The sequence below is a fragment of the Pinus tabuliformis genome, chromosome 7 (assembly GCF_031772625.1).
Source record: "Pinus tabuliformis cultivar Carrire ecotype Pingquan chromosome 7, CPIR1, whole genome shotgun sequence".
Lineage (NCBI taxonomy): Eukaryota > Viridiplantae > Streptophyta > Pinopsida > Pinales > Pinaceae > Pinus > Pinus tabuliformis.
In genome coordinates this window covers 2,046,060,366-2,046,204,544 of record NC_142293.1, presented here as the reverse complement: position 1 = coordinate 2,046,204,544, position 144,179 = coordinate 2,046,060,366, and the positions used below count along the sequence as shown (strand labels likewise).

General features: G+C 40.1%; 1 pseudogene; it reads left to right on the top strand.

Annotated features, from left to right (window-relative positions):
- The first annotated feature begins 22,951 nt into the window (after nucleotides 1-22,951).
- Nucleotides 22,952-142,679, top strand: LOC149256734 (polypyrimidine tract-binding protein homolog 1-like; annotated as a pseudogene).
- Nucleotides 142,680-144,179: the final 1,500 nt, after the last annotated feature.

Below are 144,179 nucleotides of genomic sequence, written 5' to 3'. Positions count from 1 at the left end.
GAAATGTCCATAATTAAAGGGATCCAAAGTCCCTAAACATGTTGTTCTTACCCCTAGAGGAACAAGGTCAGCAAACCACAGCACTTCAGATCAGTTCTCCACCTGAAAACACTCAAAAACAAGCGATTTCAGGATCATGTCAGCTGCCCCATTGAGCATCTGCGCTGAATGTCAACTGCTCCACTTTGTACCTGCGCTGAATGTCAACAGTAATGAAGGCTACCTATGATGGGCGAGATTGGCCAAGTGGCACAGTCATTCTGCAAGGTGTCAGGTGCCCAGGAAGCTTCTAAAATGACACTTGGTTCAGCAAATTCGCCCTATGATGAGTAAGAGGTCCTTAAACTCCAAGTGGAAGCAAGGATCTCCAAGTGGACTCAAGAACTGAAGTATAACTGAAGAGGGAGAGGACACAAGTCAGCTTCATGTCAGTCTCAAGCTGACTCATCCTTTCTCCAAATATCCTATATATAGAGCTCTCTCATGAGGTCTAAGGAGGCTGGAATTTTGTGAAAGCAAGGAAGTGCTGTTGGTTTGAGTTTAGAGCTATTGGGTGATTGCTTTGAAGGAGGTGAAGAGGAGATTTCTTTCTGCTGGGAGGTGTTGCTGGATTGGGCCTCTATGGTTGTAACACTCTCAGAACTTTACTTCTTCCATTAATAAAGCATTTGAGGTTCTTCTATATGCATGTGTTACAATGATGTATTGTTGTACTTGTGTATTTGATTTATTCTAATCCTTGAATCAGTTATGAATGTATGCTTCTTGTAGTTTCCCTCTCTTGCCTTTTTGCAGGATCTTTGTGTAGCTGGGCCAGTGAAAGAGCAAGGAGCTGGGAGCAAGCAGCAAGGAGAGAAGACTGGATCAACACTAGCGAAAGACATCGGTTGGTGGATCTCTTTCTCCCCTATTTACTTTCATAAAGAAGAAATCTTAGATAGCTTTACTTTCAGTTGTTGCTGAGGTACTGTCACCCTTAGAGTGGGATAGGGTCATTCCGTGTCGGATACTTTTCCCTACAACAAATTGGCGACTCCGCTGGGGATCGTATCTTGTTGGTTGTTTGTGTTTCTTGCTATTCATTTCATAAACAAAGGGAGTACCGAATCGAACTACATTTGGATCTTTCAGATGCAAAGTGGAGGGTAGCTACTCTAGCTCAGTTTCTGGGCATGTTTATGATTTGAAGAGCTGATCCACAAGGACTCTGAAGCTCTTAGTGATAGCTTTTCATCCTCCTAATTATCCCTTAGTGTGTACTTGACTGATAGCTTCTGATTTGGCCAAAAACTGTGAATTTTTGAGCAAACTGTGACCCGGAAACTGTGAAAACGCAAGTCTCGTTCTTCAGTGCAGGCTGTACAAAGGCAGTCTGCATTTCAGCACAGGTAGCCCCTTCGGGAACTGCGCTGAATGTCAATCTGACAGTCCAGAGCCTGCGCTGAACCAGTGTGGCAGTGTCCTACTGAGGTTTCCCACTATGTCTTTGCCCTGTTTTCACTCTTGTTTTGCTGCCTGTTGCTGGTCAATGTACCTATCTGAAACCAACTGTCCTTGCCACTATTCCACCTCGGTTGTATAAATAAACTGTGATTGTTCTTTGTGTATTTCTTGTTTCATTTACAGTTTCCCATAACGAAAAGCGAACTAGTCTTGCTGTGGCCTCTTAGATCCAGAACTGTGATAAGTGTCGTAGTGATCTTAAGAGTTAGTTTGATTGCTGTTCATAGCTGATTGAGTTTTTGCTTTCGTCATATGGTTTGAATTTATATATTTCTAGTGTCGAAACAAGTAAACCGTAAGGTGTCTTTTGATTTTAGACAAGCTTGTTTGTTTTCACTTGAAATTGAATTCGAAATTATACAACAGCTTTCTTTTTGTAATACATCAACATTAAGAAAGAGAAAAGAAATACCTGCATTTTGCATTTGCATTTTTGATAAGTTTGCCTGATTGATCTAGGAGAAAGTGCATTAGTGTGTGCTTTGTGATCTGTGTGAAAAGATGATGTCTTTCTTTTCCCTCAGTAGTTAGGATTTTCAAAGTTAAAAGATTGTAAAGCTTGCTTATCATCTTAAACTGCATTTAGGAATTTGTACCAATACATCTCGTGGTGATCCTGAAAGACAAACTGCTAAACAAGATCAACTTAAAATATATTGAATGAATCTAAAAATGCTTTGTAACATAACGCTCACAGTAGAGGTCTAGGTAGAGACGTGTTCCGGCGTCGTTAAACGTAGTGACTGTCGATCTCTACGAAGGTGGGTGATTCCTCCTGAGGGACGATAGCACTAATACGGACTTGTGCTCCCGCGTACCGTCGCGTATATTGGGAGACCCCTATAGGCATTTATCCTTTATCCTTAGGAAGTCGTGTCGGCCGCCCTACTGATCGCGATGCAGTGAACACAGCATTCACGAAGATCGACCACCCGTACCGTAAAACGTATTCTGTGGTTTCGCGAAAGGTTTGGCACACCCTCTGCCTAGATCTCCAGAGCAGTTTCTTTTGGCCTTTTTCAAACTCTATAACTGAAAAAGTCCAACCGAGCATTTGTCACTTCGGGCTCGTTAAAACATCGAAGGAGACTAGAGTCATCTTTAGCTTTTTCTCGACTCTTAAAAACTGAAAAAGCAAGTTGTGTCTAAAAGCGTCTAATAAAATTCATTCAATACGGAAACATAATTCCCCTTTTGTATTTTAGTTGATCGAGTAATCCGCAACCGTGGAGGAAAGTCAATTAAAACCCCGTCGTTCGCGGAGGCTTGCGAGTCAACCGTCTTTGTCTCCGGAATCGAAAGTAGTACGGACGAAGCGAACTCGCTTGACCGGGTCAAAATCTCCCATTAAAGTTAGAACAACAGTTCCAACAACATCTGAGATTCCGGTCACTCCTAGTATTTCTGGAATCCCTGCCTCTATTGAAGAAGTTCAACAGCCACAGAGGGACAGTAGCACTGATCCTGGTCTGAGAACAAGTACTTGCATAACTGAACCAGTTCCATCTGTAACCGGTCCACAGAGTCTTGTTGCTCAAACAACTGTCGCTGTCGAAACAACCCCTTCTTCGGCACCAGAAATCTTTTACGGACCTGACGGTCTTCCTCTTCCTCCTGGTCTGATTGCAATAGAGGAAATAGTAGAGGACCCACAAGCAAATACTCCAACTCATTTTGGAGTAGGCGTCACTCTTTTTCCTTCTGCATCAGAAGTTTGTCCATCACCAGCAGAAGCTCCTGTAGAATCGCTGGGTAGTTTATTGGATAGACTTAAAATGTCTGAGCAATCGTCGACATCCAGGACTGTGCCAAATGACACAGTGACGGCAGAAGCTCCTGCTGTCACTCCAACGATGTTTGCCGGCATACCAGCTGTCCCAACTAGCTCTCAACAGCTAGAAGGAGTCCACCCAGGGACTATTACGACAGCTTGGTCTGTTCCAGTTTGTTCTTCCGGTATAATACCCGGTAATTCTTATGTTGAAACTAGACAAATTGATCCCTATGGAGGTCAATTTGGGCCATCCAGTCCTCAAAGGCAATCCATACCCTTGAGTTCCGGATTGTTACCGTATGGGGGGCAATATGCCCTTTCACTACCCCCTCCGGGAGGATACCCATATGGCAGTTTTCAACAGCATTCAGGTTTGACTGAAGTTACGACGAGTGGTTGGGTACCTATGTTACCCCAACAGCCAAGAGTTGTATATTCTATGCAACAATGTGTACCTATGTCTAGCATCCCGACGACGCCAGCTATTGTAACCGTGTCGCAAGTTCAATCGATGCCTGTTGTATGTCAACCCCAAGTTGTAATGCAACAGCCCCTTGACCCTGCAACACAACCACAATCGCCAACTGCCGGGACGACACAAGTACAAACGGGTATATTAACCCCGCATCTTGGTCCGTCGGTTAGTATAGCACAGCAAAACATGGCTTCACAACCATGGATGGTGCAGTACCAACAACCTCAGTTTCAGCAGGTGTACCAAGGATCTGAGCAACAGATCTTTGCGAATAGTGGACAACCCTATATTCAGAACGGGTTAAATCAACCACTTTACAGTGGCCAAGTCCACCAGCCATATCAGTCATATCAGCATCAATTGCATTATGCTGGTATGCAAAGGCCTACTGCTCAAGCGATTCCATCGTATCCTGGATACGCCTCGCCAAACCTAAATCAGCAGTTGCCATTCGTGGCGACTCTAGAATTACCAGATTTACATCGATTGACGAATGATCCAATCGCCTATGCCCATTGGTGGCCAGCGATTCCTCACAAGCTTCCTTCGGACATTCCTAAATTCAATGGAAATCCTGGCGAAGACCCGTCGAATCATGTGATGACTTTTCATCTGTGGTGTTCGTCGAATACCTTGAATGATGATTCGATAAGGCTTCGCCTTTTCCAGAGGACATTGACTGGTCCGGTGGCTAAATGGTATATTGAATTACCTAGAGCCTCTTTCGACAATTTTAGTTCCCTAGCCACGACTTTTTTAACACACTTTCAGTTACCTATAAGGTACGAAACTGGAACAGAGATCTTAACCAATTTCAAGCAGACAACGGCCACACATATATCAGATCATATACATGAGTGGCGTCGTCGTCGCAGAATGGTAAAGACTTATGTTCCAGATCAGCTGTTAGCTGAGTGGTTTATAAAGTCGCTTCTTCCTGCTATAACAGAAGATGTGGCCAAGGGAGGGGTCGTGACAAAGGAGCAGGTTATTGCTCGTGCCCAGTATTTAGACTTAGTATATACTCAGTCTGGCACGCTCTATGATAAGATACCTGACGCCCCCAGACCGGAATTTTCAATCCCTCCTCCTCCTGGATCGAATAGTGACTCTCATGCCGGTGATGGCGTGATTGGCACTGCAAACACAAAGTCGACAAGGGATTCGAATAAGAAACCCCGTAAGACTTCGAATCAAAAAGCAAATCAAGAAATTCTTGCTTCGGAAGTAAATGCCGTATCTACGGATAAAGGCAAAAATTCCAATCAACCAGGAAGCAAGAAGAAGCAAAACAAAGGGAAGAAGAAGAAACAGGGTGAGTCATCCCCTCAAAAAACTTCTTCAAACCCTCCTGGGCAAGGGAAACAAATTTATCCATGTCAGATATGTGATGAAGAGGATCATTTCACAAGGAACTGTCCGTTCAAAGCTGAGTTAAAGAAGTTCTTTAAAAGTTCCCAAACTTCAGCTGTGTTAACTGATCCATTTCCCAACCCAGGTCAAAATATGGTTGATAGTGGAAATGCTTCCCCGTCGCAAGTGCTTATGTTGTCGGTTTCTAAGCAAAATGATGCTTTGATCTCGACAAGGAGTAAAGATTATGGGAATCCGCCGGTGTCGAACGACAAAGGTAAAGATCAACCTAGTAGTTCGACAACAACTTCGGCAGAAGTTGTACCCCCCATCACGCATGAATTAACAATAAAACCGCCTAAGGGAGTAGTACACAAGTCGACGTTTAATCCTCGCGCCAGGGCGGCGCAGCATTATAACATAGTGGAAGATTTGGCCCAATCGCCATCTGCCATGTCGACTCTTGAGGTACTGCAAAATTGCCCATCCCAAAGGCAGGCGTTGTTATCAGCAATTGGTGGAGTGGATCCTAAAGATTCCAATCTTGTATCCTTTGATCACAGAGGATATGATCCTCAGTTACCAACCCAACTAGCTTTCCTTATTCAGGTAAAAGCACTCAACAAAACTGTTCACAGAACAATTATTGATGAGGGGGCATCGACATGTATCATGTCGATGAGTTGCTGGAAAACTCTCGGATCTCCAACCTTGTCGCGATCTTCGACGACATTGAAAGCATTCGACGGTAGGACGTACACGCCGTACGGAATCCTAAACAACTTGAAGGTTGAACTAGGAGGAAAAACAGTGGAAATTGATGTTGAAGTCATTGATGGCAATCTTGACTATAACATCCTACTGGGAAGACCATGGATATATGCCATGGCAGCTATAGTGTCGACCTATTTTAGAAAGATTGCGTTCCCTTTTCAAGGAGGGATTACGATCGTCGACCAACAAAACTTCCTCACTAATGGTTCACAAGTTACGGGAAGCATTCCCATGATCCATGGAAGCCCTCATTCACTCCAAAATATCGGAGTAGGTCTCCTAAAAGACCCTGCCTTAATGGGTACTTTTTCCCTACCGCCTCCGAGTAATTTGGCGGAAGTGGCCACAGTGGAATATGAAGCCTTCTATATCTAATGGATCTGGTTCGAGGATAGTTCCTATCTCATGTCAACCTCGTTAAAAAATGAAATAAGGAGTCTCGAGGATAGTTCCCATCTCATGTCAACCTCGTTAAAAAATAAAATAAAGAGTAGAGGATAGTTCTTTACCGTGTCAACCTCATTAAAAAATGAAATGACCGCCTGAAGTCTGGGGGGCATGCGCCTCGTTTGCATTATTATGCTGGGGGCATGCAAAATTATCGAGCAGTTTTAGCACATAGTTCATGCTCGTTAAAAAATAAACACAAGATTTGAGCAGTTTTAGCATAAAGTTCATGCTTGTTAAAAAATAAACGCGAGATCCGAGCAGTTTTAACGCGGAATTTATGCTCGTTTAAAAATAGAAAAGCATGAGCAAGAGTTTCCTCCAGAGTTCAAGCTCATTAAAAAATGAACCTATCCCGGTAAATAACCTCTGTGACCGTAATTTATTAGCCATGAAAAGCCTTGGTCGCGTTTTCATCCACCACCTCCATTTCATTTGGCCGATCGTTCACCCCCATATGATTGTTTACCCATTTTGAGGAACAGCTGCGAAGAGTGATTTCACCTAGCCACCCTTGTGACACTGCCGTGATTAGAAAATTCCAACCTGTACCTGGAATCAGTTGCTATCCCTGTTTATCACTCGTTCCTCAAAAGACAAGTCTTCTTTGAGCTCTTTTCCGACTCGTAAAATATGAAAAGTTTGCCGAGCTTTGGCCTTCCAGCTCGTTAAAGTGACCGGAAGAGCTATCCCTCCTCTAGATTTTAATGTTTTTGGACCTGAGGGATTATTGCACAAAAAGATCGAGCGCTTGTTTTGATCGGCTCGTTAAAAGTACCGAACACTCATCCCTTCTGTATTGTTTTATACTTTTTCGGACTTAAGGGATTAGATGACGAAAAAGGAATTTTGGAGTTAACTTTCTGTACCTTTTCAGACTCTCTAAAAATGAAAAGGACCGAGTTTTCCTTGTCGTTAGACTCGTTAAAATGATTAAATAGCGACAAACTTGTCTTTAGACGAGAACGAGTTTCCCTATCGCTAGGCTCGTTAAAACATAGCGATAGGCTTGCCCGAAGGGCAGGTTATAGAACAAGCATATGTTATCCTCCTCAAGCTTGACAAAAATAAAGAGGTACTGGTCAGAAATGACTGGGGAAAAATTGGGAGAACCTCAAAGCTTTAATGATAGCAAGTCGCTCTTGAACATGACACTTTTCCTCCGTACCACATCGGGTTGGGTTGTTTCATTCACCGGTCTCATCACCATGGTCTTCGCCAAACCATCCACATTTGGGGTAATGCTACCGATCCATCGCATCAGTGTCGTTATATGTTCAAGAGAGGTCATTCAGAAAGTGTCAACCGTGTCCCATCCACTGCCATACATTATCCTTCATCCATTCATGATCGCCACCCTGAGTCATATGTCACAGTTTGTTTTCACCTCCACTAAAATCATTAGCTCCGTTCCGTGTCATTGATGTGGGATTCATTAAGGCCCTCCTTTGACGGATCGCTTCTTGTCGACTTCAGCTCATTATCCAAGAAGTTGATCTAGGAACAACCCCTTCAGTACTTTGAAGCTTGCATGCCTCAATGGCAAGTTTCTCACTTCCGGCGACAGGTATACATCAATGACCTTCGACCAGAAGATTTTGCGTGGCGTTCGACGCCGAGTCCTTTATTCACACCACGTGAATTGTACTGCAGTACCTTGAGGGTCATTATCATTATCGGTGATTCCTCTCGCGCTTGTTAACGGTTTTTCATTATTGACCGGTAATCAAGCGATGTCTTTCCATGTTCGACTTCAGCGCAATTCTCACATGGATCGACTTGTACTTTAGAGTGAAGATCGAACGAGTTTGAAGACCCCGGATCTAGTTTCATCCATCCGGGTTGTGATATATATTCAGGAAATATAAAAACATTTGTCATGTACATCATTGCAGCAGATGATCATCCTATTCAAAGGATGATAATTTTAGCAGAGAATTATTAGTCTACCATCAGACGATCGTCTGTCATATGTACCAAAATGTATTTATAAAGCTGAGCATGGGAATGCCCGCCTCAGCTAGATCATGAAAACAGAATGAAAAATAATGTATTGTATTGTATTTTATTACAGGACACCTCTCAGCGATTGAATGAACTTCGGATCCTCTGGATAAAGCATTTCACCCGATAAACGACCTCATAATTTAGGGGGCAACTGTTATAGACATTTTTTTGCCTTACAGCATGAAGCATGAAATGTCCATAATTAAAGGGATCCAAAGTCCCTAAACATGTTGTTCTTACCCCTAGAGGAACAAGGTCAGCAAACCATAGCACTTCAGATCAGTTCTCCACCTGAAAACACTCAAAAACAAGCAATTTCAGGATCATGTCAGCTGCCCCATTGAGCATCTGCGCTGAATGTCAACTGCTCCACTCTGTACCTGCGCTGAATGTCAATAGTAATGAAGGCTACCTGCGCTGGGCGAGATTGGCCAAGTGGCACAGTCATTCTGCAAGGTGTCAGGTGCCCAGGAAGCTTCTAAAATGACACTTGGATCAGCAAATTCGCCCTATGATGAGTAAGAGGTCCTTAAACTCCAAGTGGAAGCAAGGATCTCCAAGTGGACTCAAGAACTGAAGTATAACTGAAGAGGGAGAGGACACAAGTCAGCTTCATGTCAGTCTCAAGCTGACTCATCCTTTCTCCAAATATCCTATATATAGAGCTCTCTCATGAGGTCTAAGGAGGCTGGAATTTTGTGAAAGCAAGGAAGTGCTGTTGGTTTGAGTTTAGAGCTATTGGGTGATTACTTTGAAGGAGGTGAAGAGGAGATTTCTTTCTGCTGGGAGGTGTTGCTGGATTGGGCCTCTATGGTTGTAACACTCTCAGAACTTTACTTCTTCCATTAATAAAGCATTTGAGGTTCTTCTATATGCATGTGTTACAATGATGTATTGTTGTATTTGTGTATTTGATTTATTCTAATCCTTGAATCAGTTATGAATGTATGCTTCTTGTAGTAAGTATCCGACACGGAATGACCCTACAACACTGATGATACCCCATCCTGTTCTTGGTGAATTGTTCAAGCATTTTTGTAATGTTGTCCACTGAACGAATCCAACGTTGTTTCAAGGCGCTTGATCTTCTCATTGACCATGACTTGAGTTGTGGTTTCTATCATGCACAGATCTTGGTTACTTGAAGTCACTCCAGTTATCACCCAGGTTGTTCCCTTTGACTCCTAAGGGAATATGGCCGGGGTAACCACTAACCAATCTTTGGGTTACTGTTCCTAGCCAAACTGTAACCAGAGAGGGCTCTCTCTTTATGATTTGTCTATGTTTTGTTTAAGGTTTCAGGCTAGCTATTATGCTCAGGTTTTGGTTTATATTTTGGTTGGAATACTTCTCTCAATGCTTAAGGTGTAATGTTTAAACAGTTATATTTCATTGGGAAATGGAGTCTAGAGGTGTGAAGTGCTTGGAATGCTTGAAGGAGAATGTTAAGCTTGCAGGGCCTATTGGGTATCCAACAAAACAGTTTAAACTTTAAGTGATGAAATATGATCAGCCCATGGAAAGCATTTAAGATTTCTCCATTAAGCTAGTGATGTGAAAGTGAAATATGTTACCCAGGAGCAAAGTTGAATTCCTGAAAACTATGATCACTGTGAAAGATATATCCTGAAAGTGCAGCAATTAAGAATTACACTTATACAGTTTATAGCTGAAGAAAACATCCATTAAAAAGCACAGATTGAGCTCAGGGTATTCAATGAATAAATCCTGAAGGCTATTCTTTTTCTCTGCTGTTAAACCTTTAGAAATTTAGAAACAGATATGGGTTGCAAGAGATTTAAACACATAACGAAAGAGTTACAGAAAACTTATTGTATTGTAAGATGCACAGGGATCCTGCAGTATTCAACAAACACCAGAAAGCATTCAACTGACTTCAGAACTTGAGAAATTCCATCACTTTTCTTTATTAACTCTGAAAAGATTACAGCAGAAGAAACTTCTTCAAGAGAAATAAACAACAACCAACCCCTCAAGCTTCTGCGAGGGGCAAATATATACAAACAGTTTTACAAAATATCTAAGGCGTTGAGTCATCTGAGAAATAAATGCTACACCAACTTAGTACAGAACAACAGATAAGAAGTTATTGTTGCCTTTAATACAACATAAATGCTCTTTTCATCTGTCAGAAGATATTTTAGCTTTTGGAATCCAACGAGTCGGTTGGAGTAATCTGCATCAATGCTGGAAAACGCGTCTTTATAGCTGCTCCACTGTAGCTTCTCGGCCTGGACACCTGTAGCTCCTCATTTTGCTTTGTTGGCCATAAGTTTTGCTGAGTTGGCTCAACTTTCATCTTTAATGCATGCTGATTATTTTAAACTGTTTTGTGCATGACATTTCGTATTTCTATAAACAAAATTTGGTGAATGGCTTACTGTTTATAAAATCATTTGAATTGCCTTGGTCCACCAGTCCTGTGTAGGTAATTGATGCCTGAGAATTGCATCCATAGTCTCCTCTGCCTCTGTATACTTATAAAAATTTGGAGCCACTTCAAACAAGTGTTTGATTTCATTCATTATAAAAAATAAACTTTCTACTTTGTGGTAGAGAGTCTGTCCTGTAACTGGCCCTGTTTCTTCTGAGGTGCTGGGCTTCTCATTTATCTGGCTCGTGGCAAATGCATTCACCCTTTTGGCATACTGTTCATGTGTGAATAGTCTCCCTGCGCTGTTCAGTAAGCTAGGGAGCCCTCTGTTTTGCAACACCTGAAACTTGTCCATGAACTTGTTTACCTCAGTTTGCATGTCTTGGGTTCTTCTTTCTAATGTTTGCACCAAGTTTCTCAAAGTAAGAACCCTCTTGATTAATTGAATGGTCTCAGTTCTGCTATAAATCCCCATGGTAGATAACTGAGAGCTTGTTCTATTGTTCAGCGCATTAATCATCCTGGTGGCAACTTCAGGCATATTGCTCAGGGCATTCCTTGATCTGTGAATTTCAGCCTGTGCCTTTGGAATGAGCTCTAGCTGCTCATGGATGGTTTCAATATACTGCCATTGGTCAGTAATGGACTGGCCAATATTAGCCCACAGTAATGCTCTAATCTCAGCCACAATTTTATCTAATTTGAGCTCATTTTCTAGCTCTTTGATCTTATCTTTGAGGGCTTTTACTTCCCTGCCCTTTTCTGCCACAGCCTGCTTTGATTTGTCATATCTATCATTGACTTTGGCTAATTTCTCCCTGGTCTCATTTAATTCTGTCATTTGAGCTTCCAGGGCTTGGATTTCAGTCCTTAGCTTTTGCATATCTAAGCTTGTGTCCTTCTCTGTTGTCGGTGGTGCTGAAGTAGATGGTGCTGTTTGCTCAGTCTATTGAGGAGGAGGAGTAGTAATAGGAGTAGCTTCCTCAAGATTAATGATTAGAGGAGGAGGCTGGGAGGTCTGCCCTTCTTCTTTTTGTTTCAATGTTGCTTGCAATGCTGCCTGTGCAGCCTCTGATTCTCCCAGCTTTTCTTGAGTTTGAATGAGCTGTTTATAAAGAGACACCAGCAGGGCTATGGCATCTTGATCATGCCTTTGTTGAGCTACCTCATCTGTCTGAGGGTGAATTGTGGCTGGGAGTTTGACCTTTCTTCTTAAGGCAGCCATATCAGCATCCCTCAACTTTAATATTTCCTGTATTCCCTTGATATCCTTGGGATCATGCCCAATCTCAATAATTATATCCTCTAAGGACTTTATTTTGTTGTCCTTTGCCTGAGATGATGCTCTCTCCAACTCCAGTTGAGAGGCTGTATTATTAAGGCTATTTTCTAGCCTGTAGTTATCTAATGTTTTGTCTGCCAAAGAGGCATACACCATTTCCCCAGTCTGCTTATGCAATTCAATCTTGTCCATTGGGTGTATGTCCTTGGCAAGGACCTCCAGATTGGTCCTTAGGTAATCAGAAGCGGACTGTGGATGCGTAGTGGTTGGCATGAAATGGCTCATAATCATTTTGCCCTCCTGGACATCATATGCAGACATTAGTCGCTGCTGGTTGGTGGGAGCCATTTTCAACAAATGGTTGTACAGTTGTATTTTTATGGGGTCATTTCTCCTCTTAATCTCTATGAACTGTTGCTTAATGCTCATTTCTCCCTCTCTTTGCTGGCTAGAGGAGCTGACCTCTCCTCCCAATGTTCTGTCCTGTTCCTGCTGGAAGGAGCTTGCGGATGCCTCCATGCTGGGTGGGCCCATGCCCAAAGATTGCCCTATAGGCATCTCTTCCTCTGAAAGGGGATTCATTCTGTGCCTCTTCTCACCATGACTTATTGATGTAGTCAAGGGAGTTTCTCTGTCTCTTTTCCTACTTATGTCCTCCTTCTGTGGAGTTTGGAGGACCGAGGCTTCATTAGTAGCTTCTTGCCTAGGAGGCACTATGTTTTGAGCCTGCTGCTCAGTGAAAATTGGGGGGTCAACTACTCTTTCTTGCTGTAGGGGCTGCTCTCTGTCATGCTGCCCTTCTTCTTGCTGCAATTCCTGTTGTTGTTGTTGCTCTACCTGCTGCTGCACTTCTTTATCTACTTGTTCTTGAGTCATAGGAGGTGGCTGCTCCTTCTCATGAGGTGACTGTTCGGTCTCCATTTCCTTTTCCTTGCCTTTGCTAGATATATTTTCAGTGGCTTTAGCAGTTTGCTGATTTACAGCTGAGGAGGATGCAGCTGCTCCCACTCATGTGCTTGGAAGTGTAAACACCTGTGAACAAAGTTCAAGGTCAGCCATCTTCTTTAGATTCCTTACTGCTCTTTGATTCAGCTCTTCTTGTGTAACAGGCTCTTCTAAGGTCCCTCTCCTCCATTTGACTTGGTTTGCATATTTTTCAATGTGAGGAATCTTAACATGATCATAGGCAGACAACTTATATTTGAGCCTTCTCAAAGTTATAAAGTGATTAGGGTCATAAGGTTTCCACATGAAACTGGTTTGAAGGCCAAGGGACTCAAGCATTCTATCTGCTTCCTTCCAACCTTCCTCCCTCTTGTTATAGATAAAATGGCCAAGTTGGTTCCTGACCTTCAACTGTGCTTTCTTGCCTTTACCTGAAAAGTGAAGCACATCAACATTGCCAAACTGCCTGAAGTATTCTAGGGCAAACAGCCTCATAGGCACATATCTGGGTAGTCTGTAGGGAGGCAATTCACACCCATATATCCTGATGACGGTGTGGTTCTGGTAAAAGTACCCGTCCCCAATGCTGTAAGATTTGGATAGCTGAAGAATTCTCTGCATATCATCAGTGAGTCTTGGAGGAGGTGAGCTCATCAGCATTGCCATAGCTGGATGGATGAAAAGATCTATGAACTCACAATAAGTATAAGGAGACTCAGATTTACAGTGGAAGGCAGAGGACCAATAGACTACTGATCTTGGATTGCCTTGGGCATCCACTCTTTTGATTGGAAAAGAGAACTTTTGATGTTGATGATATAAGATCAAGTGGTAAATATAGGAGGTGTATCTGAACACCCTTTCTCTGGACAAGTTCATTAGCTGCTCATGCATTTTGTCGGAGATGTAAGTGGCATAGTCATAGCAGATTGGAGATCTGCCCGGAGCAAACATCAGCATAATTACCAGTACAGTTTGGTCTACCAATTCTACTGAGTTATAGCCCAGAATGGGACTGATCATGTCTACCAAGTCCCTGCCCAACTGGTTGAGGTATACTTGATTCAGAGGAGGATATTGCACAGAGTCAGACTCAATGTATAACTGATTTAGCTTAGTGACTTGAGCATCTGTCAATTTAGCCCCTTGATTTATCAGGTCTATTAGTGACAAAGGGACCAATTTCTTCTGAGTTTTGAAGCAGAGCATCTCTTTGATAGCTTCAGGGGTGATGTAGAAAACAACAGAGCCTGAAGGATCCAGCACAGCCCTCTGAGTAGGGTCATAACATTCAGCACATAGATGGATTAAATCAGGGAATTGATTAACCTGAGGGAGCTTAAAAATAGGAAGAAAAGAATCCCATATGCCCAGCACATCTGTTCCAGTTTCATGTTTGGCCTTTAATTCATTGAGCAGGTGGATGTGGAACTTGGTTCTCATTAGCATTTCTTCTGAAATCTGATAGTCCATGTCTGCCAGGGGTTGCCACTCCAATTCTCTTTGAGGGGCATTCAATGGAGCAATGTTTAGTGCTACAGGAGCCACAGGTGGATCCATAATCTTTCCTAGGATTTGCAAATGGATGTTGCTATGTAAAGTAACACAAAGGAGCTTTCTTTATCAGAGAAAGGTGAATTATTCAAGGATAAATGGTTAATGATCAGCTGCAGCAATTGAAATACTGCTTGAAGTGTAAATAAGACCAATGTCTGGTCTCAATCTGTCTCTTGTAACAGGTATGTAGAGTTCGACTAACTGGTTCACGATTGCGTGAACAGTATGCAGTTTTCGATGAAAATTCAGGCAAATAGGGCTCATCTGGTGGTTTTCAAACTCACAGTTGGAAATAGCGGCTATGCAGAGCGAATTTGCCGGTAAAATGATAAGTTTCAGTGTCTTTTGAGCTTTCTGAGGGAATTTACAGACAATTCAGGTGTATGGAGGATTAACGAGGAGAAATACTTGGTAAACAGCGAGCAACGGTCACGAATATAGGTGGAAATGGTGTGCCGGAGGTCTTCAGATCGATTCCAGCAGGGTGGCGCAGGTTCGAACGTAAAAAAACATGCAGAGAAAGCAACAACAAATCGGTACAAAGTGCGAAAAAACGTGATAATTGGCCAAAATATGGACCTTTTGGGACTTTGGCGCTTTTTTTGGATGATGTCAGCATGACGTCATCGGGTGGGGTCAAGCTCGGATGACGTCTGCATGATGTCATCAGGTGAGGTGGCAAGCTGCGATTGGTCCACGGGGATGATGCGGTGGCAGACACACTGGCACAGGGGCGGACAAAAATGTTGACGCGATGGCGGGGTGGCAATGACGTGGGGATGACGTTGGATGGGCGGATCGACTGAAACCGGAAACGGTTAGCGGTTTCATATCGCACCGCTATAGATACGGAGGTGGAATGTGTCAGGCGTACCTCCGATGCACTGTGGGGAAGGCGCGTGGCGGTGGCCTGACGTCACCTTCTGACAGATATCGGAAGGTATCTGTCGGACGTCGGGGCCGCTCCGATATGAATGAGGGCCGTCGGATCAAATGGGTCCGATCTGACGGTTGACGGAAGAGCGATGTAATCGGTGGATACGGACGCGGGCGGAGGATTTATTTAATATTTCTTTTGGGACGCGTGCTCAACGGAAAAGCTTAGGGATAAGGTGTTTTGTAATGTTTTTCAATGTATTTTGAAAAATAAAATATATGCGCCGATACTTTGGATAAGTGCCAAAAGTGGGTTTTTGGATTATTTCATAATGCAAAGCGGGTTATGGGTAGGAGAGGGTCTTTATAAGGTTTTCTCTTGACAAATGAAGATTTAATGAGTGAAATGGATTCAGATGAAGGGAGAGGAGTAAGGTTTAGGTTCATCAAAGTGACCAGATGTCATTTTGATCCCTACTAGAGAACATATGGCTATAATGCCAATGGGAGGGGTATTTATACAATGTTTGGGGTTTAGACACCATGGTGTTAATAATATTAGGGGAAGGGTAACATAGGGGAATTACATAATAGAGTTAGGGGTTAATATGAATGAAAGGGTGGATGAAGGGGGACTAAGTTGTTTGAAACTCACTTAGTTTAGGGAGTAGATCAAAATGAAAAGAATTTTAGACAAGAAATGTGGCTTCCAAAGGAACAAGAACCAACATAAAACCACAATTTCTTTGATGAATTTCAACTGATGAGGGAGTGTTAGAGATGAAATGAAAAGGGGAAAGAATGGAGGTTAGACATACTCCTTTGCTTTGCTGCAATTTGATGAAGAAGAATACCTTCTCAATTAACTGATTTTGCCTTGTGAACAAGTTTAACATACATGCACTTTGTAAGTAATGACCTTTCTGCAACCCCAACTGCCTACCCATCTACTTGCCTAGCATTTTTTGTTTCTTCTTGGAGGGTGCACTTAGGCTTGCAGACCCTTGTTTGCCTTTTCTTTTCTTTGGCTTTTTTCCTTTGATTCTCTATCTAATTCTACCCTTATTTCTTCCAAGGTCCCAGATTAAGCAGTTGGGAACCTTACTTCTCTACCTAAGCTACTTGTCTGCCAAGATTAAACAGTTTGGACAGACTTCTTTCTCTATTCTACAACTGCAAATTTAAACCTTGGCATGATCCAGATTAGACTGTTGGACCATCCATCAAAATTGGGACACATTAAGCTATTTACACACCTTGTATTCCTTTGGAAATATGTGATCTTTGCATCATCAAAGCAGAGCATATTTGGAACTTTTATAGCCAATCATGAAATATGAAACCTATTGGTATAGGTAGCTAACAGTGGCTCCACATGGGGATGGTTTTTCATTTGAAAGACCAAGAACAGCAGGTCAGAATGCCTTGGCCCTTGACTGCTTTTACCAAAACTGGCAGTATGTTGCTTTGGAATACCAAAATTGTGCCCTTCCTTCTTGGTAGATCTTTGAACCTATCTACCCCTTTTCTGGTAATTAAGAGGACTTGAGAAACTGCACTTTACATCTTAACAGAAAATAATATATACATTTGAATATGTACAAGGGAAATCCAGGCTGCACTTATGGGTAATAGTCAAAATAGTGCTTCAACATCCTGCCATTCACAGGACCTTCATCCAAGTCAGTTTCACTAAGACTTTTGAGGAAATATGTATTGTTTCCTTGCACTGCTTGGACAGCAAATGGTCCTCTCCATAGGGAGTCAAATTTTCCATGTTTTCCTTTATCTTCTCTTCTTGCATCCCACTTGAGGACTTTGTCTCCAACACTAAAGTCTTCTGCCTTGGTTCTTCGGTCAAAGGCCTTCTTTAGCTTTTCTTGTAGCACTTGAACTCTGTTGAAAACTTTGTCTCTAGTTTGCTGCAAACATATAATTTGATTCACCCTCCTTTGCATATCATTGGGCTCAGCTTGACTCTCTTGCAGTAGTTTCATGACAGGAACCCCTAGTGATGAAGGAAATTTGGCTTCTAATCCATAAACCAACTCATATGGGCTGGTCCCAATTGATCTTTTGGTTGTTATTCTATCTGCCCATAAGGCATTGACCAGCTTTTTATGCCAATTCTTCTTGTTTTCTTCCAGCACCTTCTTTATAATGTTTACTAGGCTCTTGTTTGATGATTCAGCCAGGCCATTTCCTTGGGGATAATAAGCAGTAGAATGGCCCAAGGTGATGTGAAATTTGTGGCAGAAATTCACCATCTTTTTAGATCTGAAAGCAGCAGCATTGTCTATGATTATTTTATCAGGGCAGCCAAATCTAGCCAATATGTTGTTCTCCAAGAACTGAATGATTATTGAATCATTTGCTTGTCTGCATGGGGCAGCTTCAATCCACTTGGTGAAATAGTCTGTTGCTGTTAGAATCCACCTGTGTTGTCCTGAGGATGAGGGATGAATTTCCCCAATGAAGTCCAGGCCCCATTGTTGAAAAGGTCTCTCTGTTGCAATAGGCCTTAAGGGAAGTGGTAACAACTTTCTCTTACCCTCGAACACTTGACACTTGTGACATGATGTGGTAAATTTTTTAACATTAGAGAAAACAGTGGGCCAATAGTAACCAGCCCTTAATATTTTGTCCACAGTGGACTTCCAATACAAGTGTCCACCATAGTCTCCTGCATGAAATTGTTTCATGATATTGTTAGTCTCATTTTCAATTAAACAGTGCAGCAATATTCCTTCATGGTTTTTCCAAAGCAAATTGCCATCGATCACGCAAAATCTTGAGGTTTTCATTTTTAAGAACCTACTTTTAGTTTTGGACAGTCCTGGGGGAGCACACAGGTTTTGCAATACATAACATATATCAGAGTACCAGGGGGATTGTTCAAAGGCTACATTGATCTCTAGAGTCACCAGCTTCGGTTCACTGTCCAGCTGGTTGATGTCTAAGGCTTGGAAGTTTGCCTCTGTCATTAATTTGGCCAAACCTTGGCCTTTTATCAGTTTTGTAGGTTTAATTTCAATATCAAATTCCAAGATGTTGGCAATCCATTTTCCTCTTCTGCCTTCTAGGTTTTCTTGAGTGAGTATGTCTTTTACAATGGGACTTGGCACATATGCTACCACATGGGAATAAAGGATGTGGATCCTAAAGTCTTTGATGGCTTTGACCAAAGCATAAGCTTGCTTTTCCATGATTTGATATTTTAAAGGTGCATCTCTAAGAGCTCTGCTAAAGAAAGCAATTGGCTTCTCAATCCCTATGTCATCTTTCTGTAACAAAACAGCAGCAATTGTATGCTGGGAGGCAAAAGAGAAGATTATAAATTCTCTGTCAAATTGAGGATTGGTCAAGACTAGGGTTTGGGTAAGGGCCAATTTTATACCTTCAAATGCTTGATTGGCTTCAACAGTCCACTTCACTTTTGAATCTTTTTTCAGCATATTATTTAGCAATCTGATTAGCTCTGCTAAGTTTGGGATAAACCTTCTTAGGAAGTTGATCTTTCCCAAGAATGCTTGCAATTCTTTGATATTCCTTGGGTGGGTCATTTGTAGGATAGCTTGTATCCTATCTGGGTCAATTCTTATGCCATCCTTTGAAATGATGTGTCCTAAGAGCTTACCTTCTTCCAAACCAAATAAAGATTTCTTGGGATTCAAGGAAATTCCATATTTCCTACATGTTAAGAAAATCTGTCTTAAGTGTTTTAAGTGTTCTTGGTCAGATTTTGAAAAAGGTGTGAGGTCATCTAAGTAAATGACTAAGAAGTCATGAATCTCCTTTGCAAAAGCAATGTCCATTGCTCTTTGAAATGTGGCCCCTGCATTTTTCAATCCAAAAGGCATTTTTACATATTTGAAAGTTCCCCATGGGGTTGTAAATGCAGTTTTATCTTGGTCATCAGGGTGTACCAGGATTTGATTAAAGCCTGAGAATCCATCAAGTAGTGAGATTCTTGAGGCTCCCACCACTCTTTGGAGAATGTGATCCATCTTGGGTAAGGGGTAGTTGTCTTTGAGTGATACTTGATTTAGATTCCTTAGGTCCACACAAAGCCTTATTTCACCAGTTTTCTTTCTTGTAGGGACTAAGTTTGAAATCCAATCAGAGAACCTGATTGGTGCTATGATACCAGCTTTAAACATTTTTTGTAATTCCTTTTCAATTGAAGGAAGTAGCATAGGATTGATCCTTCTCAATTTTTGTTTGAATGGTTTTTGATTGGGCTTGAGGGGGATAGTGTGCTGGATGATAGATGTATCATAGGACTTTAGATCCTCATAGCCCCATGCAAAGACATCCTGAAATTCTTTGAAAAGGTCAATGTATTTAGGTTTTTGATCAGGAGGTAAGGATGCAGACAACTTTATAATTTTGGGCTTGTGAATGGTACCAATGTTACATTCTTCAATGGCTGCATTGATAGGCTGCATTTTTGGTTTTCTAGGAATATCATTTGAATCAAAGATGTCCTCTAATGGAGTGAGGCCTGTTGGAAGGAAATTGTCTTTCAGCTCTATTATCTCAGCTTCAGCATTGGTCACTTCTTCACAACTGATTTGTTGAATTTTCTGAATGTTTTCCTTGTTGAAAATGGTTGGATGCAGTATTTGTTTTGCTGTTCTAGGTGATATTGGGTGAACAACCTGTTGAAACTGTAGTTGTGATTGACTTGCTCTGTCAGTGTCAATATTTAATCCTGCAAATTCTTGTTGTAAAGTTAAAAAATTGTTTATTTGCATATCATCCTCAAATACTTGCCAATCTTTGACATTGTTTGGAATGGAGGGTCTGTGTTTTATCTCAGCTGTGAAACAATTGTTAGGTTCCAATGGTAATTTGCAAGTACTAGCAAATGTGGCCAAACTATGGGCATGAAGATTGTGAGTCCTGGAAATTTTGGTGATTTGGAATTCAGAGAAGGAGTTTAGTATTTCAGCAACAGCAGACCTATAAGACCTCAACCTTTTGTCGTTGGTGACAAAATTTCCCTTTACTTGTTGAATGACTAAATCTGAATCTCCCATGATTGAAACTCTGGCAGCTTGTAAGAACTTTACTAACTTGAGACCTAGTAAAAGAGCTTCATATTCTGCCATGTTATTGGTACATCTGAAGTTTAATCTATAAGCTCTGCCTTCTGCATGACTGTTTTCTTTGTTGTGTATCCAAACTCCAGCTCCTGCCCCTAGTTTATTGACTGAGCCATCAAATTCAAGGAACCATAGAATATCTTTTTGTGAGGGAGATTTAATGATCTGTCCATGAGCTGGACTTGTAAGTTGAACTTCTGGTTCTAGCTCTGGTTTGTCCTCTATGACAGTCCCATCATTTGATTGAATATGTTTAACAACTAGAGCAGTAGCAGTGTCTAGTGATTGATTTGCTGTTGTTTCATGGGTAATAGGAGCTTCCTTACTGTTTTCCTCTTGTATGAATATCTTGGTTTCAACATCATTATTTGAGGGAGTTGTGCTGTCATTGAAGAGAATGTATGAGTCTATGTCTGAATGGACAGCATATATGGGAAAGTTTTGAGGTTTTTCTTCACTGCTGACCATGTATTTCATGAGTGTTTCCCTGTATAGTCTTTTTGGTTGTCCAAAAACAGAGATAGTGGCATATGACATGTCTAATTGTAGGGAGCCTTGGAGTTTAGCCCCCCATGATCTTGATAACAGCATCCCATATTTAGGTGGGATATCAGCAACTACAACATCCATTAGAATTGTTTTGTTTGGGTATTGAACCAGAGACACACACAAATCCTTTATGAGACCTAAACACTTGACTTGACTGGAGTCAAAGGAAAACAGGTCCTTATATGGTCTTGTTATATCTAAATTCAATCTTTCCATGACTGCTTTTGGCATGAGGTTGTGAGAAGCACCTGAATCAAACATTGCATTATGTAATATTTTATCATGAATATGTAAGCTGACATAAAAAGGTAATATGCCTGTGACTACTGTTTTTCCATCCACCTCTGGGCCAAACAGCAATTCTGGAGTGTCATCCAACACGTTTACATCATCTTTGCTATTGGTGAGTTGAAGGGACTTCTTGATCTGTTGTTTATAAATGTCATGCTTGGCTAGTTCTGAGAGGGGAATTGCTATCTTTAATTTGCCAAGTTCAGTTTCTAGGTCAAAGGGTTTTTCAAACTGGGTTTTAGGGTTATGGATAACGGTCCTTTCTTTGTTCCCTAATCCTTCTTCTTGTTCCTTATCTAGGTTTTGGGGTTTGTCCTTTTTACTCATCTCTTGAAGAGTGAGACTAGGATTAGGGTGAAAGGTAGATGCTGCCACAGGCTGTTGTTTTGAGAAGGATGGTTCAGTGACTTCTTCAATAATTACTTCTTCTGCAGGTGACTTTGTTTTATCATCAGGTTCTATTACTATGGCTCTTTTGGGCTGTTGGCTGTCTTTAGTCTTTTCAGGCTGAGTTACATTCACAGTTCTGCTCCTTAGCTTGTATTGCTTATGGACTTCATAAACAGCTGTATCATAGCCTTGTTTAAAGTCAAATGATTCACCTGATTTGGTTTGGAACAGTTTGATTTCATCATCCTCATGATCTTCTTGTGTCAAAAAAACTTGATTCTCACCATCCAAACCCATTAGGTTAATGTGAGGATCTTCATTGGGTTCCGGTGACGTAGAGGTCTCTGCATAGTTTTCTTGAAAAGGGGGTCTTATGTCTGGATCAGCATTTGCCTTGCCTATGTTTGGGTTTTGAGTTCTCCTAAAATTTGGATTCCTAGGAGGGTTGTTCTGTGGTGCTTCCCATGATGACTTTCTTTCAACTGAGTCCACTCTATCACCCAATCTTTTCATACCAGTAAGTATTGCATCCAATTTTTGATCAAAACCTGAGGGTTCTTCTTTGAAGATGGTTCTCTTTTCCAGCCTTGCTCTGTTTCTTTTAGCAATCAGGTTAGCTTCCACTGTGACAGCAACCTTTTGGGCATCTGCAAGGGATTCAGGAGCTCTCTCCTTCAACTGATAAGCCATATCAGGGTCAAAACCATCAGGGAATTTGTACAAGGCCAAATCAAGAGGAGGTCTTAAGTTTTGTGGAATTGCATTATATACATTGTTGAACCTTGCACAATACTCCAAAACTGTCTCTTGAGGACCTCTCCTAATAGTGTCATATTCACCAAGTATGTGGAGAGGATCTTTCTTCTTCTCCCATCTGTTAGTAAAGGCTTGATAAAGTTCATCAGGAGTTGTGATGGAATTTGCATTCAGGGATCTAAACCAAGTTCTTACATCACCAGTTAAACTTTGAACAAAAATTCTCATCCTCACACTGTCATCATCTATTTCATAGTTCTCAAAATGGTCTTGCATCTTTTTGGCATGCTGAGTAGCTGTGAAAGGGCCAGTGGAGTCAAAATATGAGATTTTGGATTGATAGTCTTGGGGTAGAGCTGCAGGATTGGCAGGTAACTGCAAAGGTGCATACCTATTGGCCATATTTACAGGGTTTATAGGATTGATAGGGATAAATGGGATAACAGGGATTATTGGTATAACAGGATTAATGGGAGGGGTAGAAACTGGGATGTTGATCAAAGGAATATGTGCAGTGGATGAAGGTGTGAAAGGAGGGCTTTGGGATGTAGAAGGGGAACTGGGGGAATCAAGGGTAGACCGAAACAGAACCTTGATAGGAGTTGGAACAGGGTTGGGATGACCTGTTTCAGGACTTGAGTTAGCAAGAGTTTGCTGTCCCTGTTGCTTCCTAAGGATCCTAGGGATTATATTAGGATTTTCAAAAGCAACTGGTGGGTCTGGGTCAGGGTTTGACCTGGTATGTTTGGTTTTCCTTTTAGGAGCCAGTTTCTAAACTTCTTTTTGGTATTTTGCAGGATATATTTGTGTCTACAGAGGCCAGACAAGATATTGAACTCACTGTGTATTTTCCAAAGCTATCAGCGTGAATGATCAGCTTTCAAGAGATAAACAGAGATTAGAAAATCTTGAGGAAGTCCCCAGTGGAGTCGCCAATTATGTTATCACCCAGGTTGTTCCCTTTGACTCCCAAGGGAATACGGCCGGGGTAACCACTAACCAATCTTTGGGTTACTGTTCCTAGCCAAACTGTAACCAGAGAGGGCTCTCTCTTTATGATTTGTCTATGTTTTGTTTAAGGTTTCAGGCTAGCTATTATGCTCAGGTTTTGGTTTATATTTTGGTTGGAAGACTTCTCTCAATGCTTAAGGTGTAATGTTTAAACAGTTATATTTCATTGGGCAATGGAGTCTAGAGGTGTGAAGTGCTTGGAATGCTTGAAAGAGAATGTTCAGCCTACAGGGCCTATTGGGTATCCAACAAAACAGTTTAAACTTTAAGTGATGAAATATGATCAGCCCATGGAAAGCATTTAAGAATTCTCCATTAAGCTGGTGATGTGAAAGTGAAATATGTTACCCAGGAGCAAAGTTGAATTCCTGAAAACTATGATCACTGTGAAAGATATATCCTGAAAGTGCAGCAATTAAGAATTACACTTATATAGATTATAGCTGAAGAAAACATTCATTAACAACACAGATTGAGCCCAGGGTATTCTATGAATAAATCCTGAAGGCTATTCTTTTTCTCTGCTGTTAAACCTTTAGAAATTTAGAAACAGATATGGGTTGCAAGAGATTTAAACACATAACGAAAGAGTTACAGAAAACTTATTGTATTGTAAGATGCACAGGGATCCTGCAGTATTCAACAAACACCAGAATGCATTCAACTGACTTCAGCACTTGAGAAATTCCATCACTTTTCTTTATTAACTCGGAAAAGATTACAACAGAAGAAACTTCTTCAAGAGAAATAAACAACAACCAACCCCTCAAGCTTCTGCGAGGGGAAAATATATACAAACAGTTTTACAAAATATCTAAGGCGTTGAGTCATCTGAGAAATAAATGCTACACCAACTTAGTACAGAACAACAGATAAGAAGTTATTGCTGCCTTTAATACAACATAAATGCTCTTTTCATCTGTCAGAAGATATTTTAGCTTTTGGAATCCAACGAGTCGGTTGGAGTAATCTGCATCAATGCTGGAAAACGCGTCTTTATAGCTGCTCTGCTGTAGCTTCTCGGCCTGGACACCTGTAGCTTCTCATTTTGCTTTGTTGGCCATAAGTTCTGCTGAGTTGGCTCAGCTTTCATCTTTAATGCATGCTGATTATTTTAAACTGTCCTGTGCATGACATTTCGTATTTCTATAAACAAAATTTGGTGAATGGCTTACTGTTTATAAAATCATTTGAATTGCCTTGGTCCACCAGTCCTGTGTAGGTAATTGATGCCTGAGAATTGCATCCATAGTCTCCTCTGCCTCTGTATACTTATAAAAATTTGGAGCCACTTCAAACAAGTGTTTGATTTCATTCATTATAAAAAATAAACTTTCTACTTTGTTGTAGAGAGTCTGTCCTGTAACTGGCCCTGTTTCTTCTGAGGTGCTGGGCTTCTCATTTATCTGGCTCGTGGCAAATGCATTCACCCTTTTGGCATACTGTTCATGTGTGAATAGTCTCCTTGCGCTATTCAATAAGCTAGGGAGCCCTCTGTTTTGCAACACCTGAAACTTGTCCATGAACTTGTTTACCTCAGTTTGCATGTCTTGGGTTCTTCTTTCTAATGTTTGCACCAAGTTTCTCAAAGTAAGAACCCTCTTGATTAATTGAATGGTCTCAGTTCTGTTAGAAATCCCCATGGTAGATAACTGAGAGCTTGTTCTATTGTTCAGCACATTAATCATCCTGGTGGCAACTTCAGGCATATTGCTCAGGGCATTCCTTGATCTGTGAATTTCAGCCTGTGCCTTTGGAATGAGCTCTAGCTGCTCATGGATGGTTTCAATATACTGCCATTGGTCAGTAATGGACTGGCCAATATTAGCCCACAGCACTGTTCTAATCTCAGCCACAACTTTATCTAATTTGAGCTCATTTTCTAGCTCTTTGATCTTATCTTTGAGGGCTTTTACTTCCCTGCCCTTTTCTGCCACAACCTGCTTTGATTTGTCATATCTATCATTGACTTTGGCTAATTTCTCCCTGGTCTCATTTAATTCTGTCATTTGAGCTTCCAGGGCTTGAATTTCAGTCCTTAGCTTTTGCATATCTAAGCTTGTGTCCTGCTCTGTTGTCGGTGGTGCTGAAGTAGATGGCGCTGTTTGCTCAGTCTGTTGAGGAGGAGGAGTAGTAATAGGAGCAGCTTCCTCAAGATTAATGATTAGAGGAGGAGGCTGGGAGGTCTGCCCTTCTTCTTTTTGTTTCAATGTTGCTTGCAATGCTGCCTGTGCAGCCTCTGATTCTCCCAGCTTTTCTTGATTTTGAATGAGCTGTTTATAAAGAGACACCAGCAGGGCTGTGGCATCTTGATCATGCCTTTGTTGAGCTACCTCATCTGTCTGAGGGTGAATTGTGGATGGGAGTTTGACCTTTCTTCTTAAGGCAGCCATATCAGCATCCCTCAACTTTAATATTTCATGTATTCCCTTGATATCCTTGGGATCATGCCCAATCTCAATAATTATATCCTCTAAGGACTTTATTCTGTTGTCCTTTGCCTGAGATGATGCTCTATCCAACTCCAGTTGAGAGGCTGTATTATTAAGGCTATTTTCTAGCCTGTAGTTATCTAATGTTTTGTCTGCCAAAGAGGCATACACCATTTCCCCAGTCTGCTTATGTAATTCAATCTTGTCCATTGGGTGTATGTCCTTGGCAAGGACCTCTAGATTGGTCCTTAGGTAATCAGAAGCGGACTGTGGATGCGTAGTGGTTGGCATGAAATGGCTCATAATCATTTTTCCCTCCTGGACATCATATGCAGACATTAGTCGTTGCTGGTTGGTGGGAGCCATTTTCAACAAATGGTTGTACAGTTGTATTTTTATGGGGTCATTTCTCCTCTTAATCTCTATGAACTGTTGCTTAATGCTCATTTCTCCCTCTCTTTGCTGGCTAGAGGAGCTGACCTCTCCTCCCAATGTTCTGTCCTGTTCCTGCTGGAAGGAGCTTGCGGATGCCTCCATGCTGGGTGGGCCCATGCCCAAAGATTGCCCTATAGGCATCTCTTCCTCTGAAAGGGGATTCATTCTGTGCCTCTTCTCACCATGACTTATTGATGTAGTCAAGGGAGTTTCTCTGTCTCTTTTCCTACTTATTTCCTCCTTCTGTGGAGTTTGGAGGACTGAGGCTTCATTAGTAGCTTCTTGCCTAGGAGGCACTATGTTTTGAGCCTGCTGCTCAGTGAAAATTGGGGCGTCAACTGCTCTTTCTTGCTGTAGGGGCTGCTCTCTGTCATGCTGCCCTTCTTCTTGCTGCAATTCCTGTTGTTGTTGTTTCTCTACCTGCTGCTGCACTTCTTTTTCTACTTGTTCTTGAGTCATAGGAGGTGGCTGCTCCTTCTCATGAGGTGACTGTTCGGTCTCCATTTCCTTTTCCTTGCCTTTGCTAGATATATTTTCAGTGGCTTTAGCGGTTTGCTGATTTACAGCTGAGGAGGATGCAACTGCTCCCACTCGTGTGCTTGGAAGTGTAAACACCTGTGAACAAAGTTCAAGGTCAGCCATCTTCTTTAGATTCCTTACTGCTCTTTGATTCAGCTCTTCTTGTGTAACAGGCTCTTCTAAGGTCCCTCTCCTCCATTTGATTTGGTTTGCATATTTTTCAATGTGAGGAATCTTAACATGATCATAGCCAGACAACTTATATTTGAGCCTTCTCAAAGTTATCATAGCAGATTGGAGATGTAAGTGGCATAGTCATAGCAGATTGGAGATCTGCCCGGAGCGAACATAAGCATAATTACCAACACAGTTTGGTCTACCAATTCTACTGAGTTATAGCCCAGAATAGGACTGATCATGTCTACCAAGTCTCTGCCCAACTGGTTGAGGTATACTTGATTCAAAGGAGGATATTTCACAGAGTCAGACTCAATGTATAACTGATTTAGCTTAGTGACTTGAGCATCTGTCAATTTAGCCCCTTGATTTATCAGGTCTATTAGTGACAAAGGGACCAATTTCTTTTGAGTTTTGAAGCAGAGCATCTCTTTGATAGCTTCAGGGGTGATGTAGAAAACAACAGAGCCTGAAGGATCCAGCACAGCCCTCTGAGTAGGGTAATAACATTCAGCACATAGATGGATTAAATCAGGGAATTGATTAACCTGAGGGAGCTTAAAAATAGGAAGAAAAGAATCCTATATGCCTAGCACATTTGTTCCAGTTTCATGTTTGGCCTTTAATTCATTGAGCAGGTGAATGTGGAACTTGGTTCTCATTAGCATTTCTTCTGAAATCTGATAGTCCATGTCTGCCAGGGGTTGCCACTCCAATTCTCTTTGAGGGGCATTCAATGGAGCTATATTTAGTGCTACAGGAGCCACAGGTGGATCCATAGTCTTTCCTAGGATTTGCAAATGGATGCTGCTATGTAGAGTAACACAAAGGAGCTTTGTTTATCCGAGCAAGGTGAATTTTTCAAGGATAAAGGGTTAATGATGAACTGCAGTAATTGAAATACTGTTTGAAGTGTAAATAAGACCAATGTCTGGTCTCAATCTGTCTTTTGTAGCAGGTATTAATAGTTTGACTAACTGGTTCACGATTGCGCGAACAGTATGCAGTTTTCGATGAAAATTCAGGCAAACAAGGCTTAGCTGGTGGTTTTCGAACTCACAGTTGGAAATAGAGGCTATGCAGAGGGAATTTGCCGGTAAAATGATAAGTTTCAGTGTCTTTTGAGCTTTCTGAGGGAATTTACAGACAATTTAGGCGTATGGAGGATGAACGAGGAGAAATACCTGGTAAACAGCGAGCGACGGTCACGAATGTGGGTAGAATTGGTGCGCCGGAGGTCTTCAGATCGATTCCAGCAGGGTGGCGCAGGTTTGGACGTAAAAGACCATGCAGCGAAAGCAACAGCAAATCGGTAAAAAGTATGAAAAAACGTGAAAATTGGCCAAAATATGGACCTTTTGGCATTTTGGCGCTTTTTTTGGATGACGTCAGCATGACATCATCGGGTGGGGTCAAGCTCGGATGACGTCAGCATGACGTCATCGGGTGAGGTGGCGAGCTGCGATTGGTCCACGGGGATGATGCGGTGGCAGACACATTGGCACAGGGGCGGACAAAAATGTTGACGCGATGGCGGGGTGGCAATGACGTGGGGATGATGTGGGATGGGCGGATCGACCGAAACCGGAAACGGTTAGCAGTTTCATATCGCACCGCTATAGATACGGAGGTGGAATGTGTCAGGCGTACCTTCGATGCACTGTGGGGAAGGCGCGTGGTGGTGGCCTGACATCACCTTCTGACAGATATCGGAAGGTATCTGTCGGATGTCGGGGCCGCTCCGATATGAATGAGGGCCGTCGGATCATATGGGTCCGATCCGACGGTTGACGGAAGAGCGATGTAATCGGTGGATACGGACACAGGCGGAGGATTTATTTAATATTTCTTTTGGGACGCGCGCTCAGCGGAAAAGCTTAGGGATAAGGTGTTTTGTAATGTTTTTCAATGCATTTTGAAAAATAAAATATATGCGTCGATACTTTGGATAAGTGCCAAAAGTGGGTTTTTGGATTATTTCATAATGCAAAGCAGGTTATGGGTAGGAGAGGGTCTTTATAAGGTTTTCTCTTGAAAAATGAAGATTTAATGAGTGAAATGGATTCAGATGAAGGGAGAGGAGTAAGGTTTAGGTTCATCAAAGTGACCAGATGTCATTTTGATCCCTGCTAGAGAACATATGGCTATAATGCCAAGGGGAGGGGTATTTATACAATGTTTGGGGTTTAGACACCATGGTGTTAATAATATTAGGGGAAGGGTAACATAGGGGAATTACATAATAGAGTTAGGGGTTAATATGAATGAAAGGGTTGATGAAGGGGGACTAAGTTGTTTGAAACTCACTTAGTTTAGGGAGTAGATCAAAATGAAAAGAATTTTAGACAAGAAATGTGGCTTCCAAAGGAACAAGAACCAACATAAAACCACAATTTCTTTGATGAATTTCAACTGATGAGGGAGTGTTAGAGATGAAATGAAAAGGGGAAAGAAGGGCGGTTAGACATACTCCTTTGCTTTGCTGCAATTTGATGAAGAAGAATACCTTCTCAATTAACTGATTTTGCCTTGTGAACAAGTTTAACATACATGCACTTTGTAAGTAATGACCTTTCTGCAACCCCAACTGCCTACCCATCTACTTGCCTAGCATTTTTTGTTTCTTCTTGGAGGGTGCACTTAGGCTTGCAGACCCTTGTTTTCCTTTTCTTTTCTTTGGCTTTTTTCCTTTGATTCTCTATCTAATTCTACCCTTATTTATTCCAAGGTCCCAGATTAAGCAGTTGGGAACCTTACTTCTCTACCTAAGCTACTTGTCTGCCAAGATTAAACAGTCTGGACAGACTTCTTTCTCTATTCTACAACTGCAAATTTAAACCTTGGCATGATCCAGATTAGACTGTTGGACCATCCATCAAAATTGGGACACATTAAGCTATTTACACACCTTGTATTCCTTTGGAAATATGTGATCTTTGCATCATCAAAGCAGAGCATATTTGGAACTTTTATAGCCGATCATGAAATATGAAACCTATTGGTATAGGTAGCTAAGAACTCCAAAAGCTTTGGGACCGCCCGAAAATTGAGGCTGACCAATGAAAGGTACCACTGCGATCAGTTCTTCATCCTGAATATTATGCGCCAAGTCTCTTGTAAGCGTTCTGGGGAGGACTAAGACCTTTTTTTTTTTTTTACTCTGAACAAAGTTTTACTCCCCGCGGATCAATACTACAGTGGCCAAATTCGATAAAACTTGATCCTGCACAATGTCCTGCGAAAATCGGCAAGACTATAGTAGCAACAAGCCTCACTGCGCAGAGTTAGATCTGCCTGCGAAACCCCAACTGCTGAATGTGTGTTGCACTGCGGTGGCAATACCCCAACTGGTGGATCTGAATGGTGCAGCAGCGACAGAACCCCAACTGGTAGATCTGAATTGAATTGCGGCAGTAGAACCCCAACTGGTGGATTTGATCTGGCAGATAAGATAATGGCCGATCTTCAGAGAGCCAAGGGAACTATGGTCATAAAGGAGTGTCAGGTGCTACAAATCACAATATACATAAGGGTCCAGCAATAGTACTCAGCCCAATCTTTCATGGCACTAACTAAGGAGGATCAACCGTACCCTTAGTCATACTACCCGACTACCCTATCGTATACGCGAGTAATCTCCCTGAGTGTTGTTCTCAGTGTACTGTAGCAGCAAGATGACCGACGACTTATCTACAGTGAGGTTTCAGGTGAGCCTAGGGGGCTTCTGATATACCCAGAAGGTACGTGGAAGTGCAGTCCGTGCGCGGTTTTGTCTAATGCACTACTACTCGAAGGGGTACCCACAGGGGTTACAAGGGAGTCCAACAAGCGTGACCACCTCTTGTATTTCCTGCATGCATGCCTCCCCAAATCTGCCGATTTATGTGCTCAACGATAGATCCTGTGGTTTAAAGACGCGGGAACACGTCTCTAGCCTAAAAAAAAATTATGCAAAAATAGAGGTACCACTAGCCCTAGAAATTCGCTCTGGTACCACTTGTTATGCTCTTGACTTGCGAGAAATCCTAGAATACCAAATATGCGAAGAAATACAACCCAGAACATAGAACAAAATGAGAAAACCAACAAGTATTTTATTATTCAGAGATAAAAGCAATGTTCACTTGCCTCTTCGAGGGGGCAACCTCCTTCAGAGCAGAGCTCAATTACAAAATAAGACTCGGTGATATTTCCCTTCTAACTATGACTATTTATAGGTAAATGACCTTCAACAACCTAACAACTAGTGGTCCTTTGCATAACATGGGTTAACCACTTTATTTATTAATTATGGCATGTTTGCAACTAACTGTGGTCCCCTTTCTTAAATGCTGGTCAACCACTTACAATTATTAATACGGGCTTTATTGACTCTTTAAATAACTATGACTATGACTTGATCCTATTGGGTTTATTACATAAATAAAGGGGCTAGGGTTGGACTCTAACAAAGGAACACAACTTCTTTAGTAGCTCGATGAATTGTCTTCTTCCTAAAATCCTTCTCTCTCTTAGCAAACTTCTTCTCAATGGAGTCAAAGGTAATCTCGTTAAAATTTCCACTTGCTTGCAATGAGTTAAGATAATGTGAATAGGTAGGATATAATGCCTTGACATAAGCTATGAGAGGAGTATCTATTTCAACGCAAGTGGTTTTTATGTCATGAATAATGGATCTTACTTTTGTTGCTAAAGCAAAAGGGTCCTAATTTTTCAATTCAAGATTAAACAACTTAATCATCAACTGAATAACTTCAAGTTTAGAGTGGCGAAAATTGAGCCATTTAGGTCCTGGGGGCTTAACAGGGCGAACTGCTAGTTTTCGGACACGGGTTATTCATCCCAACTTTGATATGGGTGAGGGGGTCGAGGATACGAGCGCGAAGCCCGACCATCGGAAGGGCGAGGGTCGTTAGACACTCCTCTTTTGTAAGATGGGTCAGTTGTGGGATCACTTTTCTCGGAAGAAGTTATCAAGTGAATCAATGCCAATCAATCAATGCCTCTGCTGGAAGATGGGTCAGTGCTTGGTTGGTGTGAGTCGTTTGATTTCTTCAACTTCTTTAAGGCTTCAAAGGAATTTGAAACTGGAAAAAAATGTCGTCCCATCTCTTCATTTATAGACGCTGTGATCAAGGCATAAGCCTTGCTATTCTTGTTTTCCCAAATGGCAAATTCATTATTTGAGGTAGGTTTTTCAAGTGCATTATCTCATTCTCCTATGGGGTATGGGTAAATGTTTTAAATCAAATATTTAAATAACTTAAAAGATTAATTAATTCAATATTTTGTATTATTTGTGTTTAAATCTCGTGTTTAAATTTTTTTCGTGGACATGTCACTTATATGTCACCTATACCTCTTTAATGTAAGAGGATACAAGCAATATGCAATATGAATGCAAGTCCATCACTAACTCCTGTCTCTAGAATTTTGATGTTTGGAATTGATTTACAAATAATCTTACCCACTAGTATCAACCCTTTGACTTTGAGAGTTGAGTGGACCAGAGGGACGTTGTTTGTTTTCAGAGAGGCTAACATCCTCTCAGTTGAGTGGGCCAGAGGGATGTTGTTTGTTTTCGGAGAGGCTAACATCCTCTCAAACCGAGAGGATCGTTTTCCGTGTTCACAAACTCCTCTCGACCCAAGAGGATGCCATTAAGTTTCAATAAAGTTATTTAACAATTTCCCCGCGCCTTCTTGTCATCTTCGCGCCCAACCCACTGAAGCGTCCAATTTTAGATGTTGTGATTGAAGACGACCCGTAACATTCTTCCAAAGTTTTTCCCTGCGCCTTCTTGTCATCTGGGCGCACCCAAACTTCCAATTATACCACCCACGCATTCTGTTTTAGATTCTTCCATCTCGTGGAAGACCAACAGCCACCATATTGTCGTAATACACACGACAAGAGAGAAAATCTGCATCTCTGGGTTCATTCAAGATACGTAATAAAATGGAGTTTCTTTGTCCACCTATTCAATAAAAGAAGACTTTTAAACAATGGTGCGATTCAGTTATTTAACAATTTCCTACCCACTCAATCCTCCAATTCCTCCAATTTTAATTGTGATTGAAGACGACCCCTAAAGATTCTTCTCCCAACCCGCTCAACCGTCCAATTTTAGATGTTGTGATTGAAGATTCCTCCAAAGTTTTCATATCTGATGGAAGACCATCACATTCTTTCGAGATGTGGTCCCTTAAAGTTTTTCCCTGCGCCTTCTTCTCATCTGGGCGGCCCAAACTTCCAAAGTTTCTACATCTCGTGGAAGACCAGCAGCCACCATATTGTCGTAATACACAGAAAAAAACAGAAAATCCGCATCGCTTAGATGAGAAAATGGAGTTTTTCCATATTTTCGTAATACATATCCTAGTTGATTCAAGATACGTCAGAAAATATGCATATCTTAGTTGATTCAAGATACCTCAGAAAATGGAGTTTCTTTGTCCACCTATTCAATAAAAGAAGACTTTTAAACAATGGTGCGATTTAGTTATTCAACAATTTCCTACCCACTCAATCCTCCAATTCCTCCAATTTTAGTTGTGATTGAAGACGACCCCTAAAGATTCCTCCAAAGTGTTTCCATCTTTCTGGAAGACCCTCATGTTGTCGTAATACAAACTAGAAAATAGAAAATCTGCATCTCTGAGTCAGAAAATGGAGTTTCTGTGTACCTATATCGCACCATTCACATATAAGAAAATCTGGTCCCTTCAAATTCTTCTTCTTATTAGATTGTCATTAAATGATTCAACAAAAGAGAGTACAATGATCCACATCTTCATCCATAATCCTATCCACCAAAATCAACTAAACAACATCCATGAGATGAACCCAACAATATTAATAATCAAAACCCTGATTCATAAGCTTACAGTCAACTGTTAATGTCTACAATCAACTGCCAAACTCTGCGATTAACTGACGAAATATTCGATCTACTATAAAATTCAAATCCTAGCTCCCAACCACATGCAGAGAGTGATGTGCATGCAACTGAAACCCTTCCACCGCACAAATGAGCTTGTGTTCCTACATTTGCGACCGAAATTTACTTGAAGCATGTCTACATTTGGAAATCAAAACCCTAAACACATGTGCAAGCTTCAGGCGTTGCAATCTTGGACATGTATGAAACAACCTCCACGACCTAGTCTGAGATCTGTGTGAGCCAAACCCAAAGAAATAAGAATGATCATAATGATGATGTCCAAATGAGGGTCACTTGACTTGTATTTATATCAATGCATGGGTATCCAATTTCTCTTTTGGGTCGACCTGTCCTTTTGTTCACATGTGGCCTTCAATTCAAAAATACACTTTCCCTTGTCCAAATTAAGCAGTCCAATAGTCAAAATTACGCCTCTCAAAAAGAGGAATTTAATCCCATTATTAGAATTTGTCACTAAGGTGCCAAATTAACACTCCCTCTCAGCTAGGGAGAAATTTGAATCTTGTCATCATATCATGTCCTATCTCAAGTATCTCGTCATCAAATATCGTCATTGTTCATCTCAGTTCATCTCTGCTTATTCCTACTTATCTCTTCATTCTCTTTGCTTGTATGTTTAACACCCTTGAATCTAAAAGAAGAATAATTTTACTTTGGAGGGGAGCCCAAGCTACCACCCTCTATCCATCAGGGTGCCACTGCCACCACTCAAAATCACTGCCAGTGGGTAACCCAATGCTACCACTAAGGAAACATCAAAGAACATATCATCAAAGAGCCTTATTCAACTTAGAACCACATCAGGGAGCACATCTCAACCCGAAATCCAATGACAATGAGGAACGTCCTATTGGACACTCTCACCTCATGTCCATGAGAGTGGGGAAAGTCCTATTAGACACTCTCTCCCCATGTCATCTTGTCGAGCAATATGTGAGATACAAATTACCCAGCAAGGATCAAAACCATTCCATGATGTAATCAATGGGTAAGATACCACTTGCTATATGAAGTAAGGATCACAACCATCATATTTCCTATCGATATTCCCAACAATGACACTTAGTAGTCATGTGGTCGAACACTTTCATCATAACCATCTTCGGTAACACACCTCCAAGCACTCTCTCAACTCATTGGCGAGACATGGAGCGGTAATCCCAACAAGCCTAGCTTGTGGGTATGATGCAAAATGGGGTATACTCTGCATAAACCTATATAGAGGAGCAACATCTTCGACCCCATCAGTAACATATAGTGGTGATTACCTATTTTCCATAGATCCCTCAACTCCAAAGCCCTCCATCTCAATTCCTTACTCTGGGAGCTCAAACAAGGGGAGGAGCTGGCCCAATATCCTTGATTAGTCTTTATTTCTATAGATCAAAAAAATATCATTGTGCTCATATCTAGAATCAACTTAAACAACTCACTGAAGAGTTCAAGAATAATGTCTCAATAGCAATAGTCTCTTGTTCATGCATGACATCAAATCAAATATTATATTAGAATAAATATATACACCATAAAAGGATACCTTATTCATCCTCCCTCTCATAGAGGCAATGACCACAAGCCTAAGCTTGTCGCGTACCTCAACATTATCTCAATATATGAAGATATCCCAGTCCCAAACATATATGGGATTCTCTACCAATTGGATCCCACTCTTTATCATCGCAATGTATCAATTTCACATCATTAACTTGTTCAAAATAAGTCTCCAAATATTTTTTTCAACCTACCTCATAGCTAGCCATGATAGCAACATTGAACTCAACCTCGGTCATGCTTGAATGTTAGGGTCCAACCCTAACCCTTTTATTTATGTAATAAGCCCAAGGGGCCTCGTCAAAGTCATAGTTAGTTAGTTGAGTCAATAAATCCCATAAGCAGTTATCCGCATTAACAATAATTATAAGTGGTTGACTTGCATTATAGAAAAGGGACCACAATTAGTTATAAATGATCCATCGTTAATAAATAAAGTGGTTAAACTATATTATGCAAGTGACCACTAGTAGTTAGGGTTTTGGATGTCATAAAGCTATAAATAGTTTCTATAACCCCTTCCTCCCGCATCTACCCAAGCAACTGGCCAACTGGGGTAAACATGTGACGAGATGCCATTATGATATAATCTGATCTCCTAAATCATGTTAAGGAAGTGGAACCAATGGAAACAAACCATGTAGACTTTCAACCTCATCATTAGGACCCTCAGGAACCAATCCAACCTTTCTTCCAAACAACCCCTAGGTCCCACTAAGCTTTTGGACCACCTGATCTCTAAACGTTCTCATTCTATGGGCATGCAAGCGTCCAGAGACCTATGGACACTCTCACAGGTCTACAAGCCAATGTATAGGGACTCTTTTGCACAATGATATGCCAACATCTTGGTGATTTGAGCCACTTTTTCAGGCCCAGAGCCCAGGTCATTACCCAAAATTGAATCACATCTTCAGAACCGTAAAATAACAAGGAAATCAAAGTATAAATGAAATCACTTGAATGAGACCTTGACTGGACCCATACTAGCCATGACATGTATTTCCTCAAACATATCACGAATATGTAATCTACAAGTGTAAATAATAGATCTAAGCATAGGGGTCTCATACTTAGTTGAGAATCGCTAAGTAGCATTGATGCCTTAACAAATTAACTGTCCTTTCATCCATTAGGTCATAGATACATTGTCCATTCATTTACAAGTAAAAACATGACGAGATCTAATATACCGTCATAAAACAAATACATAACCAGCATAATAGCAATAGAAATACCAATGAAATCACAGCCATATAAACCACATATAGTCCAGTATAATACTCATATAAATACAAGGAGAAATAACCTCATATTTTTTTTAGGGTCCTATGATTCATAGGATCAAATTATGATTGGATATTTTCTTTCATTATTTCAAATTGTAAATAATATGTATATTCCAAGTGATTTCCAACAAAAATATATATAAATAAAAATAAAAAATGAAAAGAGGGCATATATATTAAAAATAAGAAAATGAAAATGAAAAAATGATAAAAGAACCCCACAGAAAAGAAAAAATGTGAAAGTGATGCCAATTGAAGTGCCATTGATAGTACAATAATTTTTGGAGAATAAATTCATGAAATTGTGTGCAGCTTGTTCAAAATGTCACAATACTTCCTCTTGCTTGAAACATACTATTTAATCATGTTCAAGCAAATTTCAATTTATGTTAATTAGATTAGAATGAATAACTTAGCCAAACAGTGTAATTTTGGCTAAGAATAGATTAGGTAGATTAGGTGAATAAATTAATCCAACTATGTAATTTGGATTAATGTAATAGTTAGATTAGCTTAGGGGAAAATGGAAATTATCTTAAGGAAGGCTATATGTAATAGTGTGATTTGTCCAAAGTTCCAACCTAATTGTATAAAAATATATGCATGACATGACATTTTTTGTTGTTGGCATTAAACCTCGTGCTTTTCCCCACTCCCGATCATGACCACTCTCCATCTGATGGCTCCCAGGCATTCCTCCCCCCCAAGCCATGCTTCCCTTTAGCGGCAAGGGCGAGGGGGGGTCCGAAAAGTGGTTTCCTCCTTGCCAGTCCCACCCCTACGTGTCACCACTGCGGCATTTCGTACCCCCCCTCTTAATACCATATACCACTCCTACCCCCCTCTAAAATTGGGTTTTCACCACTCCCGCCATAATCTGCACTCCTGGTTACATCACCCTCCACTTCTGCTCCACCTCCACTCCCCTACTGACACATATATCCTTCCCACCAATGGTCCCACACCTCCTTCCATCTACCGTTGGTTGCCATGTCAATTAACCATTGCGCCATCCTGTTACACAGTAATTTGTCACTGTCCTCATTTCAGTGTTTCTACTGTGTCATGTGTCAAATCAACATGTTCCTATCTTCCCACTAGTGTAAGAAGATTAAGAAAATGTTCTCTGTTGCTGAAAATGACCCTTATTCCTTAAGTTTCTGCCTCATCATGAGTAAATCCTTAATATACGTGGCATTCTCCTATTAAAGCACTGACCTTTGATGTGATCAGCTAGTTGGTAATTCCTTGGATTGAGCAGTGCTGTTAGTGCTTTTGAGTTTGATAGATAGCTTGTGTGAGTGTGACATGTGTGAGATTGTTGATAGCTTGTGGAAGGTTGTGAAGTGCCCTTAACTTTGTGTTAAAGCTTATGAGTGAGAGAAATACATTGTATGTTGGGAGATCCATCTTCAAAGAGTGAATTCTTGAGAAACATACTGGCTGGATCCTCTGAGAAGGCTTGCGACATCAAGACTTTGGTTGTAAGCTTGCTCTTATTTCATTATTAATACAATCAATGATGTTTTCCTATGTCTTGTATGTAATTTACTTGATATCTCATGACTTCTTGACTTTGTGAGTAAATAAATCATTGTTGTTTTTTGGTTACGTGCTTTGTTGTATTTCTTTTGCATTGTTTTGGGTCGATCACTCATTGAGGAGAAGGAAGTGGAAGCTGGAGCAGCACAACGAAACTTCATCGACCACCAGTTGAGGTAGGCCTCCAACAATGACTGTTTAAGGAAATCTATTGTTGATCTATCCTTGTTGTGACTAGACCCACTCTAGGGCTAAAGGGGTTGCCTATGTCTGCAGAGGGAACACTTTCCCGCATCACAAGTTGGCGACTCCGTTGGGGAGTCCGTCCTATGTTTTTCTCTTGATTGCTTTTGCTTGATTTTGAGTCAATGTCTTTTGGAGTTTGGGATTGAACCATCAGTCTTCTAAGTTACTTGGGTCAATCTGGGAAATCCCTTTATTTCCTGTAACAATAGACTGGTCTTTGTTTGGGAGTTTTTATTCGCTTTTCATTGTTTTTAAGATTGTCACTGAAAAAATTTAAACAAACGCACCAACGTTGCGCTGTCTCTGTTTTGTAAGTCTGTGAGTCGCTAAATCCTATCACACAGTCGCGACGACATCCTGTCGCATGAAAGACATGTACTTCTATGACGACGTTGCTCTATTGCTACGGCTAGTGGCTGATCGGCACTAATTGCTTGTGTTACACCCGCGACGATTCTTGTAGAATTGTTTTTTCAACTCTGCCTCCTAAATTCATCAGTCTAGTTAATCCCTTGCCACCTTTCTCTTATCCATTAGCTTGTTTTAATTGCGTTTAGTTAAGGTGCTCACTTTTTGGTTTCATTGAAGTGAATCTTGTATTTTTTGGCTTTGTGACCTAGGTTTTCCAGTTTTGAATTATTTGGCTTAGTTACTTGTCTGTTCAAGATTCATCCACAACCCTCCTGTCGGTGTGCTTGAAGTCTTTTCATTGCTTGCTGCTTGCTGATTGATGTTTAGTGTTTGTTGAACCAATTCCCATATTGATTCGATTGTTTCACTACCAGACATAGATTACAATTGTTTGGGTCAATCAGTTTCACGCTCGCTTGTTTGTTTATTTAGAATTAAAAGATATCAAAATAAAAAAATTGCATTCATTAGTATGCGAAAGTGTATTTTTCATTTCGAGTTGTTCATTTTTGAAAAATCAAAAGGCAAATTTTAAATCTCTCATTAGTAGTATCTATGCACTATAGGGATTGATTTATTTTTGCAGTGTGGCTCTTGAGTGACTGCATTTGCTGATCTTGGTTTTGGCTTGGTTTGGGAATGATCTCTCTACCCTTCTGTAAGTAGGAGTTCATCGAAATAAAAGATGCTTTATTCATTCTAGTTGCATCCTAGTTTCTGGTATACATACGGTAAGGCCTGGAAATTGAAACATAATTCAAGATCAACTCTAAAATGAACTAAATAAACCTAACAACGCATTGGAACATAACGCATATTATTTAGAGGTCTAGGCTAGAGACGTGCTCCAGCGTCGTTAAACCTAGTCTCTATTGTTTTTAAGACCTTGTTCCATGTTTTTTTAAATGTATAAATGTTTAACTTATATATTATTTTTTTGTTTGTTTTTTTTTTGTGATCGGTGGAATTGGTAATGCGCTGACACTCATACTCGCGTGATACAGGCTAAATCCTTGACGGCTACCACTATAATCTCCAGGTGCAACTACACCGCCCCCAAGCACAACACATGGATAAGACGAGGTTTGAACTTGTGACCTGAACAGAGGCATGAACGCCTTAATAATACACTCGATGGCCAACAAGCTACACCCCTAGGGAACTTATATATTAATTTTTTAATAATAATAATCAAAGTTATAGTTTAATTAGTTTTTATGGTATTTTTAATTTTTAACTAGGTGGGTTGTATAATGAAGTAAGTGTTTTGATGCTCATTATGGAATATGGATTTATCAACGATTTAATTTATATGACTACCCTAGTTTTGTAAAATTTCATATACCAACCTTTAAAGGTGTTAAATTTTCTATGGGCAATATTATTCTTTGATTTAGATAATTGCATTACTTCATTTGCATATTAAATTCAACCCACAACATCATATCATTATTCAAATTTACATCATTATTCAACAACATATGCAATTACATAGAAAGAACATTATCATCATCAATGCAGCGAAACGTAAAGGAACAATAGGAGAAAAACATTCACACATAGAGACACCAGGATTTGTCGGAGACTAGGGCAAAGCCCACTACAAGGAAAACCCCTTCAAATTCTTCTTCTTATTAGATTGTCATTAAATGATTCAACAAAAGAGAGTACAATGATCCATATCTTCATCCATAATCCTATCCACCAAAATCAACTAAAAAACATCCATGAGATGAACCCAACAATATTAATAATCAAAACCCTGATTCATAAGCCTACAGTCAGCTGTTAATGTCTACAATCAACTGCCAAAATCTGTGATTAACTGACGAAATATTCAATCTACTATAAAATTCAAATCCTAGCTCCCAACCACATGCAGAGAGTGATGTGCATGCAGCTGAAAACCTTCCACCACACAAATGAGCTTGTGTTCCTACATTTGCGACCGAAATTTACCTGAAGCATGTCTACGTTTGGAAATCAAAACCCTAAACGCATGTGCAAGCTTCGAGCGTTGCAATCTCGGACATGTATGAAACAACCTCCGCAACCCAGCCTGAGACCTATGTGAGCCAAACCCAAAGAAATAAGAATGATCATAATAATGATGTCCAAATGAGGGTCACTTGACTTGTATTTATATCCATCCATGGGTATCCAATTTCTCTTTTGGTTCGACCTGTCCTTTTGTTCACATGTGGCCTTCAATTAAAAAATACACTTTCCCTTGTCCAATTTAAGCAGTCCAATAGTCAAAATTGGGCCTCTCAAAAAGAGGAATTTAGTCCCATCATTAGAATTTGTCATTGAGGTGCCAAAATAACACTCCCTCTCAGCTAGGGAGAAATTCGAATCATGTCATCATATCATGTCCTATCTCAAGTATCTCATCATCAAATATCGTCATTGTTCATCTCAGTTCATCTCTGCTTATTCCTGCTTATCTCTTCATTCTCTTTGCTCGTATGTTGAACACCCTTGAATCTAAAAGAAAAATAATTTTACTCTGGAGGGGAGCCCAAGCTACCACCCCCTATCCATCAGGGTGCCACTACCACCACTCAGAATCGCTGCCAGTGGGTAACCCAATGCTACCACCAAGGAAACATCAAAGAACATATCATCAAGGAGCCTTATTCAACTTGGAACCACATTAGGGAGCACATCTCAACCTGAAATCCAATGACAATGAGGAACGTCCTATTGGACACTCTCAGCTCATGTCCATGAGAGTGGGGAAAGTCCTATTAGACACTCTCTCCCCATGTCATCTTGTCGAGCAATATGTGAGATACAAATTACCCAGCAAGGATCAAAACCATTCCATGATGTAATCAATGGGCGAGATACCACTTGCTATATGAAGTAAGGATCACAACCATCATATTTCCTGTCGATATTCCCAACAATGACACTTAGTAGTCATGTGGTATAACACTTTCATCATAACCATCTTTGATAACATACCTCCAAGCACTCTCTCAACTCGTTGGCGAGACATGGAGCGGTAATCCCAGCAAGCCTAGCTTGTGGGTATGATGCAAAATGGGGTATACTCTGCATAAACCTATATAGAGGGGCAACATCTTCGACCCCATCAGTAACATATAGGGGTGATTACCTATGTTCCATAGATCCCTCGACTCCAAAGCCCTCCATCTCAATTCCTTACTCTGGGAGCTCAAACAAGGGAAGAGCTGGCCCAGTATCCTTGATTAGTCTTTATTTCTATAGATAAAAAAAATATCATTGTGTTCATATCTAGCATCAACTTAAACAACTCACTGAAGAGTTCAAGAATAATGTCTCAATAGCAACAGTCTCTTGTTCATGCATGACATCAAATAAAATATTATATTAGAATAAGTATATACACCATAAAAGGATACCTTATTCATCCTCCTTCTCACAGAGGCAACGACCACAAGCCTAAGCTTGTCGCGTACCTCAACATTATCTCGGGTGGCCTTCTGGAGGCTTTTCCCACACTCGGCCTTCAAAAGAAATCCTACAGGAAAATCTACTAGAGGACATAGGGGATCTACAAGAGGTCTACCGGAGGATTTCGAGAGCAGTTTTGAAGGTTTTGAAGGTGTGAGAGTGGGTGGAAAAGTTATATGAATGTTGGGATGTTGTGTTAGGGCATCTAGGGTCCACCAAGGATCACTAGGAGAGGGAAAGATGATTGGGAGAGAGGAAGAAATCCTATGGAAAAATGCAGAAAACTAAGGCAGATTTGAGGTGAACTTTGGGCGACCTGTAGGGCATGGATCAAGGAGAGAATGTGATGGCTGATAGGCTAACCTATTGTGAGAAGAGATCTACTACAAAAGAACTAACAATCAACCAATGAGATCAAGCAAGCAAGGAAATGAGTACATCAAAAAACAGAATTTTGCATCAAGCTAGTCTAAATTATGAGCTATGGAAGTAAATGTTGAAAAATGCTACAAGAATAGAAAGCATGGAAGAAGACTTATTGCAAAGACAAAAATGAGCATGGTGGAAGAGATCTAAAGCAAAGAATTAACTTTCTAACAAACTGCAAACACTAGAAATCCTATGGAGAAGGAAAATCTGTGTTTTTGGGGCAACAAGAGGGTCTTTGCACCAGTTCATGGTCCTAGAGGGAGGAAAAGAGGCCCAAGCACTATTGCTAGCCTTTTAAATCTTCTTTCTATCACTGCTTAAATTGCTATAGAAAACACAAATGGAAACAACCTTCTAAATCACCAAAAACAACCTATTCTTAACCAAGAAAGAAATTCATCTAACAACAACTAATCCATAAACTGAAACAAAGCATATAAATACAAACAAGAGGAGCTTGGCTACTTGGATTGGGCCCTAACCCAAGAGCTTCAGCCCTCTAAGGTAACTTAGTGCTAGCTCAAAAAGGATCTCATCTTTATTATCAAAATAGTAATAGGATTACATGACACTGTCACCAAAATCAAGCTCAAAGTTGAGCAGAGTTTTACAATAGAAAAAGTACAACAAAAATCCGACAAAAATTCAACCCTAGTGAGGCCCTAGGCCTCTCTACTTATACAACTGAAGCTCCCAATAGCTTCCTTAAAATCAGGGAGGCTTGGCTCCCAAAACTCGAGATAAACATAAGTTATCCTCCACTTGCTCGACTACCTCCTAGTGCATTGATTTGGCTGTTTGTTCTCCGAGCTGCATGAAGGGGAATTCGAAGTGGGGAGTAATAAATGAGGGGGATTCCCTCCTATAAATCCTCTCCTTTGTCCACTTCGAATTATTGCTACCAATTTTCCATTGAATCTTTGACTTTGTCTTCAAAATTCAACAAAAATTTGCATTAAACACATATTAGACCTCATGGCATCATAACTAACTCAACTCACTCCATAAGCATAAATATAATAAAAAAACATGCAATAAGCTAAGAGAATGGTTGATTTAACTATGTTAGGAGGCAAAATGAGCCCATATAATCACCCATTTATGGGTCTCATCATCACCCCCCTAATGAAGGTGTTGCTCATCCTCTGAGAAACTTAGTCCATCTCCTCATATTTGATGGCCCTGGTGGCCTCTCTAGCATCCCAAGCTTGTGATGTTGTTTCCTCTTCCTTGTCATAGAAGCCTGATTTTCTATCTATCTCTTCCCACTGCCTTTGTTCTTCTTCTTTGGTTCTCCCTTCTAGCATGCCTAACAGCAGTGGTGGACTCAGTTTGAGGCCAATCCAATTGACCTGTAGCCTCTGCATTGAGTGCTTGTACATTGGCACACTCCTTAGTGCCTCCTTTATCCTCATTGGGGAATGATATTCCCTGATCTTCAGACTGTGTGGTAAGGTGTTCCATCTCCTCATACATGCATGCACACAGTCATCCCCAAGTAACCTTTCCATGTCCTCAAAATGTGCAATGGCTTGTGCTTGACCACTTATATATCTAGGGGCAATTTGAGGATTATTTGCAAGCAACTGGTGTGTGCTGATGAGAGCCATGGGATCTGATGGCTCAGCTTTGATCATTAGTGGCTCATTTTGCTCTCTTATCACCAACCTTTTTACTTCAGTTGCCCTTAAATCCTCATGGTTCATCCATGAAGCCATGGCCATTAGTTGTAGGTCCCCTAGCCTAGAATTGGGGTCCCACACATTCATGTATGTGAGGGCCTTATTATGCAGGTAAAATTCTACCATTTTTGCCTTATCTTCTGCTGTGCTTTGGTCACACAGGGCCATAAATTGTCTGTAATCTTGAAAAGTCATTGTGCCTCTTTGTGCCAAAGTATTTATCTAAAACTATAGCCATTGGTCCTTGAGGTATAATCCATAGGATTTTGTCAGTGTTCTACATTGCAGTGCCTCCATAGATAAGCCAGCCATACATGCCAGCTGGGTTTCTTTCTCCTTTAGCTGCCTTCTTAGCAATTCATTTTTAGTTTAGATTTTGCTTCTTGTAATTGCCTTCCTATGTCTGACAGCACTTAACTCCCTACCCATTTCTCTAAGTTTGTTCTCCATGTGGCCAAAATCCTCAACTCCCTTGGATTTGGCTATTTGCATCCACCTATGTGTTCTTATTCTTTCCTTTTCTAATTCAAAGAATAGTGGGATAGCAAATGTTTGTGGAATAATCCTTCCTCCTTCAAGGAAATGGTAATAGGAGGCAAGGTTGGGCTGGGGATCAAGTTCTTGTGGCTCTATAGCTTCCTCCTTCCCCTTTGGATTCTCTTCCATTGTTTTCTCAAGTTGTTGGGTCTCTTGTAGCCTTGACAGTGTCTCCTGTAGAACTGTCTATGCCTCTTGTAAGACCGTTTTTGGGTCTTGTAGTTGCAAATTTTTCCTTCCAGGTGGAAGATCTAGGAGTCCCTCTTTCATATGTGATAGGGGTTTTAGAGGGAGATTCTTCCCCTTTGAAATGGGTGAATCTTCAATTGTAATGGGCACTGTTAAAGATGGCTGGGGTTTTCGTGTTTTTATCCTCGTGCTTTTCCTGGCCTTGAAATACATGGAGGCCTGCCTTTTTCTCTTTTCTTTTGGTTTAATTGGTGTGTGTAGGGTAGTGAGGGAAACTGTTGCGTCTCTTTCCAGAGTCTTAGGGGACCCTTTGTTGTGAAACCAGCTCACAAAAAGATAGAAAGAGAGATCAATGCCTTAGAATTTAGCCTCTTCGAGGGGGCAACCTCCTTTACATTACACAAATGAACAATTCTTGGATGATTCAAATGACAAAACCTCCTTTCTATATATAGGAGTCTAAGGAGTCACAATATAACCCAGCCGACCTAACAATAATAATATAAAGCCACGAAAATAAAAATAGAGGGATTCTATGCGGCACAGTAATAAAAATATGGGGACAATAGGGGCACAAAAATATTAATAAGGGATACAACTACAATAGTAATGGGGTAATCACTAGTATTATAGGGACCTAACATGCCTCTCTCCTTCAAAAAAGTGTTGTACTCAATGCTTGAGTAGTTCTGGATAAAATTTTCATCCTCCCATGTGGAATCTTTAGTAGATAAGTTCTTCCACTTGATGAGATACTCCGAAATTGATTGATTTCATAGCTGTCAAGTTCTTGTTTCTATGACTGCTTCCGGTTCCAATATAATTTTTCCTTCCTCATCAAGTTCTGGCAATATTGGTTGAACTAGGAGCTTGTTGCCTATAACCTTCTTTAAACATGAAACATGGAAAACTGGGTGCACTCGAGATGCTGTAGGAAGCTCCAATTTGTATGCCATAGTACCAATCTTTTGCAACACCTTGTACAGACCATAATGCTTTGGTGATAATTTATTATCCTTCTTAGCTTGCTTGAGGGACATTTGTTTATATGGTTGTAGCTGTAGGAATACCCAATCACCCACATCAAAACTTATTTCACTGCGATGTTGATCTGCATGTTGTTTCGTTCTATTCTGTGCCAACATGAGGTTATCCTTTAAGAGTTGGAGGACTTGTTGTTGATGTTCGATGTGATGTTCCACTCCTTGTACCTTAGAATTTTCTCTTAAATATGATGTGATGGATGGTGGCTGATATCCATAAAGTGCCATAAATGGGGTTATTTTTGTTGCTGTATGGAAGGAAGTGTTATACCACCATTCAGCCAGAGGCAACCATTTGACCCATTGTGTCTGTTTATCAGATACAAAGCAATGAAGATATGCTTCCAAAAATTTGTTTACTATCTCAGTTTGCCCATCATATTGAGGATGATAAGATGAGCTATGAGTTAACTGAGTACCAAGACAAGAAAATAATACTGTCCAAAAATTTCCAGTGAAAATGGGATCTCTATCACTTACAATAATCTTTGGGTTTCCATGTAGCTTTTGAATTGTTTCCATAAATGTAGTAGAAAGTGTACTGGCTTCAAATGGATGTGATAATGCACAAAAGTGTGCATACTTGGTAAGTCTGTCAACTACCACCATGATGACACTCTTTCCCTCAGACTTCGGTAAACCTGTGATAAAATCCATTGAAACCTCCTCCCAACGTTGGCTTGGAATGGATAAAGGTTTTAATAGACCTGGGGTCTTAATTGTTTCAACTTTATTTTGTTGGCAAACCAAACATTTCGCCACAAACTTTTGAATATCCGATTTAAGGCCATCCCAAAAAATTTCCTTCTTAACCCTGTGGTAAGTTTTTAAAAATCCTGAGTACCATCCTAAGGGAGAAGTGTGCAATTCCATAAGAATCTTTTGTTTGAGTTGCGAATTCTTACAGAGGTATAAGCGATCTTTGTACCATAATGAATCATTTTTACAGCTAAATGTATCAGATGTATTGGAATCTTGTTGTAACTTTCGAATAAGTGCTCACACTTCTTCATCCTTCTTCCATTCCTCTCTAGCTTCGTTTATCCAATCTGGTTGGATAATAGAAATGGCGCACAACAATTCTTCCACATCCTCATCCTTTCTTGAGAGTGCATCTACCACCACATTTTGCTTCCCTTTTTTGTAGATGATTTCAAAGTCATAGCCCAACATCTTTGTGACCCACTTTTGTTGCTCTTCAGAGGATAATCTCTGTTCTAGAAAGTATTTAAGGCTATCATGATCCGTTTTTACCTTGAAGTGTCTTCCCATTAGGTAGGGTTACCATTTATTAAGTGCATGTAGTATTGCCAACATTTCCTTCTCATAAATAGCTTTGCGTAAAAGCTTTCCCTTGATTGGACGACTTTCAAAAGCAATGGGTCTTTCATCTTGCATTAAAATGGCACCAATTCCATTTCCTGAAGCATCACATTCCACAATAAAGGTTTTTGTGAAGTTCGGTGTAGCTAAGACCGGTGCTTGGCACATTGCCTCTTTAAGATGTTCAAAGGCCTTTATTGCTTTTGGAGTCCATGAAAATGCATCTTTCTTCAATAATGTTGTTAGAGGTGTTGCTATTCTCCCATAATTCTTAACAAACCTATGATAATACCCTGTCAACCCAAGAAATCCTTGCAGATGCTTTATGGATGTGGGGATTTTCCATTCCTTAATGGCTTTAATTTTGCTAGAGTCTACCTTAAATCCTTCATGAGATACAATATGACCCAGATATTCCACCTCTTGTACTCCAAAGAAACATTTGGTTCTTTTTACATATAATTGTTTCTCCTCCAATAGTTGTAGCACCCTGTCAACATGTTCAACATGATCCTTCCAAGACTTGCTATAGATTAGTATATCATCAAAAATTACTAACACAAATTTTCTAAAGAAGGGTTTGAAAATGGAATTCATTAAACCTTGAAATGTAGAAGGTGCATTGGTAAGGCCAAAAGGCATGACCAAAAATTCATAATGACCCTCATGAGTTCTAAATGCTTTTCTTGGAATGTCTTCAATCTTCATTATGATTTGATGATATCCTGAACGAAGATCCAACTTGGTGAAGTAAATTGATCCATGCAATTCATCTAGTAATTCATCAATGACAGGAATGGGAAACTTATCTTTAATAGTGAGTTTGTTGAGCTCCCTATAATCCAGACACATGCACCATGATCCATCCTTCTTGTGCACCAATACTACTGGAGAAGAGAAAGAACTTTGACTAGGTTGAATTATACCAGCCTCTAGCATTTCTGCAACCATACGTTCAATTTCACTCTTTTGGGCATAGGGATATCTGTACGGCATGATGTTTGGAGGAACACTTCCTGGAATTAGATGAATAGCATGATCATGATCATGAATAGGTGGGAGACCTTTGGGAGTCTCAAATACCTTGGAATGATTGTCCAAGACTTTTTGGAGATCTAGAGAAATAGATGATTCCGATGTGGAAACATCTAGCGAACATAATTGTGCAATTACACCTCTTTGTTCCTTTTTTAGAAGCTTTTTCATACCGTTAGAGCTGATTATCTTTCCCGGTTTCCCTGCAATACCCTTTAATTCAACTTCCTTTCCTTCCGCAGAAAATTTCATGAAAAGCTCTTGAAATTAAAAGCTATTGTACCCAAGGATTGTAGCCATTGGACTCCTAGTACAACATCAACACCTCCCATTGGAATGGAAAACATTGGGCTAGTCAATAAATATTCTCCCATGGATAGCTTGATATTATGACACTTTCCAGAGAAATTTATCGTTCTTCCATTTGCAGCCATCACTTGACACTCTGGTGCTGGATATAGGAAGCAATTCAATTCCTTTTCTACCTTACAATGAACAAAATTGTGGGTGCTTCCTGAATCAATCAACACTATTACCTTTTTCTTCTTGATTTTTCCTTCTATCTTGATGGTTTGAGGAGTGGTAATTCCGGCCAATGCATTACAAGATATGGTCAGATTCATTTCTTCTTTATCTAGGCTTTGTTCCTAGAGTATATCCTCTTCTTTTGACCTTTCTTGCTCCTTTTCTTCTTCCTCTTCACAATCTATGTAGAATAATTTCTTCTCAGCACACTTGTGACCTTTAGTGTATTTGCTATCAAAAATGTAACAAAGTCCTTTTTTTTTTCCCTTTTTTCTTCCAATTTTTGTGGTGTCAACCTTATATGTTGTGGGAGGCTAGGGGTAACAACACTTCCATATTTATAGTTGTGACTAGTATGCTTCCTGGTTGCCATAATTTTTCTTTTCATTTTTCTTGCTAACTTGATTGCCTTTTCTAATGAATCAGGTTCCCAAAGGCGAACATCATGTTAGATATTATCCTTTAAAGTCCCTATGAACACATGAGTCCTATGCTCCTCTGAAATATTTTTTACCCTTATGTTCAATTTTTGGAACTCCTCAATGTGCTCCATTATTGAATCCTTTTGTTTGAGACTTATCAATTGGTTAAAAAAGCTGTTGCTTTTTGTATCCTCATAATTTGCTGTCAATTCTTCTGTAAAAATTTCCCAAGTGATATTTTGTTTACGAGAGAAAAGCCATTGATACCATACAAACTGATTTGGTTCCAAATAAAAAGTTGCAATACGTACCATTTGTGTGTTTTTCACATTATTGAGATCGAAAAATTGCTCCATCTATAATATCCATGTTGCAGGATCCTTGCCATCAAACTTCCTCATATCGATTTTTGGAATATGGTGGGTCTTTGATCCAACATTAGAGTCTATGGAATCATGATTAAATTTTTTTTTGTTCTCATCATGAGTTTCCTTTACTACCATTTCACCATTAGTGACCATTTCTTGTAGCAACTTATTCATATTTATCTTTAATTCTTCCATCTTATCATCCATGCCATCAATTTTAGCATCCATGCCATTCATCTTAGCTTCCATGCCATCCATCTTAGCTTCTACGCCTTTCTTTAAACAATCCATCTTAGCTTCTACACCTTTCTTTAAACCATCCATCTTAGCTTCTACATCTTTCGTTAAACCATCCATCCTAGATTCTGTTGCTTTTTGTGCAAGTGACACTTGTTGCACTTGGTCTCGTAATTTTGATATAGCATGTTGCATTTCTTCCTCTTCTTCATGAGTCATGCTATAGATTTTAGGTTGCTTACTAGGTGTTTTCATTTTCTTTCCTCGGGGTATCAATTACCGATAATAATGCTTTACTATGCCCTTTCAATTCCTTCAAACTAATTTTTCAAACCAAGCTTATGCAAAAATTAAAAAAATACTACACACCTTTTTTCAGTTTGTGGAAGCTTGATATTAAATCTAATGTATCTTTGCAATTTTGGATCATCCAGTTCTGAAGCCCTCTGTGTCCTTTTTCCAATGCCACCAGTCTGATCCAAATTAGATTCTCCAAGGAAGAGTTATGCACAATCTCCCAATATGACCTGATTATAGACCTTTCCAGAATAGCGAATTGTATGAAGTGCCACGTGTCACTGTTTCAACCTTTGGCTCTGAAAAAAATATACAAGAAATTACAGTCTGTCCTCTTTCTGTACCTTCTTACAAAATTTGAATCCGATGCTTAGAGAGAAAGATATGATGATTTTCCCCAAGTCACCTATTTGGAATGTAATTTAGGGCAAAAATACCAACTTCTTCAAATCATATCTCTGCAAATATAGCGCGAAAAGCTCTGAAATTCATACCCGAGGTTTAGTACGATTTCGTCTCAAATGGTTTTTTTTTTCACTTTTGAAACATCACAGAAAAAAGTTATAGAGAAAATGCCATGATGACCTTTTTGGAGCAGTGAAACCCTAGAATCCAAAGCTTTGATACCAAATGTTATGAAAACAGCTCACAAAAAGATAGAAAAGAGAGATCAACACCTTAGAATTCAGCCTCTTCGAGGGGGCAACCTCCTTTACATTACACAAATGAACAATTCTTGGATGATTCAAATGACAAAACCTCCTTTCTATATATAGGAGTCTAAGGAGTCACAATATAACCCAGCCGGCCTAACAACAATAATATAAAGCCACAAAAATAACAATAGAGGGATTCTATGGGGCACAGTAATAAAAATATGGGGACAATAGGGGAACAACAATATTAATAAGGGATACAACTACAATAGTAATGGGGTAATCACTAGTATTATAGGGACCTAACACCCTTCTCTTTGTTTTGCCTCTGTTGCCTCTTTTTGTCCTCCTTCTATCTCTTTTTTTATCGTTGTTTGCTCTGTTTCTTCCTTTTCTGTCTCTTCATCCTTTTCCTCTTCTATCTTAGTTTCTTCCTGCTTTTCTTGTCCCGCTGAGTCATCAGTTTCTTCACCTTCTCCCCATTTCTTCTCTTCTTCCTCACTGTCAGAAGGACAAATATCATAGGTGAGGGCCTCTATGTCATCTTCTGTTGTCATGTTTCTGAAGACATCCCATGCTATAGGGAGTGTGAATGTATGGAGGGCTCCTTCCACTAAAATTTTGATTAACCCATGGATAGCCAGCTGATCTGGACTCCTTGCCTTAAACTTATTGCTGGAGTCTATGAGGGACTACACGAGGAAATAGGGGATGTTGAGTTTCTAGGGTGCTGGAGTGTCCATGCCATATCTCACCTCATGAAGGATTCTAAAATGGTAGCCATAGACTATGCTATACCTTCCCTCACAGGATATATATTTGATGATTTGGTAACTAACCTCATCCCAAGGGTAGGGTATGCTTGTCCTTCTAATGCCATTTTTATCTTCTATAGGATGTTCATTGTTTTGGAAGAAGTTTTTCTTGGTAGACTGTCCAATTGGTTTTTCATCTTTGCTCCAAGGTAATCCAAGAGGAAGGTTAGTAACCATAATGATAAATTCTAGGGTTATTTCCATGGAAATACCTCTAAAAGTGACAGTGGCATGGGTTCTTGAGTGAGGGACTAAAGAAAGGGCAAATTCCTGAGCAATTTCCTCATCAAACCCTCAGAATTTCTCAAAAAAGGTCATCCAATTTGCCCTTGTGAATATGGCTACTACTTGGGGATGTTCATGGAGCCTGGTTGAATTAGTGGGCTCCTTCCTCATGAATCCTCCTGTCATTGTGCTTATACCCCTTTTGAACACCAAATGTAGAGATGGAGACAAGAATTTTGAAGAAAACAGGAAAACAAAGGGAAATTGTGTTTTTTTTTTTTTTAAATAGGCATAATTTTTTTATGTAATTCCTCTTCTTCTATGGACTCAATTCCTCCTTAAAATGATATCATTCCTTTCATATATTGATAATCAATGTGGGTATGCATGGAACCTACCTCCTTAAGCCAAAAATCGAGCCAAAAACTCGTGTTTTCTTCTTGAAAACATCTCATTGCCCCTCCCGTAGAACTGTTTGTAGGTGCTCTCGTAGAACTTGTAAGTGCTCCTATAGACAATGCTGAGAGTAGGAGGATGGGTGAGAGTGATGGAGAGCGATGGTTTTGAGGCTGTGGGGTGACAAGGAGCTTGCTGCAGCTAATTTGATGAGGATAGAATGAAAGAAAAGGTGGTGAGAGTGCTCGAGGAGGAGTACTTATTACCTCTTTTAGATATTTCCGGTGATGAGGGTGAGCTGGCAGAAATGTATGTTGGCCATATTTGGACCATTGGTCCCTACCTACCTTTTCATCATGGTTTCTTCCGACAATCACCTCTCATTTTTGCATCGAAATTTGCATACCCTCCACTACCTGTCCTTGTTATCTTTCTTTGAGTTGACTATGCGCACGTGTGGGTGACATATTCAGATGAGTGCAGTCAACTAAGCGATGGTTTCGAGGCTGTGGGGTGACAAGGAGCTTGCTGCAGCTAATTTGACGAGGATAGAATGAAAGAAAAGGTGGTGAGAGTGCTCGAGGAGGAGTACTTATTACCTCTTTTAGCTATTTCCAGTGATGAGGGTGAGCTGGCAGAAATGTATGTTGGCCATATTTGGACCATTGGTCCCTACCTACCTTGTCATCATGGTTTCTTCCCACAATCACCTCTCATTTTTGCATCGGAATTTGCATACCCTCCACTACCTGTCCTTAGTATCTTTCTTTGAGTTGACTATGCGCACGTGTGGGTGACATATTCATATGAGTGCAGTCAACTAGATGAAGGTAGCCAAGTTAACTAGCCACCTTTTCCTCATTCAACCTGAACCATCTCATTTTCTCATGAATATCTTTCAATTACACAAATGCAAACAGAGGAGCGGGTTAGTCACTTACCTGTGAGTTGAATGTATGTGCTGTGAGGTATTTTGGCTCCTTTTACTACTGCATGCTTGTATTTCCTTTGCTGCATGCTATCTGCTTTCTGATGTGTGGCTATTTTCCTTGTGCAGGTTTCCTCTGGCTAGATCTAAGCTTCATATGTCTCCTTCAATTCTCATGGCTGCACTTCTTTTACTGTTGTAGCTTGATTTTAATGGGATCAGCGGCTACAGGAATTCCTACAGGAGCTCTTATAGCTGCTTCTCCCTTTGAAATTTTAGCTTATTTCTCTGCTGGGAGCTGTGAGGATGATGCCAGAGATGCAGATGGAGATGGAGAGATACTAGGTAAGCTGTAGGTGAGATTTGAGGTGCTGCTTGCTCTCTTATTTTTCTTTTTTTTTTTCTTTTTTACTAAAAACTGGTTTTCTGTGTTTTTCTGTGATAGGAAGGAAAAGAATGATGATGATGATGTGATGCAAGTGTGGAATGGATGGAAAGGAGGGTTGATAGCTATAGGAGGGTTTACATGTCCTTTATAAAGCTTCCCTGCCCCTCAAACTGCTTTTTGGAACCATTTCTGGCTCTCTGTAATCCCTACAGGAGCCTCCTGTAGAACACACAGTTTCTGAAAAAAGAGCACAGTGGGGTGGAAGAAAGGTTAGAAATGAGGGAGAAGAGTGTGGAGGAGATGAAATAGGTGTTGGTGTGAGTGTCAGGGCTCTGTGGCATCTTCTCTTGCTCCCTGTGGTCCTCCTGCAAACCTGCAATGCACATTAAAATTCATTTTTTTTCTTCTTTTTTTTTTTTTTTTTTTTGAAAACAACTAGGGCACCTCAAGGAGGTTTTCACCCTAATTGCCTGCCTTGGGCGCCTCCAAGGGAGGTTTTCACCAAGGGATCTTATTCTCTTTTTTTGTTTTTGGCATCAATAGGCCGCCTCAGAAGAGGTTTTCAACCCAATGATGGGACTCAAGCACCTCATGGAGGTTTTCACTTGAGTCCTTATTTTTATTTCTATTTTCTGTTTCTTTAGTGAGTGGGTGAAGTGGAGGCTAATACATGCTTCACTACCATCACTATCTTATTAAGATATTCAATGAACTCTCACTTACAGAGGGACTTCTTGTAAATTTTCAACTTATTTCCATTGACAAGCATGGGGATGGCTTCCTCATCAATGGTTCTGATCAAAACTGAACCATTGTCATTAGATTTTTCCACAGTGTAGGGTCCCAGCCATCTTGTCCTTAGCTTGCCTTTGAAGTCTTTATACCTTGAATGATAGAGAAGTTCCCAATCTCCCTCTTGGAATTTCTTCTCCTTGATATTTTTGTCATGCCATATCTTCCTCTAAAGCTGAACTACCTCTGTGTGGAGAAGGGCCTACAATCTTTGTTCATCCAATCCATTGAGTTGGAGTAATCTTTCCTTCTGTGCATGGTTGAGGTCTAGGTCCAGCTGAGTTGCCATCCTTAGTGTATTGAATTCAAATTCTATTGACAACAAAGCTTTCTTCCCATAGACTAGTTCATAGGGTGTGAACCCTGTGGTGGTCTTCCATGTTATGTTGTAGGCCCAGGTGGCCTCAACTAATCTCATTGCCCAATCTTTTCTACTGCTGCTCACTACCTTGTTCAAAATTCCTTCCAAAGCTCTGTTAGTGACTTCCACCTGCCCGTTGGATTGTGGATGGTAAGGGGTGGAAGTCCTGTACTTGATTTTATGATGTGTGAGCAGGTCTTCAATCAAATTGGAAGTGAATTGACTGCCTTGATCTGTGACCAATTCTCTTGGATACCCGAACTTGTAGAATATGTTTTCTCTCAAAAACTCAGCTACTTTTTCCTCTGTTGTTGCTTTGATTTCTTTTGTTTCTACCCACTTTGTCAGGTAATCGGTGCACACAATGATGTATTGCTTCTGTTTTGAAGGAGGGTTGATAGGACCCACAAAGTCCATGCCCCACTTCTCAAATGGCTCAAAGGTCACTTGAGGTTGCATGGGCATCTCATCCTTTGGAGTAGGTTTCCCCATCCTTTGACATTGATCACATTGGCTGGCGTATCTCCTCACATCTTGATGAAGAGTGGGCCAATAGTAGCCTGCGTGCAATATTTTCAAGGCAGTTCTTTTTGCTGCAAAATGACCTCCACAAGGCCTATCATAACAGGTCAAGAAAATTTCAAAGACTTCCTCCTCCCTGACACATCCTCTCAAGATCTGATCCGAGCCAAGTTTGAAGAGATTAACCCCAATCCAGGTGAAAGGGGTGCTTTTCCTTACACTCTTGCTCTTCGCTTTTGAGGACAGATGTGGTGGAAACTGTGTTGAAACCAAGTAGTTTGCTATATCAGAAAACCATGGAGAGAGTACTGAAATAGCAAATAGATGTTCATCTAGCATTTGGTCATCCACCATTCCTTCTTCACCTGTAGGCAGATTTACTCTAGACAAAAAGTCAGCAACAACATTTTCTTTACCAGGCTTATCAATAATGGTTAGATCAAACTGCTGTAATAGAAGCAACCATCTAATAATGCGAGCATTTACATCTGGTTTGTTCATTAAATATCTAATTGCAGCATGATCAATGTGCACGAAGGTTTGATAGCCTGTGATATAATGTCTGAATGGTTTTAAAGAGTGCACAACAGCTAGGAGTTCCTTCTCAGTCACTGTGTAGTTTAACTCTGCCTTTGACAAATTTTTGCTTATAAAGTATATGGCATAAGGTCACTTTTCATCAATTTGTCCTAAGGTTGCTCCTATTGCTTTGTTCGAAGTATCTGTGTGAATGTGAAAGGGTAGATCCTAGTTTGGGCTTCTGAGAATTGGGGCAGTTACTAACTTTCTCTTCGGGGTATCTAGGGCCTGTTGATAGTTTTCAGGCCATATAAACTCAACATATTTGCCTAAAAGGCCAAACAAAGGAGAGGCTAGCTTACTAAAATCTTTAATGAATCTTCTGTAATATCCATCTAAGCCTAGGAAACTTCTGACATTTCTCACCTTTTGAGGAGGTGGGACCCTTTGGATGATGGCAATCTTGTTGGGGTCCACCTGTAGTCCTTGTTGAGATATTGCATGACCTAACACGGTCCCTTCGGTCATAAGAAATTCACATTTTTCCAGACTGAGGGATAGATTCATCTCAATACACTTGTCTAGAAATTTTCCTAGGTTAGATAAAGCTTCCTAAAAGTTGGAACCATAGGGAGTAAAATCATCCATATATATTTCCACTGCATCATGAACTAGTTTAGAAAATGTACTCAATACCGCTCCCTGGAAAGTGGCTGGAGCGTTGCAAAAACCAAAAGGAAGGACCCAGTATGAAAAGGTACCCCAAGGACAAGTGAAAGTGGTATTATCTTGGTCTTCCGGGCTGATTTGAATCTGATTGTACCTGCTAAACCCAACTGGGAAGGAGAAATTTTTTTTTCCCACCAAACCATCTAACACTTGATCTATGAAAGGCAAAGGAAAATGGTCCTTTTTAGTGGCTTTGTTCAATTCCTGATAGTTGACACAGATTCTCCACTTGCCATTTTTCTTTGGCACTAGCACCAAAGGAGAGACCCATTCATTGTCAAAGATGGGATAGATGAATCCTGCATCAGGTATTTTTTGCAATTCTTCCTTAGCAATGTCTTTTAGTGTTGGATTCATCCTCCTTTGAGGCTACCTGACTGGTTTGCAATCTTCCTTAATGTATATATGATGAGTACATACTGAAGGGTGCACTCCCTTCATCTCCTTATAACTCCAAGCGAAGGCATCCAAATGTTTTCTCAATAAGCTGCACAGCTCCTTCTCCTGGGAAGTGGATAGGGATGGATTGATTTTCAAGGTTCTTTCTGGGTATAACTCTATATTATTAACATGGAGAGAGGTTGGTTAGGCCACACAAATATCAGTTAAGGGGTTGTTTTGAGTTTCTCTCACTATGTCCTCTAATGGTAAGATACCGGGGGGGTGGATTCTGAATCAAATTTTCAATCATATCTTCCTCATCTTGCGGTTTCCCCTGATGGCAATTTCTAATGCACAAAGTGGTGCAGAATAGACCTCATCCTCACCCTCCTCCAACCAGAGAGTTAGATCATGTTCTAGCAAGTGTTGAGCAGGAGGGTATAGGATTAACTGCTTGGACATATGCCCGTTCTTTATGGTCATGTTCCCAACTCGACAGCTGATGTAGGCATCGGTAGTATCCAACCAGGGTCTTCCTAGGATGAGAGGATACCTAGTGAGATTTTCCTTCGGCTGGATAACTAAGAAAACAACAGTGCACTCCCAAGAATCAATGGACACCATCACATCTTCCACAATCCCTTCAGGGGTCACGGTGGAGCGGTCTGCTAGTTGCAGTATTGTCATGGTCTTCCTCAAGGAGCCCTAGAGGTTAAGTTTGAGCATTGTGTCTTTTGTCATCACATTAATGGCAACTCCCAAATTAATCATGGTATGTGGGATCATGGTGCCATTGATGTGGCCATCAACTACTGGGCTTCTAGGGTCCAGATATTTCGGATAGATTACCTGCCCCAACATCAGGTCGGACAGTTGTCCTATGACATTGATGGTTGGGGAATCTCTCTTGCGCCTTCCTGGATGCCTAAAGCACTTCTCTTTCATCAACCTATTGTAGATAGGTGATCTGAAATCACCCGTAAGTGACCTCAGGAAATTAATGAAGGTATTACAGACTCATGCACTGGGGTGTGTGTCTATGTTATCTTGTGCAACGGATTGATAAGATTGTGAAATACACAGACACTTGAAATAGTAAGAGATCATAGTAAGAAAAACATAAACATAACAAAATTTAATAAGGAGTTCACCCAATCCTCGTGGGCTACGTCTCTTGGTCCAGTCTTCAATGGTGGCCTTTTTATTATGTTTTTTAAAAGCAGAGTCTTACAATAAGGAGCTTGATTTGAGTCTCACTTGACAGAGGATGATCAGTAGGATGGCACTTGGAATTCCCAAGTCCTTAGAGTTCATAGACTCCCCTTACCGAATTTCGACCTCAATCGGTCTCTGTGCTCGATGATGCCCTTACTCTGATGGTTAGCTCGGCTTCTCTGTTCTCTACAATATTACCTCTTTCTATGTCTCTCGGCCTTCGACTTCTTCATTGCTTCACTCTGCATCACTGTCTCTATCAGCTCGTGGCTTTAAAGCCAGTTCGTTCCTTCAACTATTCGTTTCATCTTCCCGGCTCTCTGGATTGCCTGCCTTTGTCCGCTGGGACTCCTCTGCCCTGCATCATCATTGCTGCATAACGCTTCGTAGAGAGGTGGCTACCTATCTCTTTGCGAACTGAGTGTTAGTTCTTCTTGAACGGTTGTTTTTTTCCGTTAGTTCCTAGATGCCTATGAAATGGATCCTTCTATCGATTTATCAGTCAAATCAAACTTCAAATCTTATGTGCCACAGTTTATTTCTCCCTCGGGTCCAGTCATCCATCGGGTTGAACCTTCACCGTTGATCTAGAGCCCCCAGATCCTACGGTCTTAGCTTATATCGCTCGGTTGAGTTGCTTGACCATTAGTCCACAATGCAAGCGGTTTCTCTCTCTCCCCGCCAAACACGCATCACTCAGTGTATGGAATCTCTTGGCCCTTAGCCAAACCTGCTTACCGCCCAAAATGCCTTCGATATTCTACCGGTTTTGAGTGTGGGACCCACCTTGTCGGTTTTAGCACTTTCCCACAGTTTTATGGTTTCCCTTGTGACTGAGCACTTAGGGCTTTTCCTCTTCGAGGGATTTTGCCTAGCGATACCTGATTAGAACTTTGTGCACTAATCGCATATCAGAACCAGCCTCCATTTCTGGATTTGAGCTTCCCAATTTCCATTTTTGCACCATGCGCAATGTCCATGGTCCAATGGTCAGTGCGATTTTACCAAAGGTCCTCGTTGCTCCATGCTGGCTGCAAATTGCCAATATTTATAGGTTATTTCTCATAGCTATAAGATTTCTTGAAGTCTGTCATTCATTCTTAACAATCATGGAATTGTTTGAGGATCCAATTCGGATCACGACCTTCCCACTGAAAAATCTTTTGGACCACCAAAAGTTGGTTTTCAAGCATCAACTAAGTGAGGATACAACTTTCTCACCTATCCAATCTCTATCCATTTTGCACTGCTTGGCTTTGAACCCTTGAGCCCAATTCTGAGGTACTCAATATCTCCCTTGCGCGTCGTTCTCACCTTCCTGTCCAGAACTGTGTCTTCTTGCAATTCATTAATATATTCAGGTAACAGGTCATCAATAGAAGGCAATTGACTCTGCTCTTTAGGATCTTCAATTAACAAAGGTTCAAATAGTCTCAAGTTGTCTGCATTGACGACTGAGTAGATGTGCATATAAGCTAGCAAATCAAGGCGAAAAGCATTCTCACCAATTTTCTCAAGGATCTTGAAAGGTCCATACCTTATTGGTTTTAGCTTTTTACCTTCACCTTGCATCCTATCTTTGCTAATATACAACCTGACTTGATCACCAACTTGGAAACTATGCTCCATTCGATGCTTGTCATGCCTTGCCTTGTATTTGGCCTGGCTCTTTTCCAACTATTCCTGTACTACCTGATGGATCTCTTGCATTTTTTTAATGAACCTAGTTTCCTTGTCCACATCGTTGTGTCCCTTAACTGCTGTATCCTTACCAAAGACAAAATCCAAGGGAGACCTTGGTGTGAAACCAAAACAAGTCTCAAAAGGAGATCTCTGTGTGGAAGAATGTTTGGCTCAGTTGTAAGCATGTTGCAAATAACACAAATGTTCATCCCATAGCTTGGGATGCTTGCTGCAATATCCCCTGAGAAATTGGATCACTATCTTGTTGACTACTTTGTCTGGCCATCAGTTTGTGGATGGAAAGGTGTGCTTTTCTTCTGTTTGGTGTCCATCAGTTCCCATAGACCTGACCAAAACTTCCCCACAAATTGGGTGTCTTGATCAGATATAATGGAAGTGGGTAATCCAAAATGAACCCATACATGCTGAAAGAATAGTTTTGCAGTTTGTTCAGCTGTAATATGTTTATTACAAGGTATCAAAATACACATTTGTTGAACCTATCCACAACAACATACAGATAATCATGACCTTTCCTAGATTTAGGTAGTCCTCCAACAAAGTCCATGGAAACACTTTCCCAAGTATGAGAAGGAACTGGCAATGGAGTGTACAAGCCTAGTTTCCTATTGTTGAGCTTGCTTTTAGCACACTTAGTACACCCTCTTACATATCTAGAAATTGTCTTGTTCATTTTTGGCCAATAACAAAATCTTTGCAGCTATGAAACTGTTTTACTTACCCCAAGGTGACCTGATATTAGAGAACTATGTGCTTCTCAAATTATCTTTACTCTTTCAGTTTGTGGAATGCATAGCTTCCCATAATGATACAAGAGTTGGTCCTTAATATGATAATCCAATTCTTCTACTCGTTTGCCTTGACTTAAAGTTGCATATACATCTTTAAAGTCCATATCTTGAGCATATTGTTCAATGTAGCTCTCATGCAATACTGAGTTATGCTTAAGTATAGTAGATGCATTTATAATAGGTCTAGATAACATATCTACAATTTTATTGTGTATGCCCTTTTTATATCTGATGACTAAATGAAACTATTGTAGAAAACCCATCCATCTATAGTGTCTTGATTGCTGCAACTTAGTTTTGGGAGTGTAGATATTGAAGTGGTTGATGATCAGTATGTATAATTGTCTCTTTGCCCATTAAGTAATGTTTCCACTATTTCACACTCTATACTAATGCATACAATTCTTTATCATATGTGGGATAGTTAACTACTGTAGAATTAAATGTCTCAGAATGATAACATATGGGTTTACTGTCCTATATCAACGCTGCTCCCATGGCATAGTCACTGGCATCTATTTGGATCTCAAATGGTCTTTGAAGATCTAGCAGTGCTAGTACTGGTGTTGTACTAATCTTTTCTTTCAAGGTGTCGAAGGCTTTCTGCTGTTTGCCTCCCCACTGAAACACCTTGTTCAATCCTGTTAAAGCATGTAAGGGAGCTGCAAATAAGGAAAAGTTAGAAATTAACTTTCTCCAATATTGTGCTACTCCTAAGAAGCTCCTAACTTCTGTAGCAGATTTGGGTTTAGGCCAGTTTACAATGACTGCCACCTTAGAGGGATATATCTTCAATTCACCACCCCCTACTATATGTCCCAAATAATTCAAAGATGTTTTTCCAATTTCACATTTTGAGAGTTTAACATAAAGTTTTTCTCCTTTCAAAACATCTAGTGTCTGCTTAGCATTCTTTAAATGTTCTCCCCACATTTTGCTAAATATAAGAATTTCATCTAGATATACAATAACAAAATCATCAAGAAAAGGTCTGAGTACATCATTCATTATTCTCATGAAAATAGTAGGAGCATTAGTTAAACCAAAAGGCATAAACAACCACTCATACAATCCCTGCTTTGTTTTGAAAGCAATCTTCCATGCATCTTGTTCTGCAACTCTAACCTGATGATACCCACTATGCAAGTCTAACTTGGAAAAATAAACAGCTTCTTTCAATTGATCTAATAGATCATCTATGCGAGGAAGGGGACAATTATTTTTTATCGTTATCTTATTCAGTGTTCGGTAATCAATGCACATTCTCCACGAGCCATCTTTCTTTCTCACCAAAACGATTGGTGACCCACATGGTGATATGCTAGGTTTGATGAACCCCTTCTCGAGCAACTCCTGCACCCGCTTCTTGATTTCTGCATTCTCTAAAGCGGACACCCTGTACATTCCAATGTTAGGCAATGGAGCATCTTGCTGCAAATTAATATCATGCACTATTTCCTTTTTGGGTGGCATACCTTTAGGTTCTTGAAACAAGATATCATACTCCGAAACAACTTTTTCTAAATCAGCTCGCTGTTTAACATCACAGCCCTCAAATACATTGGTTTTATCAGGTTTCTTTTCCTTTACAACCATCAGTAAAAATTGTTTGCATGAATTTACAATTCGTTTCATCTGTGCTGAGTTTATGAGAGTATAATTATTCTTGAGCTTATGAGCCCTTACAAAGTATTCGATTCCATATTTAATGAGTAGATACTTGTTCTTAGCTCTATACAAAATAGCTTTTCTGTCATACAAGTAAGGACGTCCTAAAACAACTCCACATATATCCAAAGGAATTATATCTAACTCAACCTCATCTACAAATGCTGACCCAAAATAAAACTTAAGTTTGCATTGTCTAGTCACTTGTAGTTGTGCTTTATCACTTAAGCAACCTAATGGGTATGGTTTCTTGTAAGGTGTGGTCAATAATCCCGACTTCTTTACAATTGCTTCAAAAATTAAATTTACTTGTGAGCCACTATCAAACAAAGTATCAATCTTTTGATGCTTGGAAATAACTTGAATATGGAAAAGCTCATGTCTTTTATTCTCATTTTCTTCATCGTTAATAGATTGTGCAGAATTATTAGTAGATGCTTCAGAATTCTTACCTTTTATACCTGTGGCTGCAATGGTTGTTTCATCTCCCGAGTATGACCCCAAATCTTCCTGAATAGCTGCAACAATCTTCTTCTTCTTGCCCTCGAACTTCTTAGGTCTCAGCTCTGGATGCAAAATCCAACAGTGCTCATCATCATGCCCATCCTTCTTACAGTGAGTGCATGAAGACTTGATTTTCTGTGCAATGTTGGCCTTCCTCTCTTTCCATTTATGTTTTCTTTTCTCCTTATTCTTGCTTTCAATGAGCTTGGATGATCCTCCAACTTCTGGGTTCCCATTCTTTCCTCTAGCTTCTAGATGCGTAGCTTGAACATATGCCTCATCTATACTAGTGGGATTAAACATGAAGATAGTGTGCCTCATGTAGCTGTGTAGACCACTGATGTACTTCAATAGAGTCTCAGGTGAGTCTAATGAGATTCCTAGAACCAAAGCTCTCTTCCTAAATTCTTGGGTGTAACTTTGTACACTTTGCCCTTTCAATTGGCGAAGAGTTTGCCGGCTCATCATGGCTTGCTACATGTAGGCCAATGGATAGAACTGCTTTTTGATTGCAGAAACAAATTCACTCCAGATAGAAAGAGTCTTACCATGTCTCTTCATGTCAACTTGGGTCCTGCCTTCCCATTAAACCAAGGCAGTTCCCCTAAGGTGTAGGCTGGCCAGCTGAATCTTGATCTTGCCTGAGTCGATACTCTGCACTCTACAATAAACATTAGTTTGTCTGATCCAATTGTCCAACTTTTTTGCATTCAACTCTCCATCATAAATTGGTAAATCAAATTCAACATCTAGTTTAATCAAAGATGTCTTCTTTTTATATTCATGGCTATTAGGAGGTGTGAAAAAGTTTTCTTCTTTCCCTTTTCCTTTTGAGTGGTCGTGGAGGAGAGACTCTTCTTCTCCTTTATCTTGTTTGGAGCCTGATGAATCTTTATCTTTATGTTTTCTAAACTCCTTATACATTTCCTATACCATGGATCCCATGGCTAGGAAACTATCTATAAATTGAGGGTCTGGCCCCACAGAACCTTCCTCTGACATTTTCTTCTGAGGATAGACTCTTCCAATTTCAGGATTAGTTTCAACCAACTCTCCTTCTCCTAATTTGAGCTTTGATCTAGTTAGCATTCAATAGCTAAATCTAGCACAAGCTTGTCTAACCTTAACAACCTATAGCTTTGATACCACTTGATTTGAAATCACCCCTAGGTGATCTCAGGAAATTAATGAAGGTATTACAGAATCATGTGCTGGTGTGTGTGTCTATGTTATCTTGTGCAACGGATCGATAAGATTGCGAAATACATAGACACTTGAAATAGTAAGAGATCACAGTAAGCAAAACATAAACACAACAAAATTTAATAAGGAGTTCACCCAATCCTCGTGGGCTATGTCTCCTGGTCCAACCTTCAGTGGTGGCCTTTTTATTATGTTTTTTAAAAGCCGAGTCTTACAATAAGGAGCTCAATATGAGTCTCACTTGACAGAGGATGATCAATAGGATGACACTTGGAATTCCCAAGTCCTTAGAGTTCACAGACTCCCCTTACGAAATTTTGACCTCAATCGGTCTCTGTCTGCTTGATGCTGCCCTTACTCTGATGGTTAGCACAACTTCTCTGTTCTCTGCAATTTTTCCTCTGTTTCTGTGTCTCTTGGCCTTCGGTTTCTTCACTGCTTCACTCTGCCTCACTGTCTCTGTCATCTTATGGCTTTAAAGCTAGTTCGTTCCTTCGACTATTCGTTTCAGCTTCCTGGCTCTTTGGATCGCCTGCCTCTGTCCACTGGGACTCCTTTGCCCTGAATCATCATTGCTGCGTAACGCTTTGTAGAGAGGTGGCCACCTATTTATTTGTGAACTGAGTGTCAGTTCTTCTTGAACGGTCATTTTTTTCTGTTATTTCCCAGATGCCTATGAAATGGATCCTTCTATCGATTCATCGGTCAAATCGGACTTCAAATATTATGCGCCATAGTTTATTTATGCCTCAGGTCTGGTCATCCATTAGGTTGAACCTCCGCCGTTGATCTGGAGCCCCCAGATCCTACGGTGTTTACTTATATCGTGCGGTTGAGTTGCTTGACCATTAGTCCACGATGTAAGCAGTTTCTCTCTCTCCTCGCCAGACATGCATCACTCAGTGTATTGAATCACTTAGTCCTCGGCCAAACTTGCTTCCCGCCCAAAATGCCTCCGATATTCCGCCGATTTTGAGCATGGGACCCGCCTTGTCGGTTTTAGCACTTTCCCATGGTTTTCTGGTTTCCCTTGTGACCGAGTGTGCTAATTGTGTATCAGAAGCAACCTCCATTTCTAGATCTAAGCTTCCCAATTTCCATTTTTTCACCATGCGCAGTCTCCATGGTCCAACGGTCAGTGCACTTTGACAGAAGGTCCTCGTTGCTCTGTGCTGGCTGCAAATTGCCATTATTCAGAGGTTATTTCTGATAGCTATAAGATTTTTTGAAGTCTGTCATTCATTCTTAACAATCATGGAATTATTTGAAGATCCAATTCGGATCAATAGGCACATCTTTTATGGCTTGGAGAAGTGGTATCTTCACACATAACTGTTTCAATTCTCCCAGAAGTTTAGTTTCTTCTGGGGTAGGCTGTGTTGTCCTGGATAGTCTCTCAGGAAAGGGTGGAATTGCTTTAGGTTCACTTTCCTTTTTATCTTCCTCAACCTCCCTAGGTGGAGGCTAGTTATCTGGGAGAACCTTCCCAGATTGTAGGTTAATCTCCTAAATCTCCACGACATAAGTTAGGCATGATGGTTCCCCACTATATACTTGTTGAGCCTGTCTACTGTTCGGGTTCGGGTTCGGTTGGGTAAGCATTTGGGGTTTCCTTGGTGGAGCAGGAGGCAATGGTTGTGGTTGAGTAGGTGGTGGAGGAAAAAGAGCAGGAGGAGAGTTGCACTGGGGCCTCCATCCCTGATGAGATGCATTCCACTGAGGTTGTAGCTGAGCATAGGATTGAAATGAATGAGCGGTTGGTTGAGCATGATATTGAGATGGAAAGGACCAAGGAGGAGGCATGGACCAGGAAGGATGAGCAAGAGGGCCCCAAGAAGGTATGGAAGTGAGTTGGTTGGGGTTGTAGTATGCCTGAGATGTCGCTTGCATCCCCTGCTGGTATGGTCTAGGTCCATGCGGTCTCCTTTGGTTCATGAAATAGAGTGGTTCAGTGGCTCCTTCAGCCCCTTGGTATACAACTTTAAGTTCGGGCAAGGAAGGGCACTTATCTGTAGAATGATCTTCTTCACAGACTGAACAAACCTTTATAGAGTTCAATGGACATTCATTCCTAGGATGCCTCCTGGTGCATCAAGGATAAAAGATGGCCAAAGCGCTCTCTACTTCCTCTTGTTTTCTTTTGATATGCAAGGTATCCATTTGCATGGCTAGATTCTGCAGCATCTCACTCTTGAAGTCTTCCATCATGTTTCCGTTTTCACCTTTGATGGATGAATTGGAAGAGGAGGTACTGGCTATGGGTTGACTCCCCCTACCTTTCTTTCTAGCTGCTATATAATTGTTTCTAAAAACAATCTTTATGTCCTCATAAGATAGTTGGTAGATGTCTCACCCGGCCAGTAGATGGAGGGTGTCTATAAGGTCTTCCAGGATTCCCCTGAGCAGGACCAACTTCAGAGATTCAGGGTTAGGTGTGCACCTGGCCCTTTTGTAATTGAGCTGGAACCTCCCTTCATAATCTTCCAAGGATTCATCACTTCCCATGGTCATTTAGAAGATTTCTTCTTTGGTATCTTTTGACCTACAGTAGTCTCGATATTTGTCATTAAAGGCCTACTGCATTTGAGCCCAAGTTGTGATGCTATTTCTAGGTAACCCCATGAACCAATGCAATGCTACATCCTTGAGAGTAGAAGGGAATAGTTTCAAGTTTTTCTCATCTTCTGCATAGTCATATGCTCAACAAATGACAACAAACTCAAACAAGAAGGTGTTAGGATCTTCTGTAGTCAAACCATGGAAGTGAGGTAGGGCTGAAGGACTTATATTCTTCATTTTGGTGTCCCCATTGGTCTCTTGAATGGGAAAGGTACCCTCTATTCTCCCTCCATTTCCCATAGGATTTCTATTTTCAGCCATTGGCTCAGGAGGGATGTTTTCTTCTTCTTCTTCCCCTATAGGTTCTTCAAATATCTCTGGTTATTCACCTAAAAGTTCTTCTTGATCACTGCCACCAAAGAAGAGAGAAGGTTGGATGTGTGATGTAGTGGGGGTGTTGGGCAAGAATTTTCCTGAATTATCTCTATTCCTACGAGGCATGAAAGGAAATATATTTGGTTGGTTTTCGTTTTTTCACTAATTGTACCTGCAAAACTGAAATGGATTGAACAAAAAAATTTGCAACTAACTGAAATGAACTTGCTGAAATGAAATTTGCAGAATTGAAAAGGAAAGCAAGGAAATGTAGAAACGGAAAGAAATGACTAGTCTACTCTTGCTGAAATGAAATTTGCAGAATTGAAAAGGAAAGCAAGGAAATGCAGAAACTAAAAGAAACAATTATTCTACTTTTGTTGAAATAAACTACTTAGCAGAATTTTGCGATAGAAAATAGAAGAAAGCAGTAATCACAAAATACTCTGACGCTTCCCCGGCAACAGCCCCAAAAAGAGGTGAGCACCAATATTGCAGCAATAATGTTGCAACTCCTGGGCTACCTACTTTACTCTTATCAACCCAGTAGTTCGTAACAAACGGTGCTGTAAGCAACGGTGCTGTATGCACAAGTACTAGTCCTTACTATAGATTGTCACTTAATCAGCTGGTGCAAGATCACTAGGAGCTCAAGCCAACTTCTATGGATTCCAGAAGAAGCTCTATATGTGATGAAAGAAAGGAAATCTTACTCTACAGAGGTTACTCTAACTGCAGAAAGGAAAAAGACTGAAATGTAAAGTAAACCTAGTAAACCCTACTTAACCAATCAATCCTACTTTTGTAGAAATCACTATGAAAACCATGAAATGAATGCCATTACCTACCCAAGGAAGTAAACAACATCTACTCAAGCTATTTCTAGAAGTAAATGAGAAAAAAACATATTTTTGGATTTTTATGTGAAATTGACATGCATGTATTTTATTGTGTGTGAAGGTGGAAGTGAATAGGTGGTGTTGAAGGGTGACTTTTGGGATTGAGGAGATGTAGGATGGTGTAGATGGATCCTAGGAGGTCTTGGGTGGCCTTCTAGAGGCTTTTCCCACCCTCGGTCTTCAAAAGAAAGCCTACAGGAAATTCTATAGGAGGACACAGGGGATCTACAGGAGGTCTACAGGAGGATGCCAAGAGAAATTTTGAAGGTTTTGAAGGTGTGAGAGTGGATGGAAAAGGTATATGAAGGTTGGGATGATGTGTTAGAGTGCCTAGGGTCCACCAAGGATCACTAGGAGAGGGAAAGATGATTGGGAGAGAGGAAGAAATCCTATGGAAAAATGCAGAAAACTAAGGTAGATTTGAGGTGAACTTTGGGCAACCTGTAGGGCATGGATCAGGGAGAGAATTTGATGGCTGATAGGTTGACCTACTGTGAGAAGAGATCTACTGCAAAAGAACTGAAATTCAACCAATGAGATCAAGAAAGCAAGGAAATGAGTACATAAAAAAACAGAATTTTTCATCAAGCTAGTCTAAATTATGAGCTATGGAAGTAAATGCTGAAAAATGCTACAAGGAGAGAAAGCATGGAAGAAGACTTATTGCAAAGATAGAAATGAGCATGGTGGAAGATGTTAGCTACCTATACCAATAGGTTTCATATTTCATGATTGGCAGTGAAAAGTTCCAAATATGCTCTGCTTTGATGATGCAAAGATCAAATATTTCCAAGGGAAGACAAGGTGTGTAAATAGCTTGATGTGGACTCAATCTTTGATGGATGGTCCAACAACCTAATCTGGATCATGCCATGTTTTAAATTTTCAGTTGTAGAATAGAGGAAAAAGTCTGTCCAAACTGTTTAATCTTGGCAGACAAGTAGCTTAGGTAGAGAAAGTAAGGCTCCCAACTGCTTAATCTGGGACCTTGGAAGCAATAAGGGTAGCATCAGATAGAATATCAAAAGGAAAAAGCCAAAGAAAGAAAAAGGCAAATAAGGGTCTGCAAGCCTAAGTGCACCCTCCAAGAAGAAACAAAAAATGCTAGGCAAGTAGATGGGTAGGCAGATGGGGTTGCAGAAATGTCAATGTGTGTTAACCCTTTTTCACAAAGCAAAATCAATAAATTGAGAAGGTGTTCTTCTCCATCAGGTTGCAGCAAAGCAAAGAAGCATGTCTAACCTCCCTTTTTCCCCTTTTCCCATTCATTACTAACATTCCCTCATCAGTTGAGATTCATGGAAGAATTTATGGTTTCATGGTGGTTCTTATTCCTTTAAAAGCCACATTTCTTGTCTAAAATTCTTTTCATTTTGATCTACTCCCTAAACTAAGTGAGTTTCAAACAAACTTAGTAGTATTTCCCCTCATCCACCCTTTTCATCCATATTAACCCTAACTCTATTATGTAATTCCCCTATGTTACCCTTCCCCTACTATTATTAACACCATGGTGTATAAACCCCAAACATGCTATAAGTATCCCTCCCCTTGGCATTATAGCCATATGTTCTCTGTCAGGGATCAAAATGACATCTGGTCACTTTGATAAACCTAAGCCTTACTCCTCTCCCCTCTTCTGAATTCATTTGACCTATTAAACCTTCATTTGCTAAAAAAACCTTATAAAAGACCCATTTTTACCCATACCCGCTTTAAATTGCAAAACAACATCAAAACCCACTTTTATTCGCTTATCCAAAGTATCCGCCCGCATTATTTTTATTCCAAAATACATTGAAAAACATTGCAAACCACCATATCCCGAAGGTTTTCCGCCGGGCGCAGACCCCAAAAAATATAATATTATAATCCTCCCCCGCTGCCGTATCAACCGCATAACTCATCAACCCGTCAACCGTCCGATCGAGCGCTTTTGATCGGACGGCCATTATACATATCGGGTTGGGCCCGACGTCCGACATTTAGTACCCGAGAAACTGTCAGAGGGTGACGTCAGGCCTCTGCCACGCGTCGCCCTCACAATTTCTCGGGTTGCCCTCTGACAAAACCATCGTCGTATCGTAGGCGGTCCGAGAAAACCATTACCGCCTTTTTGTTTACCACCAGTTTTGCCGGGCCTGCGTCATCCCCACGTCAGAGCCACGTCACTGCCACCCCGCCGTCGCGTCAGCATCTTCGTCCGCCCCCGCGCTGATATGTCCGCCACCTCACTATCCCCGTGGACCAATCACAGCCTGCCACCTCACCCAGTGACGTCATGCTGACATCATCCGACTTCGACCCCACCTGATGACGTCATGCTGACGTCATCCCCAAAAACACGCCAATATGCCAAAAATCCATATATTGGCCAAAATTTCATGTTTTTTTCCACTTTTTCCAAAAGAAACTGTTGTTATTTCTGCATGCTGTTTACGTTCAAACCAGTGCCAACCTGCCAAATTTGATTCCGAAACCGTCGGCGCCTCTATTGTACCTGCAGTTCCAACCTGTTATCGGCCATTCGCAAGGTATTTCTCAAGATAATTCCCTGTACCTGGTTTTATCATATTTCTGCAAACAAACTGTTTAAGAAGGCCTAAAAAAACTGATTTCACCATCAATTACCCAGTGACCTGCACCTATTTCAAACCGGTGGAACAATAAACCTTCTGCAGAGCCCGCATTTGACAAATTGACCTGAACTCACAGCTAGTTCGCGCAGTCGTGAACTAGAAACCTCAACTGACTAAATTCACCATAGAAAAACTCCTCTCAGTCCTGCTACTATTTTAATCATTTCTTTAAAACAGTATTTCAATTGTTGTTTGCTCAATTCACCCTCTGGTCCTCAAGACTCACACTTCCATTGCAAAGAAACACCTCTGTGTTGTTCTGCTCACTCCAACCAGTTCACATACAATTCAGAAGCCTCATTAGCCATGGAGACACCAATAGCCCTAAATATTCATCCTCTGAATGCCCCTCAAAGGGAGCTAGAATGGAAAGCCCTGGGGGATGTAGATTATCAGATGTTAGATTGGTTTCCAATGAACTCCAAGTTCAATATTCATATGCTCAATGAAATAAAAGCTCAACACCTTAATGGAGCTGATATTTTAGGGATTTGGGATTCAAATTTGCCCATTTACAACCTCCCTCAAATCAATCCCCTTCCAGACTTGATCCATAAGTGCCAGGAATGCTATTATCCTTGCCAAAGAGCTGTTCTCACTCCTACAGGCTCAGTTTTGTTCTTTATCACTCCAGAAACCATAAATGAGATGCTGCATTTCCACATTGCAAGGCCATTGACCCCCCTTTCCATGTTGGACTTAGTAAAGAAGGGAAGAAACTTGTCAAGTGCCCAAATTGTCAAAATTAATCAGCTATTTGTATAGCCAAGTTATGAAACTGTGAGAACTCCTCCTATTGGATATGAGTACATGAATGACTTGGGCAGAATGCTGGTGGATTTGATCAGCTATGTCCTGGGGTATAGGGGAATTGAAGATGTTGATGACACTATAATGGCAATGCTGTCCATATTTTCTCCTGGAAAGCCTCCAGTTGTACACTATGACTATGCCACATATATTGCAGAAAAGATTCATGAACAGCTAATGAATCTACCAAGGGAAAGGGTGTTCAGATACACCTCATACATTTACCATCTGTTCTTATTTTATCAACTAGATAGCTTCCCCGTTCCACTCAAAAAGCTAAATGCCCAGGGGATTCCAAGATCAGTTGTGTTTTGGTCTTCAGTTTTTCATTGTGCTTCTGACTCACCATACACATACTGTGAGTTCATAGACCTGTTCATTCACCCAGCCATGACATTGTTGTATGGTGTTCCTCCTCCAAGGTTAACTGATGACATGCAGAGAGTCCTCCATCTCTCCAAGGCCTACAGCATTGGTGATTGGTATTTTTACCAACACCACACAGTAATCAGAATTTATGGCTGTGAATTGAACCCTTTTAGGCTTCCAAGGTATGTCCCCATGAGACTTTTTGCCTTAGAATACTTCAGGCAGTTTGGAAATGCTGACTACATCCATTTCCAAAGCAAAAACAAGAAGGTGCAACTGAAGGTAAGGAGCCAACTAGGCCCTTTTCTGTACAACAAAAGAGAAGAAGGATGGAGAGAGGCAGATAGGATCCTAGAGGGCCTCAGATTGCAAACTAGTTTCAAATGGTCACCTTATGACCGTAATCATTTTATTTCCCTCAGGAGGATAAAATACAAATTGGGTACCTATGCACATGTAAAGCTGCCTCATATTGAGCAATATGCTAATGCTTTGAGCTGGAAAGAAGGCACTCTAGAAGAGCCAATTACTAGAGAGGAGATGCTAAAAAGAGAGGCTAGAAATGTTCAAAAGGAGGCTGACTTGGAAACTTGTGGACAGGTTTCCTTCTCATATCAAAGGCAACTTGGAGCGGCTGCCTCATCTTCAACAACACATCAGCAAGCTGCCATGAAAACTCAACAAACATCCAGAAAAGGCAAAGAAAAACAGGTGGAGAAGGAGGAGCTACCTCCCACGATTGAAGAGCACACAGATAAAGAGATGGAACAACAAGAAAAAGTGCAGCAGCAGGTAGAGCAACAGAAACAACAGGAATCATAGCAAAGAGAAGGGCAGCATGACAGAGAGCAGCCCACACAGCAAGAAGGGGCAGTTGAAGCCCCAATTCTCACTGAGCAGCAGGCACAAAACATAGTGCCTCCTAGGCAAGAAGCTGTTAATGAAGCCTCAGTCCTCCAAACTCCACAAAAGGAGGACATAAGTAGGAAAAGGGATAGAGAGACTCCCTTAACCACATCAATAAGCCATGGTGAGAAAAGGCACAGGATGAATCCCCTTTCAGAGGAAGAGATGCCTATAGGGCAATCTTTGGGTATGGGCCCGCCCAGTATGGAGGCATCTGCAAGTTCCTTCCAACAGGAACAAGAGAGGACAGTGGGAGGAGAAGTCAGCTCCTCTAGCCAGCAGAGAGAGGGTGAACTGAGCATTAAACAGCAGTTCATTGAAATAAAGAAAAGGAATGAGCCCATAAAAATACAGCTGTATAACCATTTGTTGAAAATGGCTCCCACCAACCAGCAGCGACTAATGTCTGCATATGATGTCCAGGAGGGCAAGATGATCATGAGTCACTTCATGCCAACTACTTTGCAGCCACAGTCCCCTTCAGATTACTTGAGGACCAATCTTGAGGTCCTGGCCAAGGACATCCACCCAATGGACAAAATTGAATTGCATAAACAAACAGGTGAGATGGTCTATGCTTCCTTGGCAGACAAGACATTGGATAACTACAGGCTAGAAAATAGCCTTAATAATACAGCCTCTCAACTGGAGTTGGAGAGAGCATCCTCTCAAGCAAAGGACAATAGAATAAGGTCCTTAGAAGATATAATTATTGAGATTGGGCATGATCCCAAAGATATCAAGGGCATACAAGAAATATTGAAATTGAGGGATGCAGATATGGCAGCTTTAAGGAGAAAGATCAAACTCCCATCCACAATTCACCCTCAAACAGATGAAGTAGCTCAACAAAGGCATGATCAAGATGCCACAGCTTTGCTGGTGTCTCTCTATAAGCAGCTTATCCAGACACAAGAAAAGCTGGGAGAATCAGAGGCTGCACAGGCAGCATTACAAGCAACTCTGAAACAAAGAGAAGAAGGTCGGACCTCCCAGCCTCCTCCTCAAATCATTAACCTTGAGGAAGCTGCCCCAACTACTATTCCTCCTCCTCAACAGACTGAACAAGCAGCACCATCTACTTCAGCACCACCAACAACAGAGCAGGCCCCTAGCTTGGATATGCAAAAGCTAAGAAATGAGATTCAGGCCCTGGAAGCTCAAATGACAGAACTAAATGAGACCAGGGAGAAATTGGCCAAAGTAAATGATAGATATGACAAATCCAAGCAGGTTGTGGCAGAAAAGGGCAGGGAGATAAAAGCCCTCAAAGACAGGATCAAATAGCTAGAGAATGAGCTCAAATTAGATAAGGTTGTGGCTGAGCTTAAAACAGTGCTGTGGGCTAATATTGGCCAGTCTATTACTGACCAATGGCAGTATATTGAAACAATCCATGAGCAGTTAGAGCTCATTCCAAAAGCACAGACTGAAATTCAGAGATCAAGGGCTGCTCTAAGCAATATGCCTGAAGTTGCCACCAGGATGATTAATGTGCTTAACAATAGAACAAGTACTCAGTTGGCTACCATGGGAATTCCAAACAGAACTGAGACCATTCAGTTAATCAAGAGGGTTCTTACACTGAGAAACTTGGTGTAGACATTAGAGAGAAGAACCCAAGACATGCAGACTGAGGTAAATAGGTTTATGGATAAATTTCAGGTATTACAGAACAGAGGGCTCCCTAGCTTACTGAACAGCGCAGGGAGACTATTCACACATGAGCAGTATGCCAAGAGGGTCAATGCATTTGCCACAAGTTAGATCAATGAGAAGCCCAGCACCTCAGAGCAAACAGGGCCAGCCATAGGACAGACTCTCTACAACAAAGTAGAAAGTTTATTTTTTATAATGAATGAAATTAAACACCTGTTTGAAGTGCCTCCCAATTTTTATAAATATACAGAGGCAGAGGAGACTATGGATGCAATTCTCAGGCATCAACTACCTACACAAGAATGGTGGACTAAGGCAATACAGATGATTTTATAAACAGGAAACCATTTAATAAATTTTGTTCATAGAAAATACAAATTGTCATGCACAGGACAGTTTAAAAGAATCAGCATGCATTAAAGATGAAAGCTGAGCCAACTCAGCAGAACTTACGGCCAACAAAGCAAGATGAGAAGCTACAGGTGTCTAGGCCGAGAAGCTACAGCAGAGCAGCTCCAAAAGCGCATTTTCCAGCATTAATGCAGATCACTCCAACCGACTCGTTGGCTTCCAAAAGCCAAAATATCTTCTGACAGATAGAAAGATGCATTTATGTTGTATTAAAGGCAGCAATAACTTCTTATCTGCTGTTCTGTACAAAGTTGATGAAATATTTATTTCTCAGATGACTCAACGCCTTAGATATTTTGTAATACTGTTTGTATATATTTGCCCCTCGCACAAGCTTGCAGGGGTTGTTGTTGATTTCCTTTGAAGAAGTTTCTTATGCTGTAATCTTTGCAGAGTTTAATAAAGAAAGTGATGGAATTTCTCAAGTTCTGAGTTGTTTGAATGCGGTCTGGTGTTTGTTGGAAACTGCAGGATTCATGTGTACTTCACAATACAATAAGTCTTCTGTAACTCTTTTCGTTATGTGTTTAAATCTCTTACAGTCCATATATGTTTCCAATTTCTAAGTGTTTAGCAGCAAAGAAAAAGAATAGCCTTCAGGATTTATTCATGGAATACCCTGAGCTCAATCTGTGTTGTTAACGAATGTTTTCTTCAGTTATAATCTTGATAAGTGTAATTCTTAATTGCTGCACTTTCAGAATATATCTTTCACAGTGATCTTGTTTCAGGAATTCAAGTCTGCTCCTGAGTAACATATTTCACTTTCACATCACCAGCTCTGTGGAGAATTCTTAATTGCTTTCCATTGGCTAATCACATATCACCACTTCAGTTTAAATTTTGTATGTTGGAATACCCAATAGGCCCTGCAGCCTGAACATTCTCACTCAAGCATCCCAAACAGTTCACAGCTCTAGACTCCATTGCCCAATGAATTATAACTCTCTAAACACTACATCTTAAGCATTGAAAGACATCCTTCAACCAAAACATAAACAAAACCTGAGCATAATAGCTAGCCTGAAAACACTATCAGAACAGAGACAAATCATAAAGAGAGAGCCCTATCTGGTTGCAGTTTGGCTAGAAGTTGTAACCCAAAGATTGGTTAGTGGTTACCCTGGCCGTATTCCCTTGGGAGTCAAAGGGAACAACCTGGGTGTTAACAGAAGAGATATAAAGCAAAGCATTAACCTTCTAACAAACTGCAAACACTAGAAATTCTATGGAGAAGGAAAATATGTGTTTTTGGGGCAGCAAGAGGGTCTTTGCCTCAGTTCATGGTCCCAAACGGAGAAAAAAAGGCCCAGGAACTGTTGCTATCCTTTTGAATCTTCTTTATATCACTGCTTAACCTGATATAGAAAACAAAAATGGAAACAACCTTCTAAATCACCAAAAGAAACCTATTCTTAACTACGAAAGAAATTCATCTAACAACAACTAATCCATAAACTGAAACAAAGCATATAAATACAAACAAGAGGAGCTTGGCTTCTTGGATTGGGCCCTAACCCAAGAGTTTCAGCCCTCTGAGGTAACTTAGTGCTAGCTCAAAAAGGATCTCATATTTATTATCAAAATAGTAATAGGATTACATGAAACTGTCACGAAAAGTAAGCTCGAAGTTGAGCATAGTTTTACAATAGCAAAAGTACAACAAAAATCCGACAAAAATTTGACCCTAGTGAGGACCTAGGCCTCTCTACTTATAAAACTAAAGCTCCCAATAGCTTCCTTAAAATCAGGGAGGCTTGGCTCCCAAAACTCGAGATAAACATAAGTTAACCTCCACTTGCTCGGCTGCTTCCTAATGCATTGATTTGGTTGTTTGTACTCCGAGCTACATGAAGGGGAATTCGAAGTGGGGAGTAATAAATGAGCGGGTTTCCATCCTATAAATCCTCTCCTTTGTCCACTTCGAATTATTGCTACCAATTGTCCATTGAATCTTTGACTTTGTCTTCAAAATTCAACAAAAATATTCATTAAACACATGTTAGACCTCATGGCATCTTAACTAACTCAACTCACTCCATAAGCATAAATATAATAAAAACACATGCAATAAGCTAAAGGAATGGTTGATTTAACTATGTTTGGAGGCAAAATGAGCCCATATAATCACCCATTTATGGAGCTCACCATCCATGAAAAATCATCACACAAAAATTAAAATTAGAATCAATGATACAGTGAATATATACAAAATAACAGCCTCGGATCATGTATTTCATAATGATACAACAATTGTTTGTTGAAATTGATTTAAAACCAGGGAATAATAATGTTTTGGATTAAAATGTATTCTTCCCCAGTATGGTCGCCACTATGTTGTTGTTTTGTATTTTTGAGGTTGAGGGAGTAAACACATAGGACTGCATCAAAACCACTTTGGAAGCTGGGATCTAGCCCTGCCAGCTTCGGAGAGGGATCTCTATTTAGTTTAGCTTTGTTTTATGGATAAATTTTAGGCTAGGTATGATTGTACTTGTTGTTTTTATTTATTGATTTGGTTTATCTGATTGTGATAATTCCATTGGGCTATGGAGTTTATAAATTAAAACTGGAGTTTGTTCATCAATTTTTAAAGGAGTTCTCATAGGGCAAGCTAGGTTGCAGTAAATGGATTTTTTCATAATTTAAATGGACGGTGGAAAAGAAAAAGTGTAAGGTTCAGTAGAGAAAAAATAGTAATTAAGAATTCTTTGTCCTGACTTCAGTAGAAAACATTAAAATTAACAACAGCAAAAATAGGGCGCTCTTGACAACGAATCTTATTTATCATAGTTTAAATAGATAAAGACAAGAAACACATCACCATTCAAGACACCACATGAATCCTATAAAAGGTCCCTATATTATTGATGCTCCAGTGCTTCAAAATTAAAATATGTAGCATAAATTACATTCAGAAAATCAACAACTAATACTTCAAACAGTGAAGTATTTATAATAAAAATTATAATAATGCTTTACAAAAACAGTTGTCAAACTGATAGTGTATTATTAGCCTAATTACAAACTAATATCATCTAATCTTGGCAAAATAATAGGCCATGTAGGCTGTGGAGGAAAGCAGTGACCTTGTTTGGGTGGTTTCTATTGTTGAGTCATTAAAAACATAATGCGATGATGAACTGAATCTTGCACTGGTTGCTATGCTGGAAAAATATCTTACTGATCCTGAGTTACTGCCTAGTCTAGTAAATCAAGTAATTCTTCCCATCTCTTTTCACATGGAATTGTTATCTTTGTCACCCTGCGTTAGATTTCATCTACCTCTGTATACCTAGCAAAAGTTGGCTTCACGATAAAGATGTGTTTTACCTCATTCCACACATGGAAGTCATTTGAAATGGTCTCCATAAAATATTTTTCTATCATACTCCCTTTGATTCCACTGAACTTGATGCTGCTCTTGGCTACCTCTTTCATCTTCTGGATGTAATCATCCCGAGTGATCATCTTTTCATTGATGACATAAATACTGGGCAATCATTTCTGCATCAAGGCTTCAATCCTATTTTTGAATCTGTTTACCTGCAGCTCCAAGGTCTCACACCTTTCCTCCAACTGGTCAATAATATTTCTCTTAGTCAAGACCTTCTTGACCTCTAGAATGGTGGCAATTCTGTCACTAACTCCCACTTCCTCCATCCTATATCTGGACTTCAAATTTAAGAACCTAATAATATTTGTAGCTTCAGTTGGCATTTCTCCCAGCTTTTGCCTTGTACAATGGTCTCAGTGGCCTTATCTATTAACTCTTTCTATTCAAATATAATATGAATGGAAGGCATAATTTCATTCATTGAGTCAATTATGTTCATCCAAATGGTCTCTGTAGCTTGGGCCAAGGTCTGGCCAATAAATGTGTCTCTCTCTACCTGGCACAACTTTTCCAGAAGTCTCTGATTTTTGTCCAATTCAGCAACCCGAGCAACTTCAGCTTTGGCCTTCTATACTTCCATAGCTTTAAGTTGGCTCTGTAAGATCTCAATCTCCTTTGATTCGAAGGAAATGTTTTGCAGTTTCTATGCTACTTGTTCAGCACTGGGATTTTGAGTAGAAGTAGGTGTAGTAGTTGTTCCTGTGGAAGGAAGTTGAGAAAGAGGCACATCATCCAAGGGAACAATGGCCATCTTCAAGCTATCATCCTTATCCTTTATCAACTTTTCTAACTCTGTTTCCATCTGCCTGATTTGTACATTTTGGTCAATAAGTAGTTTCATCATGTTAGCTTTCTGAGCTTCACCTTTTGAAATGTCCTTGGTCATTGGATCCTCTGTAGCTGGCAGCTTGAGCTGTTTCCTTAATACTACAATTTCCAAGTTTTTTTTCTTAATATTTTCTTCAGCAACAATAACATCCTTAGGGTCATACCCTATCTTGATCACCAAGTCTTCTAAAGACTTGATCCTGTTGTCTTTGGCCAAGGAGGAGACCTTCTCCATCTTCAACTGTGACTGTAGATTAGCAAAACAAACCTGCAATTTGGATAAAGACATGGCAGTGTTAGTGAGAGTGGAGGATATTATCTCACCTATTTGTTTGTGCATCTCCATTTGATCAATGGGATGTATGTATTTTGTGTTGAACTCAAAGGTGGTGCTCTTGTAGTTAGCTATTGATTTAGGTTGTGAAGTTTGGGCCTCAAGAAAGGCCATCTGCATTTTTCCATGTTCAGTATCAAATACTGACAGAAGTCTGCTTTGTGAACTAGAAGCCTGCTTCCAGAATTGGTTGTAGTTGTTGTTCTTCAATATCTCATTCCTGAGCTTTATTTCCTTATACATATCAAACACTTTTTCTCCTTTTCTGTTTGGACAGTGTGTGTTTCTAGCTCGGTCTTCTTATGACATTGTGAAGATGAAGGTTCAGAAGGAGAAGTAGTGAACTTCATGGTTGCTGGTGGAGAATCCGTGATAATGATGGCTACCTGGTCTTCCATTTCTTTATCTATTTTTGGTTTGTGAGTCACCTTGGCCCTCTTTCTGTAACTGATTCTAAATTCTCTGGCTTCACCCCCGGTTGTAGATGAAGAACCTTCCTCTCTCTGTCTTTTGTTGTATTTATCCTAAGGAACAGGAGTCTGTAAAGTGGAAGTGGAAACCAGTTGCTCTTTAGCTTCTTGAAGGGTACTTTCTACCCACTCCAACTGATTTGCATACTGTTCTATCTCTGGCATAGAAGTATGAATATAGGGAGTATTCTTATTGTCCACCCTGAGTTTTGAAATAATTCCACAAGGGTCATAAGGCCATCTGAAGCTCAAATTGAACTTCATATCCTTCAATATCTTATCTGCCTCCTCCTCTGTAGTTCTTGTGTTGCAAACAAGTGGGCCTACCTATGTTTTAATCCTGAATTGTCCCTTCTTCTTTGCTACTACAAAGTGGATTTCATTTGAGTTTAACATTTTCTTGATCTGTTTTAAAGCAAAGATCCTCATTGGGAGGTACTTGGGAAGCTTGTAGGGTGCCAATTCACATCCATAGTGTTATCACTGCAAAACTTCCTTAGAAAATTTGGACAACTTACATGGTTTCTCAATTCTTGTATCAGTCATGGTCAAGTCATGGTCAAGTCATTTTTATGTTTTAAAGTCTAAGTCATAGGGTTAGAGTCTCATGTCCATCTTCAAATAAAGTTTGATAGCCTCATTCCATGTCCTAGAAGCCTCACCATGTGTTTAGAAGACATATCTCACATAATTTCGGAGAAATTTTGAAACTAGCTACGAATCCACGTTTTCGTAGCGCAGACAGTGTAAAAATCCTATTTTGCGCTACGAAATCAGTGTTTCCGCAGCGCGCTGCGAAACCCCTGTAGCAGCCTGTTTCAGCAGAAAAAGCTGTTTTACTAGGTAACTTCCAGAAGCTTTCCAGAGCAGCTGAGAACTCAATTTTGCAAACTGAAAGAGGCTTTTCTTCCTAACATGTTGAATTACAAAAACCTCTTTCAGTTTCTTCAATTCCATTCTGAGGTGGGAGAAATGTGTGGTTAAACTTGCACTACGAAACTGCTGTAGCTGCCTATTTTGCTGTAGCTGCCTATTTTGATGTAGTTAACCAATTTTGAGGGACAAAAGGGAAAAATTTTTTGAAAGGGAGTTTCTGAAGAATGATCATTTTCACAATGCAAGCATCCAGCAAGGGAAAAATGGGCAAAGGAAAAGCATATATGAACCATAAGCCATTTGTTATAAAAGTGATCACAGCTACTATTGTTCATCATACTTCAGGCAGCGTTGAAGAGGTTTTATTTTCGCAGGGATGCATGAACAAGGTCTACAGCACATGGAGAACATGGCATGTCAATACATTTTTGTGCAATCAAAGAAGATCCTTGTGGAGACCAAAAGCAAAAAAGGAGAGACATTTTTGAACTCCAAACTTCATCAGTCAACTTATCAGTCAAACTGTCTTCTTGTTTTTACCAGTTAACTTCCAGAAGCTTTTCTGAGCAGTTGAAAACTTATCTCTGAAAAGTGAAAGAGGTTTTCATTCCTAAGATACTAAAGTGAAAAAACCTCTTCCACTTTCTTCAAATTGATTATGAGCTTGGAGACAAGGGTGACCAAATTTGCGCTACGAAACTGCTGTAGGTGCAGTTTTTCATCTCCTGTTTGACAACTGTTTTTCAAAGACTTATTCTGGGCAGCTGGAGTAGTGTTTCAAAAATAAAAAAGAGGTTTTTGTTCAGCATGGATTGTTTCAAAAAAAACTCCTTCAGTTTTTCCAAATACATTTTGTACGAGAAGTTATGACCTCTGTCCCAAGACCTATTTTTCAGCCAGAACAGAGCAAAGGACAGTTTCCTGTTTGACACGTGTTTTTCAAGGACAGATTCTGAACAGCTGGAGGAATGTTTTAAAAAACCAGGAGAGGTTTTTGTTCTAGACATCATGGGCTACAAAAACCTCCTTCAGTTTCGTAAAATGTGTCATGGATGAAGAGATAAAGGCTCTGTCCCACGTGCCAGTTTTCAAGTATCTAATCCTAAAAACAGGGAAACATGTTCCCTAATTTCTAGGGTTTGTCTAGGGTTTGTCATCAGCAGTTGGGTGACCACGTGGGAGGCTTCATCAAATTCGACTTCATGGAGTGTTAGGTGTCAAAGAATGATTTAAATGCTTAGATAAGGTTGATTGAATCATGATAAGGAGTTACACTCCTAGTTGTATTAGGTCTCTAGGACTGCTAGTTAGGTGTCATTTGCATTTAATAGTTAGTTTTGAGTATCAATAGGTGTCATAGTAGGTTGAATTCGAATTTCCCTCATGTTGGAGGAGGAATCTAAGTTGTGTAAAGAGCTCTATATATAGCAGAAGAGCTGATGTACAAAGGGTTGGATATTTTACAAACAGAGGACTGTTTTGGCTTATGTAAAAAACAGAGTTCAGTAATATAAATGACTGTTTTACTTCTCAGGATTCATAAGGGATTTACTTGTTCAGAATGTGTGAGGGTATATTTTCTTTAGTGTTTTTTTTTACAGTTGTACAAATGCATAATCACTCAGAATTCATTGATCATGCTCTGACTTCCTGTATGCCTTTGTAAACTGTGGTTTTATATAAGTGGTTTTCTGAACATCCAAATGCTAAGTGCCCTGATTTCTATGTAAGGCATCATCATTGTTTGCTGTAGTATGCTTGACTCCATAAGCCCAATGGAAGCCTATGTAATGTTTGTCCAGCCTTCATATTTGTTAAATTCACCTCACAAGAGTTAGCCATCTTACTAATAGTCAAAATCAATAACCTTTTGAGAGAGCCCTCTCAGGCTAAGGAGGCTAAGCCTTAGTCAAAAGATTGGTCTGAAACAGTTACACAAGGTCTACCTGATCAGCAGCCTTTCAGTGCTTGATTTTGTGATAACACATAGACTCTGATCTCTGTATAATGTTGGTATAGGTACCAATCTTTGGTCTTGGCTTGGTCTGATAGATGTAGTATTCGTTTGATATCCTCACTGATCCTGGGCTACACTGTACTGTAGAGAATGTTCATAGCTGGATGAAAAAAGTCTTCTATAAATTGCTTGTAGGTGAATTCTTGTTGTTCCTTCATGACCAGTGAGGTCCAAAAGATCATTGGTTGTTCGTCACCTGCATCATCCAGTTTCTACAATGCAATAGTAAACTTGTATGCTTGATAATATATGAACATGTAAATCAAAACTAAAGTGTAGTTGAACACATGCTTTGTGGGAAACTTGATGAACTGCTCATGGATATTTTTAGCCAAGAATTGACTAAAATTGAAAATATTAGTGGGCTTGCCGTCTGTGGAAATGTGGAAAGGGATCCCAAGATAGGCTCATCCACCCACTGATCAGAATGGTGGCCTAGAATGTGAGAGAGGATGGAAATAATCTTCTTGGCCTGATCAAGAAAAATGGAAGAAAGATAAGGTGGATTCTTCTTGGGCAATTGGGCATTCTCTGGAAGGAAAATTTCAAAAATCCTAGCTCTAGTGACAAAATCTAGCTTTTGATAAAGCTGAGTGAGGGCTTCTAGGGAGAAAGGGGCAACATTTTCCACAGAAGGGGCCAGCATCATTTGGTTAATTGATTTGGCTATGATGGTGAAAAGGATGTCACCTGTAGGTGCAATTATAGCTCTTTGAGCAGGGACATAGCAAGCTTGGCATCTCCTAGTGAATTATGGGGCTTGAAAGGTCACAAGAAAGATATAGTGGGGAAGTTTTTACTCCCAGAGTCCTATCTCATATGTTTTACTAGTGTGTTTCTCCTCTAACCAACATTATAACTCGAGGAAATCACAATCACAAAGTGTTTTAGTGATCCAATAATATATTTCTGCCAATGGTGTGTGATCCAGGTCTACAGAAGGTGGATTCAATGGGTTAATGGCCTGGTCCTAGGTCTTAGCTTTAGGAGGCATGGCTGGAGAAGTTTCTGAGAAAACTGGATAGACAAAAGAGGCTTACCGAGCTCTGAAACAACATTTTTTTAGGCGCAGAGAAGAGGGAGATTGGGGAATGTCAGGATGCTGGTGGTGAGGACGCTCCAATAGATACTTAAGAAAGAAATCACAAATGGAAAAAAGAGAATAAGAAGAGAAAGATGGTCGTGACAGGCTCTAGATCTTTTAAGCACAGAGGCAGAGTTCTGTTGGAAATGGAGTGGGGTCGTTACTGAACAATTACAAGGAAAATTAAATGTGGAACGGGTATCAGGCGGGAAATCATTTAATTGGAGCAATGGCTGGGACAGGTGGCGAGAAGAGAGTGGCAGAGGAGGAGTGGTCGAGGCGCGGTAGGAGTGAATGCAAGACAGGCGGTTTCTAGAAGGGGTAAAGGGCAGTAAGTGGTATCAGCAGGGGGTGCGAAATCTCTGGGGTGTGCCACATAGGGAGTAGGGCCCAATGGAAGAAAATTCCTTCTGAAACCCCCCCAGGTGGTAAAGGGAGAATGTGAGGGGGGAGATGAAAATGAATGCTGGTCGTGGATGAAGCAGGGGACCAAATCCCAAAGTGTCGAAGGCGACGAAAATTTAACCACAAACGACAAAATTCTTTGTCCGCTTGCACTCACATAATTTTGTTTTCAAACTTAGGATAGGGGAAAAAATAGGGAAATGAAATACTTTATCCCTGCGCATATTTATCCTCTAGACTTAGGATAAGGGATTAACAATAAACTTTTTGAAATAGATAATGCATAACATTCACTTTTCTCCTCTTTCCCTATCCTCAAACTTAGTATAAAATTTATTCATGCTGACATTTAAGCAACCCACCTAATCTACCTACCCTTAGCTAGACTAGCATTTTTTATTTTAATCTCTAGGGTGCACTTAGACTAGCAAACCCATTTTTATTTTCTTTTATGCAGAAAGAAAAACTATCTAACCTATCCCTTATTTCTCCTATTGACCCAAATTAAATAGCAAAGTCAATGTCATTTTCTACCTTACTAATGATTTATCCAGATTAAACTGTTTGATAAACCTTCATTCTCTATCTAATTTGCATAAATTTAAAGAAGTCTAGTCATGATTAAGCAGTATGACAAACTAAAGCAAGTGATTGTGGCATTTTGAAAACGCTGCACACTACTATATTTTACAGAAATGATTCAAAAATTTGTATGAGTAGTGGCATTTAGACTTTGCACACTTTCAATTTTATTATCTTTTTAATTTTCTTTCTTTCCTTGTGGGGTTTAATCTCTTCTCTTTTTTCAATATTTTTTGTTTTTCTCTTTATTCTTCTTCTTTATACCCTCTTTTCATTTTTTATTCTATTTTTATTTTTATTTGGAAATAATTGGCAGATGACAAGTATTTACAAAATAAGGTTCCTGAGATACATCACTCAACTACCTTGAGATCCTATAAATTATAGGACCCTAACAAAGAGAAGACTGAGAAAAGACCAAGAGAGAAGGATTCCCCTTCAGTCATAGAAGTCTCAGCCAAGGAATTCTAGATCCATTCAAAGAAGACAAAGACAAGCTCCAAGGTATATTTCCCACAATTGGAGGAAACTCAGGGTACTATTGTACTCTATGGCCTTCATACTTTGAAGTTTGGAAGCACCACTGATTCTCCATCATCCTCAACCACCAAAGAGAATCCAGCTACAACACCTCGTACACCAGAGTCATTTACAGAATATAGGTAGCTAGACATATTCCAGATGTATAAAGAAATTAAACAGAGGAATGAAGCCCTCCATGGTAACATTTATGCTCAATTCAGGAAGCACTCTCCCTCGATTCAACACGGGCTCATTTCGGCCTATGACACAGAGAAATGGAGAATGCATATGACATTCTTACGGGCACAAGTACCTCAACCTAGATTAGTAACTGATTTCAAGAAAACTACATTTGAGTTTGAGGCAAAGGATGTCCATCCTTTGGATCAAATGGACATGCACCAACAAACATGAGAAATGGTTTATTCGACCTTCACACAGACTGCACTTACTACTTCTAAACCACAACTGTCTTCGAACAATATTCAATCACAACTCAAATTGGAGAAAGTTTCCTCTCTGGACAAAGACAACAAAATTAAATATTTAGAGGAAATGGTACTCAAAGAAGGTTTTGATCCTGGTAATTCAAAGGCTATGGAAGAGATTATTAAGAAGAAAAATGCTGAAATAGCATCCTTGAAGAAGCAATTGAAACTGTTGGCCATTGAAGATTAAGGAAATGGAGGCAGAGATGGATAGGTTGATCAAAGAGAAAGAACAGAGTTCTCAACTTGCTATGGTTCCTCTTGATGCAGTTCCTATTGCATCACTACTTCAAATAGGAATTCCTACAGTAGGAACATCCTCCTCTACAACACCTCTTTCTTCGTCAACTGCAAATGATTCAATTAAATTAGCTCAGTCAATGGAAAACATGTCGATACAAGGAGAAAAAATTAAAAAACCAAGAGAAGATGTAAAAATCCTACAAGAACAAAGCACTAGATATGAGAATTCTCTCTTGACAGAGATGTAGAGATCCCAGACTCTTTCCTAGATATTGCAGCAGATGGAAAAGTAGACTGCCATGGGTAATACCCTAGCACAGGTTAAGGAGAACATTTGGAAAAGGATAGATGTGTTGTAAATACTGAGTGCAGGGGGGTGAATCAGTATTCCTTTTTAATTGTTCTTTTTATCACCAAAACATATATATATATATATATATATATATATATATATATATATATATATATATATATATATATATATATATATATATATAGAGATATATAGATATAGATATGGAACACAGAAAATAGATAGTTGGAATAAATGCTTTTATTAACACAAATAATGCAATGAAATAAATACAATATATAACTGGTTGCAATTAGTTGCCAAGCTCCAACTTGGACTTTTGTGAGGCTCCAACCTCCAGAGCACCAACTCTGTTTTGCCAAGGCAATAAATAGTTCTGCACTTAGGAGCACCAACTCCCAAGGATTTCAATCCTTTCAGTTCTGAAGCTCAAACCCCATGGGCTCCAACCTAAATTTGGTATAAACTATTATTCTATAGTTCTTTTCTCCCAAGAAACTATTTTGCTGTAGTTCTCTGCTCCCAAGCCTGCTGAGCTTCTGCTTCACTCCTGTTCTCCTGCTTCTCCTACTTCTCCTCCCTCTACTTGAACTTTGGCTTCCTCTCACTCTGATTATACACACAGACCCTCCTTTCCTTGTTTTTCCTGTTTTATGTATCCCTGATGCCTTTGACTGTTCATTTCTGCTTTCCACTGGCTCTTCAGCTTCCTCAATGCTCGCTTCAGCTCCCTCTGCACTGGCTTTTCCTTTGGCTTCCCTCTTCTTCATTTCTTTGGATTTTCGGTTTCCTCTGCACTAGCTTCTCGGTCATTGTAGCTTCCTCTATCTCTTCGTGCTCACCAACACTTGTGGGACATGTCGATTAAATGGTGAGGACCAAATACACAGGGAAAAACTGCTACCTGTTAAAACTGTAATAGAGCTCCTTTTATCAATAATCATAGACATACACGGGACTTTATCGTTTTACAGAGAGACTGTACCAGCAGGGTGGACCCACATGCCACGTCACAATCGCAATCGCAGTCGGCTTTTGGTTAGGCCTCCTGAATTATTGGGTGCATTTTATATGCATCTTTAGCCTTAAAACCCCGTGCAATACAAAAATTTGAATACACAGAATTATATGAAAAAACACGACCGAACCCCTTAAGGGAAGAATTCAAATTTAATTCACCCATATCTATAATTGTATCAGGTCTGATGTGTAATCTCAATCGGAAGTCACGCCGATGGCCAATGGCCGATTCACCTACGGATGTGATATTATATTAAGCCAACTAGTAATGTTGCATCGGGTGCGCAACATTCATCGCAATCAGTGCTTGCAGGAGGACAATCCTTTGGGTATTACGATATGCAATTACCGATACGATGGATGCAATATGATATTAAATCATATTTCAGTGTTTCAGCAGGTCCGCATGTATCACAGTTATACGATATATATATATATATATATATATATATATATATATATATATATATATATATATATATATATATTAATTACAAATTTGCATGTTTTAATGCGCCAAGGCTATTATAGACATATTTGGGCACTTCAACCCCAAAATTATATGTCGATAAACTAGGGCTCATCAACCCTTAAAAGATTTGTTTCATACCCTAAAAAAATATAGTCATCTGATTACATCATTCCCCAAAAGTTCCATCTGAGAAACCATCTAGAAATGGCCTAAATTAAACCATACTCACTGCTCCACTGGCAAAGTGCAATGCATACTGAGTGGTACACTGCTAGGGTGCGATGCATATTGATTAGGCCTTCTATAGGGTGCGATGGGTGAGGATGGACAAATGTCTGAGACAGTTTGCTAGGTGTCTGCTCATGGAATCTTCTAGAAACTTCTCCTATGCCACTTGCCTCTCTGAATTCGCCCAAGGATGAGTAAGAGATCTAAGAAATCTCCAAGTGGAACCAGTTGTAACAAGTGGAATGAAACTAATCAAGCCCCATGGATGACTCACACCCTTGCACACATCTATAAATGGATCCCTCATCTAAGAGATCTAGAGGTTGGAATGTTGTGAATTGCAAGGAAGTGCTGATAGTTTGTAATTGAGGAAAGAGCATTGTATTGTTGGTGTGATCTTGCTATTTCATGAGGTGAAGAGGGATTGAAGCTGGGAGGATGATGCTGGGTCAGACAACTGGGCTGTAATTCTCCCTTCTATTAATAAAGTTCTTCAAGTTTTCTTCCATATGATTGAGAAATTATGAATGTTATCATTTGTGAATGCTATCATTTGTTCATTATATATCTGATTCTGTAATGTTTATGTTGTAATAGATCACAATGCTTTGACGGTTCTTTGTTGCTATACTTGTGCAGGTACTCTCCAAGCATGTTAAGTATGGGGAGGAGTTGTTGGATCTGTCAAAGGGGAGAGAGAGCAAGCAAGGGATTACACGAAAGTTCCAGGTTGGTTCCATTATCTTTCTCTTATCTGTTACACATAGAAGAAATCGTTAAATTGCTTTAAACTATTGTTTCTAGGGTAGCTGCCAAACCTAGAGGGCTAGTCGTTCAACAAGACACTAGTTTTCCCAGAAACAAATTGGCGACTCCGCTGGGGAAGAATAGATGTTTGTTTGTTGTTATTGTTTGTTTTATAAACTATAGAAAGAGCCTGAAGTCAGCCAGGTAGCCTTCGAACTGCTGTTGCTCTGCAATTGCATAGTAGATGAATGTTACTTTAGTCAATCTCTGGTTTAGTTTATGAATTAAACATTTGACTTACAAGCACATCTAGATGCCCTTTTGGTAGCTCAGTAACCTTTCAAGACATTCCTCTATACTTTTCTCTTTACTGTTCATCAACACTCAGCTTAACTCATTGAAAACAACTGCACATCTGAGCCAAAACCCATTTCAGTTGCGCTCCCTGGACCATCGCACTGTCTTCCACTATAACCCAGTATGCATCACACCTCCCAAGTGTAGTAAGTGTGATGCATCCCTGTTTCTGTGAAGCCCAGGGGCGATGACTAACTGAACTTTTTTTCCATTCTAGAAATTGAGGGTTTTTGACCTTGTTTTCAGTTTTGTTTAGTTGTTTTTGCTGCTTATGAACAATGCCTCCTTACTGAAGCCTATTTGCATCACATATATCAGCCTCCATTAGATTAGGATTAGTGAATTTTTTTTGTGTTTTTTTTCATCATTTGCAATCTTTTGTCAAAAAGTTGTTTAAATTGATTTGTCTCTTTGATACAAAAGTGTCGTAATTGTCGTTTTGTGTCAAAAAGAGAAGTGTCATGGATTCTTCCTTCCCTTGATAATCGATTGAACTTTTCTTCATGTATGTGGTTTGATTTGTTTATATTTGAAGTTTCAAAAGCATTTCTTTTATTCAAAATTGAAAAGTTTCGTGGAGACTTCCTTTCTCTTTTGAAGAAGAAATTGTCAAAAATGTCACTTTGAGTGAAGTATTTCAGATCTTTGCTACATTTAGTTTTCCTTTTTGGCAATTTTCACATTAAGGAGAACGAAAAAAATACCCGCATTTGCATTTAGCAATTTTTTTGGTTTGTGTGCGAAAAGATGGTTTAGGTAAATGCGCTAGTGTGTGCTCTTTGCTCTTTGTTTGAAAGAATTGTAATCTTCTTTCCCTAGTAGCTAGGATTTTCATTGCTCAAAATAAACAAAGATTGTTTAACATTGTAGATTGCATTTTAGGAATTTCAAATCATCATCACACGGTGAACCATTGAAAGGAAAACTCTAAACAAGATCAACTTTAAAATAAATTTCAATGAACCTAACAATGCTTTGGAACTTAAGGCAAGATATCTAAAGGTCTAGGTTAGGGATGTGTTCTGGCGTCGTTAAAACTAGTGGCTATCATTTTCATTGAAGGTTGGGTGATTCCTCCTCCTTGGTACGACAAGTGCTAGCATGGACTTGTGCTCCCTGTATCGTCGCATATATATTGGGAGACCACAAGAGGCTTAAATCCTTTATCCATAGGAAGTTGAGTCCGTCGTCTTATTGATCCAATGCACTGAACATAGCATTCAGGAAGATTGATTGTCATACATAAGTCCTTGGTAATTTCTCTTTAATTTATCACCAAGGTGTATATTGCAGTTTTGCGATTGGTTTGGTAATCCCTCTGTCCAGATTTTCAATAGTTACTTTCATTCCTTTTCGACTCTTTAAAAGAAAAGGTCCATCTGAGCACTTGTCCTTTCAGGCTCATTAAAAATCAAAGGAGACTAGAGTCATCTTTAGCTTTTTCTCGACTTTTAAAAAATGAAAAAGAAAAGTTGTGTCAAAGCATCATTAAAATTAATTGAATTGGGAATAACATCCCTATTCCTTAGTTTATCTTAGGTTGAGATATATGGAGACAAATGCAGAGTCCACCAATCAAGAAATCACTTTTGAAGGGAATCCTGGTCTTTTTCCTTCTTTTGGAAATATTGGTGCTCCTTATATGGCTACATTATCCCTTCTGGGACTTACCATTGGCCTACCAGTATGGCTGTTTTCAACCTCTGTGGTTCAAAAAGCCGTAATTTCTCCGTAAATGAATCAACCTCTAGTTGATCCTGAAGTTAACCCCTCGCCTTCTTCCTCGTTTGTTTCTCCTTCCCCTTCTTCCTCTTCGCTTGGTGAAAGTAGTGATACTAGTAACTAGGTGGTTGAGAAGAAGAAGAAAGGGAAGGAGAAGAAGAAGAAGCTAATTCAACAAAGGTGCAACAAAGCAACCATTTCTTTGAATGGATTATCTGATGGAAATCTGCCCATTAAACTTCCCAAACCCAAATTTCAGCGCATAATTTGCACGGGAGACCATTTTCATCGAGATTGTTCTTGGTTTCCTCAAATCTTGAGAGAATGGTCTCCCTGTTCACACCATCTCGTGTCATTAACTTCTGGAGATCATGTTGGTAACACACCTTCAACTAGTGATAGTAAAGGTCATGGATAGAGGAGAAAGGTTAAGTTTCCATGTAAGTTATGTGAAGGCAACCATTCCCTTCACCTTTGTCCCTTCTTGGATGAAGCCAAAAGAGTGTTGGATAACCGTCCTGATTCACCGAGCGACTCTCACCTGGTTACAAGAAACTCTCCCTAAGTCCTTCACTAATTGAAAATCCGACTTACTTAAATCAACCATCGGTTAAAACCACTCTCTCTGAAAGTAAATCTTATGAGTCTATACCCAACCAAAGTCAATAGGTCGAGGTAACAGCTGACCCAATTTCACCTTCAGCTAATCGTACCTTTCCTGAAGAGAGTGAAAATGATACCGTTCAAATTCTTTTTGTTACTTCAAATTCTAATGAACTTGGGGGAAATCCGCATGTTCCATCAAGATAGGATGAAAACCCTCTAGTTCTTGTAACTCAAGGGGTCAATTCTCCCATTTATTCGGTACCCCCTCCAAGTAGTCTAGTCACTTCCTTTGATTGGAATCAACTGGCAAGATCCCGCCTTCCTTCTTATGTACCTTTCCGAATCATAGTACAAGTTTTTAAAATGATCATGTCTAGCACTATTATAGATGAAGGTGCATCAGTTGTTGGCATTATGATTCAAGTGTTGTCCTTGATGGCAACTCACTCAGAGGTTGGTACAGGTGCTCAGAGACTGGTACAGGTGATGACAACTTAACTAATGGACAGATCTCAGTACAGCAGGACAAGAAAGAGATATACGCAGGTTCAGCAAGGAGAATCAGCGTGTACACGCAGGTTGGCTTCAGTAAAAGCGCGTACATGTGAAAACGTACCTTTGGTCAGTGGCAGTTAGTCCTTGGAAGTTGTGCCTATGGTTTTGGACCATGGCGTCTCGACGGACGTGTTGATCCCTAGTTTTGAGGTTGATGGTATTGTGTTACTATGGTTTTGGCTCTTGGTATTGAGCAAGGCCTAAGGCTATATAAGGAGAAGATCACTAGGCCAAAGAGTGCAAGAGAGAGCAAGTGTGAGTGATGAAGATCTGAGAAAGTGTGTGATCCAAGTGCTGGTTATGGGTTGGTGATCTGAACCAAGGTTTCACCCATGTGGAGGATGATGAATGATGGAACGAGATCTCAAGGCTTGGAATGATTATCTTCATATGGTTTGACTCTGGATAGACTAGATCTACTGACGCATGTTTATTATTATGATCTGGGTATGCTTTGATGTCTGATATAGCTGCAGAGTTTTAAGGTTGAATTTATAGATCTGTACGCGAGTTGGTTTTGGTAAAAGAGCGTATACACGCAGGTTGGGGTCATCCAAGTAGCGTATACAATGTGAAGTATGATATTTGAATATGGAGCTGGATCTGGTTGTTGCTATGATTGTCTGGTTATTGTTGACAGGGTTACAGTGATTCAGAATTGGGTGTTTCAGTGATTGATGATGCAGGTTGTACTACAATGATGATTGTCTTATGGATCTAGTATGAAAATGTATGAAACATGGTCCCGGGAAGATCGTAGGCCGGCACCTACGTACTGGTAAACATATCAGCCAGTACAAGAGCCAAGGGGGGTTGTAGCTCCCTTCCAGGAGCAGCTGGAAAACGAGTGAAGGTTGTAGCCTTCTGTAGGGTTGGCACCTACGTACTAGTAAATGGATCGGCTAGTACAAAAGCTATGAGGGTTGTAGCCCTCTGCAGGTTGCAGCCTGCGTGCTGGTAAATGACTGCACCAGTGCATTGTAAAAGAAGTTTCTTATTAAAGAAGAAAGAGACGAATTGCAGCAGGTGGTTTTCACCCACATTGGGTTTCCACCTTATATCATGGTGTTCATGTGTGTGGCTCTTGTGTGATGTTCTGTTCTGTTATTCTGCACCTGTTTACTGTTAATATGCTTAATAATGATCTGATGCATTTACTGAAGATTAAGATAACTGAATTATAAGATCTCTGGATATACGCGAGTTTCATTAGACACAGTAGCATGTACACGCGGGTTCACTTAATTGAAGTAGCGTATATGTTTCTGAGTATGAAATAGAAAAAGTTTGATTGATCTGATAATACTGATTCACCCCCCCTCTCAGTATTATTTCCAACAATTGGTATCGGAGCAGGTCCTTCAGAGAAGCTTGATCGCTTGAAGGAGATTCGTAGAACAATGGGGAAGAAAGCACGTCAGAAGAAGAAGACAGCTCAAAAGAACAATGACAACCTGTCGTTGTGTGGAAGCAAGTATTCAGATCCAGAAGCACCTCAGATTGAAGATGGACAAGCAAATGAAGCGTCAGATCAAATCATAGATCAACAAGATCTACCTAGCAAAAGGGAGAATGCCCTCAAAGAAGAAATCATCAGATTAGAAGAACAGTTGGAATGTGCCTTCAAAGTTCGAGAAATGCTGCTAGCACTGAATAAAGAGCAAGAAAACGAGATCCTCAAACTAAGGCATCAGTTGGATGAAGAAAGGAAAGTTGAAGAGACCTTGAAGAAGCAATGTCTTGAAAAAGAAGAACAACATCAAGTTGAGGTAAATATCTTGAAAAGCAAATTAGAAGAAAAGGATAAGCTTTTACGATTTCAAGATAGCTCTAAAGTCTTGGATGATATTCTTAGTAGTCAAAGATCTCCTGCTATCAAGACTGGTCTTGGTTTTCATGAATATGTTGAAGGTGAATCTAGTTCACAAGGTGAGGCAAGAAACTCTAATGAGAAATCTGAAATGCCCAAAAAGGAACAACCAAGGAAAGAAATTCCTCAAGGAAGATTCTCTACTCCTAACTATGGACGTGATAGACGATTATTTCCTCCACTGAATAATGTTGAATGTTATGTATGTCATAATCTTGGACATGTTGCAGCCATATGTAGAAGAAGACGGTTTCAAGACCATCATGTAGAAAGATCATCACATTCAAGATACTTTAATGGATATTGCTTTTCTTGCAATATGTTTGGCCACAAAGCTGCTCATTGCTACAAGAGGAATATGAAACATGTAAGATGCTATGCATGTAACAAGTTTGGACATAAAGCAAGAGATTGCAGGAACAAAGCTCATGATAAGAAGAAATCATCAACATGCGTGAAGATATGGAAGAAGAAGGAAGTTCAGTCAGAAAGATGTGGCACAGCACAGGGTACTCAGCACAGCACAGACATAACAGACTCGGGGGGAGCTGAAGGTATAGAACTTCAGTGTTCTGATTCTCATACGCAAGTTTCATGAAGACAAGTCGCGTATATACGCGAGTTACAGGCTGCAAAGTCGCGTATATGAAGAAAGGGCAGCAAAACAGACCCAGGTTCAGTCATGGTTGGCTCAGGCTCAGGGGGAGCAGAACAGACTCAGGAAATGGTTCAGACATGGTTGGCTTACACTCAGGGGGAGAATATTCTTCGAATAATGCATTGTTGGCATTATGGTTAGAAGGTGTTGATAAAGTCTATGAAGCTAAATGATACATCTTACTGTTTAGGAATGGTATTGCAGGCTGATGCTTATGGTACAGATCATGATGCTGTTGATGGCTTTCATAAGTCTTGGTCTAGATATTTCATCACTATGTCATGTATCTCTTTTATGATGTCAAGGTCATGTAACGGCCTATGTTGGTTTCCCCACTATGCCTGGGATGAATGATGACATGTTCATGTATTATCATGTATCTTCACATGGTTAGGTGGATGAGTCAATATTGGGATATCCCCACTAGGTTGGGTGATGAATGTATGTTGAGTCTTTTGGTGATAGGAAGGTCTTCTATGATGTATAAGTCTTTGTTCTTCTTGAAGAACATCTTTTGCAGATCTTGCCTACAGTCAAGGGGAGCATGAACAGCACAATTTAGCAAGAGCAGGATGGATAGATTGGTACACTTTGGCATACACAAAGGGGGAGCACATTTGGAGATTTCAGCATGTACTCAGGGGGAGTATGGACAACAGTATGGTCAGCAGAAGGTATACCAAGGAAGAGAATATCTTGGTCCACCCTTTGCCCTTGATGTCAAAGGGGGAGAGTGACTTGGTGTGGTGGTTGCCATCAAGTCCAAAGGGGGAGATTGTTGGCATTATGATTCAAGTGTTGTCCTTGATGGCAACTCACTCAGAGGTTGGTACAGGTGCTCAGAGACTGGTACAGGTGATGACAACTTAACTAATGGACAGATCTCAGTACAGCAGGACAAGAAAGAGATATACGCAGGTTCAGCAAGGAGAATCAGCGTGTACACGCAGGTTGGCTTCAGTAAAAGCGCGTACATGTGAAAACGTACCTTTGGTCAGTGGCAGTTAGTCCTTGGAAGTTGTGCCTATGGTTTTGGACCATGGCGTCTCGACGGACGTGTTGATCCCTAGTTTTGAGGTTGATGGTATTGTGTTACTATGGTTTTGGCTCTTGGTATTGAGCAAGGCCTAAGGCTATATAAGGAGAAGATCACTAGGCCAAAGAGTGCAAGAGTGTGCAAGTGTGAGTGATGAAGATCTGAGAAAGTGTGTGATCCAAGTGCTGGTTATGGGTTGGTGATCTGAACCAAGGTTTCACCCATGTGGAGGATGATGAATGATGGAACGAGATCTCAAGGCTTGGAATGATTATCTTCATATGGTTTGACTCTGGATAGACTAGATCTACTGACGCATGTTTATTATTATGATCTGGGTATGCTTTGATGTCTGATATAGCTGCAGAGTTTTAAGGTTGAATTTATAGATCTGTACGCGAGTTGGTTTTGGTAAAAGAGCGTATACACGCAGGTTGGGGTCATCCAAGTAGCGTATACAATGTGAAGTATGATATTTGAATATGGAGCTGGATCTGGTTGTTGCTATGATTGTCTGGTTATTGTTGACAGGGTTACAGTGATTCAGAATTGGGTGTTTCAGTGATTGATGATGCAGGTTGTACTACAATGATGATTGTCTTATGGATCTAGTATGAAAATGTATGAAACATGGTCCCGGGAAGATCGTAGGCTGGCACCTACGTACTGGTAAACATATCAGCCAGTACAAGAGCCAAGGGGGGTTGTAGCTCCCTTCCAGGAGCAGCTGGAAAACGAGTGAAGGTTGTAGCCTTCTGTAGGGTTGGCACCTACGTACTAGTAAATGGATCGGCTAGTACAAAAGCTATGAGGGTTGTAGCCCTCTGCAGGTTGCAGCCTGCGTGCTGGTAAATGACTGCACCAGTGCATTGTAAAAGAAGTTTCTTATTAAAGAAGAAAGAGACGAATTGCAGCAGGTGGTTTTCACCCACATTGGGTTTCCACCTTATATCATGGTGTTCATGTGTGTGGCTCTTGTGTGATGTTCTGTTCTGTTATTCTGCACCTGTTTACTGTTAATATGCTTAATAATGATCTGATGCATTTACTGAAGATTAAGATAACTGAATTATAAGATCTCTGGATATACGCGAGTTTCATTAGACACAGTAGCGTGTACACGCGGGTTCACTTAATTGAAGTAGCGTATATGTTTCTGAGTATGAAATAGAAAAAGTTTGATTGATCTGATAATACTGATTCACCCCCCCTCTCAGTATTATTTCCAACATCAGTAAGTATCCTTTCCTCAACTATTTGGAAAGCACTTGGTTCGCCACCACTTATGCCTGTTACATAGAATCGGTTAGGCTTTAACAAAGGAACCAGTTGACCGTTAGGGATCTTTCTTAAGTTACTGATCACTTTGAGAGGGAAAATCGTTCACCTGAATGTGATGATAGTCCCAGGACCGTTAGATTACAATTTACTCCTTGGATGTGACTATGTTTATAACATGGAAGCTATTGTTTCAACACTCTTCCGAGTGATGTGTTTCTCGCATGAAGGCAAAATTGTCACTGTTGACTAGCTTTCATTTCCAGGTCCAAGCATAGCTCCAAGACAATCATCATCCCTAAATGGTCTATTTGCATCAACGATATCAATTGAACCTTCATTCCATCCACCTGATAACCATGAGTAGTCTGGTGAATGTAATGAAGCTTGGGGGAATGCACCTAGTTGTAAAAGATAAGTTTCCCTGTAGGTTACGTGATTGGTCTGACACACCATTCACCTTTTTCTATGCTAGACAAAGCCAAATAGGTGTTTTGTCTATTCTGGACGAAACCAAAGAGGTGTTGGATAATCGTCCCGCCTCACCGCAATGACTTCCATCTGGTTACAAGAGACTCTCCCTTTCATCATGCTAGGGGCATGCAAACCATCTCAAGCATAGTTTTGTCATTTCGAGCTTATGTAAAAATGAAACTGACTTCAAGCATAGTTTTGTCGTTTCGAGCTTATGTAAAAATGAAACTGACTCCAAGCATAGTTTGTTCGTTTCAAGCTTGTGTAAACATGGAACCGAATCCAAGTTTAGTTTCCCCATGGTTCAAGCTTGTCAAAAAATGAACCCATTTACAAGTAATAAACCCTTGCGATTGCCATTCTGTCATCCTTTTGAGCCTTGGTTGTTTTCATCTCATCACCACCATCTTTTCGGCCGACCATACGCTTTCACTTGGTTGTTTTACCCTTTTTGAGGAACAGTTGCGATGAGTGGTGTTATTAGCCAGCCTCTTCACAGAAATAAAAATGTTTTGAGAAGCTCCAAAATCACCGAAACTAGTTGCTACCCTTGACACCACTCGTTCCTCAAAATCAAGTCCTCTTTAAACCCTTTTCAGACTTGTTAAATATGAAAAGATTGTCGAGCGCTTGTCTTTTTCAGCTTGTTAAAGTGATTGGAAAAGTCATCCCTCCTGTATGATTTTATACTTTTTAACACCCGAGGGATTATCCTACGAAAAAATTTGAGCGCTTGTCTTTTTCAGCTCGTTAAAGTGATTGGAAAAGTCATCCCTTTTGTATTATTTTATCCTTTTTTGGGCCTGAGGGATTATTTTACGAAAAAGAACTTATGGATTTTTCTTTTTGTCCCTTTTCAAGCTCTCTAAACATGAAAAGGACTGAGTTATCCTTGTCATTAAACTCGTTAAAACAATAGCGACAAACTTGTCCATTCTAGACGAGACCGAGTTTCATTGTCACTAGACTCATTAAAACATAATGACAGGTTTGCCCAAAGGGAAAATTATAGAACAAGCATATGTTATCCTCCTCAAGATTGACAAAAATAAAGAGGTACTGGTCAACAATGATTGGGGAAAAAGGAAAAAACTTGAAGAACTTATGGTACTAGGTCGCTCTTGAACATGACACTTTCACTTCATCTCCATTATTGAGTTGGGTTGGGTTATTCCATTCATCGATCATCTCACCATTGGTCTTTCATACCATCCATATTTTGGGGTTAATGCTACCAATTCATCTCAGTGTCACTGACATGTTCAAGGGAAGTCATTCAGTCGAGAAACCACCACGCAGTTAATGTCTCATCCACTGCAATACCTCCAAACTTCATTTTTCATGACCGCCATTCCTGAACCTTGTGCCGTCAGTTCATTTTCACCTACAAAAATCATTTTCTTCATTTCATGTCATAGATGTGGGATGCATCAAAGCCCTCCTATGATGAGTCACTTCTTGTCGACATCAGCTCATTATCGTAGAAATTGACTTAGAAACACCCCTTTCAGTGCTTTGAAGCTTGCATACATCAATGTCAAGTTTCTCACTTCTAGCGATAGGTTGACATCAATGCCCTTTGATTGAAATATTTTGCGTGGTGTTCGACATTAGATCATATATTCACACCACGTGAGTTGTACTGTAGTACCTTGAGGGTCATTATCATTATCGGTGATTCCTCTCGCATCTGTTAACAACTTACATCATTGACTGGTAATCAGGCGATGTCCTTCCATGTTTGACTTCAGAACATCTCTTCTCATGGATTGACTTGTACATCAGGCAAAGATTGAACGAGTTTGAAGACCCCGAATCTAGTTTCATCCATCTGGGTTGCGATATATTCAGGGATATAAAAACATCAAATGTACAAAGGCTCTACACAGATGATCATCCTACCCATGGATGATGGCTCTATATCAGAAGAATCACTAGCCTGTATTTGTAGACGACTATCTAATCTATGTACATGAAATGGATTTATAAAGCTGAGAATGGGAATGCCTCCCTCAGCTAGATCATGAAAATTATATTATGATGATGTATTGTGTTGTAACTTATGCAGGTCACCTTCTAGTTCGAAACTTCAGATCCTCATGATAATGCATTTCACCTGACATCAATATTTACGATTTCACACTTTAGGGGGCAACTATTATAGACATATTTGGGCACTTCAACCCCAAAATTATATGTCAATAAACTAGGGCTCATCAACCCCTAAAAGATTTTTTTCATACCCTAAAAGAATATAGTCATCTGGTTACATCATTCCCCAAAAGTTCCATCTGAGAAACCATCCAGAAATGGCCTAAGTTAAACCATACTCACTACTCCACTAGCAAAGTGCGATGCATACTGAGTGGTACACTGTCAGGGTGCAATGCATATTGATTAGGCCTTCTATAGGGTGCGATGGGTGAGGATGGACAAATGTCTGAGACAGTTTGCTAGGTGGTTGCTCATGGAATCTTCTAGAAACTTCTCCTATGCCACTTGCCTCTCTAAATTCGCCCAAGGATGAGTAAGAGATCTAAGAAATCTCCAAGTGGAACCAATTGTAACAAGTGGAATGACACTAATCAAACCCCATGGATGACTCACACCCTTGCACACATCTATAAATGGATCCCTCATCTAAGAGATCTAGAGGCTGGAATGTTGTGAATTGCAAGGAAGTGCTGATAGTTTGTAATTGAGGAAAGAGCATTGTATTGTTGGTGTGATCTTGCTATTTCATGAGGTGAAGAGGGATTGAAGCTGGGAGAATGATGTTGGATTAGACAACTGGGTTGTAATTCTCCCTTCTATTAATAAAGTTCTTCAAGTTTTCTTCCATATGATTGTGCAATTGTGAATATTATCATTTGTGAATGCTATCATTTGTTCATTATATATCTGATTCTGTAATGCCTATGTTGTAATAGATGATGATGCTTTGATGGTTCTTTGTTGCTATACTTGTGTAGGTACTCTCTAAGCGTGTTAAGTACGGGGAGGAGTTGCTGGATCTGTCAAAGGGGAGAGAGAGCAAGCAAGGGATTAAGCGGAAGTTTCATGTTGGTTCCATTATCTTTCTCTTATCTGTTACACATAGAAGAAATCATTAAATTGCTTTAAACTGTTGTTTTTAGGGTAGCTGCCAAACCTAAAGGGCTAGTCGTTTGATAAGACACTAGTTTTCCCAAAACAAAGGCTAAGAGCCCGAAAATCTGAAATACACTAAAAACACGCTTCAAAACACTTTTGGCAGACTTCATTATTTATGCACCGGAACTTATATGTTCCGTCGGGTCTGCACATATATGTTGTTGTCGGGGGTTTTGGGTGATGGCACATAACCAAACCGCCGATTATCATATCACCGATATATATATCAGTGATATATATATCTATATATATATATATATATATATATATATACTTCTATGTTCTGATGCTGTATTCCACTATAACTAAGTCTTCCACCTCCGATAGTGTATTTGCAATATAACTACGTCTTCCACCTCCGATAGTGTATTTGCAATATAACTAAGTCTTCTGCCTGCGATAGTGTATTTGCATGCATATACACTATATTGCTCCTGATAGCTCCCGATAGTGTATTCTTTGGCATTCTTTGCCATACTTTGCTCCGATAGCTCCTGATAGCTCTGTTTGCTTCCTTCGATGGCTCTGATAGCTCTTGATAGTGTATTCTATGGCATATTGCTCTCGATATCTCTGTTTGCTCCTCCGATGGCTCTATTTTCTTCTCCGATGGCTTTGTTTGCTTCCTCTAGCTCCTTGAATATTGCCATATTGACATCAATGACAATCTATGTCAAAAATCTCTCGCTTTTTTATTGATGGCAATATTCTTTTGCTCTCCCAATTTGACATCAATGGCAAGGGAATGCAGACGGACTCCCCCTCTTGAACTGCTCCCCCTGTAGAACTACTCCCCCTGTGCTACAACCTCTTTATGAATGAACTTGAGTGATGCTAAAGAGATAACCCCCATCTTTTGACGAAGATGTTCAAATGCCTCTCGAGGAAGAGGTTCTATGAAAATATCATCTATCTGCTCCATAGTACTGATATGTTCTAAGATGATTTTTTGTTCAACTACTTGTTCACAAAGGAAATGATACTTGATTGGTATATGTTTGGTCTTTGAGTGCATCACTGGATTTTTGTTGACACTGATAGCATTTGTGTTATCACAACAGATGGTAATCGGTTGATCTGTACCTATGTTGACATCTTTTAGAGCTTCCTTCATCCATAGTATTTGAGTACAATAGTCTGTTGTAGCTATATACTCGGCTTCAGCTGTGGATAATGATATTGATGTCTATTTTTTGCTAAGCCAAGCTACTAAACAGCCTCTAAGAAAGAATGTATTTCCCCTCGTACTTTTTCGATCATCTACACTTCCGGCCCAATTAGCATCGGTGTATGCAGTTACAGTCAGTGTTGAGCTCTTCGGGTACCAAATACCGAAACCAGGAGTTCCTTTCAAATACCTGAGAATTCATTTTACAGCTAACAAATGGGGATTTTTAGGGGCAAATTGATATCTTCCCACCATTCCTACTGCCTGCATTATGTCGGGTCTTGTAGCAGTTAAGTACAGAAGGGATCCAATTATTGACCTGTAATGAGTTGCATCTACTGGAAGGGAGTCATAATTTTTGCTCAATTTGAAATTTGTAGTCATAGGTGTGCTCATCGGTGCACAATCTTCCATTCCATATCTTTTAAGCATGTCTTTAAGATATTTGGCTTGAGATATAAACAATCATTCTCTAGTTTGAGATACTTGTAGTCCAAGGAAGTGAGATAACTCTCCTATCATTGACATCTCGAATTCTCTTGACGTGTTTCGAGAAAATTCATGGCTCATTTCATCATTATTGCTAGAAAAAATCAGATCATCAACATAAACAAGTGTGACTAGTAACTTACCTTCATCCATCTTTATGTAGAGATTACTTCCTGCCACTCCGTTCTTGAAGCCATGTTGTTGTAGGTAGTGATCCAATCTTGCATACCAAGCTCTAGGAGCTTGTTTCAACCCATATAATGCCTTTTTCAGCTTACAAACTAAGTCTTTTCCTTCCGTTAGATCAAACCCTTTTGGTTGCTCCATGTAGACTTCTTCCTTGAGTTCCCCATTTAGAAATGCTGATTTTACGTCCATTTCATAGATTTTGAATCCTTTTGAGCAAGAAAATGTCAAGAACATCTTGATAGCTTCCATAGGATCTACTGGTGCAAATGTTTCTTCAAAGTCAATTCCTTCAATTTGTGAATAGCCTTTGCAAACAAGCCTTGCCTTGTTTCTGATAACTTGTCCATATTCATTCATTTTATTTTTGAATACCCACTTGGTTCCTATTATGTTTTTGTCTTTTGGATGAGGTACCAGCTCCCATGTATCGTTCTTCTCAATTTTGGACATTTCTTCTTCCATGACTTTTACCCAATGAGGATCCTTACTTGCTTGTGAAAATGTTTTGGTTCTATCATGGATAGAAAAGCAATAATGTTTCTATTTGGTGTAATTATCATCATTCTTTGGGTTTGCATCCCTTCATCTCTATTGCCAATAATCTTATCTTCTGGATGATATTTTTGGAGAAACTTCATCTTTGAAGGGGTATGAGGTTGTTCTTTTTCCTCTTCTTCTTCTTCCTAATCTATTTCTTCTTCTTCAGGTTCTTCTTCTTCAATAAGAGGATCATCTTCATGTTCTTCAATTTCTTTTTCTGGAAGGTCTTCATCAATATTTACATCAATTCTTTCCACTATTTTCCTTAGTCGAAAATTGTAGCACTTGTAGCCTTTGCTCCGTGTAGAGTATCCAAGGAATATCCCTTCATCAACCCGAGAATCAAACTTTCTTGGTGAGCCATCATTGTTTTTTATGAAGCACTTGTTACCAAAGATCTTAAAGTACTTTACTAAAGCAAGTTTTCCTTTCCATAATTCATAAAGAATTTTTTCACAATTTGGTCTTAATTGAGTTTGATTCAAGGTATAGATAGCTGTCCCAACTGCTTCTCTCCAGAATTTTGGCTGCAAGTCTGCTGCTAATAACATTGTTCTTGCCATTTCTTGAACTGTTCGGTTTCTTCTTTCAACTACCCCATTTTGCTGGGGTGTTCCATTATCTTTCTCTTATCTGTTACACATAGAAGAAATCATTGAATTTCTTTAAACTATTGTTTCTAGGGTAGCTGCCAAACCTAAAGGGCTAGTTGTTTGACAAGACACTAGTTTTCCCATAAACAAAGGCTTAGAGCCCGAAAATCTAAAATACACTAAAAACATGCGTCAGAACACTTTTGGCAGACTTCACTATTTATGCACACGAACTTATATGTTCCGTCGGGTCCTCACATATATGTCGTTGTTGGGGGTTTGGGGTGATGGCACATAACCGAACTTCCGATTATCATATCGCCAATATATCTATATCTATATATATATATATATATATATATATATATATATATATATATATATATATATATATATATATATATATATATATATATATATATATATACATATATATATCTATATATATCTACTTCTCCATTTCGATGATGTATTCCACTATAACTAAGTCTTCTGCCTCTGATAGTGTATTAGCAATATAACTAAGTCTTCCACCTTCGATAGTGTATTTGCAATATAACTAGATCTTCCACCTCCGATAGTGTTTTTGCAATATAACTAAGTCTTACGCCTCCTATAGTGTATTAGCAATATAACTAAGTCTTCCACCTTCGATAGTGTATTTGCAATATAACTAGATCTTCCACCTCCGATAGTGTATTTGCAATATAACTAAGTCTTCCGCCTCCTATAGTGTATTTTCATGCATATACACTATATTACTCCTGATAGCTCTCGATAGTGTATTCTTTAGCATTCTTTGCCATACTTTGCTCCGATAGCTCTCGATAGCTCTGTTTACTTCCTCCGATGGCTCTGATAGCTCCAGATAGTGTATTCTGTGGCATATTTCTCCTGATATCTTTGTTTTCTCCTCCGATGGCTCTATTTTCTTCTCCGATGGCTCTGTTTGCTACCTCTAGCTCCTCGAATATTGCCATATTGACATCAATGACAATCTATGTCAAAAATCTCTCCCTTTTTTATTGATGGCGATATTATTTTGCTCTCCCACTTTGACATCAATGGCAAAGGAATGCATACAGACTCCTCCTGTCAAACTGCTCCCCCTGTAGAACTACTCCCCCTGTCCTACAACCTCTTTATGAATGAAATTGAGTGATGCTAAAGAGATAACCCCCATCTTTTGACGAAGATGTTCAAATGCCTCTTGAGGAAGAGGTTCTATGAAAATATCAGCTATCTGCTCCATAGTTGTTATAGACATATTTGGGTGCTGCAACCCCAATCATATATGTCCATAAACCAAGGGCTTCTGAGTCCCTAAAAGTTTTGTTTCATACCCTAAAAGAACAAGGTCAGCTGATTACATCATCTCCCAGAAGTTCTCCAAGGGAAACTACTCAGAATTGGACCATACAGACTGCTCAGTGCTAAGGGTGCGATGCATCTCACCTGCCACATGCAAAAAGTGCGATGCATACCGAAAATCCCTTCTGTAGGGTGTGATGGGCGAGAGTAGACAAATGGTAGAGACAGTTTGCAAGGTGGATGATCATGGAATCTTCCAGAAACTTCTCCTGTGACACTTGCCTCTCTGAATTCGCCTAGGGATGAGTAAGAGATCATGAATCTCCAAGTGGAACCAAGAACTATCAGAGAGAGGACACTAATCAAAATCCCAGAAGCTGACTCACCCCCCTGCAAACATCTATATATGGATCCCTCATCCCAGAGATTCGGAGGCTGGAACCTTGTATTTTGTAAGGAAGCGTTGTTGGTTTCTTGGTGGAACATCATAGTGTTGGGTGATCTAAGCTTTTCATGAGGTGAAGAAGGGCTTTCATGCTGGGAGGATGACGCTGGGTTAGATCAATGGGTTGTAATCCTCTCTTCTACTCTTTCTATCAATAAAGCTATTTGAGTTTTCCTCCACATTCTTGTATGTTTGATGATATATGCATTTGTGTGGTCAATATATATCTAGTCCTATATTGTTTATGATTGTAGATCTCTATACTTTGATGGTATTATGCTGCTTTGACTTTATAGGTGCTCTTTGAAGTGGCGTAAGGAAGGAAGGAGTGGCAGAGATCTGTCAGAGGGTAGAGGAAACAAGCAAGGAGCCAAGCGAAAGATTGAGGTTGGTACTCTACTTCTCTTCCATCTACTTCTCATAAAGGAAAACGAAAGTAAGTTTAGTTTGTTTGTTTCTAAGATAGCTACCCGTCTTAGTGGGACTAGCAGCTCTGAATGGACACTAGATTTCCCGATAACAAAATGGTGACTCCACTGGGGAGTGAATAGATTGTTTTCTTGTCTATATTTTTTTGCTTTATAAACTATAGACGAAGCCTGAAGTTAAGCCAACTAGCCTTCGAACTGCATTTGCTATGCAAGTGCAAAGTAGATCAATGCGACTTCAGTCTATCTCCGGGTTTTGTTTATAAACTGAACAATCAATTTTCAAACATCCTAATTTCCCTAGTGGTGGCTCAAGTAACCTCATTATCTCAGCCCCTATGATTTGTATTTACTGACTGTCATTATCTCGGCATAAATCCTTGAACTAAGCTGCAAATTGTGACCAAAAACCAAGTTAAAGTCTCGTCCCTATACCATCGCACCTTCTCTTCTAGGAAATCTGGATGCATCGCACCTCTCATGTGCAGTAGGTGAGATGCATCCCTGTTTCCCTATGTTACAGGTGTGATGATTAGATAAGGATAATTCTGCCTCCAGATTTTTGTTCTTTCTTCACCCTCTTCAGCTTTATTCAGGAGTTTTGCTGTCTGTGATCAATATACCATTGTGGAAACTCCCTTCCTTTCCATTATTCTGCCTCCATTGTACAAAGAATTGTGAATGTTTTTATGTATTGTTCGCCATTTACAGATCTCTTTTACAAAGAAGTAGCTTAATCAAACTGTCGTCTTTTGATTTGGAAGTGTCGCAAGTGTCATTTTCAATAATAAAAAAAAAGAATCCTACTATTATTGATGGTCGATTACACTGTTACTCTTGTATTTGATTTGAATTAATAGTTTTTCAAGTGTTAAAAACAGTTTTCAATTCAAAATCGCAAAGTGTCGTCATTATCTTCCTTTCGTCTTTTGAAGAGAAAATTGTTAGTACTGTCGCTTTGAAAAGATAATTCAAATTTGTACTTAGCATTATTTTTGTCATTTACACATTAAGAAAGTAGAAAAAAAAATACATGCATGTGCATTTCCATTTAGACTTCTTGTTGATTTTGATTTAGGATAGTGCATCTAGTGTGTGCTCTTTGCTCTATGTTGAAAGAATCTTGCTTCTCTTTCCTTAGTAGCTAGGATTTTCATTGCAAAAATAAGATTAAATGATTGTTTATCATCTTAGATTGCATTTTGGGAATTGTATATCTATATCATGTGGTGAAACTTAAAGGAAAACTTCTTAAGAAGGATCAACTGTAAAATAAATTCAATGAACATAAAAGTGCTTTGGAACCTAACTGTTAAACACACATGGGAAACATAAAATAGGAAAGATAAATCATGTGAGTACAATTTTTATTAACAACTGATATACATTTATAGTACATTGTTGTGACCGTTGGATTTCACATCCCAAGGTCTCTTGGACTGCTTTGGTCTATTCAGCTTCCACACTAACCCATTGAGGATTAGGTGTCCAACATTCCCCCCCTTAATCCGAAGGGTTATGTATGAGTCCAAGAAGAGAGCTGTAATACAAAATGTGCAAAAATGCATGGCAGCACTAGGCTAAATGCTCTCTATGAAATGTTGGTAAAAAGGGCGGTGGTTTAAGGATGACCACCAACACTGGAACCCTTAGTGCAGTTCCCGGAACTCTTCCAAAACTGGCAAGAAACCGAAGTTTTCTGCTAGAGGAAGTGATCCTATTGTTTTAAAGAGGAAAACCTTCAACCATAAAAGGGAGGTCTCACCATGCATAAAAGTTAAAACTTCAACCTGAAAAGGGAAGTCTCAACCTGTGATGGTTTAAGGATGACTAAAAACTCTGGAATGCTAATGCAATTCCTAGAACTCTTCCAAAACTGGAAAGAAGCTGGAGTCTTCTGCTAGAGGAAGTGTTCTCAATTTTGTTCCTGGAATTCTTCCAAAACTGGCAAGAAGTTGAAGTCTTCTGCTAGAGGAAGTGTCCCAGATTGCCAACTGAAGGCATGTTCAGGGGCATCTTTGTCTCTGGCTACAACTCTGAAACTGGTGTGGCAGGTTGTGGCTCAGGCTCGCTTGATGTGGCTTTGAAGCTTGTAGATGACCATCATTTCCCCCCCTATCAGATACAAGGTGAGATGATGGAGAAAACTCAGCTGCAAGATTGTTTAATACTCTGGAACAAGTTCTGACATGTGTTTGGAATATCTTCTTGGTTGTTGATGCCCATTTCCAAGAAGCGATCCATCCAAGATGCATCTTTGTTCTTGCAGGACGTTTGTTTTTGAAGCATCTGTTTGAAGAATGACTAGTTTTATGATAGTGCTTACATGGATGAAGATCATAACAATGATCTTTCAGATGGCCAACTCAGTCACAGTGTTGGCATTTCACAATCTCTTGTTGTTGTTGTTGTTGTGGAAGAGGGGCAGAATCTGGAACAGTTGAAGCTGAACTGTCATAAGGAGGAGGTGAACTATCATGAATGAATCCAACACTCTGAAACTGAATGGGCTTGGCATAGTCTGGAATATGAAAGGAAAAGTCCTTGTCATATCCAAGACCAGTTCTGTGCTGGTTGTGGACAAGCTGTTCCCAAGGTCTAATGATGGGCTTGGGAAGTGTAGACTGAGTTTCTGCATCTGCATGTACAACTGCTGCTTTATTTGAATGAACTGTAACATTATTGTTTCGCTATTTATGGGAGTCTGTTTCAATATTCTGAACAGAAACAGATTCAGAATGATGACTCCACTTCTATAATTCTTCCTGCTGTAGCTTTGTTTCCAGCTGCAAAAGCTCAATATTTTCCTGTGCATTTTGTAGACATGTCTGAATTTTTGAGAGAGAGCCTTTGCTGATTTGTAATGTGTCATCAATAGTGGATTGTATAAGAGTTTTCGTGAACTCTAATACTTCAGTAATTGTAGCCATTTTTTCTCAATAGAAATGCACCACTACAAACTTGTTTTGGAGTGAAAATGTACCCTAAATAATCACAATGCTTGCAACAAATAGCAGACAATCTGGTGCATATAATGTTGATATCACCCCAACAATTAAAGCAATCTTCTCATTAGAATCTGTTGAGAAAAACAAATTTGTTTGTTGCACATAAATTTATGCCCAAACTGCACAATAGGAACAAGTAAATTGAACAAGCAGCAACTTTAAATTGAATTGGATCTTTCAAATACTCCTTCACTTTCTCGGCCAGTGGAAAAGAATAGTCAAATTCAATAGCGACTGCTAATACATTCTTGTAACTATTGATGATAGCATGTGGAGCAGCTGCAATTGTGGGATTACAGATCGCTAGAGAAAGAGTTGTACATAATCTCATAAACTACAAATTGCTTGCTGTGGTGTGAAAATGATGATCTTCCAGAACTATTCAGACACACGCATATGCCCAGTAGTTAATTCATGCATCATATAATACTCTGTCTTCAAAATACAAATACCAGATATAGCCCAAAACAACCAACGCACAGTATATGGAGTCACACTAAAATGACCAATGCGCATATATAAACCAATTCAATATTGCAATTTACAAGGGTTTCACAGCATAAATTCACCAACCGCTGATATGACTACCAATTAATCACCAAAAACTGATATGACACATGACTCACACATACCAGAAAACAAATTCCTCTTGTGGCAATGATATTAAAAGCTCTCGGTTGCTTTGTCTTCAGTATAAGATGAGAAATGCCACCAAAAATCATTAAAAAGACTTTGATATCCAATGCCCCACATAAAATTCAATGCGTTATGGTAGATTCAAACTTTATTGTTAATATAGGTGGACTCTGCAAATTGTTGCTTCTGTTCCCGTATAAATAACAAATATTTTCACTGTCCTGCGCATGGTAGGATTCATACATGTAGGCTACCGATACATACACTGACGATGTGCGTAGAAATTATGTACATTACTTAGCCAGAGGCGTAGACGTGCTTGTATTTGGGTTCGTGCATAAGATTGCTACATTCGAGAAGACTGCAGGTTTTCAGGCACTGGTGCAATTTAGTGATGCCGATACTACTGCTTCTGCAAGAAGTGCCTTGGATGGAGGAAGCATACCAAGATATTTCCTTCCAAAACATGTAGCTTCATGCCATATGCGGATATCGTTTTCTTCTCACACTAACTTAAATGTCAAATTTCAAAGTCATCGCAGCAGAGACTACACAAATCCAAACCTTCCTGTGAACCCCTCTGCTATAGATGGAGCTGGGCAGTTTACTGTAGGAAAAGAAGGGAGCTAGAGAGTAATGTTCTTCTTGCATCCATTGAAAATATGCAATATGCAGTGACAGTTGATGTTTTAAATACGGTATTTTCAGCTTTTGGTAGAGTTCAGAAAATTGCAATATTTTAGAAGAATGGAGGATTTCAGGCATTAATACAATATTTGGATATTGCCACTACTATGATAGCCAGAGACAAATTAATTATCCAATCACGCAATACATTCATCCAAGGGACCATCATACGCACCGTGTATATACTGCAAACTGTTCCACCACTTCAAATGAACCATAGGTATCGCAACACAGGTCACGAACTATCGATTCATTTCAGCGCCGAGAGCAACGTATCGCAACACAAGTGTATATATATGTGAAAGAAGAGCACCAAGAGTACTATCACGGTTAGTCTCCACACCTCCACGCATATCAATTATTATAACCAAAATAACCACGCATACCAGTCTTCAAATACACCAACGCAACAAATCATACAGTGTATTCAGCAAAATTAATATTATTCAACCAGAAAAGGGCGCAGAGGATTACTGATAGGCGCAACTCTCAACATTGCATAAGAATATGAACCGATTTTTTTTTTTTTGTTTAGGAGTTCAATACGCAGGAGCAGCAGAAAATATGGAGGCTTTCGGGCAGTGCCCTATCAAGCATCTCCCCTCAAGTCACACCATTTCCGCAGGCCCTCATTGAAAAACTATATGCCTATTAACAATAACTTAAGGCTGCTACTGTTCGAATATGGATCTACAGATTCCAGATCATGTGAAGGAGAAGAATCAGATAGCCATGTGGACAGACTCAACAAAGCAGTGTTGTTTACACAGGATATCAGAAAAGGTCAGATAACGCTTCAAAGTCGTTCACAATTTGATAACCGTTTCACCTTCCAAACGTAAATCCAATGTCAGATTACAGATCCAACATATATACAACATTTAGAAAAACATAGAGAACGTTGTTACCAGTTCAGGGAGGTGTCAGTGCTGCAATATGGGCAGAAAATAAGAGTTACAAGAGAATCTAAAATGTCTATGAGACCAGCGGTGTGAAGAGGGCAGCGTATGGAGGCCAGTGGTGTATATGGAAGCCCAACAGTCTAAATTCATAGTTTTGTCAGGGAATAATGGTAAATCACAGCACTGTTATACCAGTGCACAGACTTTGATAGGCCGCAGGTAGGAATACAATGCCTAGTTGCAGATCTGATGCGCTTAGCTAAAATAAATGGTCAGGTAATGAAAACTAGGCCAGCACTATTCAAGGCAGCTCAGACCAATTGCTAAACCGTGAGGAAGAAAACTACACAGGCCACACATCATGGCTCTGAGCCAAAACCCATTTCAGTTGCGCTCCCTGGACCATCGCACTGTCTTCCACTGTAACCCAGTATGCATCACACCTCCCAAGTGTAGTAAGTGTGATGCATTCCTGTTTCTGTGAAGCCCAGGGGCGATGACTAACTGAACTTTTTTTCCATTCTAGAAATTGAGGGTTTTTGACCTTGTTTTCAGTTTTGTTTAGTTGTTTTTGCTGCTTATGAACAATGCCTCCTTACTGAAGCCTACTTGCATCACATATATAAGCCTCCATTAGATTAGGATTAGTGAATTTTTTTGGTGTTTTTCTTCATCATTTGCAATCTTTTGTCAAAAAGTTGTTTAAATTGATTTGTCTCTTTGATACAAAAGTGTCGTAATTGTCGTTTTGTGTCAATTTAAAAGAGAAGTGTCATGGATTCTTCCTTCCCTTGATAATCAATTGAACTTTTCTTCATGTATTTGGTTTGATTTGTTTATATTTGAAGTTTCAAAAGCACTTTTTTTAATTCAAAATTGAAAAGTTTCGTGGAGTCTTCCTTTCTCTTTTGAAGAAGAAATTGTCAAAAATGTCGCTTTGAGTGAAGTATTTCAGATCTTTGCTACATTTAGTTTTCCTTTTTGGCATTTTTCACATTAAGGAGAACGAAAAAAATACCTGCATTTGCATTTAGCAATTTTTTTGGTTTGTGTGCGAAAAGATGGTTTAGGTAAATGCACTAGTGTGTGCTCTTTGCTCTTTGTTTGAAAGAATTGTAATCTTCTTTCCCTAGTAGCTAGGATTTTCATTGCTCAAAATAAACAAAGATTGTTTATCATTGTAGATTGCATTTTAGGAATTTCAAATCATCATCACACGGTGAACCATTGAAAGGAAAACTCTAAACAAGATCAACTTTAAAATAAATTTCAATGAACCTAACAATGCTTTGGAACTTAACGCAACATATCTAAAGGTCTAGGCTAGAGACGTGTTCTGGCGTCGTTAAAACTAGTGGCTATCATTTTCATTGAAGGTTGGGTGATTCCTCCTCCTTGATACGACAAGTGCTAGCACGGACTTGTGCTCCCTGTATCGTCGCGTATATATTGGGAGACCACAATAGGCTTAAATCCTTTATCCATAGGAAGTTGAGTCCGTCGTCTTATTGATCGCAATGCACTGAACATAGCATTCGGGAAGATTGATTGTCATACATAAGTCCTTGGTAATTTCTCTTTAATTTATCACCAAGGTGTATATTGCAGTTTTGCGATTGGTTTGGTAATCCCTCTGTCTAGATTTTCAATAGTTACTTTCATTCCTTTTCAACTCTTTAAAAGAAAAGGTCCATCTGAGCACTTGTCCTTTCAGGCTCATTAAAAATCAAAGGAGACTAGAGTCATCTTTAGCTTTTTCTCGACTTTTAAAAACTGAAAAAGAAAAGTTGTGTCAAAGCATCATTAAAATTAATTGAATTGGGAATAACATCCCTATTCCTTAGTTTATCTTAGGTTGAGATATATGGAGACAAATGTAGAGTCCACCAATCAAGAAATCACTTTTGAAGGGAATCCTGGTCTTTTTCCTTCTTTTGGAAATATTGGTGCTCCTTATATGGCTACATTATCCCTTCTAGGACTTACCATTGGCCTACTCTGTGTTTCAAAAAGCCGTAATTTCTCCGTAAATGAATCAACCTCTAGTTGATCCTGAGGTTAACCCCTCGCCTTCTTCCTCGTTTGTTTCTCCTTCCCCTTCTTCCTCTTCGCTTGGTGAAAGTAGTGATACTAGTAACTAGGTGGTTGAGAAGAAGAAGAAAGGGAAGGAGAAGAAGAAGAAGAAGCTAATTCAACAAAGGTGCAACAAAGCAACCATTTCTTTGAATGCATTATCTGATGGAAATCTGCCCATTAAAATTCCCAAACCCAAATTTCAGCGCATAATTTGCACGGGAGACCATTTTCATCGAGATTGTTCTTGCTTTCCTCAAATCTTGAGAGAATGGTCTCCCTGTTCACACCATCTTGTGTCATTAACTTCTGGTGATCATGTTGGTAACACACCTTCAACTAGTGATAGTAAAGGTCATGGATAGAGGAGAAAGGTTAAGTTTCCATGTAAGTTATGTGAAGGTAACCATTCCCTTCACCTTTGTCCCTTCTTGGATGAAGCCAAAAGAGTGTTGGATAACCGTCCTGCTTCACCGCAGCGACTCTCACCTGGTTACAAGAAACTCTCCCTAAGTCCTTCACTAGTTGAAAATCCGACTGACTTAAATCAACCATCGGTCAAAACCACTCTCTCTGAAAGTGAATCTTATGAGTCTATACCCAACCAAAGTCAATAGGTCGAGGTAATAGCTGACCCAATTTCACCTTCAGCTAATCGTACCTTTCCTGAAGAGAGTGAAAATGATACCGTTCAAATTCTTTTTGTTACTTCAAATTCTAATGAACTTGGGGGAAATCCGCATGTTCCATCAAGATAGGAGGAAAACCCTCTAGTTCTTGTAACTCAAGGGGTCAATTCTCCCATTTATTCGGTACCCCCTCCAAGTATTCTAGTCACTTCCTTTGATTGGAATCAACTGGAAAGATCCCGCCTTCCTTCTTATGTACCTTTCCGAATCATAGTACAAGTTTTTAAAATGATCATGTCTAGCACTATTATAGATGAAGGTGCATCAGTGAGTATCCTTTCCTCAACTATTTGGAAAGCACTTGGTTCGCCACCACTTATGCTTGTTACATAGAATCTGTTAGGCTTTAACAAAGGAACCAGTTGACCGTTAGGGATCTTTCTTAAGTTACTAATCACTTTGAGAGGGAAAATCGTTCACCTGAATGTGATGATAGTCCCAGGACCGTTATATTACAATTTACTCCTTGGATGTGACTATGTTTATAACATGGAAGCTATTGTTTCAACACTCTTCCGAGTGATGTGTTTCTCACATGAAGACAAAATTGTCACTGTTGACTAGCTTTCATTTCCAGGTCCAAGCATAGCTCCAAGACAATCATCATCCCTAAATGGTCTATTTGCATCAACGATATCAATTGAACCTTCATTCCATCCACCTGATAACCATGAGTAGTCTGGTGAATGTAATGAAGCTTGGGGGAATTGTTACACTAAAAAATGTCACCATGACTATTTACAGTTAGTATGGCTCTATCAACAGTCATGCTATCCTCTTAGGCAAGTCTTATGCCTCTGATCTCCATGTCAAACTCCAAAAAGAGAGAAAGTCTTTATAAATGTATTTATCTCTGGGGACGCAGGTTCTCTCAACCTTACCTGCGGGTAGGCACCCAATGTTCACAAAAGCTGCGTCTTTGGACGCTCTGTATGTAAAGGGGCAAGTGCGTCCCCCTGTAAAGGTTAAAATGCGCAAGTTTCATCTTTAAAAAGTTACTTGTGGTCATTTCTAGAGCATTCTAGAAGGTTGTTCGATGTGTATTGAGCGCCTCCAGATGGTTCATGCACTCCTACCAAAGAGGAACTTATCCCATCAATAAGGGAGCTATCCCATCCAAAGAGGGGATTATCCCATTGATGGTGGACCTGATTAACTTCCTCTTGAACACTATAAATACAGGCATTGGACCAGAAGGAGGGGAGGTTGAAAGCTAAACATTTCTAAGGGTAGATGTTGCAGGAATTAGGACTCCCATTTAGAAGCTTGTGAGGAGAGATTGCCATCTTTGCTTGTTCTATTTGGAAGTGGGTGAGCTTTGTCAAAGTAAAGGAGAACTCTTGAAGGACCCTGGAGGAACTTGCACAACACCAAGGCTCAGGTTGTAATTGTTCTTTTTTTTACCTATTAATGCAAATGAGTCCATTCTTCTCAATAACTTGTTATTTATGAGTTATTTCATGTACTCCTTGGTCTATATGTTGAATATGCTTTGTTTTATGTTATAATCAGGTGCTATTTAATGGTTTGACTGTTGGTGAATGCAGGTTTTGGAGAAAAGGAGGAGCTCATCCGGATCAACGAAGCTGAGCTACTACAACAGCGTTTGGTTAGAGGTAAGAGCCACACACTTGATTTCTCATATTGCAATACATATTTAGAGAAGGATTGCTCTCGTTTGTTTTGTTTGTCATTAGAATGTCTTAGACTTCTAGGAAGGTCGGTTGTGTCCGCACTATTGACTGATTCCGTGTGACAAATTGGCGACTCCGCTGGGGAATCCATTGATGTGAAAGTCTTTTCCTTTGTATGAACTTTGCTCTGAGAAAATTGCTTTATTTTTCTGGTTTTTGGCTCTGTGACTTTGTCTTTGGGTGGGTTAGATTAGGGTTAGATTTATTTTGGTTTTTCTTGAATTTTCTAGTAAGACGCACCCTTTGAGTATTGCACAGTGCGTCCCTGGACGCACTGTCGCTGTGTGCACAGAGCGGGCCCGCACCTGTCTTAACGGGTCGCCTGCGTCCCCTGCTAAAATTTGAAAAAATTCCATTTTTTGCATTTTTTCTCTTAGATTTTGCTTTTTCTTAGTTTTTACTACCCAGATCCATTAGTCTCTTGTCAAAGATCTTCACCTGAACTTGTTTTGATAGCATTGAGTGTTTTAGTGGATTTCATAGAAGTTTAAGCCCTAGGGTTTGATTTTTGAGTAGGTCTTGTAGTGACTTTGGCGGTAGAACTTGTCAAGCCTTAGATCTCTCTGGTTTTGTCAGCCTTCTTAGAAGTCAGACCTGTCATAAAGTCTACCTGTGAGAGCAGCTTACCATTGAGTTGTCTCTTTGGGCAAATTTCGAAGTGCTTGTTGATTAAGTCTTGAATTCCATTTTACGAAAAGAACAAAAAGATTTGAGTTTTGTTTTGACTGGTCTTTTGATTCTGCATTAGCTAGTCCTTGACTTGATTTTGGTCAAGTAAAACATCCTAGAATCATCTTTGTAGGCTTTTGCCTCGTTAGGTTTGCTTAGAGTAATTTCCCTTTTGATTTGCTTGTGAGTCAAGTTTTCATAGATTTTATAGCTTTTTGAGATTGATTTTCATTAAAATATATTTATATGCTTTATTAGATAAGAGAAAATACAAAAACATCTCCTTTGAAAAGTTTTGTTTCAAGTAGCATTGAAGAGTTTTGAAAGAAAAAGAGTTTTTCGTGCACGTAAGGAGTGGTCATGTTTGTATGCTTGGAAAGAAAAGAGAATTGTTTCTTTGATTGTCTTTACTAAGAAAGTTGTTTTCTATAAAATTTGCATCTCTCAACTCTCTTAGTTAGGAATTTCATTGAAAAAGGAAAGTAGGGTAAATCATCTTAAGTGCATTTTTGTCGTGGATTGAGTCGAGTCTACACACCATTGGTTTCACTTCCGCTACCTTTTGTCTTTAAGGAAAAACCATAAAATTAACGCTTAAAGTAAAATCAACGTAGTAACTTTTATTTACTAGGGCTCTGAAACACCAATTTAGATCAGGCTAGTGTCTTGGAGTAGGAGAGTAATTAACTCTCCAAGACAACAAAACCAAACAAGTAGCTTATCTTGTGATAGAATAAATCCAATTGTCTCATTTGTACTCTGGGAAAGCTCCTCTTAAAGGAGAAGCACGAGCTCGTGTCCGAACTAGTGAGGGGATCAATCCTCCCTCGTTGGGAACGACGCCAGACACGCACGTATTACAAACAGTAAACCTAGGATTAACCATTGTCGAGGAGCCAGGGGTCACTTGTCGGTAAACCTTGGATTATTGTCAAGGAACCGGCAAGGGGATTGAGCTTGATACTCTGCCCTTGCGTGCTGTCGGAGTTTAGACTGTTCCCCCAGGTGCATTTGTTGCGGTTGGTAACCTTAGTGACCATTATCTTTAGGATTCTACAGAGGTGACGGTGGAGGGAAGATCCCACTATACCTGGAGCAGACGTCGGCTAGACTCACTTGGATTTTCCGGGGGGTTCACTTCACTTGAGACGGTTAAAGTGGAGGAACTTGTGCCGGTCTATTCATTAAGCAGGTTGCCGGGGTAACTGTTCCACCCGCCACTTCTGTACTGAATCCGGCGATGTTGGGTTTCATCACCAACTAGCGCTTTCGGTCTGGAAGGCTACTGTTTGTGCTTGGTTTGACGCCCTAGATTCTTTAGGCGTGTGATTCAAATTTGTTTGGTTCTTTAGAGACTTTAGGTGGTTTGATTTGAGATTTTACTTTGTTTTCGTGTGTAGTAGTTAAAAGTTTTTAGCTGTGGCGGAATTACCGAGACAGTCCCGTAGACTTCGGGGCAAGTCACCTGAGATTGTTACCAGAACTGATTTTTTGAGGAAACTCCGTAGATCGCGGGGTGGACCTCCTGAAGACGTCCCGGGTCATCACGAAGGTTTAAAAGTCCTTGTAACTCCTCCTAGTGGCAGTAGAGTAGGTTCACCTGAAGAAGGAGAGTCTTCGTTGGTAGTCCATCCGGATTACCAAGGTTTAGAGACAGGTTACAATCCTGAAGCTGTTGCAGTTTCTGAACTGGTTGGTAGTTTTTCGTCTACCAGTGATTTAGGCGAACAACCTGAAATATCTGAGCCTGTTACTCCGACTTCTAGTGTTCCTGATTCACCTAGGATTGAAAGAGTCATAACCGAAAATCTTCCTTCTGGTTTGATAGCTATTGAAGAACTTATTCCAGAAGAGGAAGTAGGCCCTGTTCTTGAAGATCAACCTACTCTTGACTTAAGAGAGCGTGAATCTATCTTTTACAGTCCACCTAGGAGTACTACTTGGTATCTTTCGTTAACTAATTATTTGGACAACTCAGGGATAAGTTTTTCTCCACCTCGTACTCCTTATCCATCCGGAGGTATTTATACTCCTGTAAATATGTCTAGTTCGTCGTCCGTGTCTACTCCATCTCCTGAAATTTTCTTGTATGGTGGTCCTTCTGTTCCTACTAGGTATCAATCACTTTCTGGTACCTTTGCGGGAGCATCTCCTCAACCCATTGATCATGGGTTATTAGCTGGAAACAATGGTAATATACCATTGGGTGTAGGAGACATTTACATGATGTCAGGTTCAGTTCCCGTTTCCCAACCTCAAGGTGGTCAATTTCTGCCTGGGGGGCAGCCTCAATTAATGCCTGGGGGGCAACCTCAAGGTACACAAATTGCGTCTGGGGGGCAACCTCAAGGTCAGTATGTACCTATGGTGCAATACATGCCTCAAGGCCAACCCCAGCCTCAATATGTACCCCAGGGTCAACCTCAGTATCAGTATGTACCTCAAGGGTATCAACCTCAAGGTCAAGGTCAACCCCAGTATCAGTATTTACCTCCAGGTTATCAACCTCAAGGTCAATACTCGAGTCAAGGTTATCAACCGCCTCAAGGTCAGTCATATGTTCAAGGTATGGGAACTGCACCTTTCAATTATCAATCCTATCCTCAATCCGGTTATGGATCTCAGTATCCTCAACCTGTTATGGGTCAATACCCCGGAATGATAGTGTGGAATCCTTCGCAAGGTCAACCGGTGTTGCAGCCAAGTATACAGTCGTCACCTCAAACTGGACAACCTGTAGTTTCTGGTCCACCCCAGCAACCGCAACCTGTCCAGTCAAGCGTTCAGACTTCTGTAACTTCGGTAGTTACTCAGCCGCCAATCGCACCTAGTACTCCATCTCAAACGGCTGCTGCAACTACCGCAACATCTACTACACTTACTTCTGGAGTATCGACAGCTCCGGTTTCTACTGTCTCTGCAACCACCCCTCAGACATCTGTACCGTTGTCTGGATCCACGATTCAAACCACGGTCCAGATGCCTGTAGGGCAACCTGGTTTAAGTACTGTTGTAACAACTCAACCACAGTATACGTATCAACAGAACCAGGGACAGTACCAATACGGGCCTGCTGTCCAACAACCGGTTTACCAGTATCAACCGTATCCTGGGTATACTTATCAACAACCTCAACAACCCCAGTACGGTCCGGTTAATCCTGGTTTTCCAGGAGGATATAATATCCCGAATGCGATTCCTGTTCCAAGTTATCCTAGGTATCCTCCTCCTAGAGCTGGTCTTGTGACTCAGAGTTTTAGAGATCCTAACTAGCAATTGCCATTCATTGCAACTTTGGATTTACCCGACTTGACGCGCCTAACGAACGATCCGATAAATTATCTTTCGTTTTGGCCGCCAATGCCCAATAAGTTGCCCAGCGATATACCCAAGTTCGAAGGTAAGTCTGGAGAGGATCCATCAAATCACGTGATGACTTACCACCTCTGGTGTGCTTCAAATTCTATCTCGGATGATTCGATCCGTTTACGTCTTTTCCAGCGTACACTCATTGGTCTCATGGCCAAGTGGTACATTGAGTTACCACGGGCCTCTTTTTACAATTTTAGCCAGTTAGCCACCTCGTTCTTAACTCACTTTCAGTTGCCGGTCAGATACGATAACGACACGGAGTTATTAACTTCACTAAAACAATCGACGTCCACGTATATTTCTGATCACATTCATGAGTGGAGACGTCGAAGAAGGTTAGTGAAAGTTTTTATTCCGGACCAAATCTTAGCTGAATGGTTTGTCAAATCATTATTGCCGAAGATTACTGAAGATGTAGCTAAGGCCGGAGTAGTTACTGAGGAGCAAGTCATTGCTCAAGCCCAGTATCTTGACTTAGTTTATACTCAGTCGGGTACGTTACACGAGAAGATTCCAGATCTTCCAAAATCAAATCAAATCGCTGCTGCTCCTTCGGGATCTCATGCTGCTGACGGTATGATTGGCACGGTGAACACAAAGAGCAAGAAGAAATCTTCCAAGAATTCTACTACTCCTATAATCACCTTGCCCGATTCCCCGACAGGAGAGTCTTCTCCTGAACTTTCCGCCGATATTCATGCCGTGGAGTCATCTACGGCCAAATCCAAAAACGGTGGAAAGAAGAAGGCTAAAGCTGACAAGGCTCCAAAGGAGAAAACATAAAAGTCGGAAACCAATGACGAAAAACGCAAACCTCGATATCCTTGTCTTATTTGTGAAGAAGATCATTTTACAAGAGATTGCCCGCATCGGGCCGAGGTTGCGAAAATAGTCAAAGGTTCTTCCGCTCCTGCCGTATTGAAAGATCCTTTTCCAAAGCAGGAGAGTAAGATGATAGGTTCTTCCTCGGCTGCCAGTGAAGAACCCATTTTGATGATGTCTCATGTGAGGATTGCGACTCGATCGCAAGATTATGGTAGTAAGGCTCCTGTTGATGGTAAGGAAGCAGAATCTTCTCATTCTATTCCGTCAACCTCAGCTCCTGGTCCCGATCCGCTACAGATCGAAAAACCTAACCCGGACTTAGTAATTAAACCACCCGCCAAGGGTGTACTTCGAAGGTCTGCTTTCAATCCACATGCGAGAGCGGCCCAGAATTACAACATTGTTGAGGACTTAGCTATTTCACCCTCAGCAATGTCGGCTTTAGAAGTGCTGCAATCATGCCCAGCACAACGAAAATTACTTTTGTCGGCTATAGGAGCTGTTGATATTCAGGACCCGAACCTGATAATCTTCGATCTAGAAAATAGTACACCGTGTCTCCCTCATCAGATGGCTTTCCAGATTCCAGTGATAGTCAAAAACAGACCTATTCATCGGATTGTGATTGATGAAGGAGCTTCTTCGTGTATTATGTCAATTCAGTGTTGGAGATCGCTTGGTTCTCCTTCACTGAACCAATCCCCGACCATCCTTAAGGCCTTTGATGGCCGTGGGTTCCGTCCGTTTGGTATTCTACAGGAATTGCCTATAGGGGTAGAAGGTAAAACCGTTAGTCTGGATGTGGAAGTGGTTGATGCCCCTCTAGACTACAACCTTCTTTTGGGTCGAAGTTGGTCATATGCTATGAGAGCGGTCGTGTCATCGGTCTTCAGAGTAATCAAGTTTCCACATAACGGTAAGATCGTGACGATTGATCAGCTGACATACTTTTCATCCGACCCAGCCTCTTCAGAGAGTATCCAGCATGTCGGTAAGACGACAATCCCTTATAGGGATGTTGGTGTAGGTTTAGTTAAAGATTCCGGTTTACTGGGAACTTTTCCTTTCCCTCCAATCAACGCGGACCCTTCATTTGCATCAATTCATATGATTACGTCAGAAAACATTATTTATGATGATCCTTGGATCATCCCATCTGAATCTGAGATAGACTCATTTGGTGATGCTATGCCTTTGAGTCCATATGAAATTGCTTATGAAGCTGTCATGTCTTTTACCGACTCGCGTTCAACCAAGGTTGACCAAATGAATGTGGTCAGTGGAGAATCACTTTTCACATCAACCTTAGAACGGATAGCGTTTCCCGAAGTCGTGTCATCTGACGAACAACTTCGTGAAATCCTAAGTGTAGACGATCTACCATGGGAAGATCTCCATCACAGATCTTCATTTTTACCTAAGGATGATGTTTTTGAAAATGATTTTTCATCTATCTTTACCGCTGAATATGTCAAAGACGCTCAGGATCCAACGAAACATTCTGATTCAGAGTTGAATTTAGGGAATATTTCTCGTACTATTCCCATTGATATTTCAGTGAAGCCCGGAATTGAGGAGAACATTCATATAGGTGCCGCATGTACAGAAGATGAAATCCAAACTTACAAGGCCCTATTCCAAGAATTCCGCGATGTGTTTGCATGGTCTTACGAGGAAATGCCGAGAATCGACCCTGCCATTGTTGTTCATGAAATAAAGACCTACCCGGATGCTAAACCCGTCCGGCAACGGTTGTGCCAGATTCACCCTCGGAAAGCGGCTGCGATTAAAGCAGAAGTCGAGAAGCTGTTGAAAGCAGGTTTCATTTATCCGATCCCGTTAACGGATTGGGTATCGAATATTGTTCAGGTAAACAAGAAACAAGGAACAATAAGAATCTGTATCGACTATAGGGATATAAATCGAGCTTGTCCAAAAGACAACTATCCTACGCCTTATATCGATCAAATTATTGATGATTGTGCCGGAAGTGAAATGTTTTCCTTTATGGATGGTTTTTTGGGCTATAATCAAATCAATATTCTACCTGCCGACCAACCAAAAACGACATTCATTTGTCCATGGGGAACATTTTCTTATTGCAAATTACCTTTTGGGCTTAAGAATGCCGGAGCCACTTTTCAACGGGCGATGTCTTATGCATTTCATGACATCAAGCACATTGTGCAACCGTATCTCGATGATTTGCCTTCTCATTCATTACATCGAGCTGATCACCTTGTCCACTTACGAGCAATCTTCATGAGGTGTAGGCATTATCGTATTCGGTTGAATCCCCACAAGTGTGTTTTCTGTATAGAGACAGGTCGATTGCTGGGATTTGTTGTTTCAAAAGCCGGCATTCGCATCGATCCCTCGAAGGTTGAAGCTATCATCAAATTGCCTCCTCCTTTGAGTTTGCGTCAACTCCAAAGTTTGCAAGGGAAAGTGAACTTTTTACGCCGATTCATCCCAAACTACGCCGAGGTCACTAAAGGTTTTACACAGTTGTTGAAACAGAACGCTCAATTCCTTTGGGATGAGATTGCCCAACAATCTTTTGCTGCACTTAAACACGCGTTGACCCATGCACCGTTGTTGCATCCTCCCAACTACAACCAGGACTACTTCTTATACCTCGTAGCTTCGCATTCCACCATTGGAATGGTGTTAGTTCAAGAAGATGAATTCGGAGCGGAACATGTGATATATTATCTTAGTAGGACCTTAAATCCCACTGAGCTGAAATATTCGCATGTGGAGAAATTGGCCCTGGCAGCCGTTCAAGCTGTCCAGCGTTTTCGTCACTACATTCTTCTCCGTAAAACTACAGTCATTTCGGATTGCAACCCTATGATTTACATTTTGACAAAACAATTGCTAGGGGGCAAGTACTCTAAATGGATCGTTATCCTGCAAGAGTTCGACTTGGAGTTCGAGAAGTCCAAGTCTAAGAAATCCTTAGTTTTTGCGGAATTGATTTGTGATTTCCCGTGTGCTGACACAGAAACTGTGGCAGAGGAGCCCATTGCGGATGAATCTTTGTTCCTTATCAGTACTTTAGATCCGTGGTACGGGGATATAATCATCTATCTCCAAACCCAAACCTTTCAGCCTGAAGCTTCAAAGGCGGAACGTCGAAAAATTCGGTTTCAATCCCAGCAATACAAAATTATTGGAGATACACTTTATAGCCGGGGGGCAGACTTAGTTTTTCGGCGTTGTTTAACTCACGAAGAGGCTGAGAGGGTTTTGAATGATTGTCACTCTGGAGCATGTGGCGGTCATATGTCTGGGTATGCCACAGCTCAGAAGGTGTTGCGCACTGGTTACTTCTGGCCATCTATGTTTAAAGATTGTATCATTGCAGTCCGGAAGTGCCACAACTGCCAAGTGTTTGATCGAAAGATGCGCGCACCACCTGCTCCTCTCCACCCTATAATTGCCGTTGGTCCATTCGCCAAATGGGGTATCGATTTTATTACTTGTAACCCTCACTCGGCCGGGGGGCATGCGTATATCATCCTCGCGGTTGATTATTTTACTAAATGGGCCGAGGCGATGCCTACATTCGACGCAAGCGGCAAAACAACTGCAGTTTCGTATTCAATCATATTATAACTAGGTTTGGTGTCCCACAAGCAATCATTACTGACCATGGGAGCCATTTTCGAAACATCATGATGACTGAGCTTACAAGCCAGCTTGGTTTGCGCCACGATAGCTCTACTCCTTATTATCCCCAAGCCAACGGTTTGGTTGAGTCTATCAACAAAGTTCTAGTTATCATGATTCGACGAACCATTGGTATTCATCGGTCGAATTGGCACAACATGTTATTTTCAGCGTTATGGGCATACCGAACCTCAGTGAAAACTTCAACAGGGTTCACTCCTTTCCAGCTAGTTTATGGCTTGGAAGCTGTGTTACCAATTGAATGCGAAATCCCATCACTTCAAATGGCTGTCAAATTACTTCCAGCTACTTCCGAAGAGGAGAAACGTTTATTATACTTAGCTAAATTAGATGAGACTCGACGTGACGCTACATTGGCAATCGAGACTCACGCGAACCGAATGAAAGCTCAGTATGATAGAAATGTGACTCCTCGAAGTTTTTCAGAGGGAGACCTAGTGCTATTATATGATCAAGCTAACGATAAGCTAGGTGCTGGAAAATTCGTTCCTATGTGGCATGGACCCTACATTGTAAAGTGAAAGCTAGCAAAAGGGGCTTATGAGCTGGTAGATTTTGATGGGGACTCTTTGGGTAAACCCAGAAATGGACTTTACCTAAAGAGGTATTATGCTTAAATGGTGGGTATGGAGAATTTTTAGTTAGGTTAGGTTTTCTTTCTAGCTAGTATGTTTGTTAATTAGTCAGTGTGCTTAGCTTAGAGAGTGTGTTTTTTGTCGATATTCTGGCTTATCTTGGTTTTACTCTTAATATTGCAGATGTCGACGCCTCTCCAAACATACATTGGATTTGTTGATGGTGCTTGTCGTAGTACACGAAATATCTCTTCCGCAGCCTGGGTTATCTATTCGCCCTCTGACGAGTTAGTTTCTATGCATGGGGTAAGCCTCGGTCAAACAACGAACAACATTGCAGAATACAGTGCAGTGGTTGAATTATTATCCGAATCTATTTCATTTGGAATTCGACGTTTGATAGTGAGGTTAGATTCTGAACTTGTTGTATTACAGCTTAATAGAGTATATGCCATTAGAAATCCTGTGTTATTAAGGTTATTTTTGAGAGTGCGTCTTTTGGAACGTGAATTTGATTACATTGAATATCAGCATATTCCAAGGTCTTTAAATACATTAGCAGATGCAATTGCTTCTCGAATGTTAGACAGACATTTACAATAATCATGCAAGTAAATTTAAAAGCATTTCATCACATATGTTAAACAAGATAAGCCGGTAATAGTGATATATATATAGATAGAAGTGTGTCAAAAAATATACATCGTCTTCGATCATAGGTTGAAAAACACCTTATGATCGGCAAAATGATAAGTACAAAAAGTAAAAAATGTCACATGTGTCTACAAAGTGACTAGCCAATCACTGGTGGTGCTCTCTATACGACACCACTGCACGGGCTACCTTACACAAAAATCTCCTAAACGGCCCAGGGACTGCAACTACAAAACGCTGAAGTCTGATAGGAATATCATCTATAGTAGTCTCAGGCATATCCGCCGTCAGACGCTCTAGATCATGCTCCAACTCAGCTAGTGACTCTGCAGCCGCATCCTGTGGAGCCGGTACCGGTGCAACTGGATGTCTCCTCTCAAAAGGCCGGAGGTTGGCTGGGCACCGTGGACCAACATCTGCATTTTAAAAAATTTCACTGTCAGTTTTGAGACGATATATATAAAAAAAAAAAATACATATAATTTGAAAACTCGTGAAAAATAAAGTACCTCTGTCATCCCATTGTTCTCCCTGTGGAAGAACCATGTCCGGATCACCTCGAAAATCTTCTCCGGCATATGGAAAGTCTTGCATCGAAGAAACCTGGTCCTCTAACCAGTGAAAATAACTATCAGGGAATCGAACAACTGCCGCGCCCTCGTCAGGATGCCGGGCCATCACCGTAACCCATCGAATCAGCTTTGGCTCCCGAGGACCCAAGATATCAACTGTGAGGTGCTGAGGGATCAGCATCAGAACTCTCTCTAGGGAAAAGCTCACAACTAGAGGCCCATATCCAAAGGTCTTCAGTTGTCCGTTCTTTACCCTAGTCAGTTGGGCCTTCATATTGGCCGACACAGCATCACACCAGTTGAAAATGGTGCCTTGGTAACGGTCAATCGCCATCCGCATTTGGGACCCGGAGGCAATATGTAAAGCAGCTGCACCGCAAATTCTGGTAACCGTGAAAGCTATAACTTTGAGTTCACACAGAGAGATGTGTTTGATTTCCACGCCTTTCGCATGGTGTGCATTGGGTGTGCACCAATCTGCCCGGAGACTAGCAAGGGATTGGCCACCCGGCCTAGTCCCGGCTAGATTGAGTTGCTTGCCTCTATTTGGCAAGCCAGTGAGAAAGTATACGTCAGAGGGCTCTATCTCGAGCTGGTGCCCTCCTATGTAAAAGCATTGCTCTTGAACGTTCCATCTCTCAACCAGCCATTCCAAGAATCTCACCTGAGCCCTCATGCCAGGTATGGCCCAATATTTATATAACCCGCATGCTTTTAGGGCATCAATGGAAGGTTGATGTTCAATTGCAACTAAATCAACGTCCTCGTGCTCTCTTTCTCTCCAATCCAACATGGTGAGTACCCTACACACCAAGAAACAAAGATTAGAATTCATTTGGGAAATTTTAAATGGTTGTTTTTGGAGTTTGGGGTTTCAAATTCCGCCTTTCACGGGGGACGCATCCCGCGTTCAGAACACAGAGCGTCGGGACGCAGCTGGCCTGAAGGTGGGCTGCGTCCCCCGACCTTTTTCCTGTACAGGAAAAAGTCGGGGGACGCAGGTCACCCGAAGGGCACCTGCGTCCCCCGCAGAGCGCACTTTGAAACCCAAAACCCCCCAAAAATCAAAACTAAAACTTAAATCAAACTTTGAAACGGATGAAATTGAAGAGGGGGATGTTGTAAAATACCTGGAAGAGACGGCGTTCGATTCTGACGGTCGGATTCTCCGCAACGACCACGGGAAGTTTCTTGCCAAAAGCCCTTTGTTCAACCTCAACAGTAAAATGGTAAAAATGACATGGCAAAAAGTCTTTTTATAGGTTTTTTGGATGAGTGAATGCTAGGTTTGTTCATTTTTCACCATGAAAGGATATTTTTCAATGCATTTTTGCCTATCTTAAACAGGTATGAGTAATGTGTAGTTTTTGTGCAGGACAAAGGGATTTAGAGGGAAAATTGTCATTTTTCACGAACCAAAACCTCAGAGTCATCTTTTAAGCTCTTTTCTAACTCCTAAAATATGAAAAGATTGCCGAGCGTTTCTTTTACACTCGTTAAAACGGAATTAAAAGACGGTCCCCTTATAGCTCTTTTCTGACCGTAAAAACAGGAAAAGATTGCCGGGTTTTTGTCATTTCAAACTCGATATGGAAATAAAACGACGTGTCCTTGATCACTTTTTACTTTTCAGGTCAGTGGCACTAATTATGAAAGTACTCCTTGGTCGCAAGATCAAGCGGTTCCCCCAGGTATTATTTTATACTTTTTCGGGCTTGAGGGACACAAATCTACGAAAAAGCTCAACTTAGAGTCTTCTTAAGTTTTTCAGACTCTCTAAAATTGAAAAACGCCGAGTTATCCCTATACTGGACTCGTTAAAATTTCACAGTAAAGGACCTGTTCAATTACAAACAGGAACGAACCACTCCTTCCTAGGGTTCGCATCAAAACTAGGTTGGACTCATCCGAAGGATGAGCTTATAATCAAGCATATGTTATCCTCCTCAAGCTTGTTAAAAATAAAGAGGTACTTGCCAGAAATGGTGGGGGAAAAGAGAGAAGAATGAGCCCATTTGTTATCTTTTGTCTCAGAAGAAACTTTATTACCACTCTTGGACACGACACTTTTCATTCACCTGGGTTGGGAAATCCTTTATCTCACAGTTGATCAAACCACTTTGAAAGTCTTCAGCCGGGTTCCAAGGGTTAACTTTGAGTTATTCATCACCAAGCCATCTGTCGTGTCGTTATGTGTTCAAGAGGTCTGCAAGCAAAACTTTCATCTGCAAAATACTTGTCATCCATTTGACCGTCCCTGAGTCAGTCCTTACAGCAATATTTCTTCAACTTGAACAATGATTTCGTGTTGCGGGCCTGCCTGCAATGAGTCGCTTTCTATCGACATCGGCACATTATCTAGAGAGATGACTTAGAATTCGTCAGTACCTTGAAGTCTACATGCATCAATGGCAGGTTTCTCGCCTTTGACGTCAGTTTACATCATTGACTTTCGATCGAAGGATTCCGTGAAATGTTCGACATCAACTCATTCATTCACATCTCATGGATTGTACTGGGTACTTTGAGAACCATTGACATTATTGGTGGTCTCTCTCACACTTGTTAACAGTTTACATCATCGACTGGTAATCAAGTGGTTTCTACCATGTTCGACATCAACTCATTTATTCGCATGGCTAGAATCGTACCAATTCGAGAAGCAGAAATGAAGACCCTGGATCTAGTTTCCACCATCCAGGCTGCGAGGAATTTTGTATTCATTTTCTAAATAGACTAATCTTAAACAGATGGCTGTGCCCATACTGTTTCTACAAAGGTCTATGATTATGATGTACTACAAGATCATTCTTGTATCAGAGTAGTTAGTCTGTTAGTTAAAGTTTTGATCTGAGTATGGGAATGCCTACCTCAGTGATGATATAATCTTATACATGTATTTTGTGTTGAAAATTGCAGGTTCTGACCAGGCTCTCCACGAGATAATCCTTGAAATGATAAAGCGCTTCACCCTTCCTAGATTTATAAAACCCTAATCTATTACAGGCTTCGCACTTTAAGGGGCAATCTGTTACACTAAAAAATGTCACCATGACTATTTACAGTTAGTATGGCTCTATCAACAGTCATGCTATCCTCTTAGGCAAGTCTTATGCCTCTTCTCTCCATGTCAAACTCCAAAAAGAGAGAAAGTCTATATAAATGTATTTATCTCTGGGGACGCAGGTTCTCTCAACCTTACCTGCGGGTACGCACCCAATGTTCACAAAAGCTGCGTCTTTGGACGCTCTGTATGTAAAGGGGCAGGTGCGTCCCCCTGTAAAGGTTAAAATGCGCAAGTTTCATCTTTAAAAAGTTACTTGTGGTCATTTCTAGAGCAGTCTAGAAGGTTGTTCGACGTGTATTGAGCGCCTCCAGATGGTTCATGCACTCCTACCAAAGAGGAACTTATCCCATCAATAAGGGAGCTATCCCATCCAAAGAGGGGATTATCCCATTGATGGTGGACTTGATTAACTTCCTCTTGAACACTATAAATACAGGCATTGGGCCAGAAGGAGGGGAGGTTGAAAGCTAAACATTTCTAAGGGTAGATGCTGCAGGAATTAGGACTCCCATTTAGAAGCTTGTGAGGAGAGATTGCCATCTTTGCTTGTTCTATTTGGAAGTGGGTGAGCTTTGTCAAATTAAAGGAGAACTCTTGAAGGACCCTGGGAGGAACTTGCACAACACCAAGGCTCAGGTTGTAATTGTTCTTTTTGTTACCTATTAATGCAAATGAGTCCATTCTTCTCAATAACTTGTTATTTATGAGTTATTTCATGTACTCCTTGGTCTATATGTTGAATATGCTTTGTTTTATGTTATAATCAGGTGCTATTTAATGGTTTGACTGTTGGTGAATGCAGGTTTTGGAGAAAAGGAGGAGCTCATCCGGATCAACGAAGCTGAGCTACTACAACAACGTTTGGTTAGAGGTAAGAGCCACACACTTGATTTCTCATATTGCAATACATATTTAGAGAAGGATTGCTCTCGTTTGTTTTGTTTGTCATTAGAATGTCTTAGACTTCTAGGAAGGTCGGTTGTGTCCGCACTATTGACTGATTCCGTGTGACAGGAATGCACCTAGTTGTAAAAGATAAGTTTCCCTGTAGGTTACGTGATTGGTCTGACACACCATTCACCTTTTTCTATGCTAGACAAAGCCAAACATGTGTTTTGTCTATTTTGGACGAAACCAAAGAGGTGTTGGATAATCATCCCGCCTCACCGCAATGACTTCCATCTGGTTACAAGAGACTCTCCCTTTCATCATGCTAGGGGCATGCAAACCATCTCAAGCATAGTTTTGTCATTTCGAGCTTATGTAAAAATGAAACTGACTTCAAGCATAGTTTTGTCGTTTCGAGCTTATGTAAAAATGAAACTGACTCCAAGCATAGTTTGTTTGTTTCAAGCTTGTGTAAACATGGAACCGAATCCAAGTTTAGTTTCCCCATGGTTCAAGCTTGTCAAAAAATGAACCCATTTACAAGTAATAAACCCTTGCGATTGCCATTCTGTCATCCTTTTGAGCCTTGGTTGTTTTCATCTCATCACCACCATCTTTTCGGCCGACCATACACTTTCACTTGGTTGTTTTACCCTTTTTGAGGAACAGTTGCGATGAGTGGTCTTATTAGCCAGTCTCTTCATAGAAATCAAAATGTTTTGAGAAGCTCCAAAATCACCGAAACTAGTTGCTACCCTTGACACCACTCGTTCCTCAAAATCAAGTCCTCTTTAAACCCTTTTCAGACTTGTTAAATATGAAAAGATTGTCGAGCGCTTGTCTTTTTCAGCTTGTTAAAGTGATTGGAAAAGTCATCCCTCCTATATGATTTTATACTTTTTTAGACCCGAGGGATTATCCTACGAAAAAATTCGAGCGCTTGTCTTTTTCAGCTCGTTAAAGTGATTGGAAAAGTCATCCCTTTTGTATTATTTTATCCTTTTTTGGCCCTGAGGGATTATTTTACGAAAAATAACTTATGGATCTTTCTTTTTGTCCCTTTTAAAGCTCTCTAAACATGAAAAGGACCGAGTTATCCTTGTCATTAAACTCGTTAAAACAATAGCGACAAACTTGTCCATTCTAGACGAGATCGAGTTTCATTGTCGCTAGACTCATTAAAACATAGTGACAGGTTTGCCCAAAGGGAAAATTATAGAACAAGCATATGTTATCCTCCTCAAGCTTGACAAAAATAAAGAGGTACTGGTCAACAATGACTGGGGAAAAAGGAAAAAACTTGAAGAACTTATGGTAGTAGGTCGCTCTTGAACATGACACTTTCACTTCATCTCCATTATTGAGTTGGGTTGGGTTATTCCATTCATCGGTCATCTCACCATTGGTCTTTCATACCATCCATATTTTGGGGTTAATGCTACCAATTCATCTCAGTGTCACCGACATGTTCAAGAGAAGTCATTCAGTTGAGAAACCACCATCCAGTTAATGTCTCATCCACTGCAATACCTCCAAACTTCATTTTTCATGACCGCCATTCCTGAACCTTGTGCCGTCAGTTCATTTTCACCTCCAGAAATCATTTTCTTCATTTCATGTCATAGATGTGGGATGCATCAAAGCCCTCCTACGATGAGTCACTTCTTGTCGACATCAGCTCATTATCCCAGAAGTTGACTTAGAAACACCCCTTTCAGTGCTTTGAAGCTTGCATACATCAATGGCAACTTTCTCACTTCTAGCGATAGGTTGACATCAATGGCCTTTGATTGACATATTTTGCGTGGTGTTCGACATTAGATCATATATTCACACCACGTGAGTTGTACTATAGTACCTTGAGGGTCATTATCATTATCGGTGATTCCTCTCGCATCTGTTAACAACTTACATCATTGGCTGGTAATCAGGCGATGTCCTTCCATGTTTGACTTCAGAACATCTCTTCTCATGGATTGACTTGTACATCAGGCAAAGATTGAACGAGTTTGAAGACCCCGGATCTAGTTTCATCCATCTGGGTTGCGATATATTCAGGGATATAAAAACATCAAATGTACAAAGGCTCTACACAGATGGTCATCCTACCCATGGATGATGGCTCTATATCTGAAGAATCACTAGCCTATATTTGTAGACGACTATCTGATCTATGTACATGAAATGGATTTATAAAGCTGAGAATGGGAATGCATCCCTCAGCTAGATCATGAAAATTATATTATGATTATGTATTGTGTTGTAACTTATGCAGGTCACCTTCTAGTTCGAAACTTCAGATCCTCATGATAACGCATTTCACCTGACATCAATATTTACGATTTCACACTTTAGGGGGAAACTATTATAGACATATTTGGGCACTTCAACCCCAAAATTATATTTCAATAAACTAGGTCTCATCAACCCCTAAAATATTTTTTTCATACCCTAAAAGAATATAGTCATCTGGTTACATCATTCCCCAAAAGTTCCATCTGAGAAACCATCCAGAAATGGCCTAAATTAAACCATACTCACTACTCCACTAGAAAAGTGCGATGCATACTGAGTGGTACACTGTTAGGGTGCAATGCATATTGATTAGGCCTTCTATAGGGTGCGATGGGTGAGGATGGATAAATGTCTGAGACAGTTTGCTAGGTGGTTGCTCATGGAATCTTCTAGAAACTTCTCCTATGCCACTTGCCTCTCTAAATCCGCCCAAGGATGAGTAAGAGATCTAAGAAATCTCCAAGTGGAACCAATTGTAACAAGTGGAATGACACTAATCAAACCCCATGGATGACTCACACCCTTGCACACATCTATAATTGGATCCCTCATCTAAGAGATCTAGAGGCTGGAATGTTGTGAATTGCAAGGAAGTGCTGATAATTTGTAATTGAGGAAAGAGCATTGTATTGTTGGTGTGATCTTGCTATTTCATGAGGTGAAGAGGGATTGAAGCTGGGAGAATGATGTTGGATTAGACAACTGGGTTGTAATTCTCCCTTCTATTAATAAAGTTCTTCAAGTTTTCTTCCATATGATTGTGCAACTGTGAATGTTATCATTTGTGAATGCTATCATTTGTTCATTATATATCTGATTCTGTAATGCTTATGTTATAATAGATCATGATGCTTTGATGGTTCTTTGTTGCCATACTTGTGTAGGTACTCTCTAAGCGTGTTAAGTACGGGGAGGAGTTGCTGGATCTGTCAAAGGGGAGAGAGAGCAAGCAAGGGATTAAGCGGAAGTTTCATGTTGGTTCCATTATCTTTCTCTTATCTGTTACACATAGAAGAAATCATTAAATTGCTTTAAACTGTTTTTTTTAGGGTAGCTGCCAAACCTAAAGGGCTAGTCGTTTGATAAGACACTAGTTTTCCCAAAAACAAAGGTTGAGAGCTCGAAAATCTGAAATACACTAAAAACACGCTTCAAAACACTTTTGGCAGACTTCATTATTTATGCACCCGAACTTATACATTCCGTCGGGTCCTCACATATATGTCGTTGTCGGGGGTTTGGGGTGATGGCACATAACCAAACCGCCGATTATCATATCACCGATATATATATATAGATATATATATATATACTTCTATGTTCTGATGGTGTATTCCACTATAACTAAGTTTTCTGCCTTTGATAGTGTATTAGCAATATAACTAAGTCTTCCACCTACGATAGTGTATTTGCAATATAACTAAGTCTTCTGCCTGCGATAGTGTATTTGCATGCATATACACTATATTGCTCCTGATAGCTCCCGATAGTGTATTCTTTGGCATTCTTTGCCATACTTTGCTCCGATAGCTCCTGATAGCTCTGTTTTCTTCCTTCGATGGCTCTGATAGCTCTTGATAGTGTATTCTATGGCATATTGCTCTCGATAGCTCTGTTTTCTCCTCCGATGGCTCTATTTTCTTCTCCGATGGCTTTGTTTGCTTCCTCTAGCTCCTTGAATATTGCCATATTGACATCAATGACAATCTATGTCAAAAATCTCTCCCTTTTTTATTGATGGCAATATTATTTTGCTCTCCCAATTTGACATCAATGGCAAAGGAATGCATACGGACTCCCCCTCTTGAACTGCTCCCCCTGTAGAACTACTCCCCCTATGCTACAACCTCTTTATGAATGAACTTGAGTGATGCTAAAGAGATAACCCCCATCTTTTGACGAAGATGTTCAAATGCCTCTCGAGGAAGAGGTTCTATGAAAATATCAGCTATCTTCTCCATAGTACTGATATATTCTAAGATGATGTTTTGTTCAACTACTTGTTCACGAAGGAAATGATACTTGATTGGTATATGTTTGGTCTTTGAGTGCATCACTGGATTTTTGTTGACACTGATAGCATTTGTGTTATCACAACAGATGGTAATCGGTTGATCTGTACCTATGTTGACATCTTTTAGCGCTTCCTTCATCCATAGTATTTGAGTACACTAGTCTGCTGTAGCTATATACTCAGCTTCGGCTGTGGATAATGATATTGATGTCTGTTTTTTGCTAAGCCAAGCTACTAAACAGCCTCTCAGAAAGAATGTATTTCCACTCGTACTTTTTCGATCATCTACACTTCCGGCCCAATTAGCATCGGTGTATGGAGTTACAGTCAGTGTTGAGCTCTTAGGGTACCAAATACCGAAACCAGGAGTTCCTTTTAGATACCTGAGAATTCATTTTACAGCTAACAAATGGGATTTTTTAGGGGCAAATCGATATCTTCCCACCATTCCTACTGCCTGCATTATGTCGGGTCTTGTAGCAGTTAAGTACAGAAGGGATCCAATTATTGACCTGTAATGAGTTGCATCTACTGGAAGGGAGTCATAATTTTTGCTCAATTTGCAATTTGTAGTCATAGGTGTGCTCATCGGTGCACAATCTTCCATTCCATATCTTTTAAGCATGTCTTTAAGATATTTGGCTTGAGATATAAACAATCATTCTCTAGTTTGAGATACTTGTAGTCCAAGGAAGTGAGATAACTCTCCTATCATTGACATCTTGAATTCTCTTGACGTGTTTTGAGAAAATTCATGGCTCATTTCATCATTATTGCTAGAAAAAATCAGATCATCAACATAAACAAGTGTGACTAGTAACTTACCTTCATCCGCCTTTATGTAGAGATTACTTCCTGCCACTCCGTTCTTGAAGCCATGTTGTTGTAGGTAGTGATCCAATCTTGCATACCAAGCTCTAGGAGCTTGTTTCAACCCATATAATGCCTTTTTCAGCTTACAAACTAAGTCTTTTCCTTCCGTTAGATCAAACCCTTCTGGTTGCTCCATGTAGACTTCTTCCTTGAGTTCCCCATTTAGAAATGCTGATTTTACGTCCATTTCATAGATTTTGAATCCTTTTGAGCAAGAAAATGTCAAGAACATCTTGATAGCTTCCATAGGAGCTACTGGTGCAAATGTTTCTTCAAAGTCAATTCCTTCAATTTGTGAATAGCCTTTGCAAACAAGCCTTGCCTTGTTTCTGATAACTTGTCCATATTCATTCATTTTATTATTGAATACCCACTTGGTTCCTATTATGTTTTTGTCTTTTGGATGAGGTACCAGCTCCCATGTCTCGTTCTTCTCAATTTGGGACATTTCTTCTTCCATGACTTTTACCCAATGAGGATCCTTACTTGCTTGTGAAAATGTTTTGGTTCTATCATGGATAGAAAAGCAATAATGTTTCTATTTGGTGTAATTATCATCATTCTTTGGGTTTGCATCCCTTCATCTCTATTGCCAATAATCTTCTCTTCTGGATGATATTTTTGGAGAAACTTCATCTTTAAAGGGGTATGAGGTTGTTCTTTTTCCTCTTCTTCTTCTTCCTAATCTATTTCTTCTTCTTCAGGTTCTTCTTCTTCAATAAGAGGAACATCTTCATGTTCTTCAATTTCTTTTTCTGGAAGGTCTTCATCAATATTTACATCAATTCTTTCCACTATTTTCCTTAGTCGAAAATTGTAGCACTTGTAGTCTTTACTCCGTGTAGATTATCCAAGGAATATCGCTTCATCAACCCGAGAATCAAACTTTCTTGGTGAGCCATCATTGTTTTTTATGAAGCACTTGTTTCCAAATATCTTAAAGTACTTTACTAAAGCATGTTTTCCTTTCCATAATTCATAAAGAATTTTTTCACAATTTGGTCTTAATTGAGTTTGATTCAAGGTATAGACAGCTGTCCCAACTGCTTCTCTCCAGAATTTTGGCTGCAAGTCTGCTGCTAATAACATTGTTCTTGCCATTTCTTGAACTGTTCAGTTTCTTCTTTCAACTACCCCATTTTGCTGGGGTGTTCCATTATCTTTCTCTTATCTGTTACACATAGAAGAAATCATTGAATTGCTTTAAACTATTATTTCTAGGGTAGCTGCCAAACCTAAAGGGCTAGTTGTTTGACAAGACACTAGTTTTCCCATAAACAAAGGCTTAGAGCCCAAAAATCTAAAATACACTAAAAACATGCTTCAGAACACTTTTGGCAGACTTCACTATTTATGCACACGAACTTATATGTTCCGTCGGGTCCTCACATATATGTCATTGTTGGGGGTTTGGGGTGATGGCACATAACCGAACTTCCGATTATCATATCGCCAATATATATATACTTCTCCGTTTCGATGATGTATTCCACTATAACTAAGTCTTCCGCCTCTTATAGTGTATTAGCAATATAACTAAGTCTTCCACCTTCGATAGTGTATTTGCAATATAACTACATCTTCCACCTCCGATAGTGTATTTGCAATATAACTAAGTCATACGCCTCCTATAGTGTATCAGCAATATAACTAAGTCTTCCACCTTCGATAGTGTATTTGCAATATAACTAGATCTTCCACCTCCGATAGTGTATTTGCAATATAACTAAGTCTTCCGCCTCCTATAGTGTATTTTCATGCATATACACTATATTACTCCTGATAGCTCTCGATAGTGTATTCTTTAGCATTCTTTGCCATACTTTGCTCCGATAGCTCTCGATAGCTCTGTTTACTTCCTCCGATGGCTCTGATAGCTCCAGATAGTGTATTCTATGGCATATTGCTCATGATAGCTTTGTTTTCTCCTCACATGGCTCTATTTTCTTCTTCGATGGCTCTGTTTGCTACCTCTAGCTCCTCGCATATTGCCATATTGACATCAATGACAATCTATGTCAAAAATCTCTCCCTTTTTTATTGATGGCGATATTATTTTGCTCTCCCACTTTGACATCAATGGCAAAGGAATGCATACGGACTCCTCCTGTCAAACTGCTCCCCCTGTAGAACTACTCCCCCTGTCCTACAACCTCTTTATGAATGAACTTGAGTGATGCTAAAGAGATAACCCCCATCTTTTGATGAAGATGTTCAAATGCCTCTCGAGGAAGAGGTTCTATGAAAATATCAGCTATCTGCTCCATAATTGTTATAGACATATTTGGGCACTGCAACCCCAATCATATATGTCCATAAACCAAGGGCTTTTGAGTCCCTAAAAGTGTTGTTTCATACCCTAAAGGAACAAGGTCAGCTGATTACATCATCTCGCAGAAGTTCTCCATGGGAAACTACTCAGAATTGGACCATACAGACTGCTCAGTGCTAAGGGTGCGATGCATCTCACCTGCCACATGCAAAAAGTGCGATGCATACCGAAAATCCCTTCTGTAGGGTGTGATGGGCAAGAGTAGACAAATGGTAGAGACAGTTTGCAAGGTGGATGATCATGGAATCTTCCAGAAACTTCTCCTGTGACACTTGCCTCTCTGAATTCGCCTAGGGATGAGTAAGAGATCATGAATCTCCAAGTGGAACCAAGAACTATCAGAGAGAGGACACTAATCAAAATCCCAGAAGCTGACTCACCCCCCTGCAAACATCTATATATGGATCCCTCATCCCATAGATTCGGAGGCTGGAACCTTGTATTTTGTAAGGAAGTGTTGTTGGTTTCTTGGTGGAACATCATAGTGTTGGGTGATCTAAGCTTTTCATGAGGTGAAGAAGGGCTTTCATGCTGGGAGGATGATGCTGGGTCAGATCAATGGGTTGTAATCCTCTCTTCTACTCTTTCTATCAATAAAGCTATTTGAGTTTTCCTCCACATTCTTGTATGTTTGATGATATATGCATTTGTGTGGTCAATATATATCTAGTCCTATATTGTTTATGATTGTAGATCTTTGTACTTTGATGGTATTATGCTGCTTTGACTTTATAGGTGCTCTTTGAAGTGGGGTAAGCAAGGAAGGAGTGGCAAAGATCTGTCAGAGGGGAGAGGAAACAAGCAAGGAGCCAAGCGAAAGATTGAGGTTGGTACTCTACTTCTCTTCCATCTACTTCTCATAAAGGAAAACGAAAGTAACTTTAGTTTGTTTGTTTCTAAGATAGCTACCCGTCTTAGTGGGACTAGCAGCTCTGAATGGACACTAGATTTCCCGATAACAAAATGGCGACTCCACTGGGGAGTGAATAGATTGTTTTCTTGTCTATATTTGTTTGCTTTATAAACTACAGACGAAGCCTGAAGTTAAGCCAGCTAGCCTTCGAACTGCATTTGCTATGCAAGTGCAAAGTAGATCAATGCGACTTCAGTCTATCTCTGGGTTTTGTTTATAAACTAAACAATCAATTTTCAAACATCCTAATTTCCCTAATGGTGGCTCAAGTAACCTCATTAGCTCAGCCCCTATGATTTGTATTTACTGACTATCATTATCTCGGCATAAATCCTTGAACTAAGCTGCAAATTGTGACCAAAAACCAAATTAAAGCCTCGTCCCTATACCATCGCACCTTCTCTTCTAGGAAATCTGGATGCATCGCACCTCTCGTGTGCAGTAGGTGAGATGCATCCCTGTTTCCCTATGTTACAGGTGTGATGATCAGATAAGGATAATTCTGCCTCCATATTTTTGTTTTTTCTTCACTCTCTTCAGCTTTATTCAGGAGTTTTGCTGTCTGTGATCAGTATACCATTGTGGAAACTCCCTTCCTTTCCATTATTCTACCTCCATTGTACAAAGAATTGTGAATGTTTTTATGTATTGTTCGCCATTTACAGTTCTCTTTTACAAAGAAGTAGCTTAATCAAACTGTCGTCTTTTGATTTGGAAGTGTCGCAAGTGTCATTTTCAGTAAAAAAAAAAGAATCCTACTATTATTGATGGTCAATTACACTGTTACTCTTGTATTTGATTTGAATTAATAGTTTTTCAAGTGTTAAAAACAGTTTTCAATTCAAAATTGCAAAGTGTCATCATTATCTTCCTTTCGTCTTTTGAAGAGAAAATTGTTAGTACTGTCGCTTTGAAAAGATAACTCAAATTTGTACTTAGAATTATTTTTGTCATTTACACATTAAGAAAGTAGAAAAAAAAATACATGCATGTGCATTTCCATTTAGACTTCTTGTTGATTTTGATTTAGGACAGTGCATCTAGTGTGTGCTCTCTGCTCTATGTTGAAAGAATCTCGCTTCTCTTTCCTTAGTAGCTAGGATTTTCATTGCAAAAATAAGATTAAATGCTTGTTTATCATCTTAGATTGCATTTTGGGAATTGTATATCTACATCATGTGGTGAACCTTAAAGGAAAACTTCTTAAGAAGGATCAACTGTAAAATAAATTCAATGAACATAAAAATGCTTTGGAACCTAACTGTTAAACACACGTGGGAAACATAAAATAGGAAAGATAAATCATGTGAGTACAATTTTTATTAACAACTGATATAAATTTATAGTACATTGTTGTGACCGTTGGGTTTCACATCCCAAGGTCTCTTGGACTGCTTTGGTCTATTCAGATTCCACACTAACCCATTGAGGATTAGGTGTCCAACATTCCCCCCCTTAATCCGAAGGGTTATGTATGAGTCCAAGAAGAGAGCTGTAATACAAAATGTGCAAAAATGCATGGCAGCACTAGGCTGAATGCGCTCTATGAAATGTTGGTAAAAAGGGCGGTGGTTTAAGGATGACCACCAACACTGGAACACTTAGTGCAGTTCCCGAAACTCTTCCAAAACGGGCAAGAAACCGAAGTTTTCTGCTAGAGGAATTGATCCTATTGTTTTAAAGAGGGAAACCTTCAACCATAAAAGGGAGGTCTCACCCTGCATAAAAGGTAAAACTTCAACCTGAAAAGGGAAGTCTCAACCTGTGATGGTTTAAGGATGACCAACAACTCTGGAATGCTAATGCAATTCCCGGAACTCTTCCAAAACTGGCAAGAAGCTGGAGTCTTCTGCTAGAGGAAGTGTTCTCAATTTTGTTCCTGGAATTCTTCCAAAACTGGCAAGAAGTTGAAGTCTTCTGCTAGAGGAAGTGTCCCAGATTGCCAACTGAAGGCATGTTCAGGGGCATCTTTGTCTCTGGCTACAACTCTGAAACTGGTGTGGCAGGTTGTCGCTCAGGCTCGCTTGATGTGGCTTTGAAGCTTGTAGATGACCATCATTTCCCCCCCTGTCAGATACAAGGTGAGATGATGGAGAAAACTAAACTGCAAGATTGTTCAATACTCTGGAACAAGTTCTGACATGTGTTTGGAATATCTTCTTGGTTGTTGATGCCCATTGCCAAGAAGCGATCCATCCAAGATGAATCTTTGTTCTTGCAGGACATTTGTTTTTGAAGCATCTGTTTGAAGAATGACTGGTTTTATGACAGTGCTTACATGGATGAAGATCAAAACAGTGATCTTTCAGATGGCCAACTCGGTCACAGTGTTGGCATTTCACAATCTCTTGTTGTTGTTGTTGCTGTGGAAGAGGGGCAGAATCTGGAACAGCTGAAGCTGAACTGTCATAAGGAGCAGGTGAACTGTCATGAATGAATCCAGCACTTTGAAACTGAATGGGCTTGGCATAGTCTAGAATATGAAAGGAAAAGTCCTTGTCATATCCAAGACCAGTTCTGTGCTGGTTGTGGACAAGCTGTTCCCAAGGTCTAATGATGGGCTTGGGAAGTGCAGACTGAGTTTCTGCATCTGCATGTACAACTGCTGCTTTATTTGAATGAACTGTAACATTATTGTTTGGCTATTTATGGGAGTCTGTTTCAATATTCTGAACAGAAACAGATTCAGAATGATGACTCCACTTCTATAATTCTTCCTGTTGTAGCTTTGTTTCCAGCTGCAAAAACTCAATATTTTCCTGTGCATTTTGTAGACATGTCTGAATTTTTGAGAGAGAGCCTTTGCTGATTTGTAATGTGTCATCAACAGTGGATTGTATAAGAGTTTTCATGAACTCTAATAATTCAGTAATTGTAGCCATTTTTTCTCAATAGAAATGCACCACTAGAAACTTGTTTTGGAGTGAAAATGTACCCTAAATAATCACAATGCTTGCAACAAATAGCAGACAATCTGGTGCATATAATGTTGATATCACCCCAACAATTAAAGCAATCTTCTCATTAGAATCTGTTGAGAAAAACAAATTTGTTTGTTGCACATAAATTTATGCCCAAACTGCACAATAGGAACAATTAAATTGAACAAGCAGCAACTTTAAATTGAATTGGATCTTTCAAATACTCCTTCACTTTCTCGGCCAGTGGAAAAGAATAGTCAAATTCAATAGCGACTACTAATACATTCTTGTAACTATTGATGATAGCATGTGGAGTAGCTTCAATTGTGGGATTACAGATCGCTAGAGAAAGAGTTGTACATAATCTCATAAACTACAAATTGCTTGCTGTGGTGTGAAAATGATGATCTTCCAGAACTATTCAGACACACGCATATGCCCAGTAGTTAATTCATGCATCATATAATACTCTGTCTTCAAAATACAAATACCAGATATAGCCCAAAACAACCAATGCACAGTATATGGAGTCACACTAAAATGACCAATGCGCATATATAAACCAATTCAATATTGCAATTTACAAGGGTTTCACAGCATAAATTCACCAACCGCTGATATGACTACCAATTAATCACCAACAGCTGATATGACACATGACTCGCACATACCAGAAAACAAATTCCTCTTGTGGCAATGATATTAAAAGCTCTCGGTCGCTTTGTCTTCAGTATAAGATGAGAAATGCCACCAAAAATCATTAAAAAGACTTTGATATCCAATGCCCCACATAAAATTCAATGCGCTATGGTAGATTCAAACTTTATTGTTAATATAGGTGGACTCTGCAAATTGTTACTTCTGTTCCCGTATAAATAACAAATATTTTCACCGTCCTGCGCATGGTAGGATTCATACATGTAGGCTACCGATACATACACTGACGATGTGCGTAGAAATTATGTACATTACTTAGCCAGAGGCATAGACATGCTTGTATTTGGGTTCGTGCATAAGATTGCTACATTCGAGAAGACTGCAGGTTTTCAGGCACTGGTGCAATTTAGTGATGCCGATACTGCTGCTTCTGCAAGAAGTGCGTTGGATGGAGGAAGCATACCAAGATATTTCCTTCTAGAACATGTAGCTTCATGCCATATGCGGATATCGTTTTCTGCTCACACTGACTTAAATGTCAAATTTCAGAGTCATCGCAGCAGAGACTACACAAATCCAAACCTTCCTGTGAACCCCTCTGCTATAGATGGAGCTGGGCAGTTTACTGTAGGAAAAGAAGGGAGCTAGAGAGTAATGTTCTTCTTGCATCCATTGAAAATATGCAATATGCAGTGACAGTTGATGTTTTAAATACGGTATTTTCAGCTTTTGGTAGAGTTCAGAAAATTGCAATATTTGAGAAGAATGGAGGATTTCAGGCATTAATACAATATTTGGATATTGCCACCGCTATGATAGCCAGAGACAAATTAATTATTCAATCACGCAATACATTCATCCAAGGGACCATCATACACATCGTGTATATACTGCAAACTGTTCCACCACTTCAAATGAACCATAGGTATCACAACACAGGTCACGAACTATCGATTCATTTTAGCGCCGAGAGCAACGTATCGCAACACAAGTGTATATATATGTGAAAGAAGAGCACTAAGAGTACTATCACGGTTAGTCTCCACACCTCCAAGCATATCAATTATTATAACCAAAATAACCACGCATACCAGTCTTCAAATACACCAACGCAATAAATCATACAGTGTATTCAGCAAAATTAATATTATTCAACAAGAAAAGGGTGTAGAGGATTACTGATAGGCGCAACTCTCAACATTGCATAAGAATATGAATTGATTTTTTTTTTTTTTTTGTTTAAGAGTTCAATACGCAGGAGCAACAGAAAATATGGAGGCTTTCGGGCAGTGCCCTATCAAGCATCTCCCCTCAAGTCAGACCATTTCCGCAGGCCCTCATTGAAAAACTATATGCCTATTAACAATAACTTAAGGCTGCTATTGTTCGAATATGGATCTACAGATTCCAGATCATGTGAAGGAGAAGAATCAGATAGCCATGCGGACAGACTCAATAGAGCAGTGTTGTTTACACAGGATATCAGAAAAGGTCAGATAACGCTTCAAAGTCGTTCACAATTTGACAACCGTTTCACCTTCCAAACGTAAATCCAATGTCAGATTACAGATCCAACGTATATACAACGTTTAGAAAAACGTAGAGAACGCTGTTACCAGGTCAGTGAGGTGTCAGTGCTGCAATATGGGTAGAAAATAGGAGTTACAAGAGAATCTAAAATGTCTATGAGACCAGCGGCGTGAAGAGGGCAGCGTATGGAGGCCAGTGGTGTATATGGAAGCCCAACAGTCTAAATTCATAGTTTTGTCAGGGAATAATGGTAAATCACAACACTATTATACCGGTGCACAGACTTTGATAGGCCACAGGTAGGAATAAAATGCCTAGTTGCAGATCTGATGTGCTTAGCTAAAATAAATGGTCAGGTAATGAAGACTAGGCTAGCACTATTCAAGGCAGCTCAGACCAGTTGCTAAACCGTGAGGAAGAAAACTACACAGGCCACACATCATGGCTCTGATACCATGTTAAACACACATGGGAAACATAAAATAGGAAAGATAAATCATGTGAGTACAATTTTTATTAACAACTGATATACATTTATAGTACATTGTTGTGACCGTTGGGTTTCACATCCCAAGGTCTCTTGGACTGCTTTGGTCTATTCAGCTTCCACACTAACCCATTGAGGATTAGGTGTCCAACACTAACGCACAACATTTAGAAGTCTAGGCTAGAGACGTATTCCGACATTGTAAAGCTTGGTAACTATCGCTTTCATTGTAGGTTGG